The following is a 121,901-nucleotide window of genomic DNA, read 5'->3' as shown; positions in this document are numbered from 1 at the left end:
AGTTTATGACTGGCAAAAACACTTTTGTGAGGGAGAAGAAAGTATTGCTTATAATTTGCAAAGTGGTTGTCCATCAACATTTTAATTTCTACCTCTTCCCCTGGTTAAAGATTCCATTAAGAAATGCCACTTGTGTAAAGGACATTAAGAATTAAAAGAAGACACTTTTGTGATACTTCTATTTATTAAATTTTGTAATGAACAAAATAAATTATTTACAAACAATGGAAAACACTCTTGCAGACAAATTAGTACAAAAAAAACTACTGATACACAGCACAGTGGCACACCAACAAAATAACAACTTACAACTTATTGGTCCTTTCTTTGGTCCAGTGCTGTCACACACAGGCTGGATTGAGGAGAAGGAGAAAAACCACACAATACAGACTAATTAAATGTCTTCAAACACTCTACAAATTATTGACATCCTGTATCACAAACAAAATATAGAAACATATTGAAGAACACAACATTCTTACGGAACAACAAAAAGATTGCCGTATAAATCATGGGATGCAAAGAACAGTTACTCACAGATTCAGTCATTCTACGGCGAGCACACAAACAACACAGGAACATACTACAGAAAACATTCAACAGTATTCCACACAGTTGGCTGCTACATATTCTACACATGTACAAAATACATCCATCACTCATTGCATTCTTCCGAAACATAATGCAGAACTGGAGGACAACACTACATCTCGGAATTCATAACACTTCCATACAAACAAACCAAATATTCATTAGGCGAGGAATTTTTCAAGGAGATTCCCTGAGTCCTCTCTGGTTCTGCTTAGCCCTGAACTCATTATCCAATATGTTAAATAACACACAATATGGTTACAATATCAGACATGAAAAAACAACACTGTTTATATTGTCACATCTCATGTACATGGGTGACATAAAACTTTATGCATCCACACAAAAACAACTTCATCAACTCCTACAAATTACACATTCATACTCCAAGAACATACAGATGGAGTTTGGCATAGACAAATGCAAAACACTTCACATAGAAAAAGGAGTCCTGAAGAAAGATTTTGCACTTGGAAATGGAGATGTAGAACTCGCTCTCTTCCATAGATTCAATAACAAGCATTTAGGATTCCAGCAGGCCAAACTAACAGAACATACACAAATAAAGCAACAATTAAAGAATACCAAAGTAGGTTAAACACTATTCTCAGAACACAGTTAAATGCAAAACACACAGTTAAAACAATAAACACATGTCATCCCAGTACTCACTTATTCTTTTGGAGCTTTTCATTGGACTCACACAGATCTTGAGCAACTCCAAAGGAAAACAAGAACAACACTTACTAAGCATAAACAACATCATCCTAAATTTGCCATAGAAAGATTAACCCTTTCACGTACAGATGGTGGATTTGGCCTGATTGACATAGTTAACCTTCACTACAAACAAATACAGACACTGTGAGAGTTTTTATACAAAAAGAAGAAACATCAGTTACATAAACAGTAACTCTAACAGATTCAAATAACACATCATTAAACTTTACACTCACATTATATGGACACAATACAATATATAAAAAACATAGATGCCATTAAGCAACCATGGACATGAAAGGCACTCCATGGCAAGCATCCCTATGACCTGGTCCAAGATTTTATTTATTTATTTTACATATTATTGGAACTGTCAGTTGACAAGATTTCCACCATCAAAATAACATAATATACCCCAAAATACAATAAAATACAATCAAGGAAAAAGGAAAAACAGATTAAAATATTTTAAAAAGAAATATACATATGAAAAGAGCAGTTAAGAATTATACATTTTGTAAAAAGCATTGACAGAGATGTTTATATTTAATGAAGTCATGATGGTGTTGTTCAATGGGCAACATATAATCAATGGATCAATAAAAAAAAAGGATCTGTGACTTAATGATAAACAATAAAAAGGGGTATGTAAACATTGAGATTGAGATCTAGTTATTTGAGAAGGAACTTTCAACATGAGCCAGTAATTGTTTATGACGCCATTAAAATATTTATAAGTTAAAATTCAGTCGAAATATTTGACTCTTTCTTTAAAACTGGGTCCCAGTCTGACTAATGACATCAGCATTATTAGTATAAGGGAGATGGCAAAATGTGTTTAAAAGGAGATAAACTTTGTGTATTTGTTTCACAAGCACAATAAAGTGCATTCAATCAGACACTGGGCATCTTTTTATCCTTTATTTATTCTTTTTTAGTTGATAAACATTTCAGGTGCATGATGCCTCTCCTCAGTCAACTATTTTTAAAAATGTGCATGGTTATTACATAGCATTAAATTGTTAAAATAACATATATAATTACAAAGAACATTCCTTATGTTCTGTATTACACATTAGCCAATTTTGAGTGATATTCTAACATACAGGTAGTTTCTCAAAATTGGGTGTATGCATCATTACAGATTTTTCATTTCCTTTCATTCTGCTGTTTTTAATAAATTATATTAAGTTTCTACATAGTATTAAGCATATAATTTAACATTTCAAATGATATACTTGTGTTCTTTTAAGACAATTAAAAGCATGTAAATTATTAAAACACTTTTTGTTAAAACTTCAACAATACATGTTTAGTTTAAACATTCCAGAAGGTTTCTTGTTTAAAGGGAATTTTTCGATCATGCACTCACTCTTACAATACTTCGTTATTCTCATCACTTAATCTGACACCGAATTTCTAATTTACTTTTTATTTAGAGGATTAAACTATAGCTAGATTTTTCCTAATTTTTCATTATCCAAAAATTATAAGTCATTAAGAGATATTATTTTTTTAATAACATCTTCCAATATCTTTCTTTCCTAATTTTCATAGGTCAGTTTTAGTAATGCATAATTAATTTAAATATATTTATGATGAAAATACAATAATGTTTTTTACAATAGTTTTATTTTTATTTTTTTACAATTTTTAATATTTTCAATTTATAAAACTTATAGCTTATATTTATTTAATTTTATGTTCAATTTCTTTACAATATTTGTAACCAGTTCTTAGTTATTTTGATGCTAAGATTTTTGTTTATACTGTTTTTATTATTCAGAATCCTGTTACAAAGGATGTTTTTGACAACAATCGCTTGTTATTAATGTTAAAAAATACACTAGCAACACAAGTCAAACCAAGCATTATATTCCACATTTAGTTACCAATTATAATTATTTTAATAACATCAGTTTAAAGTCATTTAAACCTATACTGCAACTGGTAACTTTCTTCATACACATGGTTTTATAACATACAATACCATTAATTTATATTACTTGTGTATTCAATGAATTTGTTACATTAAAATTTGTGGGCATATTTATATAGTCTATAAATTATGTCTATCTTGGCTGTATGGAATATTTCATACATTGCTCTTTCATTAGTGCAGCTTGTTAACATATGCAAGTCAAAATTGTGCGCTAGTTCCTTTGCATCTTTACAGCCACAAAACGTGAAATTTTGAAATTATTTTTTGGCACCTTGGGCAAATACTCTTTAAAAACTCAATAAATTTGTCATTAATTAATATTAATTCTTTGTTTATTCTGAGTTGTATGAAAAATCTTTTAACATTAAAAGCCAGGTTAGTTAACATATAGTTATTAATAAATGGATACTCAAGAATTATGTTATACTAATCAGTTTTCTCTCTTGCGAATATGTCTTCTATGTCTTGTGATAAAGAGATTTCGAGCACATTTTGTATCAACATTTGGAAATGTTGTTCACTTATTTCAGGTAAACTTTGTAATAGGCTATCGCCTTATTACGAATAAATTTTGAATTTGAATTTGAATTTGAATTATTCAGAATCTCTATGCTTTCTTTAAATTTTTTACTGTATGCATCTTTTTCTTTTTGTAAAATTTTTATATTGTCTTTGTCTATGTTACAATTACATAGTGTATGGTGTTCACAGAACACTGAGTTGTTCCTGCAGTATTTTAGATCCGCTATAAGTTCCTTAAGTATAACTTTTATTTTTTGTTTAGTCTCTCCTATATAATATTTTTCGGTGCTACATGTACATGGAATTGAGTAAACTATATTATTGATTTTTTCTGTTCTTTGTTTTTCTTTTTGTGCAGATTGTATCTTAATTCTAGAATGTAATTTTTTGTATGTTGGTGCTAACTTTACATTAATTTTTTCATTTCTTTGCTAATCTCTTCATATATACCTTTTATATATGGAAAGGCCATGTATTTTATCTATGATTTTTTTTTATTCTTTTTTTGAGGGTTCTTTCTTTTATTTATTTTTTCTTCCCATTGTTTTAGTAACCTATTTGGGTGTCTGTCTAGTATAAACTTCTTTTTCAATTCCATTATACTATTGTGCTTTGAAATATACAAAGTATAATGGTATAATGGAATTATACCATTATACTTTGCCTATGAGAGATGCCATTGCCCAGATTGGTACCCAATAATCTATTAAGGACTGGAAGTTTGTAAAAAATATCGTCCTAAGAACAGTTTTTGATGATATAGGTTTACAAAAGCGCCATAAGATTCCCTAGCAGATTGCAATAGATTTTGCTGCTTTTTCTATATGATCTTTAAAAGTTAATTTACTGTCAAAAACGACTCCCAGATCACTAAACAAAGTTATGTAATTTAGAATATGATTATAGATATAAAAATGTGGAATTGGCGGATTTCTAATCAGAGAGAAACAAATCATAAAATATTGATTTTTAAATTTACTTTACCAAAAGCCAAAGAAAGAATTTTAAGGTCAGTTTGTAAAACATTTGGTTCATGATTTAGAAGTTTTATGTTGCCGGCATAAGCTATAACTGTAGAATTAATATTGTTGAAGAGATTGTTTGAAGAGATGCAGAGAAAAATAGACTGCTCAAAATTGAACCTTGTGGAATGCCACTAACAGGAGGAAAATCTAGAAATTCAAAATCATTTGAGTTTATCTTGCATAGTCTTAGCGATAGAAAGTAGTTGTTTATCTAAGCTAATAAAACATGGTTGATATCAAAATATTCACAGAGAACATGAAGAAGTATGTTAGGTAGAATGGAATCAAAAGCTTGTGAAATGCCAAGATAAATGATATAGGTTGCTTTTCTATTTTCAAAATTATCTAAGATGGTGAAAAGTGTTTCAAGTTGATTAGTGTTAGTTGAATGATGGCAAATACCACAGTGCTGTATAGGATATAGTTTAGAAGTTATTGGTGTATATATTTTCTGGTAAATACATATTTCAAATAATTTTAGCATTGTTGAGATAGGGTGATAGGTCTGAAAGAGTTAGTATCTTTTTTTCTGATAACTTTTATTGTAGAATAATGCCATTGTTTTGGGATAAAGTTATGTTGGAGTAATCTGGAAAAGAGCTTGGATAATGTGACACATGTAGACTGTTTTAATTTGCCAATAGCATCTTTGACTTCTAGAAACAATAAACTGAAATGGTTGTTAAAATTATTATATGAAAGAGAAGAAAATTCAGCTTTGGGTAAAACATGAAAAAATTTAGCTTTAATATTGTTGTGGATATCATATATCATGTCATCGGGTATACGTTGTGTTTTCTTGGGTATTTTACAGGAGAACTTAGGAATGAATCCCCAAAAGGTATGGGGGGTCAGAGGCAAAATTAGCAATGACATTTGTAAAATAATTTTCAAAGAAAACTTGGCATTCTTTGTAAAATTGTTTTTGAAGTATATGGTGTAAAGGTCACGAGGGTTTCCACCTGGCCCATTGTTTTCTGGTTGCGTTTTTCAACTTTTTTAAGTGATGAGTAAACCATTTATGAGAGGAAATATCAATTGAACGATATTGAATTAATTTATATATGGTGGAATAGAAAATGTCATATATCTGATTTGTAATGGCTTTGTATGGACATAATAGGAGATTCGAGAAATGACCAATCAATAGAGCAGATGAATTTTGAAGCTTGTATATTATTAAAACATGTCCATAGAGGTATTTTAGCAAAATGCTTAGACAAATATTTAATTAGTCTTATAGTGACATCTAGGCAAATAGCCGTGTGGTCATACTGGAAACCTTGTGCAGGGCTGGCAGTAAGATTATAATTCAAAGTAAAAGCTAAATCTAAAAAAGAATTAAAACATGTAGGAAAAAGTATCTTTTGGGAAAAATTTAAAAAATAATAAATATCATTAATAAAAAATATTTCTTCAGGATCAGGGGATGAATAAGAGGAGCTATTTACTGACCATACAATATTAGTTAAATTAAAGTCACCACATAGTATTATCTTATTATTAATAAAATTGTCTATTGTCCCAAGATACCAATGTAAAATGCAGAAAACTTTTTCCCTACTGTTGTGGGGAGCATAAATGGTAATTATGATTAAATGATATACAGGTAATTTTACTATTAGAATACAGTCTAGATATTCAAAAAATTTTTAAACCTGGATTGAAGGGGAGTATAATATTAAGATACTGCCATCTCATTGGTGTTCTCTGGTAATAGAAAAATAAGAATAACCTAATTGTTCTAAATAATTATAAACATCATATGAATAAGGGGTTAACCAACTTTCAGTAAAAATATACAAGTTATAAAAGTCATTTAGAGTTGTAGGTAGTATAGACATCTGTTTTTAATGGATCTTATATTTTGTAAAAAGATTTTAAGGCTATCGACAGGAGGTGTCATTTAAATGCTAATTAAATTAGAATTTTACAATATTACAAATATGAACAGTTGATGTTACAAAATTGAATATGATCAAATATAAATATGTTTAGAATATATTTAAAATATTAAATTTTAAATAAATAAAAAGAATTAAAAAATTATGTGGTAGCTTAGAGGTTGGATCATACAAGAATAATAATAGTAAAGTAAAATATAAAATAGTTACCTGGAAATAAACAAAAATAACAATTAATTTTATGATGATAAATTTTTGCACTATCCAAGTAGCTTTATAAAATTTTGTTAACAAAACTGTCATGATTGCTTTACAGGATAAGATCATAAATACCTAAAAACTACAGAAAGCACATACTCAAAGATACAACACGTCACTTCTGGTTGCAAGATCTTGGCACAGACAGATTATTTAATAGACATAATCAAGTAGCAAATATAATACACCAAGAGCTTGCAAACAAACACAAATTATTAGACATCCATGAATCATACTACAAATACATTCCACAGACAGTATTGGAAAACAGCATGCATAAAATGTACTATGACAGAGCCGTAATCACAGATAAAACAATTTACGACAACAGACCAGACATCACAATGTATGTGATTTATTGTGTTTGTCAATGAGACAAACACAATAAATCACATACATTATAGACATATCCATTCCAAACACTGAAAAAATCATTGCCATCAGCTGGCAATAAATTGCTAGATATGGCAACATTGCCCAGTTCCTGTTATCCATGTCATGCTCATGCTTAAAAAAAAAAGACAACTTCAGTATTTAGTGCTATCTAAACAATGGGAGAGAGACCCCACATTATTTAGTTAAATCCTAAATTTTAAGTTTATTCTTGCTTCATCCATCTGTTTTTGGTTAATGAGAGCTTTATATGCTTGGATAAAGTTTGAAATGAATAGGTTAACTTGCTTTAACAAAAGATAAAATTTACGTTAGTAGTTTAATCCTAATTTTATTTAGCCATAATATTTTTTTTAGTAGTTATTAGCTGAATACTGAGTGTGTGTGAAAATTTTGTAATAAATATCAACATCAACATAAGTTTTATAATTTGATAATTTTTTAAACAGCAATGTTTTTCACCATCAACATGTCAACCAGTGAGGTCATCAAGTTATTCCCCCACTCCTAGTCCTAGTCCTACAAGGAAAACATTTTCCACTCGGTGAGTAAATATGTTTTAATGAGATAATGAAATACAATCTTTTGTAACCTACTAAAAATTGCAGTCGGAGCCAAAGTCCAATATCATTGCGACCAAGTCAGTTTTCTGTAAAACGGAAGTGTGAGTAAAAATTTTACATTATTAGAATAAATCAACGTATAATGAAATAAAACTATATACTTCTTGACTTTAGATGAAGGTGAAATAGATAGTTTGGATGCATTTGTAAGTCCAGCTAAAAGACTTAATTCAGGAATTATGGCAGCAGAAAAGGGATCTCATTTTTTACATCCTTTAGCCCACAGGTAACATTTAAATATGTAATTTTTTCATAAATTTTGTATATAAAGATCAGATTCTTTTTAATGAAACATTTTTTAATGTAAGTAATAATGTTATTTTTATTTTCTTAATAATTTTATTATTACAGTTTACCTGCAAATAACATTGAAATGGTTAACAGCCCTGATCAAACGGTTCCTTCTGAAGGCACTGATATAACAGATTCTATGTCAAGTAGTAGTGGGTCACCTTGTGGAACATTCAAACCAGTAGAACCAGCTACGCCCACTCAAGATATTCCATGTAGAATGGAAGAAACATCAATTTAATGTTATAAAATTAAGCAAACATATAAAAATCTTGCTATTTGTCATGCAAGTTTACTAAAGATACCTCTTATTTGCAATATAAATATACTGTGAGTAATGTTCAATATTTGTTAAAAAAAAAAAATAAACTGTATTGTCTTGACTATAAAAATCATATCATCAATTCAAACCAAAACAAATTTTAACTAGAATAATAATGGTTTACCTCTAATCTATATTATTGTGCCATTAAACCCAGTATTTTAACAAAGTTTTGGGTAGAACTATATATGCATTCTTAATGTAAACCTAATGATTTAACAAGATCATATAAAATTTTTTAAATTATTGTGCCTGGTTTTTTTTAGTTTAGAATGTATTTGAGCCTTTTTCTGATTGTGTTGAGTGCTGTTTTTACTTTCTATGATAATAATTATTAATATAAGATATGTACAGTTTCATTCGTCCAGTTTTAGGATGTGCATGACTTTGAATTATGTAAGGAATTTAATATCTCATTTTTCATAATCCATACTTGATCATGAAATTAATTATGGTGTTTATATAGAAGAATAATCAATTACAGGTTGTTTCTAATGAAATTATTGATTTTAATTGTATTTTCCTGTTATAGAGCATAATAAATTGCTCTACTTTTTATACAGAAATAGTAATTTAGTTCAGATTTAAAATTGGATTGTTTAATTTATTATTAACATTTGTCTTCATATTTTCCAGCCTGAAAATAAGTAGCCTGTATAAATAAAGAAATGGATGTCTAATAGACTAATACTTGAAATCTGTAATTATATAAAATTTGATATGATTTCTTTATTTAAATCGAACGGATGAAAATAGGTTGATAAATTATTAAGATTGACAGTTCAGATTAATTGTATCCATAAGTATATTTTTGTTATAAAAAATCACCATCATGCAAAATAAATATATGTGATAAAAATTGTTGATAACAGATATAAAGAATGCATATCGTATTGAATAAGTGTCAATTTTTGACTAAATGTCAATTTGTATAGAAAAATTTACAAACTTACAATTTTTATTATTTAATATTTGAAAATAGATCAACAATTTTTGCATCTCTATACATTTTTAAATATTCAAATATTGTGTTGTCCAAAAAGAAAATGCATATTTAGTAAAAGAAATATAATGGTTTTAAATCTCTCCCATAAATGCAATTTATTTCATTTAATATGTTTTGTATAATTCTTTTAATCAGTTGTTTTCAAATTTATATAAATAAATTTAAATAAATATTCCAAATGACACTCATGGGAAGATTATCAAGAGACTCCACAGTCAAGCTGTATAATTTAGATTAACTATCATCTAGTGAATTGCAGGAACTACTTGCACTTCTTGTCATTTTGTAAAATATTGTGTGCATGTAAATAATTGATGTTAAATGTGATTTTGGCAGCCTCTCATTGAAAGATTGTTAAAGATAGTCCATGTTTATTGTCTAACAGATAATTTGCAGTTACAATAACTGCCATGTACAGTGTGTATATAATTATATATATATAGATAATTCACTTATACCAAATGAATTTGGCGTAAATAAAGTCTCAGATTTGATGATGAACAACTGTAATTTTATCCAAATGTATTGTTTTCTTTTGTGCCACTTTTTAAAATATTATATAGAAATATTCCTGTAACAAAGATTGGAGACTTTAATGTAAAATTGGGTAATTATCTTGATATCCCAAATAAATAAAATTGAAAAAATCAGTGAATATGAAATATTTTTTGAATTTTTTCATTAAAAATTATTAATAATCTCTGATTGTATTGAGAACTTTTTCACAATTTAAATCTATTTAAAGATTATATTTGCTTCTCCCTTCAACATATTAACTATTTTAAAATAAAATGCACAATCAGAAAAAAAAACGAATAGAACACTCTTTTATATTTTAAATATAATAATTGAACCATTTTGCACAAAATATATTTAATTATATTTTTATACTTAATTAATAGAAATATTTTCGTTTGGAAATTTATATAACTTTTAAGACGAAATACTACTATAAAACATAAATTTTATAAACAATTATTCTCTTTTATTCATTTATGTTGGATTGAGATGAAGTGAAATTGTCATTGACATATCTGGTAGAGACTGTAAGTTCCATTCAAGTCCGCCTACAACTTCCAATTTGTAGAATGGTCAATGAATAATGACGTAAGGAAACCGAGGAAACAACCCTCCAAAAGAATGGTATATTTAAATTTTAAATATTATTAGAAATAAACTGAAAAAAAATAAGTTACTATTGATTTTATTTTTAGAATAGATATATTAAGGAATATTGCATATTTAAAAATGTTTTTTAAAACTAGTTTAAAACATTTTTAAGCTATAATATAGGATGTTATACAGTTAAAGTTGCAGATTATTGTTTTTTATTACAGCATTAGATAATATTCTATGAAAAAAATAATTTACGTAAATGTAGTAGTTATTCAACAATTTATATTAGATATAAATAACACTGTTCCATAACGTTAGTTGCATATATAATGGGAAAGTTTTGCTGAGTATCTGATGATGCATTTTTTAAATACTGTATTTAAATATGTCTAAATCCTAAAAGGCATTATTATTTAACATTAATGTTAAAATATTAATTAGAGAATACAATTATCTAAATGCAACTTTAATTTATAAATTTAAAATATTTTAATCTGCAATGTCGTTGATGGACGATTATATATAAATGTTAATTGCTTGCTATTGTGTTGTTTGTTAAGTAACGATTATATATAAATGTTAATTGCTTGCTATTGTGTTGTTTGTTGTTTGTTAATTGCTTGCTATTGTATTGTGTTGCAATTATTCATTCGAATGGAAACATTTTTAGTATGTTAAAAATGTTTTTATTTAAATTGCATTTATGTCTTTTTTTGCATTAATTACAATTTTCAATTTTTTTTGCTCTTAGTAATTATTACGGTATAAAACAAATTATTTTTAAACTTGCGGTAATTTTAAATAATAGCAACCTGTTCAATATATATGTATACATGTCTGTATGTTAGTAAGGTTTTTTTATCATTATTTTCTTGCAACGCTATTCTTATGTTAACATCTAATTCTGTTAATAATCGAAGATATATAATACCGAAAGTGTGTTTATGCACGTGACGTGTTGTTATCCAAGAATTATTGTTGTGTTGCATCATAATCAAGATTTCTAACTGCGCAGCGAAACGTTATGCAATAAAGCGTCCACGTAGTGTTCAACGTGACTTTTAAAATTGCACGTGACATAACCGACCAATCGGCGTCAACTAATAGACGTCCAAGTTAAAGTCACGTTGCAATCCGTACAGATGTCCGATTGCGACATATTTTATAAATTAACGACCATATATGATTAACTGGTAAATTTTGACCGGATATTGATTAGGCGCTTTATATTTGTGATTGCTTCCGGTTTTTCTTGTTTAATTTAGGTTGTTTTCCGGTTTCGGAACAGTTTTTCTTTTCCAGGTGCACGCGCGTAGGGAGATGACGTACTGTACAGGTTTATAAATTTTCGCCGTTCGGTTCAGTTGTCAGTTCTATGAGAGGAGATAGAACGTGAGGACGTATAGTTTTTGTGTTCTCGGACGCTTAACTTAACTGCTTATATATTGATATAATGCTGGAGTCAAATATTTGTAATAGGATTATAATTATCGAAGGAGGAAATGTCGAATCCGAAAGAAAAAAATGTCGTTCATTGGTTTAGAAAGGGACTTAGATTACACGATCAACCCAGTTTAAGAGAAGGTTTAATTAATTCCACAACTTGGAGGTGTGTTTTTATATTAGATCCTTGGTTTGCTGGATCTTCCAATGTGGGCATTAATAAATGGAGGTAAGTCTTAATAATTTTTTTGAAAATTTCAATACTTCAATAAGTTATGAAAAAAATTTAAATGCTTTAATTTCGTGTAGTAATATTATTATAATTTTAAACTAATTAAATCGTGAAAATAACATGTACAAATTATTTCTTCTATTGCTCATTTTGTAAATAATAATAAAATTTTACATAATTTACCAGCCAAATTTTAATCCTTTCGTGCTTAAAAAATATTTTAAATTATTTCATAATTTTACAGCGTTAAAAATAAAGTAAAAACGTATACAAGGTATTGTACATATAAAAAACTAAGTACTTAACAAAATTCCCTGTAAAGTTTGTTTTGCTGCATAACTGCAAAACTTTGCAGAAAAACTATGAAGTTTTTTATTCGACTTAACTATAGTTAATGAAAAATTTTATTTATATTTAATATTAATATATAAAAGTTTATAATCACAACTTTATTTCATTGAGCATTTGATTAAATCGTTGCAGGAGTTGTAAGATTGCTTAAATAGATTTATAAAATGATCATAAACTATATAGACTTTTCGTTAGATTAAAAAGACCTAAGCGGTTAATACATTTTTATGCTGTTGTCAAGACAACATTATTGTCTCCACATATCCTGCTGATAGATGGATGCAAGCCATTCATTGTCTGTCTGTCTACACACTCCTTGTGGAATTCAGCTAGAACACAAATAGAAAAAAACCGTTGAGGAAGAACAGCTGTTGTAGTGGGTAGATTAAATATGACTATATTTACACCAAATTCAAATGTATTCTATAAAAGTCTATGAATGAAAATTACAGACTTTTAATTAATGGAATAGCTTAATTCAATCTATAAATAAATTTATTAACTTTATGTATTTCCTGGAAATATTACTGGATTAATCTGGATGATTGGAAAATTCACATTAAATATTTAATCAATATAAGAATTAAATTGCTTGTATTAAAATTACTATTTATAGCTAAAGTTAAAATTTATACCTGTTATTTTACATTAATGGTACTGCAGTAATTAAAATAAGTCATGTAAAGCTCTTAAATAAGAAAGATTCTTAATTAAGGTAGTTAATTTTTATCTTTTTTACTAATTTGTTCATTAATTTGTCATTAGTGAAAATAAGGAAAACAAATCCAATAATAAAACTTATTTAAGTCAGTAGAATTCTTATTCATTTTAATTTTATTATTTCATTTCAAGCAAGGGAATGAATTTTTAAAAATAATTATTATATTTTAATTATCTCAAATGTATTTTTAAAAGAAAAAATTTATCTTACAAAAAAAACAAAAATATATTCCATACGAATGATATAAAATGTGCGATAATCTAAGAAAATCAAAACATTTAATTAATGACAAGAAAATTTTATTGTTTTACATACTTAAATGGGTGATTTCTTAAATAGTAGTAATTAATCGTTTTTATTAATACTAATAATAGACAAAGTAATAATTTGTTCAACATAATTCAGTGTAAGAAATAATAATAAAAATGTTTAGATTTTAAATAAGAGTTAAACATTATTTGAGTAGTGATAATTCTTTGTGAAACGTTTCTGTAGATAAAATTATTCGATAATATAACATTTAGATTTGTTTGAATTAAAACTTTTTAAAAGATAAATTAGATGATGATAAAAGATATATATATATAAATTTATATATGATATTATATATATCATATTAATTTATCTTTTAAAAAGTTTGAAAAAAATGGATTTTTTTTAATATTAGTAATCATTATAATTATGATACTTCATGCTTCTACTTTATTTCTTAATATTGATTTTTAAAATTATTATTTAATTTAATATTTTTCATATTTCCAATAATTTGAATGACGTAATTTTTTATGTCAAAAAGTATTTTAATAATTTTCTTTTATAAATATTTTATCAGTTATGTAGTAGTAATATGCATGAGGTTTATATATTTTATTTCTTTTAAAGTGGTTAGTATTAAGTATATTCTTTTTTTGGATTGAGGATGATTAGTTTAATTACTAAGTTTTATATGAATCATTTTATTTATTTTCAAATTTCAGATTATTTGTTTTTAGTTTAATACATTTGTTTTTAAACTTTTATCACAAGATAATTCTATTTTTATTTTAGGTTTCTATTACAATGTTTAGAAGATCTGGATGCTAGTTTACGTAAATTAAATTCACGTCTGTTTGTTATAAGAGGACAGCCAGCAGATGTATTTCCACGACTCTTTAAAGTAAATCTTTTCAGAATGTGTTTGAAATTTTATTTATCATTTAATGTAAAAAGTATTGTAAGAAAAACAAAATAAAAAATTTTTTTCTGAAGGAATGGAAAGTGACTCATTTGACTTTTGAAAAAGATCCTGAACCTTATGGACGAATTCGGGATCAGAACATCACTGTCATGGCCCAAGAAATGGGCATCACTGTCATTTCTCGAACATCACATACATTATATAACTTAGAAAAGTAGGTTAATTTTTAGTTTTATCATATAAGACAAGAATATTAATTTATGATACATTTTATTTCTTTAACATTTATCATTATTGATTTATTATCTGTTACAAACTTGCAATGAAATATAATTATTTATCATCAAGAATAATCAAGAAAAATGGAGACAAAACACCTCTCACGTATAAACAGTTTCAAAGTGTGTTGGCGACAATGGAACCACCTCCTGCACCTCAACCCACCATAACTCAAGAACTGTTAAAAAATTCTTCAACTCCCATTTTTGAAGATCATGATGACAAATATGGTGTTCTAACTCTAGAAGAATTAGGTATTAATCTACTATATTATTAGTATTTAATAATTTCTTTCATTTTAGAATTGAAAATTTATACTTTATATTTATCTAACTTATTTAGGTTTTGATACTGAAGGTTTAAAACCAGCCATCTGGCAAGGTGGAGAAACAGAATCTCTTATACGATTAGAACGTCATTTGGAAAGAAAAGTATGTTAATTTAAATCACTAAAGTTCAAAACTTTGATCAAATATTTGGAAATACTGTAGTAAATATTAATCTAATCATTTAATAGGCTTGGGTTGCTAGTTTTGGAAGACCAAAAATGACACCACAATCTCTGTTGCCTAGCCAAACTGGTCTCAGTCCTTATCTCCGATTCGGGTGTCTATCTGCGAGACTTTTCTATCAACAATTGACAGACCTCTATAAGAAGGTAATTATTAAATTGGTTGAGAAACCAAAATACTTCTATAAAATAGTTTAGAAATCTTAATTATAAGTATGCTCTTTATACAGATTAAAAAAGCAAATCCTCCTTTATCTCTTCATGGCCAGCTTCTTTGGAGAGAATTCTTTTATTGCTCTGCAACAAACAATCCAAATTTTGATAGAATGTTAAACAATCCAATTTGTGTACAGATTCCTTGGGATATTAATTCCGAAGCTTTAGCAAAATGGGCAAATGTAAGTTACACTTAACATTATTATTGTTTTAAAACATTAGTTAAAACTATATCCAAATTTTTAAAAAATAATAAATCTTATTAGGGTCAAACAGGATTTCCATGGATTGATGCAATTATGAGTCAATTGAGAGAAGAAGGTTGGATTCATCATGTTGCTAGACATGCTGTAGCATGTTTTCTGACAAGAGGTGATCTTTGGATAAGTTGGGAAGAAGGAATGAAAGTATGTATTCATAATTAATATGAAACTTATAAAAATTATGCTTTTAGTTTAAAAATTAAAGATTTTAGTTATGATAGACTTTTATTTTCCAAATTATAGGTATTTGAAGAATTATTATTAGATGCTGATTGGAGTGTAAATGCTGGATCTTGGATGTGGTTATCATGCAGTTCATTCTTCCAGCAGTTTTTTCATCTTTATTGTCCTGTTCGTTTTGGTCGTAAGGCAGATCCAAATGGAGATTATATTAGGTAAAATAAAAATGAATTAATGTTTACATATGTAACTATTTTTTACAAATTATATTTATATCTTAATGCAGTAATCCAAAGACTATCTCAATTAAAAATGCAATCAAAATTTTATTACAGGCGATACTTACCAGTATTAAAAAACTTTCCCACAAAATATCTTCATGAGCCCTGGACAGCACCAGAAAAAGTCCAGGTTGCAGTAAAATGTATAATTGGCAAAGATTATCCATTACCAATTGTTAATCATCAAGATGTGAGCAGAATTAATCTTGAAAGAATGAAACAAGTATATCAGCAACTCAACCAGTATCATGGGGTTGGTGAGGGAATTTTATAAGCAAAGTAGCAAAAACAGACAAAGTTAATTAAAATAGTAATATTTAGATTATTATTTGTTTTATGTAGGTCTTTTATCAAGTATTCCAACACAACCCTCATTACCTCCTCCATCCACAGATAATTCATCAAAAATGTCTAAAAGCACAAAACATCAATTTAATGAGGTAATGCATGATTTATTTGTAGTATGAAAATTAATAGCAATGCTTTATACCATATATTAATACTATATTTTCTATTATAGCACATCGACCATCATCACCGTATCACAGCACTTGTCTAATTTAAATATAGAGAAATTAAATTGAAATCTAACTGTATTGATTTTTTTCAAATGTTTAAATTCATACATATTGGTTTGGCTATGACAATATATTTTTAATAGAATATTCAATTTATTTAATTTTAAATGAATTTTTATTTAAAAATAAACAGTCACAAATCAGTATTAAAAGTGCCTTTATAATGGAATTTATCTTGTTGATATAGAAAACAAAATATTATATTTAATAATTCCTAGTTAACAAGGAATATAACGAATTCTGATAAATCAATACTCCAGCTCCTTAGTGCAATTTCTGGAATAAATTGGTCAAGCATAATCCTCAGTTATTTAAGCATTTACAAAATAACTGTTTGTCTACTTGTATATTTATTATTACTTTTAATAAGAAATATTGTTATGTATATATATAAAATATTCTGCAAAAGTTATAATGTGATCATTTGTATATAGGATGAAAACTTATCTGAAGTTATTTTATTCCAAAGTAATTATACTAAACCTCTTATATGAGCTTAAAGTATGGAAAAATGTTGTCTAGTCAGAATGGAGTTAAGTACAAAATTGTTTAAGTATTATTGTCTAATATTTTTATTAATCTGTTTTGGTACTAAAAAAAATTTTTAACAAATGTATACTACTAATTATAATTGAAATATATATATAATTTGAAAATAGTTTGTTTGGTCTTATTTCTTAAAATAAAGCATATTAATTTTTGTATAAAATACAGAGAATTATTTCTCTTTAAAGAATGGAAAAAATTTTTTAAATCATATTATATTTATGAAATTAAGAATTTAATATAAAACAATAAAAATGCACTATATAAGTTTAATTCATATCTAACTTTCAATTTTTTGGTCTGTTAACTTTCTTTTCTTCTTGCTAAAAGTGCATGAATCATTAATATAATACTAATGTCTATAGTTAGAAAATGTTAATATTTTAAGAGAGATCTTAATGTGGAAGTTAAGTCGATATTTTAGATTAGATTTTTACAGGCGTATCAATATGTCATAGTTAATAATATTAACTATAGCATATATTGGCTATATATTAATATTAACTATATTAGCTTAATATAGTCTGTTAGTTTCATTTATTTTTCTGGGCGGGTTAATTCGTAGAGGCCAGTTCGTATTATTGAGATAAGTAATCAGTTCTGGAGTTTGGTTTTCTAAGAAAAATCACTAGGATATTTCACTGCTAAAGAATTATCACATGATATTTTTGCTTACGGTTCAACTACTTTGGGCGTGTTTATTAACTACTCGCGAAAGAATGAATGTGGAGTAAGCGAATTTACTTCACTTTGAAGACTATACTAAAAAGTATAATAATATAAAATATTCTTTACCAATGTTTCATATTATCACATAGTTTAAAGTCTAATTTTAATTTTAGACTCTAAACTTAAAATTTTTATCCTTCAGATAAAAAAAATTCTTTTTTCTCAAATAGGCCTATATGTAATTCTGAAAAAAACAATTTAGATTCCTTAAATAATTATTTATTATATCTCTTGAAGAAAATTGTCATTATTCTTTTTTATTCCACTACCTCTCAAAGTCTATTTCTTAAAATACAAGCAACAGCTAAAATTTCCACATGAGCTACTTCAGCCAGTAGATGTGTGTCTACAGACTGATCTATTCATTGCACATGATTAGAGTGAGTTTCTTAGTCAGAGAGTAAACTAGAGAACGAGTAGTGACAAAAGTAGCCTGCTCTTCAGCTTTACTTGATCAAATAAATCATCAAGCAAGATTATTAGCTGAACTAACTACATTGAGTGAGTTTAATGGCAGTGAGTAAATTCGTCAGCAACTGTCTACTAAACTCTCCCAATGTAATTGAGCCTTTAGTGATAAATGCAAAAACTAATCAATTCCTGCTTGTAATTCATAATTTTTTTTAATTTGCTTAAATTTTGTAATTCAATAATCCAAACTGATCTGATGCTTGTATATATTTTTAAATTTGGATTTAATTTTTGAAATAAATTAGTAGTAAATGCATGTTTTTTAATCAAAAAACTAATTTAAACATCTATAACAGTAATATTCACTTTTTCATTTCAAAACTAAAGATCAGTGGCAGATTATTCATTGGGCCTAGGCGTACAAGTTTTGCTCCCAGGAAGGATAATTTTATGTAGAAACAATTTATAAATGAATTAATGCAAATTAAATAGGGACAAAATAAGATATATCAGTTGAGTAGTACTAATATGTGAATATATATTGCATGAACTGACTAGTTTTCAATAGCAGTGCTCTTTGCCCTTTCCATATTTAAAAATCTGTAAAAGTATTATAAAAATAAATTTAAAAAATGGTTATTGCAGAATTAAAATTACAAATAGAATCATGCAGAATAGTGCAAAAGTGGTATTGTGTAGTTTTGGTGTGCCTGCATATTGTGGGCCCAAGGGTGCCATATTTCTAAATGCACCACTGCCAAAAATATGTTTCGTTAATCCCACATCAGGGTCTAGGAGCTGTCCACATGCGAGTGTGATGTTGGAGACAGAGATGACTCGTGTCCTTACAAAAACCGTTTATTATAGTAGATAATTGCTTACACGGATGTTGATAGGAAGTTTGTCATTGAGAGGTTAACAAGATTTAATATAGTTATGAAAAGGGTGCAAGGACTTCTGACTCATCTTATATATCCAGATAGAAATCATGGATATAGAACCACAAGCCAACCCTAAATTTTGCAGTTTTTCAATAATAGAATATTATACTATTATATTGAAATGGTCTGTTTAGGACCGTGTTGAATAAGCATGTGTAAAATTCCAAGCCAAGTACATAAAATATCAAATTTTTGCTGGGTCCAATTCCCATTCTACAGTTACACCTTATGATTATATACCTACTAAATGATATACCATTATTATAATTTCAGAATATGGCAGAGATAATTAAGAAACCTATCACCATTTATACAGTATTTGGTAATAGGAGGGTATTATTTTTATTAAACTTCGTAATTAATATTTTGTTGTTGAATGAGAGCTCCATGGCAAAAAAATTGCTACTTACATTTCCATTATCGTGACAAGTGTTAAATGTAATACAGTAGTACTATAGATGTAATTCTAGCAAGACAATACTTTTAGTGTAACAGAAATATTTAAAAACATTATTTTTATACAGATGCGAGTTTTTAAAGTAAGATTTGTTTTGAAATAAGAGAAAAAAATGAAAGATCAATGACCAACTTTACACTGCATCTCAAACTGTTCAAATGTTTCAGAAATTTTGCTGGGAAATTTTGACCGCTCAATTTAATAAGTGTCAGAGAGAATCTGAAATGGAGATATTTTTCCAATCAATGGAACTCTCATTTAATGTTTGATATTCACAAATCAAATCCCATTTTTCATGTTTATTTTCTGTAAATGAAATTGGGAATATGCAGTTGATCCAAATTAAATTTGTCTGTCAGAAAAATAATTTGAGTCAATATTTTATTCCAATTGGCATAATTTTTAAAGTGCCCAATAATGTTTCCATTGATCGTTAAGGATAGAAAAGGTATCCCAGTCAATGGCATTTATGAAAAACTATTTACTTATAAAATAAATTTTCATCTTTTATAGATCTTTTAATGAATTATAACAATATAATCAGATGGTGTTATAACTCATAATGAATTAATATAAATTTTATTAAGCTAATACAATAGAACTTTTTAATGTGATGACTTAGCAATGGCTTTATAACATAACATCTCCCTTAATGATGTAAACATACATTTTTAAACATCTCCATTTTCACACTATAAATTTTCATGTACACATATAAAAATACTCTGTAAGATTCTTTGTCCTGTGAACTTTTTAGTAGCCTTTACAGTCAGTTTGTGGAAAAAAAATCAACTTGAGTATTAACCAATGAGCATCAGCCATTGATTGCTTAGTTGTGGCAAGTTATTTCCTGTTTCTTCCTAATTTGTTAAACGTGTCACTGCCATTATAAACAGTGTTATGGAAGTTCTCATTCTGATATTGGAATACGAAGAAGTTTGGTATAGTAGTAGTTTAATGCATACTATAAAAAAGAAAAGTTCTGTCATCTAGTAAAAAAAAATAAAATTCATATATATTCATTTATAGCTTGACATATTAAGTGAAAAGTGCTGCATTATTAGGGAATGTGCTGATTAGTTTAACTGAAGCAATATAACATGTGAAGTTGCTATTAAGTCGACTCTTTCCATAGACAGACTGTAGTAAAATAGAGTAGTTTATTTTTAGCATTGTTTTGAGAGAAAGTTCTGGAATTTTTAACTAAATTTTACCTCATTTTTGAGGGTCTTCAATATTGTCAGATAAGCAGATTTGGGGGGCTATATCTCGCAAAGGATCACTGTTGGATCCGTAGTTCCTTTTATTTATTTTTTTTATGAATATAGTATACAACCCTAGCATGACTAAACACCAAAAGTGCTTTTCAATTGATTGAGGTAAGTAAATGTTACCACGTAGGTCCTCCTGTAATAAATGTAAAGCCTTATCCACCCGTTTTATAATGTGAGGGGCTAGCCGGGGATATAGAGTGCAGTTGTGACTCTTATACCACTTAATTGGCTGTCCAGTCGGGAAAACTGGCCCGCAGTGTTGAAGAATGGCTTCCTAAGATTTTAATGAGAAACAGGAGTCCATGAGGATCCCCTGTAAGTTGTTTTTCCTGACACCAGCCTAGTTAGTGTTATGCACGCTAATATTTGTTTGCGAAGAATTTCAAGTGGGAGGGTCGTGGGTAAGTGGAGTGGACGTATGCTAAGACTTGAGACAAGGATGAGACCATATTAAAAACATTAACAAGAATTTAATACAAAAATTAAGAGATCTCTAATATCTTATAACTATTCTAATCATGAGAGAGAGAGCTTACATACACATTAAATTATACTACCTCGACTTATGTAATATTCATAGTCGTGGTCTTCTATGAATCTCCCAAGCTCCTCAATCTTCTATGCACTCAGTATACATTATGGTTTATATCTTCTATATGGCACCTTTAATACTGTGGAAGACTGCCTAGTTATTACAGCAATTTCTGCCTTCCAAGAACTGTGCCTAAAGGTGGGAAATCTACCCCTTTTTATATGGATGGCCGGGTAACTGACTCAGCATCATAGGACAGTGAGTAATTTTTAGTCAGTTACAAAAAGGAAGTTCACTTCCTCCCTTTTTTCGGAAACAAAAAATGTACATCCTTTGTTAGAATATTTTATAATAATTAATCCCTTAATCTGCAGATCTTTCAATAATAATAAAAAATAGTTAGAAAGCATAATTTCTCAATGTAAATTTAATTTGAACATTTCGTAATTTACAAGAACTGCTCACAAAATGGTCTCCAAAGATTTATAAGAACAGTGTGTTTCATTATGTCAAAGTGTCGATCCATAAAAAGCCAGCTTGTCAGACTTCATTGTAGATCGAGAGTTTCCAAATATTCTGACTTAAATCAGGTATTTAGTATTTGAAATAGTTCATAAGTATTTTGCCCAGCTGTTTTAAAATTTATGTCAATCATCAGATACTAAACTATAACTTTAAAAAGAAATAAGATTTAGGTAATAAGAATGAAAAATGGAAATTTAAACAAAAGAATTTTCTTCTTTACAAAACGTGTATAGGATTAAAACAATTTGTAGTTAAAGCTTAAAAATTCTCCTCCAAAACCTAATGATTACATTAGTTTATGCAACAATATAAATTTTTTCATCGTATAAAAGAATTTATTTTGTTCTGCTTTAGTGGAGGAGAATAATTGAAGTGCTTAAAAGGGATATAACTTAAATATCTATGTTTACTTCACTTATTGATATGAACTCATAAGACTATTTTCCACTTCAATTATTAATAAATTACATCCAATTGTTTTTATATGGTAAACATGTTCCAAAAAAATCCATGTAAAAAGTTACCTATATAGAGTAAATGGACGATTGATTTGACCTTAAAAACAAGTTTAAAAATCTAGCAACGAGAGTTGCAAAACTTTCCAGGCTGTTATGAATTTTTATTTAAAAATCTTTTAAGCAAAAAATAAAATTGTATGTGGCACCATCTGTTAAAAATATCAGATTTTGTTACAAAAACTTTTTATAAGATTTTTAATAAAATATAACACCAGATGTTGCCGAAAAAATTAAGCAACTCATTGCTGGATTTTTTTACTTTCCCGGCTGTTATGTCTACATAAGGGAAAGTATGGGAATTGTCAAATTTGACCCTCCAAGCTTTTTTTGAGATTGAAGTCAAGAAACAGCCAAAATATTCCTGCATTAAATTGAGATCTTTTTAATGATTATTCTAAATTTTATTTTAAAGTAAACAAGCATTTTCAGGAATCAAAATTTTTTTTACCTTATTGAAATTATCAGATAATAATACTATTCCTGAAAATATATTCTAATAATATTTTAAAACTTCAAGAGCATAAAAATAAAATTTGCAACTGTAAAGTATTTATTTACATCTATCTACAGCCTCAAGATTTTACATTCATTTTCCTTTACTAAGAAGATCTTTTGCCTCACCAATTTTTGCAGCCAGATAAGGGGATCCTCCTGGAAAAAAAAAATTCTAAAATGCGATAAATTAAAATTTTAAAATATTTGAAGATGCAAGTTACCTCGATCAGGATGATTCAATACCATTATTCTTTTGTATGATTCTATAATTTTTGCATTTGTTGCAGAAGGACTGTAAAAAAGAATGAACCATTAAAATAAAACTTTGATAAGAAACAATTTTGAATATACCCTTTTCTATTTACATCTCTACACTAGCAAGTTAAATCATCATCATAAATTTCAGTTGATACAATTGATTTTCTGGATTATTTCAAAATTAACAGCAATTTCTAAAACTGAATTAGTTTAATACAATGAATGTTAATAAAATACAAAAACAGCTATTTATTTCTCTGTAATTAGCTATATGCAGCAAAATATATTCTGTAAAGATTAACAATTTTTTACAGAAAATAAGTTTTTCATAAAGCAGCAGCACATCACATTCAGAGTAAAATGAAAAATGTATAACTGTTATATTAGACTCAATAACACAATTTATATTATACTCTCGCATACATACACCCATAAGCTTATCATCAAGGCATTGAACAAGACAAAGTAATGAAATACAGTATTATCTTACAAGTACTTTCCATATAATATTGTAAACGTTAAAGTTTACATTATAAACATTTGTTACAAGCTCTGTAATAATAATTGAGTTTATCGTTGGAAAAAAATAATAAACTAGAATTCATTTAAAAAATGTTCATAAACTATTTTTCATTTCACTATTCATTAGCACAGGTGAGACTTAAATGGCACTTGTGAGTAGCATTGCAATCCATCTTTAAAGCAAACATTTCTTCATTTAATACTGTGATGATATTTAGAAGTTTAAAAGTTTTAAAAAGTATTCCAGAAACATTTTTTAAAACTTTGTTTCAAAATTTTCACCATTTGGAGGATAGAAACAATCATCACTGTCCAAGAATCTAAAATTTCTATTACAGAAGAAAAGTATATGTGCAGATAGGATTATTAAAAAGTTCTTTACCACTAAACTTGTATATGTGGAATCTTATAATCTACTACTTTTCTTAAAATATCCTTTATTCTGTGTGCACCCACAATCAACTATTTGTGCCTTAGAAATGCAGATTTTATATTTTTTATTGGATTTTATAATGCATTAATAAGTAAAAATGAAAACAAGAATACAATGGATTCTCGATCTATTGTTTTTGGTGGGACTTGGGGAAGAATGAATGATGCAGGAAAACGATTGACATGGGAAATTTATGACGTCAATATTTTATTTATCTCGTATGAAACACGTATTTTCCAGTGATAGGCCAGAGTGGCTTTCTGTAATACTAAACAATGTGGAGCATGCACATGGATGTTTGTTTATTCTACATTTTAAAACATTGATAAGAATACTGAAATTTGTTCTAATTTCTTTCCATAAGAATATTTAATGTATTGCCACTTTTCTTGCACTTGAAGATGATACCGTAGAATTGTCGAAAATGTTAAGTGACAAAAATTTATAATTTCACTATGACATGTTGATTCTTTTACAGAAAAGAGTTCTGACTTTTCTCACTTGTCCAGACATGATCTCCCTTATCTCAAGACAATGCAGGGTACCAGCCTTATGAGAGAAAATCATCATATCTGCTCCTTGAAATTATCGTACATCCATCACAATCCTTTATACTTATGCCCTTTATCCATAGAAATATTAACAAGGTTTGATCTGTGTCAGAATCTCTTAAGCTTTTTAGCTACGATCACTTCTTACAACAAAAAAATTTATAGATCCCATTTTACAATGAAGTTTTTACAACTTTCCCTTATATGATGCAAAACAAACCTCTGAATGGGCATAAGCTAAAATTTAGATTTTTTCATACAATTTCAACATAATAATAATTTTTAATGTTTGGTAACAAATATGTAACACATTCACTTATATACCATACTTATTTCATATGCGTAAACCTTAGTTTTTCCAAATTTTTGCTACCGTCTAAAATTTTTAGTCCACTCCTAGAGTGGTTACGACTCCCTATGAGAAAATTTTCAGTTCTAGACAGTTCACTTGATGGAAACTACTTTATAGGTACCACATTAACACATTTTATTACATTTTGTACAAGTAGAAGCATAATGGCATTTCAACAGAATATTTATTTGCACAAATTTCTTTTTTATATCAATTTGAGCATTTTATCAGGATGTCTAAAAGTATAGAAGTTAAAGGTCTCAAAAAGCATGACAAAGGTGCATCTTATAATCAAGAATATATGGTGGTAGCTAATCTAAAAACTTCCGAAAATTTATTGGCACTCTAGCAGCAAAAAAAAGCCACAAAATATCGATGAAAAGGCAATACAAATAAAAATAGTGATTGCAAATTAGTTTTTTCAATAATTAATGGTTGTGTTTGGATTAAGGCATATTTATGAAATTATTGTACAGACATTATCGTGCATCACATGTTGCCCAAAATAATCATACAGATAGCAACCCTGAGAAAACCTGCTAAGTTTTACCAGTGTTGCCAGGCTTTAAGAGGAAATGTCATTAATAAAGTACATTATTTTGTAAAGCAGTAGACAAAAAGTTGCCAAAAATCACAATAAAAATTAGTTAGCTACAATCAAAGGATTTAACTATTAAATTTGACATAATTTTATTTTTAGTACATGAAAATCAGTGTTTCAATTTAGTACACTCTATTGTGAGTAGGGTTTGGGTCCCGGGACATCTCGCGTTTCGAAGTCCCAAGACTTTTTCTAAATTTAATTGTCTCGAGTCCCGGGACTTTCGGGTCAAGACTCGAGACACGCTTGTTGAAATTGAATTGTAATAATTTTATTTTTAAAAGGTCATAATAAAGTTTATTAGCTTCCAGTGCTCTGTCATTGAGAGCGCCATCTGTTAGCTTAACAAGTATTATTTGATACCAGTAGCTCTACAGTACATAACGAACCCTATGAGTCGTTTCAAAGTCAAATGGAACAGGCAATCAAAAAATCGAAGAAAATGTACCCGAAATTCTTGCAAAAAGATCAAGAGCAACATTAAAAAAGGAGTTTCAGTTATTTGAAACAACCGGAAAACGTACTGAAAGTTTGGAACTAATTTATAAAGCTTTACAAACAATAAAACTGACATCTGTTGAAAACGAGTGTGTTCTCCTTGTCTGGCATTATTACAAAAATCAGAAACAGATTGTCAGACAAAGCTGTAAATGCTCTGATTTTTTTAAATGCCTATTTTATTAAATCAGAAAAGAAGTCTTATTGATAGTTTATTATATTATTTATATGACTAATGAATACAGACTAGGTGATGATTATTAATGATTAATAGGATTACTAAGTTGGTTTTATAATTATAAGATTTTACTCTCAAAAAATGAATCTATGATTATAAGAATTAAACATACGAATTGTTTAGACATTAATTAACGTTATAAATGTTGGGATTTGATTTTATGTTCAATGTTGATTTTTACTAAAATTGCTTTTTTTATGGATACATCTCGTCAAAAATGAACTCGATTCTAATTTTATTCTGAAAAGTCCCGAAGTCCCGGGACGTCCCAGGATTTTGATCGTGGGTTGTCTCGTGTCCCGAGACTTTGAGAATGTCGAGACTTCCCAAACCCTAATTGTGAGTAAAACTGATGCGGGATAACATTTTTCTTTCGGTTAAAATACAGAATGAACATTGCGTGAAAACAAATGATGTAGGAACAAAGAATACAGGAAAAATTAACATTATATATATGGCTCCTTATTTGGGACTGAAGAAAACAGCCAATAGATGCAGGAAAATGATTGATACAGGAATGATAGATTGAGAATCCACTGTACACACCAGTGGCGTGCCGTGACATTTGATGACAGGGAAGCTGTGTTTCTGTAAGAAGCCGGCTTCCAGGGGCAATCAGTTAATTGCGCATCAGTGATGGTCTAGGGCAGTGGTTCTTAACCTTTTTATACTCGCCGCCCACCAAATATTTCATAATTTTTTTGTGACCCCCATTTTTTAATAATAATTTATATTTGATAATTTGATAATTTATCTATAATAAATTGATTTTTTTATTATTGCTTTATTTTTTATATAATAAATGTAAATCATAACTTTATTATTTCATTATCTATTTAAATAACATTCAAACTTCACAATTAAACATGAAAATTCATTAATTTTTAACAGAAAATAAAATAAGAAACATGTCGATAAATCGATCCAATGTCGATGCTAAAACTAAACTAAAACTAAAACGCCCACTTGTCGTAAGGATTTTGCATACCTTTTGCAAAAATATTTAAATTTTCAAAGCCTACTATTTTTCCTAATTATTTTTAAAATTCCAAGCATTAATAGTTTCTTAAAATTGCTTTGGAATAAAAGAAGTAAATACTGCGGTGTAAGTAGCATATTTACATTTATTTCTTCTGTACTAACAAAGTTGTATGTAGGAAGAAATACAAAATAAATAAATAAAAACTAAATAGGAAAACTTTATCTTTCTTATTTCACTTTTCAATACGATATTCGGATTATACATCAATTTTCTTTTTATTATATTCTGAAGGAAATTTTGCATAATTTGGCGGCCCCAGGCAAACTTCTTATGGACCCCAGGGGCCGCGGCCCCCTGTTAAGAATCACTGGTCTAGGGTCCATTCGTATTCATTTGTTCGATAAGCCAGTAAAAACTGTAGACTTCTCTAAATGTATTTTTAATATCACAATTACATTCTGAATCGCTAGCCACGATATAAGGGCTAAAATTAAAAATAAATTATAAAAACTTACTCGGTGAAATAAAATGTGCGGTGGATATACATACCTGGTACAATGTATTGTTCGATTGTATTAATATACTTTTAAAGAAAATTATAATTAAAATATAGCTTTGTAAAGAAACGTACATAAAAATAACATAAAATAGTCTTTACTTTTTAAATCTTAAAACAATCCACTTAGTCAAATATCTTGATACGAGTAGCTAATGGATGGAACTAGTGCCGGTCCAGGTAGGTGTGTAGTGAGTGTGTGCGTGCCAAATCCCGAGGGTGCCGATACCGGTCAATGTCAAATGCCTCTTTTGTCGCATCACTAGTATATCTCAAAGGACGCCACAGGGCTGTTGTAAATTTTAAACGTTTCTCACCGTAGCTGTAAAAATCTAACTATGTTAAACTTAATAGTCATTCGTTTTCTAACTAATTCGTTTTAATACCAGGTGTACACGGAAATCAGTTTCCCACTGTACTGAGCGAGTGATTGGTTCTGTTAAGCTTTTGTTGAAGTAAAATTCTGGCTCTTTCAACAGGGTTTTATTTATGTCCCCATTCCCTAATCTCTTAATTATTTAGTCACTTCTTAAGTAGAAATAAGTCGAAACCAGTTACTTTGTACCTGAATATCTGTAGTCTTGGGAAAACAGTGGAAAGACAAATTTTTATGACAACGGATATATAAATCGTAAATTTAAGGAAAATAAATTCTAGAGCTTTTTTTTTGTACCATTGTATGTACTGTACGTCTCATTCATTGAATTTGGTTGTAAATGATGCTGCCAAAGTAACAGTTAATTTTTAACACTGTACTAAAATTGTACACGTTTTTTCTGCATCCCCTTACAGATGAGACATACTAAATCGTAATATCACCGGTTTAACATCGAAATCCGTAAGTAATATAAGATGGGAGAGCAGAATAAACGCAGAATAAATATATCAAATATTTTAATGGAGTTTTTTTAAACTCCTGTCAACTATACAGAACTATCATAAAAACGTGCCAGTAAACTCCTATCGGTTGGGTTGTTATAAATCTAGTCTAGGGTGGGCAACCCTTTTTATAACATGGGCCAGAATAAATTTTACGTTTTTTTCCGCGCCATAGTAGTTAATTGACGCCTTCTTGTGACTCGTAATTTTTTTAGTCTGCAAATATGAAATAAATATATAAAAAGTTAATTACTACATTTATTTCTCTTATCGTTTTCGAAAATTACAAAGAATTGGAAAAATAACTATTAATTAGTTATTTTTCCAATTTAATAATCTATTAAAGATCTCGCGGGCCGGATAGAAACTTTTCGCCAGCCGTAGCTGGCCCGCGGGTTGCCCGCCGTTGATCTAGTCTGCTCGTGATTCACATAATCGAACGAGGGTGGCCGAATATCTAGCAGGCGGTTAACAGCCCACAACCACTCCGGGATATAAAGTCGCGTACTCTTTACGCGTGTGTCGCTTCTACCAGCTAAACCGTGACGTTTGTGCTATGTAAAGCGCATGCGCCAATGCCTATAATCTGGCTGCTTGGAAGTTGACAGGCAGGCAGATAACAGCCCACAACCGCTCCGGGATATAAAGCTGTACTCTTTACGAGTGTGTCGCTTCTACCAGCTAAACCGGGTGAGGTTGGTGCACTGTAAACCGCATGTGCTAATGCCTATATAATCTGGCTGATTGGAGACTGACCCGGTTTCGACATTCCTTCCGCCACCGAATTATTCGAATATACAATAGCAATCTTATCATTTTTTTTTCACATGTAGTATAGAAATTTGTAAAAGATACATAATGCAGTTATAATAAAATATTAATTTTAATTAATTCAAAGTACGTTAAAATATGAAAATTTATATTTTATAAAATTCAAGGGAAGGTCATTGGAAGGTGGAATCGGCGCTTCCATCGCTTCCAATGACGGCACGCCACTGGTACACACACAATTTACCTAGCGTTTACATATATTACAAAATGAAAGTGTTTTCTTTGTAATATACCATGTGACTAATAGGAGTAACTGTATAATAAATCTAAATTTGACAATATGTTGGCATTTTGTAATATACGTAGGGAGTTCATAAAATACCTAATTATTCAATATACCTGTGACATTTACATCATATTACAGCAGAGCATCGATTTTCCGAAACAATTCGGGACCGGGATTGTTCGGATAAGAGATTTTTCAGATAACTGATCGTTTACAAAAAAATATATTAAACACAAAACTGTACTGTATGTATTTTGTATCATATGTCTTACAAATACATATCTTATATAAAGTAATACATTAAAGTAGGCTTACAGTTTAAGTTGGCAGGGAGGGAAAGAGTGCTGCAGTGCCACAGCACTAGTGGAAAATTTGAATTTGCCGACTGGAACACTTTGGTTGATCAGTATTCAGATAATCGATGCTTTACTGTACTTTCATATATTCATCATGTTTTAAAAAAATAATCATGATTTCTTTGTTTCTGGATGAAATATTTAGTAAAAAACAAAATTGGTTCAAATTAGCAAGAGTGCGTTGTGAATCGATTCTACTTTTTGTATGACAGTACACTAAAAGTACTATTTTTTTACCTATTTTTTTCCTGCATGCAAAAATAAACTATATTAACATGAATATTAAAAGAATTTCAGCTGTAACTGATAAATTTCTATTCATAAGAAATTATTTAAAAACTTTCTTACCTAATTCCCAATATCAATCCAGCTTCTCTTCGTGTCATCTTAGGTTCAAAGCCACCTTTATAATATTTGCTATTAGCAAAACTCTGAAAATAATCAAAATACATTTTAAGATTTATTTGAGAAATCAATTTTTATAACACGTTTATAAATTTATATAATTATAATTTTCTTACGGATGATGTTGGAATTTTAAGATGCTGGAACTTTTCCGAAAACTGTTTTGAAACACGAAAAGCATATCTACCTTAGAAAAAAAAAAATTAAAAAGTTACACATTTGTATAAAATGTGGAAAAATAAAAATATTAGAAACTCAAATTACCAGCAAATCCTACAGCTGCAAGAGTCAGTCCTGCCAATATAATTCCTGTTGTCTTTAAAGAGAAATTGAAAATACTTTAAATTATCATATTTTGATTATATTGCATCAATTGAAAAATTCTTATATTATTAACAGCCTGAAGCAGACCTATAATTAGGTTGAAAACATTTGTCCACATCTATATGAAAGATAAAATGCCTGCTGGTGTTAAAATAAGGTTTTTGGCAAGTTGATTAATAACTCGGGTTAAAAATAATTTGGCTATGAATCAATTACAGTAAAAATATCTTAGATATCTATGAATTAATAAAAACACAGTGCTGTACATGATATACACACAAACATTATACCAGACTATACTATGCTTCTACTACATAATAACTAAATGTAGTTGCACTGGAATATATTCCAGTGCAATTGATAGTGGACTATTTATTAATTTGGATGTCATGCACTCCTCCCCTCAACCCTCTATGGGGGAAAATCCCACTTTCACTGATCTGTGACAAACAATAAAAATAAATTTTATGTTTTCAAATTTCACTGCTTTCATTTCAGCTTGTATGAATCTGAATGTTTTAGCTAATCCAGATCAGGTTCAAATAGGTCAAGTTCAACTCTATAAACATATACAAATCTATATGAAGTAAGAAGAAAATACAACACAAATAAAATAGGTGCACAACATTTTTTTGGGATTAAACATTTTCAAACAAAACAGCCTCTCATCAGATCTTAGATTTGAAGCTAGAACAGAGAAGATAAATGAAATAAGAAGCACACCATATATAACTCCAGCAATATACAGTACTTTTAATAGAACAAAACCATTTTTGACTTAAATTGATAGGTCTTCAGATGGAACGAATATAACTTTAAATGAAAAAGAATGTAAAGAACACACACATAAATTAAAACAAATAATTATAGTAAGACAATGTAAATGGCATAAGTAAATTAGAGTTCTAAGATAATTTATGAACTCTAATTTATTCATGCCATATACATTATATATTGCATACATGTGTAGCAGTGTTGCACATCTGGCAACATTGCCACACTTTCTGATTTTAGTTTGTCCATTATACTTTGTTCAATAATTAACTCATAATTCCGCCTAATACTGCAGAGAAATTGTCACAAAGTATTATTAAAAAAATAATGCAAACTGAATTTATAGTAGCAAAAAGATTAATAAAGTATTTCCACAGAGGTTTTCATCAGCTAATCCATCAATCTAAATATACTTTAAAAAAAAAAAATTTCATTAAACCTTGGATTTATTCAATTATAATGTGATTCATTGATAGGCTAAAATTAACTGATATATAACAGTAAAGCCATATTAAAATTTGTCCAAAACAAATAGAGAAAATACAAAAATATTAAATCATACTTATATAAAAATATAAAGTTTAAAAAAAAACTTCTATCAATGGAATCAGTATAATTTCAATTGATAAATTTAAAATTATAAAATTTTTCAAGAATCGATCTCTCTCTATATTATGCAGAAACAGCAAAAATAAAAGGAAAAAAAATTTTTAATTAAATATCAACTAATGTTACCTCCAAATGCATTTCATTTGGTAACAAAGCCAATGTCTCGTCTTAGAAACATAGATTTATACTAAGTTAAAGTTTGCACACTCATATAATAGGAAAAAATTAATCTCACTGGCTATCACTATACAAGAGTAACGATGCTTGAGCATTGGATGCATTCAGCAAATTTGACACTTGTAACCGAGCAAAGGTCTTTCAATCAGTAGCCATTATGTAGTTACATCTGCCAAACGAGCAACATATATGCATCAGAACAGAAAGCAGCCATCATCGGTCAGTTTCGGGTAGAGATAGGTAGTGTAAATGAAAGACACTACAAAATATGACGTCAAAATACCAAACATGTTCCAAAACAGCACTATTGTAGAGCAGAAAAATACTCAACAGCTCCAGAACTGTCGAGTCTACCAAATGCAGCCAACGCTTGAATATTGTGAAGCAGCTCTGTACAGAGTGAATCTTTTAAAAATATTAGAATATTCACAAAAATGAATGAAAATAAGTTTTCTACTAAGAATATTGGACTGTACTATAGATTACCACCTATGGAATTTTGGGACTTTGAGTATATATTTGAACTCGGGACCGAGATGAGTTCAATGATACCCTACTTTTGGACCGGAGACCAAAAATAAGAAATTTATAATATTTACGATTTCTTGCCTTTCACAGTGTATTCCACGCCATTTCAAATTTTTCTGCCACCTAGCGGTGACGCTCATCTCCTGGAGGGATAGGTTGGGTTTGTTGGACAAGTCATGATAGCGATGCGTAGTACTAGCAGACCACAAGATAATAGTGAGCGTGTCAGTGGCTGAGGGGCCGTAGGTCCCAAGGTCGAGGAGCATGAGGGTGTGCAAAAAGGGCTTAACTCCAACTGCAGACAATCATTGTGATCATGGATCAACATCTGCCTCTGTTGAAGGTATATAGGGCCAACTTGCCAGTGATAGGCTTAGCAAATAGAGCGACACGACTCTGATCATCGCACGATCGCCAGAAAAAGTATAACTTTCTTATTTTTCGTCTCCAGTCCAGAAGTAGGGTATCGTTGAACTCATCTCGGTCCCCACAGTTCAGAAATATACTCAAAGTCCCGAAATCCTATAGATGGTAATCTATAGTATCCCCGAATATTGTATTTATGTAAAAATTATAAACAAATTTAAAATAAAAAATCTGAGAATTAAATAAACTTCTCTCTCAAAGATGTGAAATAATTTCAAATAATTTACAGAATCATTTGTGAAAGGAATAAAGAAATCAGTAGCATTTGAGATAACTATTTAGAGGTTTTATTCAACACGAATGCAATTCAAAGTCCTAATGACTGTAATACTGCAGTAATTGGCATTAAATAAATTCTGATGAAACCGAATATTTAATGGGTTCTGGCCATTATACTTCAAGAATAAGATTCCGTGCCCGATCTCCCGACTTAAACACTTAATAAAGAAATTGCAATTGTTCTTTTTTACCAGATCTTACCATTTTGTAATACACACAATCCAATAATAACCGAACAAAAACTTTAATTCGCACATAACACGATCACATTGTCACTATCCTTTCTCATTCAAAAATGCCACCTAGCGGATGAAATTATAAAGTAGTAATATTAGTACTTATATTATTTATATTACAGTAAAATTATTAAATAAATTATAATAATATTAGTAATATTAATAATATCAATAAAAATTATTAAATAATATTTTTACTACAACAGTTCATAAATTGGATTTCGAAATTTCACAAAAAATCTCCAAATAGGTTTTCACCAGAAATATTCGTTTTCAACTGTTCTAGACATCATCAGGATACAAACGAAAAGAAAATAAAATGGTTAAATTAAATACGTAGAAGAAGAGTTTGGAATTGTTTGTTTGTTTAGTTATGGCAATGCAACACATGGGCGATCTGCCTGGAGGGTAGTGTTACCACCCGTCCGGTTTTCACCCGGACAGTCCGGGAATTGACTCACTGTCCGGGTGAACTATTAATTTTGTCCGGGAATTTCGTAGAAATTGTGAAATTACGATGAAACAAAGTTGTTGCAAATATTGTTATAAATTTACACCATTTGAACAACGAAAGACCTCACACTCACTGAAACTCATCTGCCATTCCGCCATGTTACTCTGTTTATGCTGACGTGTGACACGCAACCTGCCTCTCGACCTTTTTTTTTTTTTTCTTTTGCTTGTATATTACTCCTACGCAAGTCACTAGTCCTTAACTGTAACTGATTTAGAACTAGCATGCACGTTATTCTTCGCATTGTAAAATGGCATTGCGCATGCGTCAGGAACGTCTGTTCGAACAAACCTGACCTGCAGTCCGGGTCAGCGATTTTATAAAGGTGGCAACACTACTGGGGGTGCCTTCCGGGAGGTCTTTTTAAGGGAAACTGGCTCCTATTCAGACGTTACAGACGTGGAAAACTCCACGTGGCCAGCCCGTCCGAGCGAGGCGCGAAGCGCGAACAGACGATCGAACTCCGTGTTCAAGGAACGAAGGCTGCTTGGCCACGCAAGCGTACGGAAATGATCGAAATCAATAAGAAATAAACGTAAACACTTTCATACAACTCATAGCATCATATTTGCAAACCTTTAAAATGGGGAACAGCCAGGGACGGATTTAAGTTTTTCGGGGCCTAGGGCTTATTGAAGTCCAATGGATTTTTTGTTAATACAAATAATACTATAAATTATTATTATATTATTAATATTAATTATTTTTTACTATACAGTAAGTGCTCATTGTTATTGGAAAAGTATTAAAAATTTATAATAATAATTAAATTTTTGTGGGCCCTTGACACTTGGGGACCCAGGGCTTAAGCCCTATTAGTCCCTATATAGATCCGCCCCTAGGAACAGCTGGGACGTTGGTAGAAAAACACTGATTTTTGAATAAAAACGTTGACAGCATAAAAAGTGAGAAAATTCTTTAACATTGATATTGCACAATGTTTTTATTAAATACCCTTAATAAACAAAATTTCATGTTATCTCTGCGTACGATATCTTACAAAGCTATTGCCATAAACACTCTCAAAATAATGTCAATAGCTTTATACTCTTTAACATCACAATTTAAAGGTCAAATATTTTACGGGATACATCATAAATCTATATCTAGATTTACGATGTGTTCCATTTTGATGTGTCATGAATCTTGTTGATATTGCATGATTAGTGCCTCTTGTTATATACCTTTATTGCGATGTTTTGCTTTGTTAATAATTTCTTTTGTTACGGTACAATGCACTCATGACAGTTGCTATCAGTCATCTTATTGACTTTCACTGCAATTATTAATTATTAATGAATCGATATTATGTGGGTCATTCAAATAAAACCCGACCAATGATTTTATTTATTAGGTACAGTACTGTACAGTATATTACATTAAAAGTAATCCCCCTGAGGAGTAAGGCATTTGTCCAGTGGCGTAGCTAGCATGGGTGACACCTGGTGCGGATATCGTGATGTCACCCTTTTTAACTCTTTTATAAAACACTGTTGAATTGTAATATCTTCGCACTCGAGCAACTTGAACGCTATATTGAATATGCGATGTCGCGACGTATGAGTTTAGATTTATAGAATAAATCACAGTAAGATTTTTAGCTGGTGCGATCTTTTTTTGGGGGGTACAGGCCTACCGGATGTCACCCCTAAACGGGTGACACCCGGGGCGGGCCGCCCCCACCGCCCCGCCCTAGCTACGCCTATGCATTTCTCTCACTGTGATACCAGACGTTCGATTCCTTGCTCATAGAACTCAGTGGATTGATGTCTGCACCATTCCCAAACTGCGTCTTCCACCTCAGCGTCCGATTGAAACTTATGCCCTTTCAGGTGCCTCTTAAGCTCCCCGAAAACGTGGAAATCGCACGGAGACAAGTCAGGACTGTATGCAGGATGCTGGCGTGTTTCCCACTTGAATTTCACAAGGGATTCCTGCACAATGCGCGCAGTGTGAGGGCTAGCGTTGTTGTGAAGGACGACACCTTGAGAAAGCAGACCAGGCCGCTTTGACTTGATGGAAGCTCGCAGAGATTTTAAAGTTTCCACGTACCGAGTAGCATTTACTATGGTTTTACGGCTACTTAGTAGCATTTACTTAAGTAGCATTTACTATGGTACTTATGGCTGGAAATGAAAGCACCATGTCTCGTCTCCTGTATCGATTCTATGAAATGACGACCTTCGTTGCGGTACCGCAGCAAATCTTCCAATGACAGACCCATACGAAGGTCTTTTTGCACATATGTTAAGTTGTATGGCACCCACTGGGCGCGATCTTTCGGTACTGCGGATGCTCACGGATAATGATGTGCACACTACCGACGCTTATTCCAACCTCGGTCGCCAGTGCTTCTACGGTAACTCGTCCATCGTCCGAAATGATTGTCCACTGTAACCTCGTTGATGTGCTTGTCCTAGCTTGCCATCATCAGCCAACGACGACCGACCATCTCAGAAGCGCTTACTCTAGTCTTTCACTGTTGTCAAACCCATAGTTTCGATACACATTGCTCATACGGCCATGGATGGCATGGGTCCGAAACCTCCAGCGATTAAAAAAAAACGCGCTTGAAAGTTGGACGGAGCATCTGCTTGACGTGCTAAACGAACGCAGCTTGTTTGTAGGTTCACGTGACACTGCAGCGTGAGCCTAGTGTTTCCACTTACATTAGTCTATGGAATCATTCTTCACTTGAAATTACCTCGCAAAGCTAGATAATTAGTATACGATGATTCGCTACACACATTCCGCGCTTTGATCTATCCATTCGTCGGGTTTCATTTGAATGGCCCTCATATTTTGCAACAATTTGATATATTTTTAATAAATTTATTCAGAAAATATATTTTGCAGAAGCTTCTGAATTTTTATTTAGAAAATAATTAACCATCAATTTTTCAATGTTTAAAAAACAACAAGCTTATTCTTGGGAAGGAGAAAATGCACGCAGTTTTAAAGTATCGAATACTTTAAAAGATAAAAGGGTCAAAATTATTTATCTAAGTGATTTTTTATTTAAAAAGTAAAAATGAATCGTGCAATTTTAGACGATATTTATTCGGAAGCGTAGCCTTGCAATTTTGAAGAGACTTAAATTCAGAAAAGTTAAACTCTAATTATATTCCGAAATATCTTAATTTATAATTTAGTAGTAGTTACATCATCGGTTTTATATAAGTTTTGTATATGTTCAACCCACTTTTAGTCTGAACAAGGTCTAGATGATAAGGTACACGCGTACTGTAGCCGCCATTTTGGGACTTTTTGAGTGGCATGTTTAAAACAAACTTGTACGAGCAGTCAGTTTTATACGACATTAATTAAACTAATTAATGCAATTTTGTAGCATAGAGACTTCAAATATCTCAGATTTGGGCAACTTACTATTTAAAAATAATTTGGGGTACATTTACAGAATTCTGCTTTATTTTTTATAAAACCTATTTGGGAACCTCGGGTTCTTACCAGACATGTGCTGTTTAATAATAATATAAACAAACTGCAGGTAATTAACAATAGTAGTGTTTGTATACATAGCCACATTCTATTTGCTTAATAAATTACCTGTTACGTATTTCTGTACAATATGCGAAATATCATGTAACTCAGATTATTTGAAGTTGCAATTATTTTATCATCCCTTGAATTTCAAACTAACGAGTATTTTCCTATAGTAATTTCTGAAATGGTTTGTGCTTAGCATGTTTCTGGAGAAAAAACAACTGTTTTACTTTATAAACAGCAAATATGTTAATATAATTATTACAAATATACTTCTTACTATATACTGGATGAATTATAATTATTACAGTAGAAATTGTAAAATATTCTTAAACTTTAACATTGTACTTAAAATATAATTTGCTTTGTTTGTCATTAATCCCTCTTTATAAATGGGTTGATGCCTAATACAATATATTTTCACTCAATCTTTAATATTTATATTTTCTTTAAAAAAAATGTGGTTTTTGCATTGGAAGAAGCCTAAGATGATGTTGCATTGGTGCTTCTCTGTCACAGCTGCTAGGAGGAGAGGATATCTCTCTATGCATGGAAAAGCACTCTTCCTCAACTGATAAAGACTGCACAGTGCTCAGCAGCAGCTCACATTGATAACATCTTTTGTTGGACTTTGAACCTCCTCTTTCCATTCAGACTTCTTTCAAAAGTCAGATGCTCTTTGTTGACATCATTTTTGCCACATTGAGAGCTGTTCAGACTACACTGTTTCAAATAAATGTGGGTCCTCATTTGACATGGGCATGGTTAATAATAATAATGAGGCAATTTACAAAGATTGTGAAAGTCTCTCCTGGCTTCTTCTAGCAATCGTTACCTGAATGTGATGTTTTCTTCCAGACTTTGTCTTGTAAAAGTTGAGTTATTTGTTCTCTTACTTTTCCTAAGCAAAAATTTGTTCAAATCAGTTCTTGGTCAAATAAAACAATGTCTGAATTGGACATTAAATTCTTTAGAATAATTTTTTTTAACTTACTAACCTAGGTTAAAAAATTTTTTCCTCTTGTACTAAACATTAATTTATTGCTTTTCACATCCATTCACTGACACTGTAGTTCAATCACATGCATTATAAAAACAATTACATGACTCAAACACATGCTTCCCAAAATCCAACCTCTGGGTCCATGTCCCAGGAAGTGGTCAACAAATTATTACCAGAGCTGCTTCAGCCATCAATTTATTTTTGTAGTATTAAAGATAATGGCATAAATCAATTTGAATTTTTGTAAAGAATCAATCATTTGCATCTAATGTACAGTGGAACCTCGCTTAACGAGCATAATTCATTCCAAAGTCTTACTCGTAATGTGAAACACTCATTAAGCGAAACAATTTTTCCCATAGAAATTAATGTAAAATACGATAATGCATTCCACGCCGAAAAAAAGCTCAAATGTTTTATGCATAATGTTTATATTGTACAATTTTTTTTTTTTGGAATACACTGTTAAGTGTGAATCATCATCATCTTTTTTCTAGCGCGGAATGAACCATCCTGGAATGAGAATTCGATTTGCAGAAACAAAAAAAAAAAAAAATCACAGCTAATATGTTTGATAAACATTCCAAACGATATGCCAAATTATAGCCTTTACGTAACCCAAGAATTAAATATTAGTAATTAATTAATTTGACTAGAGAGGTAGGCAGGACTAGAGGTTTCCATCTCGTATTAAATTTAATAATTATAAATAGTTCATTTTTAATTCAAACATTTCTAAAATTTAATTTGAAATCGGTCATTAAATTTAATGACCCAAGAATTTGGCATATCGTTTGGAGTGTTTATTATATAACGGGCTATGGTTGTTGATGTTTATAAGTAATGTGTGTGAACACAAGTTTGGAAAAATATGTGATCACAAGCGACACTAAGATGCTAGCAGAAGGAGTGCTAAACACAGACTGATGGAACATGCTGCATGCACACAATTCGGGACTTCCCCTCTCATCACCACTCGTTATGCGAAACATTGTTAAGTGTAGGGATCGCAAAAACGCGTAAAAATGGTGAATAATTATAAAGTTCTAAAGTCGCGAAATTTCGAGAGTCAACTCTTGTCAGGAACAAGTGTTGGTGATGTAAACCAGACATGAAAGAAACATTCTTAAAACTTACCCTAAAACAAACGCGACTCGACGACGAACGACCGAGGGGATGTCAACCATGAGAGGAGCTTTGTCCAGGTGCTCGCAAACAAGTGTCGGGAGTGAGAAACAAAGGGAGGAAATTAGCCGCCAGAACATATGGCAGATTGTTTGGAGCCATAATGGCGTGAAATACGAGCGCGAACTTCAAAGGCTCCGTCAACCCCTCTCGACCCGGATCGGTCTCGGGTTTCGGGAAAGTCTTATAAAACCCCCGGATCTCAGGGTTGAAGGGCGGTTCTCCTCCAGACAGAGTTCGATCCTCCTTCGGTCATTCTGAAAAGAAGTGCGGCGGTTCTCTTCCAGACAGGCGGTTCCTCTCGAGTCTGCATAAGCCAAGACGGTACGGAGATCCCGAGAAACAAAGTTTGCCGTCTACAGAGGCCGACAAAACTCCTCCTCATCTACAACGAGACCACATCTCATCATTCATCAGCGCCACAAGACTGTCTCTCCGAAATCGACCTAGGAAGCCCGGAACGTTCCCAACGTCACCTCACCAACACTACTCTAACGATCTAGATCGTGTTGTACCTCAATAATATGTAAGTTAACTTAGTAGTTAGAATAAACGGTTTTGTGTAAGACACTTGTCATCTTTGTCTCCTACCGCCACCACCCACATACGATTTCGACCCTAGGTTTTCCTGACGCGTGATTAACTGTTTTCCCCTGGAAGTCGGCGGCCTTACATTAAGCGAGGCAAACTTTTACAATTTGTTTTGCTCGAGGTGCTCATTAAGCGAGGTTCCACTGTATATATATTTTTTATTGATTATATAGAAAAAAATTATTTCACAAGTAAAAAAGTATTGCTCATGAGCTTTTTCAGTCTAGTCTTTCCTACAGAATATATGGAATGTTTATTTATAAAATAGAAATGCAATAAGCAATTATTTATTGTGACATTGTCACAATGGCAGGCTGCAATTTTTAATCATATTTTTTTAAATTAATTTAATATATATATTCTCCACCTCAAATTAGTAGTGTCTTGTCCCTGTACATCATACTTCTCCTGTTAGCAATACAGTCATGCCAGTCATCTAACTCCTTTCAGGGGAAATTTTTGAATTGAAACAACTGACTTTTGGTTTGCATTGGATGTATGTATACGTGGTCTATAAATAAAGTAATGAAGAGAAAAAGTAATGGGACTTTTTCTGTAAATATCTGTATTCATAATTAATCTACAAATCAACTCTGTCTCATTCAAAATAGTCCCCTTGGGAAGGACAATGTTGCTTCCACTCTTCTTAGCAGTGCTAGAACACAGAAAGTGGAATGGCCTTCAACTGGTCGGTTACAGTCTGTTCTATGTTTTCTGTCGTGCTAAAACGATGCCCCCTTTGAAGTGTTGTTTCAGTCTAGAGAAGAGAAAGTAGCCACACGAGCTCACTTCAGACAAATACAGGAGCTGAGGGACAGCAGGAATATTTTTCCATGTCAAAAACTCCATAACCAAAAGTGCTGTGTGACAAGGTGCATTGTCATGATGCAGCATTGGTTTGATGAACAGATGTGGGTTCAAATTCAGCTCATCTACAATCAATCTGACGGTTAACCAACGGTCAGATCACGAGGTCTCCGTTTTGTTCCACATTTGCATCAGTTCACGAAGTTAATGGCAAAAACGCAAAGCAGAGGGTCATCTTCAACAGTTTCTCGGCTTTCTGAAAATGCTTTAAACCACCTAAAAACCTGGGCTCTTGACAAAGCAGTCTCCCCATAAGCCTGTTGAAGTTTTGCAAACGTTTCAGTAGCATTGTCCCCGAATTTGAAACAAAACTTGATCGTACAACATTTGCTCATTTTCAGGACCCACAGCAAAATATCACTTTGCAAAATGTGCACTCACAGTCCACTAGTTTACACAAGGTTTTCACTTGAACTGAAGCTATATGTCATGTTGTTCTTACACCACTGGCAAGAAGATCCCACAGTGTTGCCAGATCGTGTGCCATGAAACCAGTCTCATTACTTTATTTACAGACCTCATACAGTTAATTGGGGCTTCCTGCACCTAATCTTTCCATATCTGGTCTCGGCTTTCATCTGACTCCAAGAATGGAGTTAGATAGATGAAAGCCGAGATGTCCTTCCTTAGAATTCTTCTAAAGTCAGATGAACGACACTGAGAATTTATAGATCTACAATTTTTTCAAACTGCAGCCCAACAACATACATAATAGGCTAATAATAAAAAAAAATTGAATTTGTTTCTTGAATTTAACAAGATTTTTCATAATTATTATCATAATTTAGTAAATTCATTGAAAAAGATGTGTAATTTGTACTGTAGTTCTGAAGCAATATGTAAATTTTCCAAATATAAAAAGATACAAATTAAAAATACAATCTTGACAAATCACATTGTATCACATTGACATTATGTCAAATTTGCCTTGTACTCACAAATACTATTATCAAATGATTTTACTTTATGGGGAAAGAAGAAAATGCATGAGAAGTAACACAGATTCAATGGTCACTTTTCAGATTTCATGGGTATATGACAATTCTGAATATAACATGCTGCTTGATGCAAACCTATAGTAGAGTCCAGATCACCTAGTCTTCATGATATTGAAGTTTTGATATACTTCCATACATATCTACACAAAAACAAAGATGAGGCAATGTAAACTGCAGTCATAAATACATCAAATTTTGTTGGCATGATATGCATACATTCAACTGCTATCTGCAACTGGCATAATATGCAGATGATTGACAGTGATTGATTGGTGCAATATGATGGTAAATTTAAGCCAAGTTGAATCACTACTACTGAAGTAAACTGTACAGACTTATAAGGCACTTTACAAAATAGGGTGTAACTACTATAATGTGTTCCATGATACACATGAAATGTGGCATCAGTAGTGAGCAAGTTTTTGGTACTGTATTCATTGATGGCTCTTGGACTTAACTGCTATCTTAATTAATATCAATCTATATATAATGATGGTAAAATGGCTTGATGACTTCTTGTTGGAGCAAAATAAGGCAGATTTGGTAACAGCAAGATGACGTGCCAGCTCATTCCAGGGCAGACATGCATCAGTGCTCATGGTGTGGTTTGACAACAGGTAGATAGGATGTCCATCCAACAATGAAGTCCTGTTCCACAGCCACCATATTTGCCAAAATTTTTCCTACAGGAAGAAATCCATTGGGTAATCTAAAAGCATCAGTTTACAATGGATACTCAGCAACAATGCATGATTTTGGAAAGCTGCAGAAATGAATACAAAAAGCTTTTAGGATGTGTTATCCTTTGTAGTCTAGAGATTCTTTTTAACAAGATTTAGCATAATGTAAAATGCTTTATTTCCATTATCCTTACACTTGAGAAAGATGTAAAAATATATATATTGCCAGATAATACCAATGCAATGATGAATAAGTCACTTTTCTGAAAGTTTTTCAGAAACTAATACACAGGAATTAATACAACTTATGCATATTATACTCAATGCTAAAAAGATCTCAGAGACTGGGTAAATGTTAAAGTGAACACACTGTATATTAAATAACTTGCATGAAACTTTGCTGTGCCAGACAGAAATCTGAATAAAATGAACAAATATCCATCAGACTCAAAATTTTTCAACATGTTTATGATACTATTACTCCCTTATTTAATTTTTCTCCAAATTTTTAAACTCAAAGATAATTTTTAGCAGATTCAGTCAATTTTTGAGTAAAATTTGTGCTTTTTAAGTACCCTTAGTAACTACTTTTTAATGTACCACTATATCATAACTAGAAATTCAACAAAATGACTTATTTGTATAAAAACAAATTGTAAGATAGTTGATAAAGATCAATATCGTTTGTTATAAGAGAATGAAGTGAAAAAAGCAATCACAATATGGTTTAGACAAAATGTTTTTCCTGTAGAGCCCTTGGAATTCTTTAGGTGATGACATCCATCTGAGATGAACAACAATTATTAAAATTACACAAAAACAACCAATTTATAAAAAACTTACATATTTTTAACAAAAATTTGATAAAATTATTTTTACATTTAATTAAAAATAATTATGTTTAAGTATAAGTTTAATTATAAAAATCATCAAATAAGATTCATTACAATAAAAATACATACAAGAAAAACTTTATTAACTATAATTTAATAGTTTTAATACATTAATATTTTTAAAAATAAAATTTTATCTTAAATTATTTGAAATCTTATACATTTATTATTTAAACTAAAAGAATAGTTTCTTCACACAGAATATGTGATAATTAGTATTACAAAATCTATTTACAATTTCTAATGTGTACAAAATATCTAGTAGTAGTAATTGTTGCAATGTTGAACACAGCTCTTAAGAATGGACGGACCTCACAATAGAAAAATTTATTTTCAAAATAGAAATGTAATATGATTAGAAACAATATGCTGTACATTTAGAAAATACCATTTGGATAAATGATTTTCAAACTACGAAAGGTTAACATTTCATGAATCATGCAGATGAAAGTTTTGGTTGATTTAGATGGTTTAATTTCTCATATATTTTAAAAATTAAAACACAGAAAACTTTCTAGTTGTTATACAATGAATGCCTGAATGCCTGATAATTCATTTACAATTTGTCACTTTTTACATAAATACATTAAAAAATGTTTTTATTATAATAAAATCAATATTATATTCTAACTTTGTTATAGATGACTTTAAAATAATTGAAAGTGGAGTTATAATTTTGTAAAAATATCTTAGTATTAAATATTCCATTAATTTGCAAAATAAAACAAACAATTTCATATAATTTATTACTAACAATGAAAAAGTTTCACTTACTCAAAACTACTCAAAGATTAAACATTGAACAGTTAAAAATTAATGTATATGATATTTATCATTTTCTTTGCGTGTCATGGAAATATTCATATATTTTTTAGTATTGATAACAGAAAATTGACAAGTCTCAGGATGCATATAATTCTTGTCTTATAGCTGTTTAATACACCATGCTTTCTCTTCAGATTAAATAATAAAAGATCATTACTCACTCTTATCTGATGAAAAATTTCATTTAAATTAAAAAAGTAATGAATTTTTAAGAATTAGGCATATACTGAGTATTTTTATCAAGAGACTGATACAGTATCATCAGGCGATTACTGTATTAACAAAAGATTTTTTCAGAGGTAAAATTTGTGTGTGAAGTGAAGACTACTTAATACTGTGTTTTAAGATTGACAGTTTCAATGAGAAAAATGATTAGAACAAAATACACACATTTATATTTTTAAAATCACAGATTTAGATATTTAAAATATTTATATCACAAAGATTGACCTGAGCAATTATTTACTTGCACAGGATAGCCACAACAATATTGTAACAGTTTGAAAGATGGTTTTTAAAAATTAAAGGAACATTTATACAAAACATTTCTAAGTTAATAGCTATAATCAATGATAAAAACACTAATATAACTATTATTAAGCTAATAGCAGAACTTACTAAATTATATTAATGATACTAATTTACATGACTAGTATTTCCAGGAATAAAAATGGAGCTGATGCGCTGGATTTTGAATGTGTATCACTATCATTGCATCTAAGCAACAAAGACTGAATTTTTAAAGTTTTTATTCTAACATGTCATACAACATGATTTATTTATAACATTTTAATTTATGTGACTTTTTTTATAATTATTTTTCAAAAAATTTGAGATTATAACAGTTTAAATACAATTCTCTAAAATATATGTTCTACTTCATTATGAACACATTGAACTATTTTCCCGTGCGCGAGTGCTTGCGTAGACTAATGAATATCATATCCCTTTTCTGAAAAGGCTAATTTATTCCAGAAATGTAATATTTCCAGGTATTTTAAAGATTTCTTCTTAATTATTTAAAAATTATTAAAGTGAGAATGTGTGTGTAGTATAAAAAGTTATTAGATTTCATATTTCTGAAAATTCAATTATAAAATTTTTTTTAAATCAGATATTGTTCTTGGAACATATAAAAATACATAATTTACATTAATATGACAATAATAATGGCATTTATTCATTATAGACAGAATTTCATTAAATATGAAGAGTTGTATGCTATGTTAATAAAATTTTTTCTTGGGGAGAACACTAGGTAGTGAAATCTGCAATGCTAACTATATGCTATTGCAAATTTCCTTACAAATCTCAGAGAATGAGGTCTAGTTTATAATTTATTTCCATTTGTTTGGTATTGGTTATGTAAAACATTATCAGAAATTCACTCTCAGTTTAAAGGAGCAATAAATCTATAGATTTTCAATATTTTCTAGAAGTAAGTGATCACATATAGTCACATAAATGATTTAAATAGATATATCTAATAAATATCATAAATCTATAGATAAAAATGTAACAGTCTGCGAATTAAATTTAACTTTGAAAATAAATAAAATAATGATTACATAGATATACATATACCTGTTAATCTGTAAATATTTCATAGTGTTATTTCAAGAAAATATTTCATAGTGTTATTTCAAGAAAACCTTCTTGCTATATATTATTGAATATTTGATTTATATAATTTATTACTGAATAGTTTATTTATATAAAAATTTTTTTATTAAACAACATTATAAGATAGGCATTATATAAAAAAGGTAAAGTGTAGTTAGGTAAACCCAATGGCAGCACTTCCAGAATCTCAACGACAAATCTATTTTGTATTTTAATCTGGGTGTCTCTGTCAATTATTTCTGATTTCTAATATCATTTGGTATTTAAATTAAATTTTTAACATTTTATAAAACTTGTTTATTGTTATATTATTATTATGTTTCATAGATTCATTTCTTGGTGTTTGTATAACAATTTTTTGAAATTTATAGTTGATTTATTCATTTTTATTGTTGTAATGGCAGAATTAAAGTTCAACAGTTATTATTGCAAAAGTGGATTTTAAAGGATTTCTTCCATTATTTAGAATTGGATTTTCCTGAAATTGATGTTGACAAAAGAATATCATCAGATGTTAAGTTTGCGATAAAGTTTGGTTTACAACCATAGATGCAGATTATCTGAAATGTGATGGTCGTTGTAAATTAATATATCAAAAAGATTGTGATTCAATTTTATTTTGATGTCACAAATGCAAGATGAGTAGTTCTCCATTTGACGAAACTTTTAAAGGTAAATTCAGGAAAATTTCATGGGGAACTATTTTTTCCTTTATTTGGCATCTAATTTGCATAGTGTATGTTGGACATGAGTTGTTTGGCTGTGGGCATGAGCTGTTAACTGGGCAAACTTTATTTGATGTGTTGATGATGATTTAAGTATATAATTTATCACAGATAAAAATTGGTGGACCTGGAAAGATTGTCTAAACAGATGAAACAGTTGTGAGTAAAGGAAAAATGAAAAAGGAAGGCTTTTGAAGGGAACCACGTGGATTGTAGGTGAAATTTGTTGAGATGATAATTCATGTTTTATATGCAAAGTAAATGACAGGTCAGAAGTTAGTCTTAACTGGGTTATAAATAAATTTGTAAATTCAAGAAGTATTGTGTGTACAGATGAATGGAAAGGATATAATCATAATCATATTGATGATTTAGAAGGAGTCAATATTAAGCATAAAACTGAAACATGCAGAAAATTTTGTTGATCCAGTTACCGGCATTTATATGCAGAAAACTGAAAGATTGTAGTGTAGTTTGAAAAACCAGAACTTGCCAATGCATTATACTGAAGATTTGTCTGACTCATATTTATATGCTTTTATGTATAAGAAGATTCTGAGATGGGAAAAATTAAAATCAGGAGAACATTTTGAGTTGTTTGTTCAGCATTTGAGTAACATATATCCAGGAGTCGGACATGCACCAATATGGAAAGAGCCAGAAACTGCCTTCTGCCCCAAAAGCAATCCCTAAGAAATCAGAAAATCGAAACAGGAAGAATGAAGAAACGTGTGTTAAGAGTATGGCAAATGTGCCAAGTAAGATAAAACAAGATGTAGTTTCTAAAGATTTTGCAGAACTATGTTCTAATTCGAAGAAATTGAAAAAGAATAATAGTAATAATAATGTTACTAGCAAATGCAAATTTTTTTCTTTAAAATATGGCATTGTTAGTTGTTTTCCTGTTTGCCATTTTGTTTGTGGATGTAGCATTCACAAACAAGATAGCAACTGGAAGTGCCACCAGCAGGTATACCTAAAAAAAATAATCTACGAGAGTTGAATACATTAAAAATAAATTTTCTATTATGATTGAAAACCAAAAAGAAAAAACTTCATGGCAAACAAGTATAAACAATAAAAATCTCAAATACTGATATATAGATAGAACTTAGAGAATGTAATGCAACATAAATAATAATGAATTGGAATATGTCATAATGCAAAGTAAATGATAATGAATATAATGCAAAACAAATTGATGATAATTTCCTGATGAACATGACTTTTTGACAAGAAACATTTTACTTTGATATTTATTGCCGAGATGCACTATATATTTTCGTTCTATTTATAAACAATGTATTTGATATGATATAATCTTTCTACAAATTACAGTTTAAACTTTCAATACACATTTTTTAAATTTTAGCAATGTTTTGTAGTTAAAATAATCATCAGTTATCTGAACCTCATACTTCATCTAAGATTTTTCCTGCTGTAAACTGTAATGCTACCTACTGGTTAAGAGTATGAAGTAATTCTCTCAAACTTTAACCAAAAATAAAATATGCTACAAATGCAATAAACATTATTTTTGTATAAATATGGTATTTTATATAAATTAACACTAACAATAAATTGTTGTGCATATATTTTTAGATTTTATGTCCATTAGGAATTAAGTCTTTATAAAGACAAATAGCACTTAATTTATAGTGTGGTTTTATATTTATTACAGAGATCAGAATATGTGAATTATTAACAGGTTAAAAAAAATCTTTCAGAAATGTGGAAATTAATAATCTATTACTGCTAATATGTATAATGTTATTGAATTTTAAGAAATATGAAAAGTTTCATCTTTCTTAAAATTCAATTAAAGAAAAGAGAACAACAAAAATTAAATCAAAATGGAAACAAGACTATGAAACCAATGAGAAATGGAATTGGTTTATAATATAAATTTTTTATATAATTCATTAATTTTGAATAAATGTAAATAATTATCTTTGACATATAAGTATCATTTATGTTGTTATTAAATCATAGGTTGATTAGACCAATGAATTACAATTTATTTTGTATGGCTGCTATTTTTTCCTAGGTAATCAGAAGTAACTTGGATATAGACTTAAAATATATTGTTTTATGGAATGATGATGCAACCTAAAACTATCAAACTAAGAAGTAAGCCTGATCTTTTGAAGGCAGAAAAACTAGTAAATGACCATCTGGTCAACCACTGGTAGGAAACCATATATTGGTATGAACTGTCATCCATTACTCTTGTTCCTTCACTGTCAACTGGTCATTTACTGGTTGGGTCATCCCTTCTATATTTCAATAAAATTATTATATATATATATTAAAGCTGGTGCAAAACATGTGAATGGGCTGAATAAATGACATGACACCTCAAACACAGCATAATAGTAACATAAATATTAACAAAAATTAATTTAAACAGGAGCGACAAGTTTTTAACTGTATAATATTCTTTTTATTTAAAAAAACTATAGGAATAACCTATATTGATGTTATAAAGGAACTAAATTAATACTGAACTAAAACTACAATCCTGGGAGAATTCAAATAGAGAGGAAAAAGTACTCTGTGGTTTGATGTCCCTGATCTGATGTCTATGTTGTCCATTCTAAACACTAACAATGATTACAATATATTGTTGGAAAAGATTTTGACAATGCAATTAATTTTAAAAAATTTATTCATTCAATTGAATACTGTAAACTTTAATCCATTAAAATATTATACAATTAAAAAATGGAAAATGCTAAAATAAAGTTTATAGGAATTATTGATTTAAGAATTTAACTAATTTTTTTCATTCTATTGTTTGTTTTACCTTTTTTATTAATTAATTTTTTCAATAAAAATCCTATAAACATGTACTTTATAAGGTGAAAGTCTATTTATAAACCACCTGAAAAGGATCAATCTCTAAAAAAGTTGAAAAATCTTTTTGAAATTGATGATATATTTACCAAATGTAAAATCAAAATTGTGCAGTGCCATATAATTTTCTGTAACAGACAGATGTGAATTAAATTGGGTAATATAAAAATATCGTTTCAATAAATATAAAAATTTAATCTATGTTCTCTTCCCAATAAATTCGATAAATAAAAACAGGAAAAAATATTAGATTTTAAAATGCTTCTTCTGAATACAATAAGATATTATGATAAAATATTCCATATAAGGAAATAAAAAAAATAACAATTTAAAGAATTTATTTTGAAATCAATAAAAATACTTTAAATTCCCTTCCATTATTTCAATAAATAGAATGTTTTTTTTATGACAGAATATTAATAAAATATAAAATCAAATTGTGGCTACCCTGGCAAACATTTAGATTAATTGTCAAAGATATAAATTTTTAAAGCTATTTTTCAGCTATTTGAATCTTGCAATAACAGTACTTTCGAAGATTAGGATGTATGTCATATACACAGTGAGGTTGGTTTCCGTATATATTAATGCGACTAATTTCTCTTTCTTGAACATTATATGCTTTAGTTTCTATATTAAATTTAACAGAAGCCTCATATTTAGCTTTGCTAGGAAAAGCTACCAACTGAATTTGGTATATAACTTCTGATACTTTTGTGTTATCACTAAAATCTCCAACAAATCCATCTTTATCAGCATTTTTCTTAAACTTCAGTAATGCTTGATTTGGTGAAAGTTTCTCAGCACGTGTAATTTTATCAAGAACTAGCTGAACGCAGAGAGTACTAAACTGGTTCGTATAATTATTTATAAAATCTATTACTGCTTGTCCAGCTTTAATTGCATATCGATCTTTTACACTGATATCTTGCCACTCTAGACAAGTGCACCAGTGAGCTTCAATATCTGCATTGGCACATGTTCTCTATAAAATACAAAAATGTTTTTGATAAATTTAAAATCTACATTACATTTTAAGTTTAATGTTATTTACTTGTCTTATTTGAATGAAAAGTTGCCTTTAAAATTATTAACAAAAAAGAAATCTGAATAATTAACTAAATTAAATTCAAGAACTTACTTCCAATGGAATTTCGGAGAACAGACTGATACTACGTCTCTGAATATCACCTACTTTTGGCACAGAAGGATGAAGCACAGTCATAAGAGTACTATAGATGTCAAAAGGCGTAGCAAGCTTATCAGCATTAGCTTTCAAATTTTTAAAGGCAATTGGGTAAACATGTTGAAACCAGGGAGGCACAACTATAGAAAAAAATGGCAATCTTTCTTCTAATTTGCCTTGCTGAGTCTCACGTATGCTAGCAAATCTGAAAAACATATATTTTTTATTAAATATCATTACATAAAATCATTTTTCAGAAGTACAGTCGATTCCGCTTAATTGGGACACGTTGGAACTAATCCATTTTGGCACAATTAAATGGTTGCTCCAATTAAACGAACTAATAATAAATTCTAAAATAAAATATGTAATATGTATAATTCTCATTTAATGATTATATATGAACAATATTCGTTGAATTTTCTGCTAATAAAGTTTTTGAAACAAAAAAAAAAATATATATTTTTAACTCTTAACTATAAATGCCAAAATTGGAAGAAAACATTAACAGTAGATTTTACAGAAGGGAGAAAAACTAGAATTAATAGAATGTGACTTTGTCTCTAATTGTTAAATTTTTACCTATAGAAGTCATAATTCAGGAATTATAAACAAAATATTTCTGTAAAGGTTAATAAAATCTTACAACTAAAATAAAACCTTAATAAATCTTATGATAATCTTGTGACTTACCTATGCCCATGATCACTCATGAGAATTAATAGAGTATTATTTAAAATACCATCTTCATTAAGGCTTTTGATAAAATCATAAATATCTTCATCAGCATAACCCACTAAATTATAATCATCATGGCTAAGTTCTCCATGAAAACCAAATATAAATTTTGGTATGTCATAATATACATCAAAAAATTCTCGCAGCCATCTTAACATAAGCTAAAATAAATTAAAATATATTTTATTTAATAATAAAATATGTATTTAATACAATAGTTTAAATACCTGATGTCTGGGAATACTTCCAAGACAGTAAGGAGACTGTTTCCTCAAAATTTTATCAATTTCAACATAAAAGTTTCTCAAGTAATGATCTGTTGGTAAATCATCAAATCCTTTTAAACGATATGTAAATATACCTGTACTAGGAAGATCTTCACCAAAAGCTGTTACGTAACCATGTTGTGAAAAGTTCTTCCATATGAAAGGATAAATGTTCACATAATTTGCATTTGACATTCGTTTACGAGTTTCAGGAAGTTCCCTCTCCGTAAATCCTGTTAAGATAGGAATAAGTGCTTGTGGTGTTCCATCTCCAACAATATTGTATCCTTTCAGTATAACAGCATCTAACTGATTTATTAAGTAATTATATGTTTTTGGTAATTTTCTCATGTAATGTAATCTAGACATAGAATCTAATCCAAATATTAGCACATTTAATTTATGGCTATTTCCAAATAATTTGCGTTGCTTTAAACGTTCAACAGCCTCTTTTTTACGATGGACTCCAAACATGATATTATTCCAATTTGCTCCATCAGACCCCTCACATTCAGCTGAAAACAAATCATCTTCTAGTGTCAACTCTTCATTTGTATTGAGACTGACTTCTTTACTTTTGGCATTATTAAAATCATCTTTTCGTTTCATGTATGTAATTTTGCATTTTATACTTCCATGCCTTTTTATAGCATCTTTATTTACATAAACCAAACCATTTTTAACAGATAACCAATCGAGTTCTGCTTTACAATATAATTTTCCAACGTCTTTAATATGCCTATTAAAAAACAAACTATTTTATTTAACTATAGACTGATATAAAACTTATTAAATGTACTGAATAAAAAACTTGAAATGCATTTTTTTACACAAAAATTAATAAAGATAAAAATTAAATTTCATCCAAATTAATAATTTTGAAATTATAAATATATAACAACAGGTAATAAATAAAAATTATATCGGCAATGCTTTAAGCACTTAAAAAAAAGTGACTAGCTAACTTACATAGAGATAAATTTTAATCTTTAAGCTACTGATAAAAATATTTATTGGTAACTTATTGAATTTGTTGAAACAGGACTTTAAAAGCTCAAGAAAAAAGGCAAAAGGCATCTTAGAATGACATATTCAGAATTTATCATTAGGTATTGAGATGTTAAAATTTTTTATAACTAGATATAAAAATGTAATAAGGAATAGTAAAGTCATATCCCCTTTTAGAGTAGCATATTTTGTCAAATATGCCTCTGGTATCTTGAAACTGATTTTAAAAAATTCAAATCTCTTGAAGTTTTGGTTCACAAAGACATAAGCATTACATATAAAAAATTGAGTATTTTATCAATAGCAATCTGAGTTCATGTCCAATAAAATCTTGAAATCAATCTTTATGACTAAACAAAACAGCAACAGAACTATAACAGTACTAAGTAGATTGCTGAACCAGAGCCCAGAGCCAACAGGGGCCCAAACACATCAAGCAAAAATCACAAATGGTTTAGTCAAGGCTAAAGGCTTTTTTGGAGGATGCAAGTCATGACCTTTTTGGCAAGGGGGTCCACATTAGAATTTTGAACCACAGCCTAAAGTTGTTCCACTTCTGCAAGCAAAGCTCTTCTTTTCCTCAAAATATAAAGATCATTTCAGAAGCTGAACATATAAATAAACTATTAGTCTATGTTCTTATATTTGATCAAAGAAAATTCACATTGTATCATATTTTATGCTTGTAATGTGCTATGTACAAATAACATAATAATGGATTTAGAAAAATCTAACAAATATAGAAAGGATAAATTTGTTTTACAATATTTATTGAATCCCTATTGAATATATTAAGTAAAAAAAATTCACTTAGTTTTTATTAGTTTTTCAAATGACATTATTTGTTATAATGCTATAAACAATAACTGTACAATATCAGATCTATAGTTGTAAAATGCATTAACAAAATTTAACTACTATGTAGCAGCTGTTATCTCAGACTCCTCACAATACAAACATATCTCAAATACAATTTTAGATAATAAAACACAAGTTATTTCCATCTAATTCCCATAACTTTGTAGAAAGTTTAATAAGTTTGTAGCTCTTAAAAATAATGTTTGAAGTGATAAGGATGAAGTAATCCTAATGTAGAAGTCAGATTTTTGAAACACTAGGGTACATTCATCTGTATTTATTACATTGTATAAAAGTATTTAAAGAAAACAATGCCAAAGTAAATAAAAAGTAGAATTTAATTCCTTCTTTTTAACTCCCTATTCTAAGTTTCTAGTTTTGAAAGTCTCCAAATATCATCAGAGGTATATGTAACTTAGACTGCCAATTAACTTTTTTATCTCATCTACATTAGATGAATATCACTATAATAGTTCAAAGAATGATTTAAAAATTAAGCACTTTTTAAAAATTTTTGCTGTATTATTTTAACTAAAGTTCTACTTCTGATTAAAGTATTAATCATGTCAATTTCATTAGTTTTCAATACCATAGTTCCAGCATATTGGCAGTTAGGCACTAATATTGTTGCAGTTTGAATATTGTCATCACTAAGTGGTGTTATATGAACTATATAACCTCTCTGTTCATGTAGAGATGACCTTTTCTTTTGTACGGTAACCATGTGTGCACTCTCTCCCCTTTGTTACACTTGGTCTGGTGACCATGTGCTATGTATTGTAGATAAAGTGCTATGTAGATATTAGCCTGGATATATTTTGTAAGTTAATAAACAACAAATATTTGCTAATAAAGTTTAAAAATCCTGGTCTAAATAATGAAGGCAATTAACAGATTAAAATATAGATATTACATAAAAATATTAAATTCTTTGAAGAACTAAAATTATTATGAAATCAAAAATAGAACTTTTGGGTAAAGCCTTTATAAAAATGTAACAAACAATAGAACATTCACTTTAATCATAGTTTTCACTAATACATTTAATAGGTAAATATAAGTTTCATCAATCTGAAAATGTTCATATTCTAATAAATATAAGATTTATATACATATACATAAAGCTTATGTTAATAAGTACTTACTTCGTTACTGCCGGACTTAATGCATCAAGCTGAGGGTGTTTACAGGCCAATGATGTAAATAACATATCTTTCTTATCCAATGACATGACTCCATTATCCAAGATATAAAATACAAATGTATGAACAAACCACAATATTCCAACAATTGAAATTATCACAAGAAATTTAAATCTAAATGTATATCTCATGATGCTTGATGTATATTTAATACTAGAAAAAGAAAAAAGAATATAAATATATAATATATATATAAACTTTTAGTTTTAGAAATTAAATCATTGAATAAATAAATTAACCAATAAAATAATAGTGATTACAAATTAGTTTTGATGATAAAAATGTTTTTCTTCATTAAAAATATTTGCTGCAGCAATTTTAAGGCATTATTTTTTTTTTATCTTTAAGTTCTTCCTTCTCCCTCCAGTTCCTCTGATTTTTGTAATTACAACTGTATTATTCAAAAATTTTAAATTTTTCAAAGTTTTAGTTATCTAACATAGAAATCAAAATTTTTCCTGTTATATTTATTTAATCTAAAAAATTTTATATATAATTTGAGATATCTTTAACAAATTAAATAATGTCTACATTTATTTTAAAAGATAAATCAAATTTTAATAGATATAATAAATTTAAACTTGGTCGCTTTGATTAAATAGAATCTCTAATGAATATCTCCTTTATTAATTAAAAAGTTAATAGAACTAACTAGTAGAATTAACTAAGCTCCCTGAAAATGAAGCTGATAGATGGCAGAGGATGTTAGACTGTAATAATTTTTATTCAAGTTTTTTGCTTTAAAGTACTTTCAATATTATGTTTATCAATGTGTTCTCACTGTTGGTCATTCTCTTACAAAACCTCATAATCCTTATTACCATATATGACTCCAATTGTAACCTATCAGTATCATGACAAATTGAGTAACCAGATACAGCCCTGTCCAGACAATAAATTTTTCTTATGAATAATAATTGGATTTTCTCGAAATAAGATAACCAATCCATGCTCCACACTGGGAGAGCATAACATATCAAATTTATGACAATGAAAAGAACTGAAATTGTTTTTGTATAGAATTTATTTTCATTTTCACTGATTAAAAAATTATTTATTATTCTATTTGCTTTACTTTGTACTTGTTGGACACGTTTTCCAAAGATAGCGTTGAAGTAAAATGAATTCCTAAGTATGAAATTTCTTTGACTACTTTCAATTTGTCATTTAGAAGGTAAAAATCATGATCCTGTTTAGCCATTCTTCCTGCTTTTCGAAATATAAGGATATGAGTTTTATTTGGGTCGATCTTCATTCCCAACCGAGAAAAATATTTCTGCATCTGATTTAGTTTCCTCTGTAGACCAATTTTAGCAGTCGAAATTAACACCACATCTGCATATTGAATTTAATGGACTTTGATTTCCCAGTGGAATTCCATCTTCTTCCCTGTTGAACTGTTTATCCATATCATGGATCATGAAATTAAATAGATAAGGTGATAATGGGTCATCTTGCAAGAAACTTCCGCACGTGTCAAAAGGAAGATAAGTATTCCTACCACTTTTAGTTGTAACTAAATAGTGACCAAATAAAGATTTTATCGCTGTTATAAATATTGGATCCACACTATGTATTTTTGATTTAGCACTTAGTTTTTCTATTGATATTGAATCAAATGCCTTTTCTAGATCTAAAAAAGCTATGTACACTTTGCATCTTTTTCTAGAAAGATGAATTTGAATAGTTGAGAGCAATACAAAGGATGCAACTTCCATTCTCCATTCCACTCCTCTTGAAGAATGCAAATTGTGAATTAGATATTAAAGAATTCACTCTTGTCCATTGATCAAACCTATTTGCGAGAACTGATGTAAAGATTTTTCTTAATGTAGACAATATAGCAATGGGTCTATAATTACTAGGATTTAGCCCATCACCTCTTTTGTATATCATCCGAAAATATGCTAAGCACCACAATTCTGGAAAAATATCATGTTCATATATATAATTGTAACTAAGTGCCAAAACTTCAGCCGCTTCAATTGGCAATCATTTTAGAAAACTAACTGGTATTAAATTGGGTCTGACAGCAGTAGATTCACTTAGTTTATTAATAATCTTTACTATTTCAGAGGCCTGTATTGGCAGATTCATCACCATCTCATCACCATACCTTTCAACTACATCTATTTGTGATAAATTAATTGGTATATCCAATTTCCTCTCCTTGAAAAAACCAAACCATTTAACAAAATCAATATGATCCTGGTTTTCCATCCTGGTCCTCAGACAATATTTTTTCACTATTGACCAGAATTAAGTGTTATTCTTGTCTAATAATAGTTTTTGTTCAACAGGTTAAAATAACCTTATAAAGGCAAAGAAAAGAAGTTGTTATATCTTCTTTTTGAACCACTATATTCAATTAATCGTTCTCTTGATCTATTTTTACGAAATAATGCCAGAGTATATTCTTTGAGTCTCTTGGCCCTATAACAGTCCAGATCAAACCACTCCTGTTTAAACTTAGATGTCACTTTGTTTAAATGTTTAATTCTATGAAAGCTCAATAAAGTCATTAAAAATTTTGTTTATTTTATTATAAATTTCACCGAAACCTATCTAGCTTCAATCTGTCGCCTATTTCAGATTCAAATTTTTTCAATGTTATATTTATATTTCTTCATTTGTAAATTAACTCCTTTACTTGCTTCTCATTAGAAGTTGGTAACTTAGTACTTGATCTGATAGTTAACTGTATTGGAAAATGATGATAAATCATTATCAATTACCTTAAAACTAACACAATGGTCCAAAATGAATTCAGAATGTAATATATAATCAATCACCGATGCATCTCTCATCGAAATAAAAGTATGTCTACCAGGATAGTCCCCTACCCCACAGCCATTCAAAATAAAAAGATCATAGTTTTTAGAAAATTTAATTAGTAAATTTCCTTTCTTATTGATTCCCGTATCGTAACTTCTTATATTATAAACCACCTGATTATTCCTGTTATAATTAGAATCACATTTGTTTCCAATTCTGGCATTGAAGTCCCCAAGAATTAGCCACAAGGTGAAATGAGACCAATTCAAAAAGATCTTCTCAACTTCCTGAAATGGGGTTTGGAATGTTTCGTAGGAAAGAAAATAATTAACAACAATTGCCAAATATCCATTGGGGAACCTATTAAATTTATGATTTTCTAATTTAACCATTACAAATATTAGGTAAGTACTCCAATGTGAATAAATCAAATTTCCCAAGGAATTTTTTATTAATAGCATAATTCCTCCCTTCAGCCTACCAACTCCCGTTTTTTTATTGCTGGAACCAAAATATAATTAAACGATGCTTGCAGGAGATCTATCTCCTTTACAGGTAGTTTAGTAATCCAAGTCTCCCCCAGACCTATAATTTCATAGTTCTCTAATAGTTTTTTGAAATAATTAGAAAAAAAAACTTATTTCTAACACCTTGGGTATTCCAATTAATGACCTTGATCTCAGAGTTTTTGTCTGATGCTGAATTTAATTCATTCAAGTTCTTGCAACTATTGTTGTTAACATTGGTATTCACAATACTAAATATATTAGTCAATTGATTTCTACATCTAAAAAAGATCTAGTATTAACCAAGCAATTCTTTATAAAGCTATAAGTAATTTTCTTATTTTTATAAATGACAATCATTTCTTAATAAAATTTGCATACCTTTTTCTTTGCTTCAATATAAAGCTGAAGAATTTTTGCTCTACAATCCCTAGTCTCCTGAGTGAGATTAGGAAATAGTCACAAATTGCTATAAGTCTCATCACGGGATAGTTTTTTATAATTGTAAATGACTGATATTTGATTTTTCCTTTGAACAGTATTTAAAGTAAACTTTAGAATCATGGGCTTTCCTTTTCTTATAATGTAAAAACCTATTATTTCCTCCACTTTAAATTCTATTAATATCAATATCTCCCTAAAAAAATTTGTTAAGCTTTCTTTAATATTCATATCATCATTCATTGGATAGCCAAACAACATCAGATTAAGTTGATTGGTTATATTTAAAGTATTATTTGCCATATACTGTTGAGCTTCCAATTTCCTGTCTAGATCAGATAATTCTGTTTCTAATTTGTTGACCTTCTGTTCCAATGAACCAAGCTTGGTCTTAAAATCTTTAATATCCTGATGTATCAAACTAATTTCTGTTTTCACTTCCAAAATTTGTTCAGTTATAGAACTATGTGAGGCCCGAATTAGTTTTGACAGCTGTCGTAAGCTGGCTGTGGTCAGGCTATCATCCTTCTCCATCAACTCAAAATAATCTACTAACGTAGAATCTGAATTAATTTCCCCTCTCATCTTCATCTACTTTTTCACTTCTCTCCATATCCTTAGAAGTCACATGTTGTTTACGAAACACAGTTTCCACATTGGCCGATTTAGACACCTTGACGGCATTACCACTTCTGGTCAATGGAGGTCATCCTCTCTTCGACGGAGAATGTGATAGAGGACCTGAGTTTTGTTCAATTCCAGCCATAATAAGCAAAAACCATATAATTATTAATAAATATGCCTAAGACTGCCTTAAAATCATCATTAAATAACCCCCCTTCTTTCTCAAGATAAACTAACTCAGAATTCACGCCAACACCATTGAACACCTGAAGCACCCCCCATTGAGCATTATATTGAGACCGGCCTTCCTTGAACATGTCTTTTAAAGTATATATGAATGATGATGAAAGATTAATAGTCACAACTCCAATTTTTAATATACATTAGGTCTAGCTACCATTAGTTTTCAAACACTGAACAAGTGAATGATTTTATCACTGATTGGTTTGGCAATGTGAGTCTGAACAAAAAAAATATCAACAAATTGAATTCTCATTTCATAATCATGTCACAGTTTGAACAGTGACTGATTGGTTAATTTGAAGAAATATGCAACCTAACCCATGCATAGTGTAATTGCAGACATATGTTATACATATTACCATAAGTAAAGTTATCACTTTCCTGGGTGAAGCCTGGCATCTCGGTATTAACTATAATGAAATTATAGGAAATTGTTCTATTTAAAAACACAAATAAGTATAAGTGTCCAACTAATGATGAAAATTATCTCTTTATAAAACATTTTTGTAGAATTTTTTTAAACATTTATTTATTGTTTAATAATTTTTTGAGTGGATAAAGGCCCGAACTCCCGAATGGACATGGATGTAAGAAAAGACGTCGTAAGATCCCATTTTCCAATTTTTAAGAAAATTTTTATAATTTTAATTGGATTAACCCTGTTTTTAAAGAACGTTTTTTAATATTGGATGGCTGAGTAGCCTCTAAAGAAAGGTCCGGTCATCTAAAAGAAAAATTGTTCTAGAACAAAAGAAAAAATGGAGATCGTCTAGGGAAGTAAAAAATGTTTCCAGAGCGACTATGTCTTAATTTATTAAACAAAAATTTAACATCCGACGTACTTCAAAAAACTTAAAATGAAAAATCGTCGCCAGAGGGACCGAGTCAACTAAATCTACATTTTCCAGCGCATTTTTTGAGTGGATAAAGGCCCGAACTCCCGAATGGACATGGATGTAAGAAAAGACGTCGTAAGATCCCATTTTCCAATTTTTAAGAAAATTTTTATAATTTTAATTGGATTAACCCTGTTTTTAAAGAACGTTTTTTAATATTGGATGGCTGAGTAGCCTCTAAAGAAAGGTCCGGTCATCTAAAAGAAAAATTGTTATAGAACAAAAGAAAAAATGGAGATCGTCTAGGGAAGTAAAAAATGTTTCCAGAGCGACTATGTCTTAATTTATTAAACAAAAATTTAACATCCGACGTACTTCAAAAAACATTTATTTATATTAATTTATATGTAATAAATTTTTTGAATTGATTATATAAAATTCATATAATCATAATCAGATTTTTATTGATCTTTATTTTAAGAGAATATTTTTAAAATATTTGCAATACATATATGGTAAAAACACTAAATTTGTAATAATTTTTTTGTATACATTATTCATGAAATAAAATAATAAAAATTTGAATAATTTAATTAATATAATCTTTAAATTAATCATCATTTTTCACAATACAATTTCTATCATTTTTTTTTTAATATAAATAATTAAAATATTCTACTTTTATGTTTTAAAAGAATTTTAATTGAGAAAAGATTTTTTTATGTTCTATATTTGTTTCCAAATTTAATTTTTAACAAAATAAATTATTTATCCATCCTTGGATGAAATTATATTCTCAACAGGAAATATCAATCATTTTTAAAAGGAATGAAAATGTCTTCTCTCAAATTAGGATTCATTAACTGTATTATACAGTTAGTTTGTTATTCAAGGTTCAAAATTCAAAAAGTCAGAAGTCTGTGTAAAAAAGTCTTTCCTGCTACAGAAAAATGTTTATTTGTAAAAATTAAAATACATTGTATACACTCAATATTACTCTTAATATAATGAGAAGGATTTGAAATTATTTTAAGTTAATGCATTTAAATATTTAAAATTCAATTTGTTCTTACTCAATGCTACAATTCTTTAAACTATATAAAATTATTGTAAAAAAGGTGTCACTAAACATTAAAATTTTTAAACCTAAATTTACAAAATTTAATAATAATACTATAATAGAAACACATACATCACACTACAGAAGGACACTATATTGAATACATGTCATATTATTAGGAAATTCCTGAATATAAACACACACGCACACACTGATATACTTAATTTTTGTCTTGTTTTGGTTGCTATGCCTTGACTCGGGTCTGGCATAGTACACAGCAACCAGTGTCAACTGAGTATAATTCACTAAACCCAACACAATAATAATAATATTTTCTAATAACTCAATTTTGACATTTTAATGAAATTGCAGTTGCATGGAAAACTGTAATTTTGTAAACTTGATGTATATTTCCTTTGGAATAAGCACAAGGTTGCTGTTGAGAACAAAAATCACACAGGAACTCTTTTTGAATGGAAAAAAAAAGGTTTATTTTCTATAATTTAAAAAAAGATATGCATTAAGCCCAAAATGCATAGCCTTTTAAATTATAGAAAATAAACCTACTTTTTCCACCCAAAAAAAAAAAAAAGTTTCTGTGTGATTTGTTCTCAACAACAACCTTGTACTAATTCCAAAGGAAATATAACAAATTGAGAGAACAGTAAGCAATCAAGTACTTGATATGTAAAGTTTAATATTACTCATAGTATTTTGCCTGTTGCTCATCAGGCAAAGTGAACTTCATAATTAAAAATTTAATTCTATATAGTTTTGATAGCATATAATAATTTATATAACATTAAAAATTTACTACTACTATGCTAAACTTGAACTTTATAAGTAAAATATAGTAAAAGCTATAAATTTGTGTAGTTATACTAAAAATTATTAATATTTTTCAATCATTGAATTCAAAATTATATTCCTAACAATCTTAATTTTTTCCATGTAAGCAATTCTTTTGAAATATAATACAAAATAATTGTTATATATAGTATATGCCAATAAAATTGTTATAGTAACAAAAACAAATGCCAATAAAAGTACATAAATGCACTGAATAAATTTTCCTACTAATAGTTTATTAATTATAAATATAAATTAACATTAATAAAGTAAGCTAATAATTAATTAATGTAGAACTGCTGATTAAAATTTGCAATTGCCAAGATGAAATTTCTACATGTTTGCATTATTCTCTATACACAAATAATACTAATTTACATAAAAAATGAAAAGCTTTTTATTATTATATTACATTATAGTAATACTAATAAATTTACAAATCATCTAAGTTATAATAAATAGATATTATCAAATATATGTACTGATATAAGTTGTTTTTACTTGATAAAATATAGCCTACTTACAAAAATTTTAGTTATCATAAACTTTATAATACAATTAATTTATACTTATTTTGTTAGTTTTACTGGAAAAATTTAAATACATTTAGTGAATTCAATAAGATACACTTAATGTAACTGTTCCAATGTATTTTTGGTCCATGAAATTTAACAAAAAACTAGATAATACTGTTATTAATTCTACAGTTAACTTATCTATGTTATCTAATAGATTTGTTAAACTTCAATATCTAACCACTCGATTTGCAAAAATCTTTTCTAAAGTAATAATTTAACATAAGAATATAAAGAATTAGAAACTATGAAATATTAAATACAGTACTTACTTTATCATTTAATAATAAAATGATAAAATAAGGACCAACAAAATTAAAAATATGTCAAAATTCCATTTTTATAAAATTTATAGAAGAAACTATGTGGATAGCCTGCTTTGTTCAATAAAAATTTCATTAGTAGAACCTAAATTGGTTTTCCTCATGAAACGAACAGCTGGATCCTTATCGGGCTACATTAATGCCAACTAAATTGGCATAGATGTAGCCTGATAAGAATCCGCTGTTCATTCAATTAGTAAAGTTTATCAGGTTGTTTTTTATATGTTTACGTTTTATAGGAATAAATGAACATATTTAATTTCACTTATACAAATTTAACTTTTTAAACAACAAAAATAATTTCCTCTAACTAAAAATAATTATTTTGTAAATTATTAAATTATTATTATAATGTTTTAAAAAGAACTATATCAAATTACTTAATTTTACTATTAAATTTATTATACAAATGCATTCTGAATATATTAAATAAATATACAAACAAATCAAAATTTAATACACTGATTTAAAATCTCAAGAGTACACTATATTAAACAATATATACCATATATTGACACTCATGAATCGATATATGGATATATATTGATTCATGAGTTTAAAATTGCCTTATACTGTGTATACAGGGTGTCCATAAAGTCCATGTGCAATTTAAAAATTTTTTTGACTATTAGTATTTGTGATAGAGAAATCATGTAGACTGTATTGGAAATAAGAAAATCTATACTTTTTTTTATTGTTTCATTGTATTTTATTAAGTTTCCTTATGTCCATCATCATTAGTAATATGATTTTGTAGTTCTCTAAAGCCCACCAGTGGCTGAGCGGTTCTGTCGCTAAACACTGGGAGTTTGGTCGCAGGTTTACGCTGTGCTCAGATGGACCAGCCACATGGAGTTTTCTGGGTTTTCTCCACGTTTGTAACACCTGAATAGGGGCCAGTTTCCCTTAAAAGACCTCCCAGAAGGCATTCTTTCCCCTCACGTAACATCGTGCTCCAGAGAAGGCAACAGGGAACCACTCTAGATGTTATTTCCCCCAGGATACACCTTGGTGTGTTACTAACCACTCACTAACCAGCGCCAGGTACTTGCCGACATCAGGATGTTCTGATACGGTACCCAGAGAGAGATCTCTAAAAACATTTGCCAATTGATTTACAGTAATGCCTGAAATCCTGTTAGTTATTTTAGCTTTCAGGTCTTCTAACAATCAAGGTTTGGTTGCATACATTATTGTTTTCACATGTTCCCATAAGAAAAAATCTAATGGAGTCGAGTCTGGCAAACATAGAGGCCAAGAAACTTCCACCTCTTCCAATCCATTTATTATCCAATTTTACTTAAAACTAATAGTTTTGAGTAAATTAAGCTTTCCAATACTTTTTACAGATTTTTTCTATCACAAATACTAATAATGTTATAAATTTTTAAAATTGCACACAGACTTTATGGACACCTTGTATATAAGAATATTAAAGTAAACTTAATTTTCATAAATCCAACACCGAACTAACTGACAAATGCTTATTTTATAGGCTAACATCAGATTAAAATTATAACCTACAGTTATATATTGTATAATATGTTATTCCAGTATTCTATCAATCTTTTGTTTAGTGACCTGTTATTGGATTCAATGTATACTAGATTACAATTAAATCTCTCACCAGTGACCAGGACACTGTACATTCCTGATGCCCTCATAATATCTATACTGTCTTTACTATTGCATAATAGCTTATAAACTTTGGGACTGCAACAATACAATTGTGGTGCCCATATATTTAGCAGCTTCCTTATACATATTTTGAGTTTCATAATCTATAATTATATACTTGGGCATAGTTTGTTGGTTATGAAGATTAATTGAATTTGTTTATTTAATGCATGCTTTAGAACAGGAAAATGAAAGGCATGTACAGTACAGTAGAACCATTAGTCTGATATATAGATTACTTGATGATCACCTGCATAATCAACCTGCAAAAAATTACCATTTGTAACATTGTGAGCTATGAAAAGTTACAACTCATGGAATATGTAATCACCATGCTAAATTACAACAAAAACATTTTATTTGTGAAATCAAAATACAATGTTCAGAAAAGTTTGATCACTAAATTTGGTTCCAGTTGGTTCAGTAGTTCTTTCCACAGCTCTAAACACCTACTGTTTAATTATAATCACTCTGTACCTTTTTTGTTATTTCTCTACCTATAAGGAGTATGTTTATAAAATGATTGCTGGGTATGTAATAATATATTTTTGGAAAAACTTTGTATTATATTTGCTATTTGGTTATGTCAATTTAAGTTGTCAGTTTCTGTTAACCCTTTTACTCTGAGGTGACAATATATCGTCAATTCAACTTCAGCTGAAACATACGGAATGGCGATATTTCGTCATTTTGAAAAATGTTTAATTTTAATCAAAAATTCTCTGCATCATTTTACTTGCATTTGGTGATATTTCATTGCTGCTCATTGCCTGTAAGTTATATATATATATTTTATTTATTATTTTTCTAATTTTTCATATCATCTTAATTTTATTTTTTTTTTTTTCAAACAAAGGAAACATGTGCACCAGTCAATTTTTTTCTGTAATCATTTTATTGTTTTACAATTTCAGTATTTATTATTTTACTTATTTTTGTTTTATTTACTTATTTTCTCAAACAAATAAAACATGTTCACTAATCAATTTTCTTTGTGTAGTGTTTTATTGTTCTATAGTTTCAGTATTTTCCATTTACTGCCTAAAGTTGCCTACTGCCTAAAATGAAACGTCCTACTAACCTAAGACAGTTAATCGAAGAGAGACAGAAAACTAGTACATATGGACTGTTTCATATAAAGTGATATTGTTCACAATAAAATAAATAAATATGCATAAATCTTATATCATTATGTACAAAACAATACTCTCTTTTGTGTTGGCTTGGTGCCAAAAACATAAAATCAAAATTTTATTTTTTGTCAAAGTAAAGTAACTTTATAACGTCAAAAATTTAGGTCATAATTTAACATTTTTTTTTGTAAGTAATTTTTACTCCGAACAATTATACACTATTGTTCCAAAAACTACATCAGAGTAAAAAGGTTACAAATTTTCAACCCAATATGATGTGATTTCCTGCAAGTATTGTCTAGAAACATTGTATCTTTTAAAATGTGCTTCCTGTAGTTTCTCATATTTATGACCTTGTCCTGTTTGATAGATTTGTTAGGGTTTATGATTATAAACCCTGACAAATCTAAATCATTTAGTTATGATTAAACCAAAACAGATTAATAATCACAAATCATTCAGTTATGTCTGTTTTCATTAAGACAAACCAGCAAGATTTTACCTCTCAATGACTTGTGGTTCATGTAGACCAGTGTTTCTCAACCGCTAACAAATCGTTGCCCCTTCAATAAAACTGTTTAGTAGTATCGCCCCTTTCAATAAAACCCTTACATAGTATTGCCCCCTTCACTTTGAAAAAAATTTTGTTGGGTTTATTAGTTTATTTGATAATTATATACTTTTTACAAAGTTAAATATTTATGTAATAGTATAATGTTATTTGTTTAATTATTGTGTAATATAATGAATAAAATATCTAATTATTCTTAATATAATGTTTTACTATATCGCCCAGAAAACTGTTTTTCGCCCCCAAAATATAAATTGTTACTAATCGCCCCCAACATGGAAAAACGTCCACATGGGCAATATCAACCCTGTTGAGAAACACTGATGTAGACCATAAGTAATCATAAGCTGTGTAAGCAAAAATTAATCATGGATCAAGAGATATTCTTTACGAAATATAGCTCTTTGAAACCTATCACTTCAAAATAGTAAAAAATTGGAACAGTTTTCTAAAATAATGTTTACAATTAAAGTTTTTTTAAAATTACTTATATACTGAGGAGAATAAAATGATTTATATGATATGAATATATCATCATATAATATGATGTGATTTACTTATATAATTTTATTCTCTCTCTCTATATATATATATTATATATACAGTTTTATTTACTTGATATATACTTTTAAGATACATTAGGGTATACACTAGTAAAACTAAATTATAAAAATTGTAGAACTAAAATTACATTTTATAGGTTGACAAAAAACAAACATTTTAAAAAGACAAAACAGTCCTTATGACAAACAAACCTTTCTTTTAAGCCTTGGCCTTTCTTTAATTTTAGTTCCATAATTTATTATACAATTTTTATATAAATTTTGACAAAGGCCAAGTTTACAGGTTTTAACTGTTTACTATTACATAAAACTAAAATAAATCATATACCTGGAACCTGTTACCAGTGTGGGTGATATGACAGATAAATATATCGCAAATGTTTTCAAACAATAATAGTTCTTCCAAATACGAGGGCAAGGCGAAAAGTTCTCGGCCTAACCAATAGAAGGAGCTACTACAAATGAAAGTACTGTTTTGTTATGTTGCCAGACAAAAGTAAATACCAAATGTGAATTTGATCAGACAAGTTTGTTCAAGATCAGTTTGTTTTATACAGCTGTTTAAAATAAGCAGTTTGTGTGTTTTTGACAAAATGAATAAACTTGAATACAGTTAAAATTCTTCGTTTTGGATGGTTTATTGCCAACAGAAATTCATCCAAAGTTGGTAAAAATGTATAAGGGCTGTTTCACGCTATGACTGACTCGACCGACTGTTCCTATAATCGGACTGACTAATAGTAAAAGCATTCACACTGAGTATGATTATGTCGGTGGCCAACTCGTAAAGACCAATCGGAATGGGTGTTAGAAATCGTTTTAAGTTTTTCTAATTTTTTTAAATATTTTTGTAATCTACCTGATTAAACTTTGCAGATATGATCTTACTTCGTTTATAAATTCTTACAAAAAGTCTAAATAATACAATCTTTTCTCATTATGTCGATAATGTTTTTTAATATATATATATATATATATATGTAATATTATATAAAAACAATCTTCACCTGTCAGTACTGGTACACATAATGTTCAATACAGCATCATCAACCTTTACATTTCCGGTAAAAAGACGAAAAAATAGCAGAAAAACTAACGTTTTCGAATCTCACATCGAGATCTTCTTCAGGTTCGTTACTAGAATGTAATGGAATTCGAACTCTTTCAAAGTTTAAAAGATCGAACATCTTGAGCGTGCAATGACAATGCAAAAATATATGATAAATTTAATAGACCTGAGTCTACAATCATAACGTCATAAAATATTCTGAAATAAAAACGTGACTATCATTGCGAATTCACCTCAGAAATATACCGCCACGCGTATGATAAAACGTTGTTGTCTTTGTAATTAATGCATTTCCCCGATTTAGTAGCCCTGTAAATCTCCAGGGTCTCCAATGCCCTAATGTGGTCAGTTTTGAACGACTTCTTAATGAGGGTGGCGTTATCAAAGTCGGCTCGTATATCGGGGTCAGTGGCGTACGTCGACAGGGCGGTGGTGTGTCTTTTTTTGGCAACGTCATTCTTATGCTCAGAGACCCTTTTTTGGACGGATCTCTTGGTAGATCCAATATACACTAGGTCCCTTTGGAACCTGTGGTCTCTTAACGGGATACTGTATACTCCCGGTGCCCTTAAAATGTCCGGTTTGTCTTTGGCGTTTCTGAGAAGGGAGTAGATAGATGGCGTTCTCGTGTACGCCAACTTAGTGCCTTTCATTAGCGCTATTTCCCTATACAAGGAATGGAGATCTTTGTTGTATAGTACAACCGTGTGCATGTCGGGACTCGAATTAGACTCACTCCGCCCTGCGGAGGTGTGATGCACTGTGTTTGTATTACAAAAATTATGAGCTAAACTGCGGATAAGGCTACTTCTGTAACCATGGCTGGTGGCAATGTCTTCAATGTGTTTTAGTTCTGCGATCGTGTCCTCTCTTTTAGTGTTATGGGTGAATGCCCTATTTACTAACGCCCTGAACGCCGCCATCTTATAAGGGTGCGGATCTTCAGACCCAGCGGGTATGTACATAGGTAGGTAGCTGGGTTTGTAGTATACCCGCGTCTCAATATTGTTTACATTGAGCTGAATGGTGACGTCTAAAAAATGTACTCTGGTGTCCGATAGTTGATCAAGCTTGAGGGTTAGACCAAACGAGTTGTCATTTACGATGTGCAAAAAATCATTGACCTTCGGCTCGCTCTTCCATATGATAAGCACGTCATCGACGTACCTACGGTACAAAATAATGTCAGGTGTAAACAAGGGAACGACATTCCTCTCTAATTGTCGTATAACCAACTCACATAGGTCGCCCGAAATTGGGCTCCCCATGGGTACCCCTCTTTTTTGTAAATATGTTGTATTGCCGTAATTTTTGTAATACAAACACAGCGCATCACACCTCCGCAGGGCGGAGTGAGTCTAATTCGAGTCCCGACATGCACACGGTTGTACTATACAACAAAGACCTCCATTCCTTGTATAGGGAAATAGCGCTAATGAAAGGCACTAAGTTGGCGTACACGAGAACGCCATCTATCTACTCCCTTCTCAGAAACGCCAAAGACAAACCGGACATTTTAAGGGCACCGGGAGTATACAGTATCCCATTAAGAGACCACAGGTTCCAAAGGGACCTAGTGTATATTAGATCTACCAAGAGATCCGTCCAAAAAAGGGTCTCTGAGCATAAGAATGACGTTGCCAAAAAAAGACACACCACCGCCCTGTCGACGTACGCCACTGACCCCGATATACGAGCCGACTTTGATAACACCACCCTCATTAAGAAGTCGTTCAAAACTGACCACATTAGGGCATTGGAGACCCTGGAGATTTACAGGGCTACTAAATCGGGGAAATGCATTAATTACAAAGACAACAACGTTTTATCATACGCGTGGCGGTATATTTCTGAGGTGAATTCGCAATGATAGTCACGTTTTTATTTCAGAATATTTTATGACGTTATGATTGTAGACTCAGGTCTATTAAATTTATCATATATTTTTGCATTGTCATTGCACGCTCAAGATGTTCGATCTTTTAAACTTTGAAAGAGTTCGAATTCCATTACATTCTAGTAACGAACCTGAAGAAGATCTCGATGTGAGATTCGAAAACGTTAGTTTTTCTGCTATTTTTTCGTCTTTTTACCGGAAATGTAAAGGTTGATGATGCTGTATTGAACAATATTATATAAATATATATTATTTATTACATATTATATATATTATATATATATATATAATTTATAATAATATATTATATATATATTATATATTATTATAATATTAATATATATATTATATATATTATTTATTTATTAAAATCATATGTGTTTCCATATAAAATTTAGGCAGTTATGAAAGAAATAAGGTACAAGGAAAAATTTAAATAAATCAGAAATATATATAAAGTAAAGTTATGTTTGATTGATTTAATAGTTTTCATATACCCAAAGTCTGATTGGTTGTAGTTTCGAAGCTTTCATCAGCTGTAGCTCACCACTGTTCCGACCCAACTACAAATATTTAACTTTTTAAATCTGTCTGACTGGAACGACCAGTCGGTCAGCCAACTGCTATTGCCATGGCAATACGACTTGGAGTCGGTCCAGTCAGTCAGTGTGAAACGGTCCTAAGGAGTCTGCACCTTCATTATCAACAGTAAAAAAATGGGCAGCGGAGTTTAAACATGGTCATACATCGATTGAAGATGATTCACATGAAGGATGGCCAAAAACTGCAACTACCGAAGAAAATATTGAGAAGGTACAATATGGTTTTGACAATTAAAGATTAAATGACGATTAAAGGTGTACGAGATAGCTAAGGCTGTAGGCATCTCAGAAGAAAGGGTACGGCACATGAAGAACTCAGTATGAGAAAGCTTTGTGCAAGATGGGTGCCACATTTGTTAAATGCTGATCACAAACGAGGAATCAACTTTCTCAGCAATGTTTGTGCCGTTTTAAGAAGGATCCAACCGATTTTCTGCGCAGCTTTGTTATGATGGATGAAACCCGAGTCAAAACAGCAGTTTAAGCAGTGGGTAGAAGCCAGTGGCTCTGCACCGAAGAAAGCAAAGACAATTCCATCAGCTTGAAAGATTATGGCCAGTGTTTTTTGGGACTCCAAAAGGATTCTTTTAATTGACTACCTGTCAAAGGGTCAAACAATTAATGGGGTTAGATGACCAGCTAGATGAAAAAATTAGAGAGAAAAGGCCTGGTTTGCAAAAGAAAAAAAATCCTCTTTCACCAGGACAATGCACCTGCTCACAAAGGTGCTTTGGCAATGGGAAAATTGAGGGATCTGAAATATGAATTGTTGGAACATCCTCCCTATTCACCAGATTTGGCTTCCTCTGACTTTCATATATTTCCAAATCTTAAGAAATTTTTGGCAGGAAAACATTTTGGGTCAAGTGAAGAGGTGATAGCAGCAGTAAATGGATATTTTGAAGACCTTCCAGAATCGCACTTCAGGGATGGAATCCTGTTATTGGAGAAACATTGGACAAAGTGTATTGAACTAAAGGGAGACTATATTGAGAAATAAATGCATTTTTAAAATAAAAAACTCATTTTTTACTACTAGGCCAAGAACTTTTCACTTTTCCCATGTACACCAACAACTGCCGTAAATGATCCGGCTAAATTTTGGATAAATGATTATAGATTAGAAATAAATTTGGCACTAGAGGATGTTTCTGGCCGTGGGCGCGGATGTGTCCCCAGTCGGTGCCGTAATAACCGTGGATGATTATATCTTACTCTTAATATCTTACTCTTATATATGCTGGAAGAGGGGAGATCAGACCAAAAGGTCCAGGTAGCGTAACTGGCAACGTGTCCGCACGGTAAGTGGGAGTTGCGGGTAAGAGTCCCACTCTGGGCTGATTCTTTTCTTCCAGTTTAATCTAAATTAATTAATTAAATATTATAATTATTAATTTTAATAAGAGATGGCACCTAACACCTAACTCTAGTGCCAAATTTATTTCTAATCTATAATCATTTATCCAAAATTTTGCCTGATCATATCATTTATGGCAGTTGTTGTTGTATTTGCTTATATCAGGTTTCATTTGATGTATGTTTGTTTAATAGTTCTCCCTCAGGCAATACAAAAAACAAGCAACGGAATGTAGAACAAAATACAACACAAACCTGTACGTATCTGGGATCAAATAGAACATGAACCTGTACCTGGAACCTGGTAACAGGTTCCAGATACATGATTGATTTCATCCCGGTGTTCTTTGCATGTAAAACTATATTTATAATATTTATTAAATATACAAATATACATAATATACAGAGTACAGGTATACCTCGACTTACGTTGGTAATTGGTTCCAGGAGAGGCGACATAAGTCGAAAAACGACGTCAAATTTACTTGTGTAGTTACGACGTAAGTCGTAGTTTCGACTTATGTCATAACTAAACGCCAATAATGGAGGAAACGCCAATAATGAGCACTTAAAGACCGCTAAATAAAACAACACAGAAACACAGATGTTTTCATGGTTCGTTCCCTAGGATTTATGACGATTGTATTAACATTTACTGTAAATGTACATATTTTAATATGATTTTATGTGCTTTCAACACTTTTCTAGTGATATTACGACTTCAATGTTTATGGCGGATGGATTTAAAGTCAAATAAACTGACTTAAACTTGATTTTTATTTTTCCATATACTTTTTTGACAAATGACATAAAATCGGAAACAATGTAACTCGAGAGGGACGTAAGTTGAAGTATACCTGTACAAGGTTAATCTTCAAATATTCATAGAAGAAACCTTTGAGAACAACAAAACTAATACACTTATTAATCCTATTTTTAAAGCTTTTACCAAAATCTTTCATAGAAATTTTATTTCTGTCAGAGACAGAAGTATTGCTGACAAAACTAACACAGATTTTGAAATAAATGGTTAAAATCCAAAGTATGTGAAATATATTAAATGATGTTACTCAGCTATTAATTAAATATAAAATTACAAAAAGGTAAGTGCAAAATGTTGAATTCAAGGTACAAAAGTGTTAAAAGTGAAAAGATCTATTTCCTTTGGAATTAGCATAAGGTTGCAGGAACTCTCTTTTTGATGGAAAAAGTAGGTTTATTTTCTATAATTTAAAAAGATATGCATTTTGGGCTTAATGCCCTCTTCAGTCCTATTTTATTAAATATATCAGCAAAAAATTATGCAAGAAATTACAGAATATAATAAATTATATTTAACATATGTGCACAAAAGTTTTCTCAAAAAATATAATTGCCTAAAAAATATTATAGTGACAACTGGAATAACTAATTATTAAAACTATTGGGCAAAATAAGTAAAACTGAAAAAATTAAAAATTAATATGAAGAAATTAGTAAATTAATAAATGTAGTAAAATATTATTAAAATAACTAGCAGATGAGCCTGACATTGCTTGGACAAAAAGTAACGATAGTGAAGATTAAGATTATAGCCAATCTTACCTATTTTCACCAGGTGCAAGAATTAGGCCCCCTATTCCAAGGCTAATTAGAGAATTTTTAGATGAGTCTAAAAATATGTTCAATTTCCTGCAAAAATGCATCTAAAATAATATAGTAAAAGCAGAGTTCTTCAGGGTAATCCTTAACCCTCTACCTCCCCCGTGGGGAAGAATTTCCAAAAATTCCTTCTTAGTGTGCATTCGCATGGCATACCCTAACTGTGTACCAAATTTCAACTCTCAACTCCTAACCGTTTGGTCTCTGCCCTTATTATTATTAACCCATCTCAATTATATAATAAGATAAGACAATATACCTGTACAAGTAAAATTATTTTTGTTAGTTGTATAAAACCATGGGCCAGTATAAGTAAAACTGAAATGTATTAAAAAATAATTAAAAAAAATATAAATAAATAAATAAATAAAAAGAATAAAATAAAATGATGTAAAAATAATAAGAGTTATGCAAAAATAAATATAATTTCATTAAAATGTATAAAAAGTTTTTGGATTAAAAAGGTAGTAAAACACAATAAAAAACCTTAAAACCAATTAAAACTGGTTAAAAATAAAGTGTAAGAGTATGTTTATCAAAAGTCTGATATTTTATACAATACAATAAAATGGGATGGAGAGAGGGAGAAAGAACATCTTAGAATGTATTATTGTTTTGGTAGTATCAGCTGCCAATCTCACTGATGACAATGCCAGTGTTTAAATTCATTCTGTGAATTTTGTTTATTTTAACAATTTCAGCATGTTCAAATAATTTTCTTCTAATAATTTTTCTTTCTTTTTTAAGAATTTTGACACACTCAAGTGAGATCTCCCAGCCGGCATGATTGCAGTGTGTGACAACTGCTGAGTTGGTATAATCCTACTTCACAGCCCTTATATCCTTATATGCTCTCTTATTCAAATTTTTAACATTCTACCCATTTCACCTATGTAATAGTATTTTGGCTGACACATATAAGTGAAGCTGTAAACCAAATTATTTAATATAATATCTATTTTACTATTAATTTGTTCTTTGATTTTTAAGAAATTTTTGATTTTGTTATTCAGTGTGGGAGCTAGAATGAATTATATGGTGTTAATATTCTTTGGATAATTTCAAAAATTATTGGGGTATAATCTAGTTTTTTATAAATCATTTGTGTTTCAGGTATTGGTTTTTTATTCTGTGGTTAAGTAGCCATTTGTTAATAATTTTGTTGGGGTAGTTATTTAATTGAAAGATGCAGTATATATGCTCAATTTCTATGTATAAAAAGTTTTATGCAATGCCTGATCATACTTATATGTTTAAACATGAAAATTCTAAAAAATTTAAATTACATGTTAGTTCTTTGCTCTGTTAATAATAGGTCAGTAACAGCCAGAAACAAATACTACTAATGATTGTAAAAAATAAAAATCCTAGATGTTTTAAGGACGTAAAACAGCTATTGATGAGTCATTGTTCAGATGCAAATGCCCAAATGACAACTGACATTTACTGGTTAATTAAATAGAATATAAACTTGAAATGAAAGATATTTTGTTGGTAGCCATCTGTTAACAATGTGTCACATTTAAAAAATATTGAAATAATACTCAGATTGCAAGTACAGTACATCACTTAAACATGGGTGTCAATCTATACAGGACAGTAGGGACTTGGCCTCCCCCAATATTTTTTGCCCCCTCCCAAGACATACCAAACTACAAAAATTAGGAGTACAAATGAGTCTACTATATACAACAAGTACATCTAAAACATGATAATGATTAAGAAAAAAAAAATATATATATATATATATGTCTTCCTAATATATACTTTTAAGTTAATAATTAAATTTACTTTTAAAAACATGTTAAAACAATTAAAGATTTAACTTATCTGATCAATAAAACTATAATTTCCATTAAATGTTGTCTAGTTATTTTCTTACTACATAATGTTATTCTTAGTTATTGTTATTAGTGTAGGCTAGTCCCAAAATGATAAAAACAAACAGCACCAACTATATTTTGTATTAAAATTAGTAGTAGATAGAAAATTGAGTATGCACTGATGTTGAACTGAGCTTAAGTACACAATATATTGATCATTTCTGTCACCTCACTAGAAAGAAAAGAGGTACAGTATGTTCCATAGTTTGAGAACCACTGGCTTAAACCAATTTAAATCAAAATTAGACAGACATTGTAATACAAAATGCTGTCAAACTATTGCATTTGAAAGAAAAATTAATACATACAAGTACACATAAAAAGACACAAATTGCTATATTTTCCTTAATATCTAAAGATAAAATAAATGCAACATAAACTTTTAAATCTTATAAGAAAATGATAAATTTAGTTCAAATTGGAAAAAGGAAAAATTAGATTTATTTTGTAAACAAACAGTTAAAACTCTTGGTTGTCAACCATTGGCATTTAATTCTGGTCAATAGTGGTTTCATACCAGTACTTTGACAGCAGTGTTGTGTTATTTAAACATTGCCAGTGTTTTTCAAAAGTTAAAATGGTCAAATGCTACAAAACATTAAATTTGCTTTAAATTACTAAAAAAGACACCAATTTAATATATCTGCACCATCAACATTATTTTGCACCAGTACCATAAAAACAGAACTAAACCAAGTGCAAAACCCTCAAAATTGGCAACATTGACCCAACCGTGCACTTTCACACAGTTATTTTGTCAGACGGTATATATATATATATATATATATATATTATATATAGACATTGCCGTAAACAACTACATTTCTGACAGTTTGAACACGGGTAACAGGTAGCATGGTGTCATTTTCTCGTCGACAGGTTGATCATAATTTTGTATATTGTAGTAGTACATATATTTATTAGACAATATTGCAGTATCAATTATGATTTTGTGACGGCCAACATTTCCTTTCTGAAACCAGAGGTTTTCTCCAAACCTTACAATTCTCTTTTCCTGATGGTTAAAAACATTGCATTTACAGTAAGAAGGTAAAAAAATAAAGTGCTTAAAATATATCTTCAAGTGTATAACATCCTAATTTATTAAAAGAAATAAAAAAAATATGTTGTGAATCAGCAGTTGTGCAGAAAGTTTGGAATATTTCTGTATTGTATGACTTAGTGAACATTAAAAAAAATATAGCTATCTTTATTTACCAGAAATAATAATAATTGTTTTAAATAGAAATAATTCATTAATTTATTTCATACGTTATAATGGCATTATTAATTTTTTTATAATAGCACATTAGCAATTATTATTATTGTTTTCAACTAGTTCAGATTTACTAAACCTTTTCATTAGATTTTCCTCTCAAAACACATTCTATCGAAATAGAAATAGTTTTCATAAATGCGATATTCTAATATATTCCTGCATAAAAATAAGAAGCAAAAAACAAACACAGTGAACCACTTTGAAACATCAAAGTCTGTAGTAATTATTAAATAAATAAAACAGCGCTGCATTTCGAATAACAATTATCACGTGATTAACGTCACACAACTAATGTTAAAAAATAGTCAATTTCATTTAAAAAATAAACTTTTACATTTGTATGTTTCTCTTACCTAAATTCGAAAAAAGCGTACGAAGAAGAATTTCTAGGTTGGCGAGCATGGCACTGAATTAACAATTAAGGAAAAATGACATTTAAAAATTAAAAAGGTAAAAACCATTTTCAAACGAATGCGAATAAAAAATCAGCACCACTACACATGCATGCATCTCGATTGAACACACAACAACCCCTAGCGGTTAAATACGAAAGTGAAATACTTATTACTTTCATATAAGATAAATTTATTCTATTAAATTAAATTATTATTAATAATATTATTCAGTTTTTTAAAATATGCTTACATTTAGAATATTTAGTGTAGCCAATCATTGATTGCAAATAATGAAATTTGTTACTTTCCATTCCATCATTTTAAAACTATACATTATAATCAAGTGTTCTTCAACTATCGACGTCTGTTAATACGTTTAACGAATGATTCGTACCAAAAATCCGTTCTTTATCGCTATTTATCCATAAAAACATTATTAAATTTACCATCGATCTTGTTATCACCTGTGCAAAAGTTACTTATAAAAAACTAAAAAGACAATAGCAACTCACATCACTTTATGGCGTGAAGACGGACGTGTAGATTAAAAATATGAGCGTACAGGTTTGTCGAATTTATATTTTATATGTAAAAAGAGTTTATTTTTTAAAATATATACATATATACAAAAAAACAACTCGATCATTCATCTGATATTGTTATTGTAAGTACAGTACAAAGCGACGCTGAACAACGTTACGCGAAAGCTACGTTCCGTATGATCTAGATAACTTAATTGAATTACTTCACATGTTTCAAATTTCATTTATGCTCTGTGATTTTCTCGCTTAATTATCATATCAGACTCAATCGGGTGTGAACAACACTTTTAATAAAACTATTCCATTTAACGTAAACCGAAAAATGAGACTATAGGGAAAAAAAGAGAGAGATCGGTTTCCCTACCTGATTTAATTGCTGAAACTAGTTTATATTTAATGAATTATTATTTAAATACACTTTTAAATCATTTTAACGAACGGATCAGCAAGCATTTTATGCACTTCCTCTATCCTTTGAGATTATAACGTTCATTTACTTATACAATAAATATAACGTTTGTTTACCCATACAATCTGTTAAATAAAAAGTCTCGGCGCATTTTAAATAATTAAAAAATTGTGTGCAAGAACTTTTACGTATTCTAACTTTAATAAAACTTAAGAAAAGCTTACCAAAATATCCAGTATAAATACGTAAAACTACTGTTCCTCTACACAATTTAAAGAATTTTTGAAAATGTGTTAGAGTGGACACTCGATGTGATAAACTCTTTGTAAATATAAATCAAATAATATAATATAATAGAAAGGTTAGGAGTACGAATTAACCTTAACGTTTGTTTTAATTGTTTGCCCGGGCAACCTGCTAGTTAACTTATAAATAACAATTGAGAAAACAAAAGAAAAATAAATTCCTTTTAATTTTTAAATTATAAAATCAATTTATTTATGTATACGAGTTAGTGTATAGAAATTTGAAACTTACCAAAAGTTAATTCTCTGTAGGAAGGTTATAAAAGTCTACGTCCACTGCGTATCAAAATCTCCAATAGCATGAAAATTTTATTATAACTACGTGGGAATTAGTCACGTGATGAATTCAAATAAACGAAATAATTTTCCTTTTAAATAATTTATGTCAATATTTTTTATGGTCAAGAATACGTCCGAGTAATGTCTGGGAACGTCCTTGTTGTTATATAACATAATAAATAAATTTAAAAAAAAATAAGAAGAAGAAGAATTAATAGATATTTAGGTCATCTGGATGTGCTTTTTGCGCTACTCAATTAGTTTAAATTTTCACACTTCACACATTTTGGTAAGGTTAATGCCTCATTGATAAGACAAGTAGTGAGAAGTGCGATTTTTTTTTTTTTTTTTAATTATTTAAAAAAAATTCCCGTGAAACGAGCGATGCGAACAAAGAGGAATCTTGATTAATTACAATAAAATTAAAAACGAAACTATTAGGTTGTTTATTACACATTAATTTAGATTTTTTTTTTTACTTTTTTTAATTGATATTTTAAAGATAGCATATTTTACTCATTAGAGGGCAGCACATGCAAATTTAAAATTTTGAATTATTTTTATTGTTACTTTTATTATTTTAATGATTTCTCGGGATTAAATTGCTTACATTCTGTTTAAATAAGTTTAAAATTTTAAATTGATTATTAATATTTTTATATTTTTATTCCTATGTAATGAATTCTTATGTTTAAAATTGATTTCTGGAATAAAATGCTTTAAAAAAATTATAAAATATTTGTAAGATATTGATATTGAAATATTTATATTGCTTGCATGCTGCGAATTCAATTAGGAAAAAAAAATAAAGTTTCTGTACGAAATCGAATTACAAATTCATTTGCACTTTATTTAATAGTATTGAATTATTAATAATCAAATAAACATGCCTTTTAATAATATATAATTTATTTTCAATAAAACATGAATTTTGTATTAATTAAAATTAATTTGTACATGTATTGCCATCTATTATCAATTTTAAACATTATCGAGTCTTCCGTATTGGTGGCGCCATCTCTTACTTATTCAATACATTAACAGTCCGAAGTAAAATTTCATAGCGCGAGCTTCTTATTGGCAAGTGGCGTCATCTGGAATCGGTTATAGAAATTACGAAATTCAATATATTAATTTTTAATTCTCACACAAAAAATAATGAGAATAATTCAGAAAAATTTATTAAATTGAGTGAAAGCCATTTTATGTTTTATTATTTTCTATTCATTAAATCTACGTAATTACTACAAAAAAGAAGAATATTTATTAACGATTTATCAAAAAATAAATTTTTTTCCTGTTAATTTTTGAAGGGGGAAAATAATCGAAATATGAATTATTCTTTATATATAAGATGACGCTTGTTAGCCTTAATAGACTAGTAAATTGGGCGGAGATATAGAAAAATTTCTCGATCTCCGCCCGGTTTACTGCTTCAATAGAAATCTCTTGTCAATCTTTCGATAAATGGCAAATATTCTTCTTTTTTTCCTGGTATTTTTCTCCTCCATTCGAAATAGACGGTTCGAAAAATATCATAAAGTACCATCACGATATTTAGAGAAATTTTTCCAATGTGGGGGAAAAAACTAATATATATATAAACTTTATAATGTATTTTTAGTAATATTTCCGAATCAGTAATATAAAAATTTCAAAAGAAATAGGAAAAAAATTCTTCGGTTTCTATAGCAACGCCCTAAAAATGGGTTATTGCGCGAGATCGCGTAGGGACCAACCAATCTAGCCCCGATGTCGGCAGGGGGCGACTGGAGGTGGCGCCCTACACCCCTCCGAGCGCAAACCTGGCTATTTGTCATTTTCGTGACAGGTCACGTCCCAAGTCTTCACCCTCCTGACCTCGCTGACGTCGTCGCGCTCCCACGCACAACGTACCCGCCAACACACGAACCAAGCTTACGAACGCCCGTTTCCGAAATCCACCACGAAATTATATTGATCAATTTACTAAATAATATTTAAAAAGGCAAGAAAATGCCATTAGTATACTTACCGTAAACAGAAGTATTAAATTTCTGTCTTTAGAAGCTGTTTTGTACGCGAGTATGAAGTTTAAATGACGAAAATTATAACACGTGTTATTTGTGTGTGTGTATATATATATAGCACACACGTGTGTGTGTTATATAGACAACGAGTATTGGAATCATTATTGACGTCAAAATATTCGCCACCCACGTAAATATTCGGTTAATGTGCCGATTTGTTTGTAAAAACTAGCAGCGATCGGCATCCGTTTCCGAAATTAGTGCTTAATTGTTTAATTAATGTGTAAATTGAAAAGACGGTCGTTAAAAAACTATGCCAAATTTTTGTGCGATAAGGGAAACCCGATAAGAGTAAAAAAAAATGTGTGGTCGGAAGAAACCACACAATACCCCGATTGATAATCCGCGAGATTAATAATGACCCAAAGCAAGTAACGTACGTTAATCCCGTCGGGGGTATTATATATTCCGGTATGAAATTAGTCGCAGATGGCTTCCTATCGTGCGCGAGAATCGTTTCGGATTTATTTCGAATGGAATCTCTCGCTCACAAAAGTTTCAGATACGCCCCAACGCCGTATCGAAACGTTGCACCCCATCGGGTACGAAAGACGAAACGATCGGCGTAGCTGGGCCGAGGGTAACCAACGTCGCAAACCTACAAATCCGATTAGGGCGTTAATGGCTCACGCTGCTGTAGGGAGGCCCGAGGCAACGTCGCACGTGCGACCAGCCACCCCTTGAGGTAAGGGGCTGTTCTACCCCCTCGCGATCTGCGGTCCGCGCGGCGCCCCCTCTTGATTAAAAATGTCCGAAAGCGGGTAGCGGGAGAGCTGCGGCGGGGGGAGGTAAGCTTCCTATGCGGAGGGAGGGAGAACGGAAGGAGCCCCGGAAGCGGATCCCGCGCCACGGCCGGAAATCAGCCGACAGCCGTGGAGGAGATCTCAGCGTTGGGTTCCCGAGAGAGCTAGAAGGGGACAACACGTTATCTCCACCGAAATAGATTGGAAAGACGGTTGCCTTAGCAACGGAAGAAGAAAAGAAGCGAACGCTCCAACCGGCTGGGGGTGGAGAAGGGAAGAAATGCTCGGCGCCGAAGAACGAAAGATGCGGGCTAAGTGAGATTAAACTGTTCGGCCGACCTCTCTCTCTCTCTCTCTCTCTTTCTCTCGCTCTTTCTCTTCCCCCTAGGGGGTAAGTCGTCGGGGTAAAGCGACCCCATCCGGCCCCTATCGTGTTTGAGAAGCATCGCTCCTCAAACTTTTTCCCTCCGCGATCTTAACAAAGCTAAAATCGCCTTCCCGACCGAACCTTCCTTTAATTGTTCGCTGCTTTAATCCTTTCTCGGTCCCAATGCGGGATCGCTATTCGCCATCTTCCGTACTTAAACAAATTTGCCGTTTAGATTTCGCTTGCCACGCGTAAAAAAAAAGAAAAAATATATTAATTTCTCTCCGTACGCGTAATAATTTATTATTAAAACCGTTCTTAAATAACCTATTACGATTTTTACGGCGATATTTTTTCTTTGTAATATTAATACGTGACGGGACGTATTTTATTTATTTATTTTTTAAGCGAAGTTTTTGATGGTAAAAATGGAACGTGCGAGTTTTTTCTGTTGAAAAGTAGAGAGATTTAACGCTAGGAAAAGTCCGTTTCGTGTTTATAGTCGCTCCGAGATGATAAGTCGTTCGCGCCTTATCGCTAATTTACCTTTCCGGTGAAACCTTTACCGCCTCCCGGACATTTTCCCCAATCTGGTCGATTTTAACTGACGTTACGCCGTGCTCCTTCCCACTCACACTCCCTCTCAACCTACGGATCGGGAACAAATCCTCCCACTTATTAGTAAACGTGAATAATAATAATATAGCGACTTTATGGTGAGGAAAAGGAAAGAGGAAAGAAAAGAAGAAGCGGGAAGTAACACGGAACACGAAAATATCCTTGGCTTCTTTTAAGCCATTCGAAAAATGCAGACGGAGACGGAGAAAGTTGTGCAGACGGACGAATGCTTCACGGATTGCTAACCAAGAAAATCGAAAAAAGCACTCCCCGGGGTGCCGCTAGGCTTTTCTTTTGGACCCTTTTCCGAAATGGGTTCGTCCCATTACGTTTTGGACTTTACACAACCCGCAAGAGGCCCTATATCCTAATATACGGTTGGGGAATTAGTTGCGTGCGACTGAAATCGTATGCGATTTTTTATTTATTTATTTTTTATTTTTATTTTTTTTGTTTCTTTCCTCCTTCCTCTTTCGCTACCGCGAGAACTTAAGGATTGGTATGTAAAAAGTGCCGCTTTTTTCCGGGATCTTCGACGTTCTCCGCGATCGAAACAGAGCGACGATATTTTTAAAACGGATAGCGCATTCGATCTATCGCGATACCGTTTTGGATTAAACAAACCGAGCGGAAATATTCCGGGTTTCTTCGCGAATTTTAATTAAAAATGGCCGTCCCCATGCACCGCTTGGACGTAATTTTAATACTAAAATACCAAAATCATCCGGTTTTGTAAGCATTAAAAGGAATATATGTTCCCTCTAAATTCCTTAATTTAACATTATTTTCTGATTGTTCATCAAAATGATCTCATTTCATTTATAAATAATAGAAAAATTTATTAGAATAACCGTCAATAATTTAGCGATATTTTCTTAAATTTGTGTCTAATGTAGATTTATGTAGGAAATTTTATTGCTGATTTCTCCAAAATCATTTGATTTCGTCTTTAAATAAATAAATGTTCCTTTGAGGAAAATTCCTAATGTAGATGTATTTATTTAAGTTTTTCGTAGATTTATACGAAAGAAAATAATTTTCTGTATTAGAAAATGTACTTAAAATTAATGACAAATGAATTATTATTTTTACTTTCGGTACCAGTTTTTTCGCAGTGCAGTGCAGAAAATGACGCTCGACAGGCCCGGAAATATATTCCGTTCGTATATAAATTTATTTTATTGTTTAAAAATTATAAAATAAATTAAAAATCGTCGGAAAAAAACGATCATCTATTATAAATTCTCCGCTTTAGTCCAGGGCCTTGCTGGCCTAAGGCCTAAGATATAACCCGCTTTTTAGTATAGAAAATAGCGGAATTGTCTTCCCGAAATATAATTTATATAGAAAATTTTCGAAAAATTTCCTTTATTTTCTAATTAACAAATATTTATTATTAATAACAAGGAAATTTCTTATATAAAATTTTCTCATTTCTCTTTTAAGGCCATCATTTACTAAAAAAATAATTGAAAATTAATAATCAAATATCGAGATTTTAAATAAATTATTTTCAGTTCATAAATATTAATAAATATATAATTATTTTGTTTTATTTGGAAGCAAAAATTATTGTCATTTATTCTAAAACAAAGCAAACTTAAATTTTAAAAAAATCATTTTTCTTCTATGACTTTTCATTTAATATAACTTATCAAAGAAAAATAATCGAATATTAATGATTTTTACAAAAATTTTCTGTTTTATATTCCGATTTTTGTTAAATATAAACGGAAAAAAATTAAATTTGAAAATTCCAATGGGACATTTAGAAATATTTTCATAAATTTAGGGAAATTTCTGAAGAATTTCTAATTGTTTTAATAAAATTAACGAATAATAGCGATTATTTGGCGATTTTTTCTAGTCCGAATAATTTCGGGAATATTTCTATAATATTAAGAATATATTCATACTTTTTACAGAATTTAAAATCGTTCTATAATAGGGATATTTTCATAATTTTCTCTAGAATATTTTTATGTGGGGGTGTAGAAAAAATCCGAAATTTTCCAGAACAAAGAAAGGATTCTTAAATTACCTGAAATATAATAATTTACAAATAATTCTTGATTAAAAAAAAAAAGGAGATAATTTAAAGAAAATTCATTGTGAATAACCGGATATTTTGGGAATAAAACAGAAAACTTATCGGGTTACGTCGAATATAACGAATTTACACTCCCGTAACGATTTTCCGAAAGCGATCGGTACGCGACGAGATAAAATTTACAAACTGGAGAACGGTTCTAGGAGATAATTTCGATACTTGATAATTTTTAACCGACAGCGAAACCTTACTCTTTTAAATATATATATATATATATATATATAATATATAATAAGAAAAAAATTGTTTTTATATTTTAAAAATCAGCACTTTTTTTTATTATTTGACCTTTCGTACGTGAGAACGGGAAGAGGTCAAAGCAGTACGGTACCGTTCTTGGCTTGCGGCTTTATGATATCCCGTTTCCTTGGTAACGACATCGGAATGGAGAAGAAAAGTGCACGTGCAATTTACCATTCGCACGTGTCGTGTGGCCGATGACGTCATGGGGATATAAAAGTACGGAATAATTAATAGGTTCCGCATTTATACCGAGAAGATCATTAAATTGATTGTGTGTCTGTAGAATGAAGAGTGATTGGGTTCAATTCCCTACGTTTTCCAAGAGGCCAAATCCCGATATTCAAATATCTGAAAGTGAATCTAAGAATTTTATTGGATTGGGCGGAGCTCTTTCTTCTTCTTCCTCTTCTCTAAGTTTTTTTTTAATCTTATTTTTTAAATATTTTTTAAGCTTGATTAAATCATCTAGGCGTGTATAAAATGCATGTAAGATAATTCAACTAATTTGACTCTTATTTAAAGAAGAATCGAATATATAGGCCTATATATATATTATGGTGACGTGTTAGAAATTTCATTAGAGAAATGATCCCAGTTCGGCGGGATAAATTAGGAATTTTATAGAGAAAATAGGGAATGTTTCTACAAAATAAAAATATTGTAAAGACTGAAAAAACAGGTTTTTCTTAATATAGAAAGGATTTATTTGCAGAAACTGTGTTGTGTAAACTGATATAATAAAAGGAAAACGAAGAGTTTTTATAATAAAAAATAAATAAAATAAATATATGAAATTTTTTTTTATTATATGGAAAATTTTTATAGTTGAAGGATTAAATTACTTAACTAAATATTTTTATTCTTAGATAAATTAATGCAATATGTATGGACTGAATGTTTTAATTTGTTAATTTGTGTTTTAATAAAAATATATATATGTAATAATAACGATAATAATAATGAAAAGAGTGCACTGTACTAAATCCTTTTTCTAAAAACAAAATAAAAGAATAAAAAATTTAAAGGACTAAAGCCATAAAAAAAGAGGGAATGCGTAGCAGTTTTACAGGCCGACATTTCCGGTTTAATTAAGGCTTTATAGGGTTTAAAACACAAACAGTACCGCATGTGGGAGTGGCATAAAAGAACGTCTGGCAGAGAAGCCGCAAGAGCCCTTGTGCCCGGAGCGTACTTTTCTTTTCACACTCCCTCTTATCTTGTCCCAATCAAGCACGCGCTGTAAAAACTGTGCGAAAAATTTTACAGCCCAGCCAATCCCCAATTTAGTCGGACTGTAAATCAGACAGGGAGGCGCCTAAGAGCTGACCGTGGCTTAAGTGGGGCCCGAATTTTCCGTCGGAACTGGAAGAGGAAGTGGGGGTACGCAGGGGGGAATGGCAATCTCTGGGGAGAGCCGGCGGCAACGTTTCTCGTCTGCCTGCTTTTGATGGATCTCGAAGCGGAAAATGAGGCCTGTCGATAGTTTAGCCGGGCTACTGGTCGATATATCTCGTCCAACGATGGTGCCGTATATCCGAGAAACGTCGTCGGCATATTGATACGACTGTACGCCGAGTTTCCGCTAGAATATACGCCGCTGCAGATAGGAAAAAACGGCTTGTTTTGCCCGATCTCTCTCCTTTCGGGCTTAATGTCGAGTTTACTTTGGTTTCCTCCGACTCCGCCCGAATTACAGGGATATACTACGCTGGCTTGCGATAATATAAGTGATACGGAACCCAGAAAAACGGATTCTTTTCTTTCTTTATCTCCCCTCGGCGCTGTCTGCCCGTCGGCTCCGCCCAAATTATAGGATGGAATCGGTGGAGATCCCGTTGAGCTACTAATTAATAAGCGGGCAGTAAGAGCTAGTGATTAAGACTGTTTTCGGATGGGAACCGCGAATGCTCCACCCGAATTAGATAGACGCTTTTGCTTAATTAACCTTTCTCCGTGCGGTATATTAGCCAGATTTTTTATTATTAACGACGGAAGACGGTTGTTAAAACGTGATTGGGGTTCCGCCCAATTTATATTCAATCGAATTATATAGCAGATTGAATATCTACTAACGAGTGTTAATACGATTTTTTTTTCTTTTAACCTTAAAAGACGTCTAGATTAATTCGATACACGCTCCGCCCAATTCCGGAGTCACGTTAATTTTTATTTAGGGTCGATCGTAAATCCGATTTATCATTTTAAATATAACTGATCATAATTCACGCGGCCAAAACCAAATTCTTATTTAAAATATTTGTCTGGGTCTACCGCAATTCCACGAAATTCCGATTTCTCTTAACTTTCTCGTTGCTTAATATTATCCAAATTTAGATATATTTTTATTTTATATTTGTCTACTGATCCACTGTGTTAATTTCAATTGTTTTTATTTTTTATAGACAATTCAAATTTCTAATTTCTCGTATTTTTTACCTACCACCTGCCTTTTTAAATTCATAATTAGCGTACGTTAAATTGTCATATTTTGTATTTAAATTATTTTTAATGTTTGCATAATTTTGAACGCTTTTCTTGCAATTTTATGAGTCAAAATAATCATTTTTAAAAAATTTGACACTATAATAGTTCTATTATCATCGATATTTTAATATATTGTAATGTTTATTGTATTGAATACTTCTTATTTTTCATTCCAAAATATTCTATTACATTGATCATATTTTGATTTTTATATTCTGTAGGCAAATAATAATATATTTTTGCTAATTTTTAAAATTTTTATATTTGTATTTTGCGATTTATTTTAATTTCGTTTAACATAATTTCAAAGTAAAAATGATTTTAATTCTGTATAAGCTTAGCAATAAGATTTCTGCTTATTTTTATGGTAGAATTTGCGCGTAGACCTGATTTCTTGTAATTTCTACTACACCTCCTGCTACATTATCCATTAATTTTTACTTACCATAACTCAAAATTTTTTTCGTTGTCGTTAACATATCCTGGTAGCAACTTCTGCAAAGTGAACATCGACTCTCTCCGCCCTCCGGTAGCGAATCGAAACGATTAAAAGCGGATTCGACCGGCGAGAAACCGTTCCGAAACGGCTTCGCGGAACACTCGATCGCATTTCTAACGTTGCCGCTCCCCTGCACATCATCCAACGGAGCTATGACTAACTCCTCTAACACCTCGGGATAGCGTCGCTCCCTTCCGAACCCCCTGGCTGACGAAAACTTGAATTTAATCACATGAAAGCAGAAAGCTCCGCCCAATGTATTCCGCTCGTAAACCATCCCGGGCAATTTTATTGGGGGCGATCGTTTAAGAATCTACAAAACCGAGATTTGTACTTGACTTATCACCTCTCTGCCATGTAGGCTACGTAAAGGGGTGGAAGAAAAGGTCACCTATCGAAATATGCGGCTTGGGCATTGTTTCAAACGAGATAAGAGAAAAAGGAGAACGGACTCTTTCAAGCAGCTTGGAACAAAACGACGTTAAGCCGACGGCCAGGGAGGGTATGGTAGTTCTCTTCTCGCTCCTTTCTCCACCGCTTCGCTAATAGGATGTATTCCACCCCCCTTCGATTCCCCTTGTTCTGTGTCGGTAGAGAGGTGGCGCACTCCGTATTGTCAGTTACCATAGTAACAAGACCGTGAAGGTACGCAAATGAGATGAAGGCGGGCAACTGCACGCTAGAGTGGAAAGCACCATTATGCTAGCTTGGGTCTCCGTGCTTCGATTCGTAGTTAGGAATTATGCGGTCCCGGTTGTGTGCAGAGGGACGGCAACTTATTCCCACCCCTCTTCACGGAGAATGAAAATCCGGTTGAAAAGTTTTTCTGATCGGGCAACAGTAACCTGTTTGCCACCCTCAAGATGGCCGGTCAGTCGAGATGGACCGCGTTATGAGTAGCAATAGGGTTGGAATAAGTGGGAGCTCGATCTTCGTTTAAGTAAGTTATGGCCGGTTTGGGACTCGCTGGGGTGTTCTTCCGAATACATAAACAGCCTGGACTATTTTTACGGCTCTTAATCATAAAAATCGAGTATTTAATACCAGTCTCTTTAAGTAAAAACTCGAATTTGAATCGATCTGCCGGGGTGCGTTTTTTTAAACTAGAAACTATTAAATCGGTCCAAAATAAATTTGCACGCGTGCTAATGACGTAAAGATCTCGCTGCGTGTCAATTTTAGCGAACGGAGGACTAATAGTTTAGCGACTAGTGAATCGTTATTATAGAGTGGGAACGGCTAGGCTAATTTCGATAAAGGTCGATATTTAGATTGCACTGGCAAAATTTGTTCTGTGCAACAATTTCGTCTGAAATATCCGTAACAAAAAAGCGTCAGAAATCAACTTTATTAAAAATTAATTTATCGCAGGTTTAACTTTTCCCACAACAGATGCGATCTGTATTAACGCGTACCGTTGAAGATAAGTAAATATCAGAAAATTATAAAAATAAAATATATTTTAAAATTATTATTATTATTATCATCATGATTATTATTCCCATTTCGGAAATATAACTAATATTTGCAGTATTTTTCTCAAGGAAACTGCGCGCTGTCATCGATCAAACGATTATTCGTCTCATCCATAATTATCGGCTTTAATTAGCCGTGGAAAATGGCTGATCTAATATCAAGTCCCTTGATAGTTGTACTTGAAAGTTAAGCTTGTTCCATATCAGATTTGAATACGTTCAAGATCTTACCGAAGACGAAAGTTTAGCGTGATAGATTTGAAATTTTTTCTATGCTGATTTGCGAGTTTTAAATCGTATTTGCGACCTAATTTCTATAGTTGAAGCTAACTAACCATCTTTTCTAGCGGATAAGTCATTCGAAAAATTTCATTTCTTGATTGAGAATTAAGAATAATTTAGCAACGAGACGAAATCTTATTAAAATGCCAAATTCGCATTGGAAAACCTATTTAGAAAGCGTTTAGTTTGTATATTCGGACGAAAATTATTCGAGAGGAACATGCTGCATATTAAAATATCATTATCAAAGACGGATAGTTTGCTTAGTTTGTATATTAAGATAAATCATTATTGAATATTTGTTGAAAGTCGTTTATCCCCCGGTAAATTGTGCAAAGTATTCAATTTAATATTTAAAAAATGAGGTCTTACGTTACCGTACACTTACTCTTGCACTTACTTTTAGGTTCGGTACACTGACCAACCTCTTACAAGGGACAGATAGAACGAACATACACAGTTATAGAGGAATGTCGCCTTTGCTCTATTTTGTGCTTCCTGTACGCGTTCCGGATTTTTCGGGATTTTTATCTTATCGACTACGTGGCATTATCGGAAGATCCGATCGCGTCGAATACCGTTAGCATTAGTCACGTGATTTAACGTGACTAATGTTACCGGAACTCACGACATCGTGTCTATACCTCTATAGATGAGTTATAGGAGGAACGGGGCTGGCGAAGCTTTTTACGCGGGCAATTGAGCGGAACGGAATATTCTTCTGCAGCAATGACTATGAGTTTTAAAAGGATCCGCTCCGTAGATGATCGGGATAAATATTTTCTGGATTGTCTTCCGAGTCTTGAACAATTCTATTGTTTTTAGTCTTGGAATTGAGCGCGCTACGCTGATTTTGTTCCGCGAATAAACAATGGAGGCAAATATATTTTGATTTGCAGATAGCGAAGAAAGACCGTTCATAAAAAAGCAGACTTTTTTAGGCATGATATCATTTATTCCAGAATAAATTTTTTCTATCAGATTATGAAAGTCTGTTGAATTTGTAAGCAATTTGTTGCATAGTCTCGGCTTAGATCTATTTAGAAATTTTTCTATCTAAAGACAGATTTAATATCCAAAACTGATCACTGTCACATCATTTCTATAAATTCTTTAGGTTATTCTCGTGCTATCGTAGAAACAGATAAATTTTCAAGAAAAAGGAGACTGTCTACAAATTTAGGCTTGATCGGCTCTTCAATTTCATAATGAAAAAATCCAAAAGATTCTTTACCTCAAAAACAAACGAGAGTTGAAAGTAAGATGATAAATCAAACAGAAACTCGATAAAAGTTATGGTGACATCACATATGACCGAAAATATCAAGTTGAAAAATGCGTATCATCAACTACGGAGACATCTACTAATATGCAAGTCGCACATTACAATAATGTTGTGAGAGACGTAAATAGTCAAAACAACATGCAATTTGCCGTTCGGAATATTTACATTGAGACATCCGCAGCTGTTTCGCTGCTGCTAATGAACAAAAGTTTAGATAATGCAAATAATTTAATTTTTCGAATTAAAATCAGACATCTTTCAGTGGTTTTGTAGGATCGCTGTTTCTATAATAGTTCACAATAACAATCTCTGTAGAAAAAACAATTACAATTTAAATTCGTAAACCTTCACAATCGAAAATTTAATTTTCTTCTTATCCTTTTTCCCCCTTTTCTCCTTCTCTCTTTTCATTCGCTACTCTGAATTTTCAAGCAATTGTTGCACGCAGAATTCAAAATTTAGAAAGTGTAGACCTGTTTTCAAGCATAAATGTACTTTATTCACAAGTAAATTACCTTGTTAAAAAGATATAAAATTCTTTTCATATTTTACTATAATATAAAAGAATTATTGTTATAAGTTTATTATTATTATTTTTACTTCCTTTACCTGGTAACTGTATAGATGTTTAAGCTATTTAATCACTAAAAACTGGATAAATTTTTGATAAAAATAATTAAAAACAAAATGTAATTTATTTAGGTCTACAATAAAAATGCTATTTTCGGAACTTATTTTTCAAATTCTCTACAATAAAATTTACTGTACAATTTAAGCAAAAGAAATTTTAAAATACATTTATTGTTAGATCTAATTATCTAAAGTTAAACTTACATGAAAACAATAAGTAATAAATTATAGGTTACATCAAAGCCGAATTAAATGTGTAAATTCATTGGTGCTGTTTCAATAGGTTCAATGAATAATTTCTATTTTTAACTTCTTTTATTTTTGTGCTTTTTGGATTCAAAAAAAAAAAATTGTTTTAATCTCCTATCTCAAATAAAACAACTACCTTATTTTAAATGAAAAAATACCCTTTTTAGATCAAAATTTATGTATGAAATTTGTCACGACATTAAAAAAATAAAAATAAAATGCAATATTAATGATCTAGGTTTAACATTCATACAAACTTCTGAATAGTTATACAACTTAGTCATCAGATCCTTATAGTGTCCTGTGAATAAATTACATAAAAGCAGCCCACATCTACGGGGTTGCGAACCTTATTAGGCCTACCATAAGAAGATAAGCCAGAGCAAATAACATTTTGTGACGGTTACTTCAAAGGCCGCCTACTAATCCTCGCTTAACGGGCCTATGTGGGTGAATAAAATCGAACACGAAATCTCGATAAACCGAAAATCTATAATATTCTGTTTTTAAATCAACATTTTTACAAGAAAGTTGGATTATTTACGAACTAATTTTAACAATATGCTAAAGTTTTGTAAGAGACTTTTCATAAAAATAAACATATTCCTTACTTAAAATGAATAGAAAAATTTGAGTTGCTCTTACTTTTTTCCCCGTAGACTTAAGTGCAGTTTTTGATATGACAGATGCCGATTTGGCTTTCTAAGTATAAAAAAAATTTTTTAAATTATAATAGACGTAATATATATATAATAAAAAAACCCCTTAAATACATCTCGTGAACATGTTAAAGCATCATTTGGAAGTTAAATAGCTACTTAAATATGTTTGAATATCTTGATATAACGAGCGATATCTACATCAAAAGGAAAGAAAATCATTTGATTATTTTGTAAACCTTAAAAATTTATTTTTTTTTTTACAAGCCTGCTTAAAAACTAGTCTTTTACTTATTAATGTTAAATTTTAATACAAGAAAATTGAAAATTTAGATCATAATTATAATTTTAGCCGAATAAAAAAATAATAAAAAAATTAAATATTTCCGAGAAAAAAAAATGTAAATTGGAAAACTATTTAAATTGAACCCAATAAAATAAAACAATCAGTAGGCTATTATGGCCTCATCGCGGTGCATTTCTCAAATTCCGGAAGTGACATCATAAAACTCTAAAAGCATTTTTGTCGTAAATGAAGACTCAAATCAAATTTTTTCGAATGAATTTTTCTCCAAGACACGGCTAGTCTTGTTTATAATCTTTAATTTATAATTTCGCACCAGTTTATATATATACTGGTTCTATATTAATATTTTTAGTATAGAAGAATTTATAAACACCAAGCCCTCATTCATAGCATTATGTATACAAAGTGGGCAGCATTGAAGTGAAGAATGCTTATGCATTAAGAAGCGAAAAGCACACTAAACCTCCTTCATTTTTGTCCAACTTCTACTCGAAAGTAATTATCTTCGGCTAGAGAAGATAGAATTTTGTTCTTGGCCACCTTAACTACGTAAGCTAATACGCACCATCACTTTACTACTCGGTATGGATCGAATCCAAGCGGAATGAGTGCGAGATAATTATGATAACCCGTCATGTTGCTTAGCAACCGATCCAATGTTGTCAGTCTGAAGGGTGCTGTCCTCTTGAGTAGATTTAGGTAATCAGGAAATTTTTATCCCCTGATTGCACTCCGCTTCTATCCTAAATATTAGATATAATTGTAAAGAGTGGTCGCTCCATACTTTTACACTATTCTAATCTTTTTTAGCATTTTTTTTTTAGTATATGAAATTTGAAACGGAACGTATTTCGATCGGAATGAATGTAGAAATAATCGGCAATCGAAATAAAATTTTCTAAACTGGAATTATCCTAACTGAAATGCATTTGTTCTGATTTAGGATTTTTTCAAAAAAGTCTGGAAGAAAATCGGAAGCATTAATGCGACTTTCTTCTAAACAAACTGTAAATTCTAGAATGATCTTTTATGTGTTTGTTTATCTATCTGTACATTTAGCAAAAAATAAAAATAGAGAGAAATTTTTCCACGTTAAAAATAGCCTGGACCAGTTGGACTAGAATTATCTCGTATTTTTATAGTCATGACTTATGTAATTCTAACAAAGATTTTTTTTTTTAATTATACGGAAGGAAAATTTCCTAAGTTAATTTCGGACTATTTTCAATATTAAATTTGCAGTTTACTGAAAAATTTTTGAAAATGTTCAAGATTTTTATAACTCGTATCTCCCGAGAACGATATAATTATTTTGCAAATTTTAAAATTAAAACCAGCTTATCATTTTATCCGTCCGGCTGTCTGTAAGTTAGAAAGAGTTTAAACGAAAGTTATTTCGTTTAACGTAAACAGATTAAAGGGTTCGTAACAATAATATAAAGATTGGTTTTAACGAATAAAGATGAATTTTGAATCTTTTGAAACAAGATAGGATTAGTTATTTTGTTCTTTAGTCTGAATTTCTAATTTTAGTTAAATTGCTTAATTTGAACGAATGAAAATCACAAGATAGCTTCCCGCCTAATGAAATGTTAAATTGGAAAATTTTCCTTTTAAATTTTCCCTTAAAATCTGTTAATATTAACCTAGATTACATGTTAGGTTAATATGGTGAAACTAAACATGACTAGAGGTTAGATTTTTTTATTTTCGTTTTTATATTTTGTAAAAATAAAAAAATATAAAAAATGTTCAATCTTTGTTTGTTTTAGTAATGGAATTTTCTATTTGTTTATTTGTTAATTTTGTCTAGAACAATCCTTTTTTAATTTATCCAGAAATTGAAACAAATTCTTCTTGACATATTGTAAGGATTTGTCTCGTTTTAAGAAATATTTTATAATCTTTACACTATGAATATTTCATTAATATGCACAAATTTTATTCAAATTTTCGATTTTTGTTATAAAATGTAAACTGACAAACGAGACAAAATCGATATTGATCATCTATTTTTGAGAAATGGCTTGAAAATAGTAAGATATTTTGAGATAGGATCTACTTTGAAATATAACAAGTTAACGAAAGTGAAGAAGTTCGGTGATTAATTTGTTGTAAATTTAGTAGGGAAATTTCAAAACTCCTATAAATCAATTGGAAAAAATTCAGTTTCCTATTTAAAATTCATCAATTTTCAATTTCAGTCGAACCTAGTGCATAAGAACTAATTTATAACTTCATCCCGAAATTCTAATATAACAAATATCTCTATAAAATACATATCTTATAAATTATTTTATTAAAAATTTTATACTGTATTTTTTATAATATAAATTGCCCGACTTTATATATAAAGCTAGACTTTGCTCAAAATATCAGAAAAATATTTTGGTGGAAAAAGAGAAACAAATTTAATTATACCAAGAAAACATTCCAAAATACTTTAATTTTAAATGGCAATATATTCAGAAATTCACCCAAAAAATTGAACAATTTAGAATTAAAATATTCCACACAAAAATAAATTCGATTTTTGCTTTTATCGTAGAAAATTCCGATCGTTTACTCCCCGAAATAAGCACAAAATAAAAATTCCGGATCGTTTATTTCTTCCAAATTCGAGCTTACAATTAATGATATCAAATTTTTACAAAAATTCCATACAAAATCTGTAAAATTTTTCAAATATTAAACTTCGATAATAAAATTTATATATACAGTATATTCATTTTGAAATAATAATAATAATTTCGAACTGCCTTTTTTATATATTCAAAGAACTAATTAATTTCAGTTAATAAATAGATAATACTGCGGAGTTATTACTATGTTTTCGATACTAATTTAATTATGCTCCGCCCAATCTACTAGAACGAGCGTAACGATATTGACGAAGCGAACGAACGGTTTCTGGATTAATATTAAATTTCATTTTTCTTCATAACATTTTTACCTTTTTTTTCTTTTTCTTTATATAAATCTGGCGTCCTCCAACCCAACTTTGCGGGTTGACCTTTAAACTTCTAAGTCGGTAGCCTCTCCGGGCCGACTACAAACAAACCACTTACTAATGTACAGAAGCCTTATCGATTCCGTACCGCTTTCCGTATCCGGTTCGTGAACGTCGACCGTTCCTGATTGATCAGGTGTCGCCTCTTAATAAATGCACGGTCTCGTTTCTTCCGCCGTTGAAAACATTTTTTTTCCTTTCCATTTTTTTTTTTTTTTTTTTTTTTTTAAGTCCTCCCGTTCTCCGAATCTCCGAGAGAACGGGTTAAAGGATATCGGTTTAACGAATGGTCGGATATGAAAGTAGTAGGTTGGACGGAACCATTTCCGTTCGGTTCCGTTCGGTGTCTAGGGTAATTTCACGATTTACGGATTAAAGAATTTTTAATGAGTGAGAGTTACAGGCGGGGGTTTTTCCCGGTTGGCGGGGGGGGAGAAATCTGATTTCGGGAATAACAACCGAGCTGGCAACTTTTCCCGAATCGAACGAAATCTCTTAACCGAGTGTAACTGACAACCGTTGCTAGGATACAAATCGAAAGGCCGTCTCCTGGTACGGTTCACGAACGCAGCGTGCACTTCGCCCGAAGGCGATGTCGAGACTCGGGGACACTTCTCGGGAAACGGCACGCACTCAGCACCGTTTTGAAGCTCGCGGCAGACGTCGGAGAACAGTCCCAAGGCCCCGAGCAATTAAGCCACCGACTTGTTGGCCTGTATACGCCGCCCCGCGTCTCAACTCCACCCTCCCCGCAGCGGTTCTCTTTGTGGCAGCCGTCAGCCCTAACCCTAATGACAAAGGGCAGACCGGCTGTTAGTCGGACGCACCAACGATTGTTGCTTCCCCGAATTGAAGGCGGCCCTTTTTTACTTTTAAAATCTTTTAATATTTTTAACTTAAAACAATAAAATAATAAATAAATTATTAAATAAATGCTAACAATTAATAATAATAATATATAATTTTCTATTATAAAAATATCGAATAAATTCCATAAAATTTAATCGTGTGTGGCGCTGTTACGTTTATAGGTTTGAAATCGAACTCGCGTTGTATTGTTACGTCATTAAAGTAGCACGTGTCTGGAAGGATAGCTCGTGCAATTTACGGCTGTCTAATTGGCGCTTAGTCAGCACGTGCGGTCCACGCTCAATTTCCTGCGAACTCATTCTATCGTCTTGCTTCATTGCTATTGGCTGGGACGAAACAAGTAGAAAGAAACCGGTTTTCTTTTTTTTTTCTTCTTCTTCTTTTTGATGTAATCGATTCTAGCGATTTGTACGAATTATCTTTCAGATTAGATTCTGAAATGAAAATATTTTACGTAAATCACACATATATGACGATATACGTAACTGATTTCCTCGTTGGCCGATGATCTTCCGCACGTATCGGATTTTCGACACTTGGCCGAGCTTACTTGTTTACAAAATATCATGTTCCCTTTATACGATTCTACACACGACGACGTATATGCAATACCGCGTTGTAGGGGCCCTAAGATTTAGGGCCTCTATGGGTTGTACCGTTTTTTATTCAATACAGTTAGATCGGCAGCTCCGGATTTATGGTTGCTCTACCGAACTACAGTAGCATCTGAAGCGTTGTAAAATTCTATACCGTCGAAATGATATTGGTTTCGGCGATTTTCTAGTTTTCTGTATAAGAATTTCTATCAGAAACCAGACGTAATTTAACATTTTCCGTCGAATGACACGCAGAAATTTGGGGGGGCCCCCCCCCCAAAAAAATTATCACCGATTCATCGCTTATCGGAATAGAGTAAAATTAATTTCTAGATATATTTGAATTATATCTTATAATAGATAAATTTTAGTCAAGTAAATTTATAATATATTCTATCTATAATAACTAAGAAGTAGTATATTTTTTTAATAATATAATAGAATCGGATAAAAAAAATTTTCGCGCTAATATAAAATATTCATAAAAGAAAGCTTAATTTTGGAAATTTAGGTTAATTTCTACGTTGAATTTTATTCGTAAAGTTAATTTGAGCTATTTTAGAAATAGAATTTGGGATAATTAATTTTGAAGATATCGATTGAAGATCAATATAGATGTTGCAATTGGAGCGGTCGGCGAATAAACTAATTCGAAAGAATGCAATTTATTTTGAAAATTTCCTTCGAAAATTAAAATTTAACTCATTTTTTGTATTGCTCTGTCATCAAAATTTTTATTAACTAATGCAGACAGGATACACCTTTGCGAGGCAGTAACGTGGCGAGTGGCAATGTTTATCTGTATAATGCGAAATCATCGTATTCACACTATTAATGATTTATTTTAACTACCGGCAAGTGGTGCGAGTTTTTAAAAAATTTAATTTAATTTGTGTTTCCTTTTTTTATATAATAATATTTTATTAATTTATTTAGTTTGGAAATACAAAAGAGAATATATTTATTTGTTAAGTTTTGTTTATTATTGAATTTTTAATAATTATTTATTTACGTTTAGTAAATTAAAATGTCTTAATTAAAAATTTCGGTAAGTTGTGTTATTTGTAATTCTGAATGTTATAATTATTATCTTGTAATTTAGAATTAAGTTCCGACGATACGACGAGATCGGTGGCGATTGTTTGGAGTAAAATTGCTTAAATGTTAACGTAATTGGCATATTCGATAATTATAGATGAAGATTTATTAAAATATTGCTGAATTTTAGTGCTTTTTTCCCCGATCGTAAATTGTCGGGAAATAAAATATTTTACAATATGCTCCGACAGATGGCGCCGAACGAATTTGGTTCCGAGAATTTATTCCGACTTTTCCGAGAAACACTTTGTTTGTACGGTTTAATATTTTGGCCGGAGCAAAATAGAACAGGAATGATTTTTACGACGTCTCGATCGTTTAATACCCTATAATTTAATACCCTAAATGACGGTAATACGAGACGGGGAGAATGTCTGAGACGTTTCGATTTATCGAATTTATTTCCATTAATTATTATTTTGGATGAGTTAATTTTGGCTAGAAGACGATATTTGGACGGCGGCGTGTGTTTGTAGAAAGCAATTGGCAAGACTCGCTCGTATAGGAGAAGGAAAGACTTCTCTCGGAGTGATATACGATCTCTCCACGGGGAGGGCCGGAAATCTGGGAGGGTGGGAAAAGCAGCAGTCGGTCGGAGGCGACGGGAAAGACGCCGAGGAGGGTTTCACCCGAAGCCTCATCGTACAAACCAAGCGGCTGACGTCAGTACGACGGTCCTAAGTGCCAAGTCACGGGAAATTAACGGCGTCGGAACTCGACGTTGATCGTAAAACGGAACGGAACGGGAGGGAGAGTTCATTTAACCGACCCAGATGCTACAATAGGGGAGATCGGTAATGGGAGGTGACGTGATGGGTTCGAAGATGCCGTCGTTTCTCTGATTGGTTTCCGATCCAATCCGCAATCTTTTAAGCTGTCTGGGGACAAAAATATAAAATGGCGAACGGTGTCTAAAACAAAAAATAAAAGAAATAAGAAGGAAATCGTCGTGACGTCACGCGGCATTGCTTTTCTGTTATTGTTATCGATAATGGGGGATGGGTTTGGTGAAAAATGAGAAATAAAGAGAAACGTAACGAATATTGGACAGTGGAACATTTGAAATACGAGCAGAAATCTGTCTGGGTGACGTAGAACAGAACAGATGGCTGCAACGTATTTTTTCTTTTATCCGTTCGGCCGAATGTAACTGGAGGAACGAGTTGGTAAGGTCGAAATTTACGTGGCGCTCTTTTCTAATACGTTCCGCCTGTAATTATTGTGTAATAATAATACGTACAAGGACGTCTGCGTTTGCGTAAAGGGTGCAATTTTTGTAGTTGCCGGCCGTCCCCAATTTTTTTTTTTTTAACTCAACCGTTTCTCGTAACTACGTATTTTCTTACAGGAAAATTTTTTTCTATAATCGTGTAAATATCTCCGAACCGGGTCTGTTTCGGTCACGTTTCTATAAGCCCTCATCTTAGTGAGTCTCTTGGCATTATTTAAACAGTCCCCTAGTGTAATGGATGTTCATGCTGTTAAATGGAATTCCGGGCAGTTTGGATTCCCTACGGAAGGCTCGAAATATCTGGCAAATTTTTTGAAGTCACCTTTATTGCCCCCAAAGGAATTGCTACATATAATACGTTTCGAGCTTACATAATTTAGAAAAAATTTATATCTATATTCCATTTTTGCATATGAAGCTAATGGAAATTGGCTGAACATTTGAAATAGTAGAAAAGTCGATTTTGTATCAACCGAGATAGGAAATGGAACCATTTATTTTCTTCATACTGCAAGAATAATGTTTCTCGCTTCCACCAACTGTTTGTGTTCGGTAGACTAGTTGGACTAACGGAACAATTGCTTCGGATTCCTTCAGGCATTTAGTGGAAATTATCATTTCAACCGATGAGTTGCTTTGTTGAATATGCAATTTAGCTTTTTTCTCTCGTTCTGGTATGTGCGTTTATACAACAGTCGCTTCGGAACGTTGCACTAATAAAAGGTAGACAGTTTAGTTTTTTAGAGTATTTCTAAGCGCTTTACTCGAGATTAGCGATGAGCTTTAGAGGTGCGAGATTATCGTTAGGATCGTCCCAGATAGCAGCGATTACTAGTCCACTCGCTTATATTTGTCGATCGGAACGGAAGCGATGAAATATGGCCGTCTTAAGTTTTCGCCTTCAAGTAGGTCATAGGAAAATAGGCTTTCACTAGAGACGTGAAGAATTTTACGTGTTCTCGCGAAAGTTGGAAAAATATTTTCTCCTCTGCTCTTTCAATTATGGAAGGTTCTTACTAATATGTCCTATCGGCAATTGATGTAAAAAATATCTCTTGCTTCGGGTTATCGATATGTTCTCGCTAAGGAGACGTTGGATATCAAAAATAACTCTTGGATATTTTCGTTTTCGCTCGCTCGGAGTTGTGAAATTTTTATGTTTCTATCTTATTATTAGTATGAGAGTAATATCATTCTCACACGCGATATCTCTCGCTAATTTTTTCTATTCGTCTTTTACTTTGTAAGTAGCGAAATAGAATCATCGGACCAACTCTTAAAATGATTTTTATAGAAGGCGATGCACTTCTATCACCAAACTGAGCTTTTCTTACGATTCAGTTTGAAGAAAAGAAGATTGAAAGGAAGATTTAATGAGTGCAACTTCTTCACAATTCCTACAATGGCATTCAGCTGTAGGATTGTGCTTTCTAAAGCTACACCGATCCAAATTGGTTCGATTACAAACTTTGCCGAACGGCGGTTGCGGTGAGGTTGCTCACCAAATGCTTGGAATTGTGGGAAGGTTTTCAAGTCAATTAATCGAAATTTCCGATCGTTAGCCGAAACTTGAAGTCCAGTAAGCGATAAAGTAAAGTTATAAACGTGCAAATCGCTCTGGGAAATGTTGAACGAGGGCCGCTGGCAATGCGCTATTTCTTTGTTTTATTTCATGTCCTCCATCCGAACCGCTACGCGGTCTACGTAGATACGGTTCTGGATTTTTTCTGCATTAACCGAGGCCCTAGCTTTTTTCAATATTCTCTTCTTGAGTGGATTTCTATCCAAGATAAATTCTAAACGATTCGCATTCAAATACAGACTTCCAATCTGAATGACTTCTACAATTGACAATATGATTGATCTTATATGATTTAAAGGGAACCGTGAATGATAAGAGGATAAGTTGACTGAATTTGAGTTTTTAAAGATGTTAAAATGAAGAATATGATTAGTTATTGGAGATTAGATTGAAGAAAAAAAATTCGTTTTAAGCTCCATTGTTTTATAAAAATCCATAGGCTTATTTTGATTATAGGTTTTACGCGGATCAACCTTCTCGTTAGTAGGTAGCGAAAAGAGTGAACTGGCAGCCGGTTCACTTATGACACCTGCAGCAATGTAGGTTCAACGTGGTCCTCGGTAGAAGAGCAAAGGGCGATAGAAGTAGACGTGACCCTATATTTTAACCATAACGCATCCTGGTCTAATGGAGGGATAATGTGCGATTTTGAAGATTGTAAAATTGCAGGGATGGTCAACGTCGGCAATACAGAGAATAATATGAAAAAATATCACGAGAAACTAAACTAGTATATAACGACAAAAAACGATTTTTATCGTACGTAGTTTAGTTTTGTTTATTATAGTTTAAAGAAGGAATGAAAATATAAATAACAAAACGGAAACAGATAACATCAACATTAAATTAGTATATAAAATAAATATGTTTTATTCCAAATAAATTATTAGCCTTGAAGTTTTTAAATAACAAATGATCCGCTATCATGCTCTAGCATGTTCATGAGTTTATATTTTGCCAGAATTTTTTCATAAGGAAAATCTTTGTAAAAATACGAAGTCTGAAGTTTCATTAAAATCGGATCATTTCTACAAGAGTTGAGGTCTCCAAGCTACTTTTCCACTTGTTTTTCCTTTCTGATTTTTCCCTGTAAAGAAAAACGGCTTGTAGACGTGTATAAAGTTTTTGATTCTGTTATCAAAATCCAAAACAAATTTAGAAAGAAAAATACGTCTGATTTATCCGAAAATGAGAAAAACATTCCGTAGAAACCATATGAATAACAAAGAAACAATAGAAGAAGTCATAGAAAATTTTCCAAGTGCTTTGATGTGAAATGGTACAATATTAGTTTTGGTTTGTTCAGATGTTTTTAAGTAGACCTATAGTTTTGTCATTTGTCATTAGATAAAATATAAAGTTTTGAATATTTGTTGAAATTTCACATGAATTGATAGAATCTTCTGAATGTCATATTATCTACGAAAGTCGTTTGAAGATAAGATTTCGTATCTAATGAAAGCCGCGATAAGTAAACACCGTAAAATTATATCTAGATCTGTTGTTGTGAATATTATAAAATCTTTCCGATAAATTTGAATTAATGAATTAGAGAATATTCTGTTTGTTTAAATATGAAATTGAAAATACACGAAAACTGAACGTTTAAATGAGCTAAAATTTAGAAAATTAAGCGTTGTGAATATTATAAGAGAATGTTTCGATGGGTCTGCAATTGTGGTATGCTGTCTACGACCCGTGTTTAGCAGGTGTCCTTCCTGATGGCTCATGCATAGTTATCATACTATCGAGTACTTAACTAGTACAAATATTCCGTTAGCGGATAAAAAATTTATTTATTGAATAGATTACGATGATAAAAGAACACGAAAAATTGATATTACGAAACATAATAAAATCTATTAACAAACAATGCGGTAAAAAACGCTAAAAAATAAATAAGAACTCTATCAAAAGTGAAAAAAAAATCAAAAATGTAAAAAAAGCTATATCCTATTAAGAAAAGTAATTCTCAAAAGTGTTCATGCACCGTCAGAGTCATGAACAAAATTAATCGAGAAAAGTAAACAGAGAAATATTTTATACCATAAACATAATTATGTCCATTTCCAGCCAAGTGTGTGCAGCAAATAAATATACAAAACAGGTATTTATCAAAACAGAAAGGGGGAAAAAATCAATGATAATGTACAGACTATTTTATGAATGTTACGAAAGACCAGCATCGAAGAAAAAGATTAGAATTGGTTCTCTTGTTTATGGGTATAATCTGAAATTAATTTTTAAATAAAATTCGTAAGTAAATATAAATGAATTATTTGTCTAGAATATAAAATTTAGTAAGAGAATTTGAAAAAAACAATTGCATTTAAGAAGTTTTTGGAAAGATTAAAATTCGAAAATTAATTTTGTGCATCTTGTATAAGCTCTATGAAATTTATTACATTGGTGATTCTTATATCTATCACTAAAATAAAACTTAAATGAATGAGGAACAGAAAAATAAAAATCGATGGTTCGAATTTCTAATTATTGAAAATCCAGAAATGAGAATGAAGAATCCTTCGCCCTTATTTCGTGTAAAAAAGCGAAGTTTGCGAGATTGTTTGGATGATTTGAAGAGTTTTAAGCTTGAAAAATAATAATTAATCATGTATTTTATTTATTACTTTTAAAGAATTCTATAGAAAACACAAAGAAATTAGAAAAAAGTTATAGTTTTCTGTGATGGAGAGAAAAGAAATAGATTTGTAGTAAAATAATGATTTCAAATATTGTAGTCCATATTGATGTTTATTCCAGACCACGTTGATTTTCAAATATTGTTTCTGCCACAAAATGGAGTCCAATATCTTTCAAAATCCAATATGACTTCTCCATCATCCCGAAGTTAACATTCCACCTCTTTCCATCAAGAGTCATCACTCACAAGTTTCGAATCTCCCCGCCGATGGTAATTACCTTATCCTTAATTTGGACAATTAACAGTCCGTAAAACTGAGTCTGGTAATGACTTTACGCATGGGTCTAGTCCTATAATATCTATCAATTTAATTTAGAATGCGGCAACTTCATCGCAGAACAGGCCAAACTTAATGATTTTTGGTCGATTAATAGGCCTAATTATCACTCTTAGCCGAAGAACTTTACGTCTACACTTTAAGGTAGATCTATTTTAAGCATTCTTGAGTAAAAAGTCATTTAAACTGGCTGAAGTAATAATATTTCATTGTTTTAACGGTTAAGAGTGTTGCCAATAGTCGAAGCCTTTTTCATGGTGGCAGAAAAAAATGCTCATCATTCTCTTCAGGCCTGAAAAACGATAGCTTGAAGAAGAATACAAATCGATGGGACGGGTTCTCATGCCTTGAAAAGTCGAAAACGAGGAATGTTGGGATTTCATCCCGATTCCGTTCTGGAAAAACTGAAGATTATTCGCTTGAGTGCTCGACTTAACGTTTAAATTGAGAATTTCTCATTAAAAAGGATTTAAAGAATCATACAAATTAGTTTATAGGCTCAAATAAAAAAAGATACGAACTTATAAGTTTATATAGCCTGTATTTAAATACTATCCGTAGACCTATACAAAGTTCATTTTAGATTTGCATTAATTAACCTCACAATTTCGTTAAAACAGGGCCGTTGTTGAGTAGTTTCTTTCTAAACGAGAAAAACTTTGTGGTGAATATTCTGAAATCTTTTATTTCACTTTAAAAAAAAATCTTTTATTCAAGATCTAAATAACCTCAAATAGATAATTTATAAATATCTAATACTGATATGGATATATAGCCTATATATATATAAGATCTTAGATAAATATTTAAATTCTGGTTCAAATTAATCTAAAATGCATGCCTTAGAAGAAGTAAAATGCATATTTTCTTTTTATTTCTTAAGACAAAAATGCTTCAGTTTACAACAGTATCCTATATATCTAAGCCTATGTATTAAACCCATCCTGTAAATTTCATTGTTATAGCTGTAATATTTTCATTTAAGACAACAGACATCAGCCAAGCCGAAACATCTCCTTTTAAGAAAAAGCGCTGAAAGAAGAAAGGTTTAGTTTGAGAACCGTAAAAGAAAAGAAAAAAAAAAAAAAAAGGATGGGAAAGAAAAATGCGACAAGTCGAAAGTAGAACATCTCAGAAAAGAAAGAATTGCAGGACAAGAAATTGAAAGAAAAGAGTGTCAGTGCTCAATGAAAAACATTTCTGCTCATAAACCTTAAACGGAAAAACCAAATTCAGAAATAGAAATATCCTACTGAGGAAAGGAATATCCTACAAAGAGAGATTGGGATAGGAAAAGAAGTTAAATATCGAGAGAAGAAAGAAAGAAAAAAAAAAAGCGAAAGATATCAAGGGAGAAAACTAGAAAATCAAGAATTTGAGAGAAACTTCGATAAAAGAGAAATCAATTGAGAGTGGTTGGCCGAGTGGTCGCAGGGAATCGCTTCAGCTTTCCATTCGGGATTGCATCTGGGCGATCCCCTTTTCTCTATTTTTCAGGGAATCTGGGTTAGGTCTGCGCTTCTACAATCCTTACTCTTCCTGTCCGGCCGATCGCGTGTCTGCCATTCATTGATGAACATTCTATTGACCCGCCCAATATAAACCGATGAACAATTCAACGCGGCTTAAAACTTAAATTGCCAATCAATTAAGAATTAAAATTAAAAACCGAATTAAATTTTTTAAACGATAGAAAGATCGTAATGACGGTTTAAAAGTTGGCGGTTGAAAGATCATAATTGTGTTTAAAGAAGGAAATAACACAATAAATAATCTATAAATATTTTATTAGCCTTCTAGCGATAATCAATATGCGAATATAAATTACAACCATTAAAATTTTTAAAGAAAAAAAGAATTAAAATTATTTGAAATTGTAAGCGTAATATTTAAAGCAAATTCGGGTAGGAATTTTAACTGATAAAATTAAACAGATTAACAATAAGATAAGATTTATTTATTTAATTTAGAATTATGTATTATCTTAATTTTTAGCTTATCTAAACCAAACAAGTCAATCTATTTTGATAATAACTTAATAAATAAATTTTAAAAAATCAGTATTAATTTCACTATTAAGAAATTAAGCTTATTTATAATAGGTTTACTTTTATGAATAAGCCGATTTGAACCATTTTAAGACGTAGAGAATCTAAATAGAATTGACAGTTTTGGTTTTTAATTGATTTATTATACTCGTTTTTGAAACGCGTTATAAGATAGCGGCATATCTCTGGTATGCCCATTAATGACAAGAAATAACCGCGATGAGGTCGAGCTCCTGCTGAGAAATAGGGATCGATGGGCCGAGTCGGGATTCCTTGAAAAATTCGAAGAATGAGGACCTGGAGATTCGATCCCGGATTCCCTAGGCGGAGAGTCAAAGCTATTCCGCGCGGACACCCGACCGACGAAAGTGATATCGAGCTCGACACAGAGCTCCCTATTCATTTTGGCACCACGTCTTTTTGACACTCCCTATTTCCTATTCAAAGTGGAGTCGGTTTTGACAGGTTTTTTTCTTTCTTTAGTTCTCAAACGGGACGTTTAACAATTTCCGTTCGTTTCTGGTCGACGTTTGTCGCCTAATCAAAAATTGGCGGCCTCGGAGAAACGAAGCACGAAATGTAAAAGAGCCGCCAAGTATTTACCGTCTGAGATAAAAATCTGGCAACGTAAACTGTCTTTCCACTTAGGAAGTCCTAATTATCTTTTTTCGTTTGCCTCCGATTAAAGAGGATCCGTCCATCGAGATTAAGTTGAGAGAAATTAGAAATAATATATTTCGATATTTTCAATCGGCAAGATTCTAATTCCTTCCAAACTTTTACAGATTGTTTCCAAACTGCAGTTGGCGAGAACAAAAGACCTTACGGCCCTCCTATGCAAAAGGACGTTAGGAATAGGAGAAGCGACCTTCCTAATGGCTCTAACAAGCAGGATGACTTATTAAAATTCGTCGCCACCCCTTCATCCTCCTTTCCTCCCCTTCCTCTCAAAGCCGGGTAGTGCCGGGAGTCAGAGGGAGAGACAGGGAACTAATGACTCTCCCGTCGCTCCCTCTTTTCGCAGAACGTACCCGTACAGGTTCATCAAAAGCTGCGTACTTGCTTGTTCGACGGAAGCTTGGGGCGTGGTTCCCATCCCCTAATTTTGTTAATTGGCACCATAAATAGACTGGACGGATGGTCACTGGTAATAACCGATCCTTTGTTCTACTAACCCAGAGAAAACCGGCCCATAGAGGCCCTACGCGGCCTTTTAGATTGCAGCCGGTTATTACGTCGGGAGAGAGTGTTAAGAATGCTAGACGAGAACTCCGGTGCTAAATTTCCTATCGAGGAGGAAGAAGCAATTTGTATGTAAGGGAAAGCCGCTCGGGAGTTTTAACTTATTCGGTTTGGCTCGAAATTTTAATAAGGCAAGTTTAATAGGTTGTGTTTTTCCCGTTTTCGATAGAGGAACTGATGCGCCGGCTGATCAACAAGTTCAATGCACCCGGCCGCCTAAACAGGCAGCTGTGATCGAACGAAAAAGGGACGGAGACTTTTGTTTATCCAACTACTTTAACCTGGCTTGTCTGGCCTGTCGGGCCGGACAAGCCGGGTTAAAGTAGTCGCTAGGATTCTCCCGCTTTATTTACACGTCTGGACTGTTGGGAGCGGATCGGGCCGGAAAATTCCTCTTCTCACCCCCTGGTAGAAAGAATAAAAGGAGAAGCGTTCATCCAGACCAAATCCTGGTGGACTAACGAAGGGGGTCTCCTTCCGTTCCTCCGAATGCAGCTCGCCAACGGCTGTGACCTTCACTCCAGGCTTTGTGTCAGCGGCAGGCGGCCCACGTTAATGATCGCGAGTGGGGAAAGAGCGGGGAAGAGCCGGCCACCGTCGGTCTAGTAGCAATCGATCAAGGTGAGGTTCGGTCGATTCCTTATTACCTCGCCTCTGCAAAGCTGCACGTGTCTCGTGTGACGTCATTCCGTGTCCTTTTTTTGTTTTTTGAGGACGAATGTATGTGTACGGGTTAAGGGAAAGCGGTTAATGTGCGCCACATCCGGACTGGTACGAAACAATGGAGAGCCTTTTCGTCACTTGGATGAATGAGTGGGTGGAGAAGGACGGAAGGGATTTACCCAAGTGGAACACTTAATGGGAAAAAACGGATAGAAGGAAAAAATAACGGGAAAATCGTCAGATGGGACTTAAAAATCGGATATCGAGATGGAAGAAATTAGTTGAAAAGATGTGGAGATTAAACAGTATCTAATTCTGTGCGAAACTATTTCGTTTGTTTAGGATGAGAGAAAGACTTATCCGAAAAAAGACGAATGAAAAAATTGAACTGAATGTAATCCCTCAACTCTGTTATATTCTAAAAATAGGCTAATTTTATTTAGTGTTGTTCTGCTTGTTTTATATTCATAAACTACAACTCTTGCCTATATTAGGTGAATATCTTCCGATCTCTCGAGGGCTTCTATTCAAATTAGTCGTGAGCAAAAAGTTGTTTTCCATGGCTCGAGATACGTGCTATGACCCTAGATAAATTTCGTTTGTCTTCCTCGTAGGAGGATCTTACGGGGACTTCTCTCTTGTTTTTTTTCTATGGAAGACGTTCGGGTCGATAGGTAAAGATAATAGGCGTCAATTAACTGCATGGATAAGTCTACCTTTGCTCTTAAACCGCCATCTAAACGTACAGTTATCGTTAAATCTCAATTTCTACCATTACATATGATCTAAATGTCGTTTTGATTCTCATTAAGCTGCCGGATGTCGTAGCCGTTCGTCAGCCCATAGGCATAGCCCAGGGTACACCGATCATCGTAATCCTAACTTAATTTCTTAGTAACTTTAAGTAAAGTAGTTAACGTGATATTTGCTCACGAATTTCTAAACTTTTAATGTACTGTACAGTACGTAGGCTAAGTAGGTCATATGAAAAAGGGCTTTCCCAGGCCCTATCATAGGCATATTTAAATGATCCTCGGTTAAAAGGCAATTAGTTTGAAAGTATAATTAACTTTTAAACGCCCACGAGACCCAATTAGATATGTAGAAGAAGAAAAAAAGAAGCACGTATTCTGCAATTTGATATCGTATAATGCGAGTACGAAGTGATCGAATTCATTTGCATCACCGGTAAACAATTCTTGAACACGAGTGCCCCGAAGGCTAGACATGATTTATCTTCATATTTCAACGGCATGGCCGCAGACAGTCGCTTTTTCCTTCTAATAAATAGGTCTATCGTTGGTCGTTTCGATTGTCCAGCAGGTGGTTTCGAACATTCGTCGATGTTCGTTTTTTAATGGATCTTTGTTCCAGTTCACAGCTTGAGTCTTCAAAAAAAATTATCAGTTAGAGTGTTAGAATGATAAAAGAGTTTTACAGCAATACAATATAAAGTATAAATTGTGTGGAAGGATCTAAAATAGATAATGGAGATTAGAATCTTTAATATGAGACTGGAATTTTAAATTACGGGGTGTCAGATCTGAGCAGTATAAAATAATAAAATAAAAAAAAAAGAGAATTTCTATAAAGTTGCAAATTTTGTCAGCAATTTTTAGTTGCTAGAGGAAAGAGTACAAGGTGCAAAACTCCGCGGGCTAGAAGAGAAGATGGGATTAAACGGGGAAGGTCGAACGTCTGCCTTAATCTTCTCCGCAATAGTACCCATTCCGTGCCCCTGATAATTTAAGGAATTTTGATCCTGTTAGAGGATTCCATTCTAATTAAATTTTAACCAAGTTTCAACAGTCCCACGGGCAATTTTGAACCGTTATTCCACGCAAAAGCAATTCCAGTAAGGAAATAGAAACAAAACGAAGATTCTCCGCCACGCGTAGAAAATTATATTTTCAAATGGAAGTCTAACACATGATGGATTTTAAAGTGGGTAGCGACTATATATTATTATACGTTTTATCTAGATGCATGAGAACGCATTAGGTGCCCGTAGGACCTTAGGTGAGCGAATTCTCACTAGATCTATTAAAGTTCGAAAGCTTTATAAGATTCTTATCTGCTGTTTAAGTTATATGTAGTTTGAAACACTTCTATTGCTAAGGCCGATTAGACCTACTATCTCGACCATTGACTCCTATCTATTCCAACTTGAGCCATTTCGCAATCTGATATCCACAAACCGCTAGAGAATGGAACGTTTGTTCCCCTCTACAGTTTTCTGGGTATTGTTGCTTAATAGTTTGTCTGGTTTCGCAGACGAATTTCATCTGGCACAGTTTAAATAGATCAGCATTTTTTATTGTTTTTTTAAGAGTTCAAATATCATTTTTACTGCTCTCTGAAATTATCTACGACTATAAACTCATTACAAACGGCGACAAAATAAATTTGCATGAGCTGAATGTTAAAGTTAGAGGTTAATTTTCTGGGCCAAAATCATTCAGAGTCGGATATCCTTCAGCAAGCTTCATCAATTTGGGACGTTTAGACCGTTCCATCATTCCATCAATTGTTTCTGTAGGAAGAATGAAAGAGATAGGAGGAGCATTTCGCTTCCGGGAGCAGGCCTTTCGCGATCTTTTACACTAGCAAATCGATTATGACATTCAAACTCTGCTATGTCACGCTAAGAATTCCCTTAATATTTCTATAAATCCGTTCTGAAATCTCACGGTATTGCCCGTTGAATTTATTTACGAGGAAAAAAAACAAGGCTCTTTTGATTTTTTTTCGTTGCCATTGAATTACATTAGACAAAGTAAAACAATAACAAAATGAATTTCGGCCTTTTAGCTCTTAGATCGATAGAGAAATAATCATTGTATCTATGTAACATGAACAGTTAAATAGAAGAAAAATAAAGTTTTAAAATATTTTGCTATGTTACTTCTCATGGTCACCACATTCAGGTGTGGTAATTTTTAAATTTGGAAGAAAAATGATTCTGTAAACAAATTCATTTCCTCTACCTAAATATATATATATAAATATACTTTTTTCGATGTCTGGATACAAACTGGCTCCCTAATAGGAAATGGCAGGTTGTATACGCTTTGGAATGCGAAGAGATGAGGCCTCATTTGTCAGATAAAAAGTCCCTTTGTAAAAAAGTAATTCTGTGATAGAATACGAACATTTTTTTCAACTTTAAATTTTGCAGTTTAAGGCGAATAAGTGGAACAGGTTCGAATTGTAATATATTATAGAATGATCAAAGTTTAATCTTAAATCTATTCTATCCGACTATTTGAATTGAATTATCTGATGAATTTTGGATCTGAATCAAATTATTTAAAAAGTTAACAAAATTAACTTATACAGACTAGCCTAAATCATAATTTTGTTTTTGGATTCAATAGGAAAATTCAAAATTTTAGGACTATTTTAATGAAATAAAATGTAGAAGAATCTTAGAATAAAATTGAGAAAATGTCTATTGAAGAAAACATGTCTACATGTTAATAATTTTGCAATTTTCTGGTAAGTAATTATCTTAATGGTTGAATAAGAAGCATTAATGAAGGAGATAAGAGAGGTGTACAGCCTAATAAATAATATGAAATTTCGGGTCAAAAATGTTAGAAAGTGAAAGAAAAACTGTAAAATTTTCTATAAAATATCAAATAATGGGCCTGTAATTAAACAAATCAATTCGGGTTCCATTAGTTTATTAGAAAAGTATAAAAGTTCAAAAATAAAGAAGAAAATAATAAAATTTTAAAATATATAAATAAGTTATTAAAAGTCGAATTAAATATAATAATTGATGTTTTTTTGTATTTATTTATCATTGCTAAATTTAAAATTTAGATATTTGACACTTGGGACAGTACGTCTACCTCTGTGAATTATTTGTTTTGCGTAGTTACATCCAACGTTTTAATTCAACTCTTTGATGAAATTGCTCGCTTTTAATATCCCCTTAAAATAAATATATATATTTTAAAAATTTTATAGCAGTCAACTGTTATATTTTTTAATTAAAAATATATAATTTATAAGCGCGAAAACGCTATATATATTCGATAAAAATGAAATAAAAAATACATATTCCTCTTCCTGGAAGAATTCTTCTTCCATCTTCCTGATTTCCATGAAACAATTCCGTAATTTTTAATCAAATCTGCTTGTTATAAGCAGGGACAACCATAAAATTTATAATAATTTAAAGCTTTTTTTTTTAAATTAGACTTTTATATTTTACTAATTGTAAAGCTGAAAGAATTTAGATCTATCTCATAGGATATTTGAAGATTTTAACGCATTTTCGTGAAGAATTTCAAATTTTCAACCAACGAGTTCTCTCAGGACGAGAGAATTTATAGATTGCTACTTAAATTTTTTAAACTTAACTTTCAATTTAAAATCTAATTTATTAAAAATGAAACTAAAAAAAAAAGGAAGAAAAAAACACAAAAAATGGATGCTTTTGCCTTTTCGATGTTTGTCTACTTCCGTTACTTTTACTTTTGAATCGGCTTCTTAACAGTTTTGTTGCGTAAATAGCAAAAAAATAAATAAATAAAAAAGAAGGGGAAAAAACAAATAGAGGAAAAATTTGTAGTGCGTTTTGGATGACACAAAAACTAAAAACAAAATAGACAAAAAAGTTTCTTGGAAGTTATCCAAAAATAACTTAACCGAAACCTCAAAAGGATGAAAGTTTGGGGAAGAAGAAAACAATAATCGGACCCGAAACGTAGAAGAAGGCGCAATATTAAGCAAACAGATTGATATTGGACGGGGGCAATCATCCAAGATGGACAAAAGGCGGACAGTGATAGCAACTCCTCCAGGGAACCGCATTACACCTCCTACTCAATCCTGGCACGGCCTAGGCGACAGAAATGGTTCATGTGTTGTTAAGTAGCATTAGAACTTGCGTGATCGACTGCCATTAGACGCAGCCAGGGTCGTTAACGGAGAAACGGGGAGGGAAAGACATTACAGTCGAAACTGGTTCTGTCGCCGCTGGAATGACTGCGTTTCTCGATTGCTTGCCCAAAGATCTAAATTGGGAGGAAAAATAGAAGGTTTTCAATCGATTGCTGCCGAGGTGTAGAAGTCTTCAACATTTGTGTTAGATAGCTGTTGAGTTCAGCTGCGTCTTGCCTTGGACCGACGTTAAATTAGTATTGATTCAGAGTTGTTTTCGTGTTTGGATAATTATGGGTGCCGACTGGCCTTATATCAGGCTTAGGAGATTTATATTAATTATATCTACATGTAAGGCTCGAACTGTAGACTTATCAGACTAATTAGGTTCTATTTATCGTCCGTAGAGAGGCTAAATAAGGCTCGCGCTTGTTACCGATATATTAGATTAGGGAGGCTTAAAATTAAGTATGTTTCCTCTTTCTCTATCTTTAGTATTAAGACGATCCTTAATTTTCTGCTAATTCAACTTAGAAGGCTTTTTAATTAGCGGATTTTCGAGAAAGGCTTTCAGGACTAATTAGGAGATTTAGATAGAATTTATTTGCGCCTTTGAAATAATAGAAGGTATAATTAGAATAAATGCCAAGGTTGTATTCTTTTGCACGCGCATAAATAAAACGAATAAGGCAATAAAGGGGAATTAAGATAGATTGTTAATTAGGTGTGTTGGTGCGAGATTAAAATTTTTCTAGCCTCATAAATTAAGGCTCGTTCCTATTTAAGTTGGGGGGAACTAGGGTAGATATTTTCTTTTTTACAAAATTTCTCGATAAAATTGTAAGTTATTTTGAATTTGGCAAATTTGAATTTACTCTCTGCTTTACTTTCCATTTTCTGCTCGAGGACACTAAGCAGGATATTTAATTTTGAACGTCATCCTGCCATCTTCATCTTCCAACTATTTCTCGCGAAATAGCAATTTATCGATCAAATCATTTCGTAATGTAAATGACGAAAAATAGGCCAAATAGTCACCTTGGTTCTGGGGTAAAAGAGAACGATTTGTAAAGCGTCTGACCAATCGTCACGAAAGTCAGACTGTCGTCAATTATGAAAGCCATTCTAAAATTAAAAATAAGGGGGGAAATGGAAGATTTAATGGATCTTCTGTATCGACGAATCTAATTCTCGAGATATAAAAGATTGCCGATAGAAATATAAGAGAAAATGATATTCTAAAATGACTTGAAAGAAAATGATTAAAAAAGGAAAAATTGACACTCGGGAAAGAGAAATGAATAAGTAAGACCTATAAAACATTGCAGAATGTAAAAAAGGTAAAGCCAACAAACGCCCTTTCGGATTACGACGAAATAACAATTACAGTAGTTCAAAAACTAACATCCATCAAATTGGGTAAAGGGGATAGATATAACGATAAAGGAAGGATCCATCCAATCGGTAACAGAGATCCAAAAACCCAACAATAGAGAAAGAAACCAAAAACTAACGTCCATCCGTCTAGATGAAAGAGATCCAAAAACCCAACAATAGCGAACAGGCCGAAAGCCAACATCATTCCATTTGAACGAAATGATCCAAAATTTCAACAGAACGGGAATAATTATTTAAAAAATAGGATGATTCCATCAAATACCGACGAGATTCAAAATATTTAATGTTATCCGTTTTCTCTTGTAAAATGCGAGAAATTAAAATGAAATATGAAAAAAGCAACGGGTTCGGTAGAATAGATAATTGTTATTTAGAAGCAACTTCCTGACCGAGACGAAATCGCGCGAGTACAATAGATGGAGGAAAAAGCAAAACGAACGAGGAAACGCGTACCATCTGCCCAACCGTTTACAGTTGCGATCCCATCCCGCATCGACCGGTTCATCCTTCCACCCCTACGTCGACATCTCAACGGCTCATAAAGGAGTAGACGTTGGACGCTTGCCTGCATCTGACGTGACAGCCGCGGGACCGGCCTGATGGGGAGGCGTGATGCACATCGTTAGGCTACAGCCGATCGATGCCACGGTCACGTGTTCTACTATCGAACTCACAACAGGCGTGAAAACGCTAAGGTATCGATGTGAGAATATTGGATTCTAAACTCACACCTACCGTCTTGTACGACAATTGAAATGTGTGACCATAATGACAAAATCAATTCATTCGTCGCGACTGCATCGTGCCCGTGATTGATTGACTATGACAGAATATTCTCGGGCCCTTCGGCATCTCGACCTTAAACCGAGGGGTCATCGTTTTTGCCGAGTTGTTGCGTCGTCGATGCGATCGAGCCGTGGTGCAAAGTCCCATTCGAAAGTACAGTCGAGCTAGCTGGGTATTGTGTTCCTAAGCTATGCAGGGTATTCGCAATTGATAAAGTCGCCGTTCTAATTGCGTAACTTCCGACTGCTCTACACGTATGGCCGTCCCGTTGCAAGTGCACGTTCGCGACGCTACTTGTAAACCCGACTTACTTTTAGCTGTATTGCGACACATTTAGGTACGATTAAAATCACCAATTAAGTTTCCGGTGTGCTTACGATAAAGCTTATTTTAGATCGGCTCTAGAGGCAGTTGAGAACACTCTCTCGATTCTGTCATATCGTTAAGTTTGTCGACCTTGCAATTCGGAACTTAAACTTCTTTCAGCTTGATTACAATTACAAGTGCGTTTAGAATGTTTCCTTATAGGTCCAACTTAGCATTCTTTCAATTCTATCACGGACTATCGTTTGCAGGTCGTAACTCTTTCAAGTCAATCATTATATACGACTTCCATACATCCTTGAAAACGCATCTCATAACTTAACATTTCGTTATTCTAGATTAATCTGATTGCAGTTTGCAAACTAAGATCACTTTCGGTATGATTAAGTTTACAATATAAGCACTTTCAGATCGTTCGTTGTAGTTAATAGTTCATACTATGGCGAATGTAATGCGTATATACTATTATTCAACAGAATCCTTATATTGCCTAAAGACATAATTAGAGTAGGACTTAAGTAATGTCTAAATGAGTTAGATCAAAACGATATGATTCCACAAGTTTACCTCAAATTATATTAAATGTAGGCATTTGGTTTATTTTGTGGTCCATTAACCTCAGTCAAGAGAAACTGCTACTCTATATTTGACTCGTAAGCCCTTGTTAAAGAAGACACGTTAAGCCGAGAGAGACCGATGAAAAGACGCCTTTGAATAAAAATGGGCTGCTAAAGTGTATTAAAAAAAGAAATGTCGTATTCTCGAGAACGAAGAACCCATTGAAATCAGGATGTCACAGTTTATTTTTCCATTCCTACTAGCCCGGTAGAAAGTTTCGAAACATCAACAACCGTTCTCTGACCTTGGGAATGTGAATCGACTCCGGGTGCGGAAAAGTGTGTAGGCGATTTTGGCAGCACAACTGCAAACTATTGTGCTGTTACGTGTATAACACGCCACTTATTTTCAAAGTCACGCATGAAGTAAACGTACAGTACATTCAACAATAGTTCTGTTTCTGTGCCAAGAAGGAGGCAAACAAATTCGCTGCAAATGTCCTATTGATTCTATTTTAAGAAGAGGGCTATTTAATAGTGCATTCTTAGCGGAGTCGCTTCGATTTTAAATAGGCTATGGCCTAGAAGTATAGGCTTCTATCCAGATGTCTACTAAACTTCATTTATCAGTGTCCGGTCCAGATCGATATTCGAGGTAATTTCAGTCTCCGAACCCGATAAATTTGGTCTGTGTGGTGCCTAAATTAGGTTTAGTTCTAAATTACGTCTGACTACAGACCGGGACTTATTCGCCTCTGTGCAGACCTTGAAGGACGTCAGACATTAAGAGCGTTCGGTTCAAGGGCTTAACGTGATCAATGGAGGAGGGGACAGATGCTTCTTTCAGTTTGTCTCCTTATTGGTGCTAACAAATTTTCGAACTAATTAGTACCTTATTAACTATCTACGGTGTTATTTGTGGAACAGAGAAAGTATCATTTCAGTTTTAAAAAGGTCGTCAGGAAACTTAAAAATATCAATTAAATTCTTTTAAAATTTGCTGACTTACCTTCAAAACGAATGGTTCCGTATTAAATTATATACTGTATGAAGATATAAGGTGATTTTCAGAATTTAGGATCGAAATAGTATCCTATTAAGCAGCTATTTTGAAATTTTCAGCAAATGTTATGAAGAAGATGAGAGCTAAAGGATCTTAAAGTAAACTAAATTTGTTACATTGAATTTTACATGGGACCTCCTTTAAAAAATAAGTAATTTTGTAAATTTTTTGCATTCTGTTTGCAATTGTAAAATGACTAAAATTCCATCCTTTCATTTTTTTCTTTTTGCCTTTTATATCGGAGGTCGTTAGCTTTCTGACAGTTTTCTCAGACAACCAACTCGTTTTAGACGAATTTTAAATTCAGATGAAGACTTCGTTGTAAAAGAAGACATAAAAAGCGAAAGGATATTTCTTTTTTTTCTTCTTTCTTCTTCCTCTTAAGATCTTGCATCACATCTTGAATGTCTAAACAAAGTAATTGACGACTTGTTGAAATGTGTGTTGAGAAACGTAGGAAAATATCTGTTCCTTTAACTTTTATATAAAAGTAAATGTGATCACAGTTAGAACCGTTTACATAATTTTCTTTTAATTGTAGTATCGAGAAAGTTGAAGGAACCATTCCTCCCATCTTGGAGCCAGAGGAGTAATAAAAAACCGTTTAAGGCGTGTATGTATATTCGCATTTTGCATAATTCACGTTAACATTTTTTTTTCGTAAATTATTAGCAAAAACTAACCACAACTCGAAAGTTGGGGGAAAGAGCTTAGAGATTTGTTCTCGATAAATCACCCCAAAAAAATTTAACGATAACTGAAAGAAGGTGGAATTAAATAAGGCGGCTGAGACTTCTAATTTTTTTATGATGAAGAAGTTCGTGCTAATATTTTTGGAGAATTTCTGTTGCAAGTTCATCTCTGTCCCACGACTAATCCTTTATTTATTCCAATAATAAGACCAGACTTTCGAAAGTAGGAAACAAAGAAATGCCTCTGACATGGTGAGGCCGCTTGAATGCGACAGAGGTTATTATGTGGTAATTTTTTCGCAATTACTTTGCTTCCCGGAAGAAAGGAGCGATGCCTGCGTGCTTCAGAGTTCTTTGTCCTTGCTTCTTGTCGAAGTTCTCAATCTAAATTTACCCATACTTTCGCGCCTACGACAATAGAAAAAGAGAATATTTCGGGGTTACCCTCTGTTCGTGCTTCATAAAGGCAAAACTCTTGATTTAAAATTTTGCTCCTCCGAACTGGATCCTTGCAGAAGATCCATCAAGTTTCTCATGGATGCTTAACTGCTGTTAGGATTGTTTATCCGTGGAATAAAGCTTAGTTTTGACATAATCCGGTTAAAGCGCAGTAATATATTACTTTGTCGTCTCCGATGTGGAAGCCATATTTTATCACATTCGGTTGACGTACAGGAGGGTTATAGCAAAGCGGAATAGGAAATAGTCCATTTATTAGATCATATTAGTTGGACTTAACCCAAAATCTGAGGTTGATGAGATATTTTTGGGATAAGAATCAGGTTACGTATTCCGCTTTTTTTAGTTTGATCTTGATTGGAACTGATCGAATTCGTCATTTTGTCAAAATGTCTTCTTTATGACTTCAAGTAAATATTAAAGAACAGGAAAGGGGTATATATTTCCAGTGTATATGTATATATATATTTAATACACTAATAATTTGTAATTTAAAAGTGAAAAAATGTATATAATGAAAACATTACAGTTTGACAAATTTTGCTGTTTTTAAATTTGATTTAAATATTCTGTATATGAAGAATATGAAGAGCATGGTATTATTATTCAGTAGAGGTGCATTTAGATTAAATTTAACTTACTAATTTAACCTGATAGTTTAAGTCTTAAATACGAGAAAATTAAATGCACCTCTAATTTATTGAAGAAATAATTTAACATTAAAAATAGGTTCCTTGTTATGTGTTTACTAGTCATATCTAATTTAATATGGACCTATGTTATAATTAAGAGCTGAATGATGCAAAGTAAATATTCAAAATTTTATGGGATTCTTAACATGATGTATAGTATTTTAGATTTATTTTAGAATTATTCTACATATATATAATAAAATTTTACAATTTTCTGATTCAGATGATGGTGCTTAATTCAAACCTAAGTATCACTAAACAATGTATTAGCACAGTTTATAAAATAAAAAATGAAATTTGACTGAAATTTAATCGTTAAAGATTATTTCTAATTCTAATATCTAACATTTAAATTGGTCTACAGTATGTATACACTACGTATGTTACAAATTTTTAAAGTACAGTATAATTAATGTAGATGTTTGACTGTAGCAAATTCACTGAGTATGATGAAATTTCATCTCAAATAATTTACAAATTAATATTTCATATTTAAAAATGATTTAGCCTATTACTTATACAGATTTTCAAATAATTTCTAACACGAAGATGATCTCAAGTATATACATAAATAAACATATACAGTTAGCATATGTACTGTACCTGGCAAAAGAAATTCAATAAAATAACTAAAGAACAAATACAAAGTTTATTTCAAAACCACAAACAGCCTACTAGGTCAAAAATTCATTAACATATCTTAAAAATCGATACTTAGGGACTTGTCGATAATCTGTTGATAACTGTTAGCTATTGATTAAAAAGAAAAATAGCACAGAAGAGGAACGAGAAAACAAATTCACTCGAGGATCTTGAAAACAATGAGTCATAGGATTTCAGGATATTTGGAAGATTCACGATAAGCCTTCCTAATAAGTCTAAGCGATGGTTGACATAGGGCCTATCGATTGTATTATGCAATAGATTTCGAAGCAAGTTATTGCATTGAAAGGTCGGAAATCCTATAGAAGTTTTTATTGTTTCTGTTATTTGCATTTATTTCATAAAGTTCTTTGATTATTTTTATTAAATCGATGCGTTTTTATCATTAATTTTAATTTCGATTAATCTTTCAATTCAGAGTTTGTATTTTTGTATATACTTTACAGTTTAATTGTTAAAATTTCTGTTAGAATAAGGAATAATATTTTGTTTCAGTATAAGTAAACTATTATACTACGCTATAGGAAGCTATAGATTCAATCTTATAGTATCAGATAACCTAATTTTTTAAAATCTTTATATAAGTTTCTTTATCGTTAGTAAGTTGTTTTGATGTTTCGATGGTAAACAAGCAGAGATAAATTTTAAAAAATTATTCATAAAATTTTCCAAAACCATAAATATAAGTCTGCATATGAAATTATTCTTACAAAATAACTTTGCAATAAATTTCACGTCGATATCGCTCTTTCTTTTTATCGAAACATTGCATATTTAGATAAAGAGAATTTGCAGTTTTATATTCGAATTTTCGATAATTAGCTTTAGTTATTCGATTAGGGATAGTTTCGTCTGATTGAAAATCAATCGGTGATACAGCAACAAGTCTACTTCTACCATCTCATAATTACTTCTAATCTTGTCTCTTTGTTATAGCTTAATTTATCTCAGATATTAACAAAATATACGAAATCCCTAGTTCTAAATTACACTTCGGGGTATTTTCGGGCATTTTGTGTAGCTTCCTGCAGAGCTAAGGGTGCTTCTTGCGGCAAGTTGTGAAATTCGATCTTTATAAATAAGATTAAGACAGTTTGTATTAGGTTTAGTTTGGAGAAGCTCGTCGCCCGCAATGAGTAGTAAAGGGCATTCGATTGACCGAACTCTTTATTCCGAACCGATACGCAAACTGATTCGGAGCGTATATCCTTGCAAACTCATTGCTCTGCCTGTTGTCGTGGTAACAAGTCGGCTTAATAAGTTT

At 31.2% G+C, this 121,901-nt stretch overlaps 3 protein-coding genes and 1 long non-coding RNA gene across 8 annotated transcripts; 1 reads left to right on the top strand and 3 right to left on the bottom strand.

The window, feature by feature from the left end:
• Positions 1-11,813: 11,813 nt before the first annotated feature.
• On the top strand, positions 11,814-17,604 carry LOC136976475 (cryptochrome-1-like). 4 transcript variants are annotated; one of them, XM_067271769.1, is made up of 13 exons: positions 11,814-11,906; positions 12,016-12,385; positions 14,508-14,616; positions 14,709-14,851; positions 14,986-15,170; positions 15,259-15,347; positions 15,434-15,574; positions 15,658-15,825; positions 15,910-16,050; positions 16,150-16,301; positions 16,422-16,620; positions 16,710-16,807; positions 16,888-17,604. In XM_067271769.1, exons 2-13 carry the CDS (start codon positions 12,216-12,218, stop codon positions 16,949-16,951), a joined length of 1,659 nt encoding a protein of 552 aa, XP_067127870.1. In that variant the 5' UTR covers positions 11,814-11,906; positions 12,016-12,215; the 3' UTR covers positions 16,952-17,604. The 4 variants fall into 4 exon arrangements, with proteins under 4 accessions (XP_067127870.1, XP_067127872.1, XP_067127868.1 ...); XM_067271771.1 differs by having other exon boundaries at positions 11,818-12,385; positions 15,697-15,825; XM_067271767.1 differs by having other exon boundaries at positions 11,820-12,385.
• A 5,801-nt stretch (positions 17,605-23,405) lies between these two features.
• Positions 23,406-34,480, bottom strand: LOC136976508 (mitochondrial import inner membrane translocase subunit TIM14-like). Its single transcript, XM_067271807.1, has 6 exons — positions 34,380-34,480; positions 31,326-31,377; positions 31,178-31,248; positions 31,005-31,087; positions 23,595-23,665; positions 23,406-23,529 (listed from the first exon to the last, which is right to left on the bottom strand). Exons 1-6 carry the CDS (start codon positions 34,380-34,382, stop codon positions 23,465-23,467), a joined length of 345 nt encoding a protein of 114 aa, XP_067127908.1. The 5' UTR covers positions 34,383-34,480; the 3' UTR covers positions 23,406-23,464.
• Positions 34,481-51,001: 16,521 nt separating this feature from the next.
• On the bottom strand, positions 51,002-79,859 carry LOC136976473 (uncharacterized). Of its 2 annotated transcripts, none has more exons than XM_067271765.1 (6): positions 79,723-79,859; positions 55,880-56,089; positions 52,830-53,607; positions 52,558-52,763; positions 51,820-52,069; positions 51,002-51,663 (listed from the first exon to the last, which is right to left on the bottom strand). In XM_067271765.1, the coding sequence occupies exons 2-6, from the start codon at positions 56,065-56,067 to the stop codon at positions 51,172-51,174; spliced, it is 1,914 nt and encodes a 637-aa protein (XP_067127866.1). In that variant the 5' UTR covers positions 56,068-56,089; positions 79,723-79,859; the 3' UTR covers positions 51,002-51,171. The 2 variants fall into 2 exon arrangements, with proteins under 2 accessions (XP_067127866.1, XP_067127865.1); XM_067271764.1 differs by lacking the exon at positions 79,723-79,859 and adding an exon at positions 78,193-78,364.
• Positions 79,860-80,656: 797 nt separating this feature from the next.
• On the bottom strand, positions 80,657-89,857 carry LOC136976476 (uncharacterized). Its single transcript, XR_010880934.1, has 2 exons — positions 88,849-89,857; positions 80,657-80,863 (listed from the first exon to the last, which is right to left on the bottom strand). It is a non-coding gene; the product is annotated as an uncharacterized lncRNA (long non-coding RNA).
• Between the last annotated feature and the right edge of the window lie 32,044 nt (positions 89,858-121,901).

The sequence above is a fragment of the Centruroides vittatus genome, unplaced genomic scaffold (genome assembly GCF_030686945.1).
Source record: "Centruroides vittatus isolate TY-2023 unplaced genomic scaffold, ASM3068694v2 contig_400, whole genome shotgun sequence".
NCBI classification, from domain to species: Eukaryota; Metazoa; Arthropoda; class Arachnida; order Scorpiones; family Buthidae; genus Centruroides; species Centruroides vittatus.
This window is presented reverse-complemented; position numbering and strand designations above follow the sequence as displayed.

Bases quoted from the DNA above. Each gene is read 5' to 3' on its own strand.
- LOC136976475 (XM_067271769.1), top strand. From the start codon at position 12,216: ATGTCGAATCCGAAAGAAAAAAATGTCGTTCATTGGTTTAGAAAGGGA. The intron at 15,171-15,258 runs GTATTAATCTAC...TAACTTATTTAG, and splicing joins TCTAACTCTAGAAGAATTAG to GTTTTGATACTGAAGGTTTA. The intron at 15,826-15,909 runs GTAAGTTACACT...AAATCTTATTAG, and splicing joins CTTTAGCAAAATGGGCAAAT to GGTCAAACAGGATTTCCATG.
- LOC136976508 (XM_067271807.1), bottom strand. The intron at 31,249-31,325 runs GTAATTTGAGTT...TTTTTTTCTAAG, and splicing joins TGCAGCTGTAGGATTTGCTG to GTAGATATGCTTTTCGTGTT. The intron at 31,088-31,177 runs GTAAGAAAATTA...GATTATTTTCAG, and splicing joins TTAAAATTCCAACATCATCC to AGTTTTGCTAATAGCAAATA.
- LOC136976473 (XM_067271765.1), bottom strand. From the start codon at position 56,067: ATGAGATATACATTTAGATTTAAATTTCTTGTGATAATTTCAATTGTT. The intron at 53,608-55,879 runs GTAAGTACTTAT...GTTTTTTAATAG, and splicing joins TTAAGTCCGGCAGTAACGAA to GCATATTAAAGACGTTGGAA. The intron at 52,764-52,829 runs GTATTTAAACTA...AATTTATTTTAG, and splicing joins GAAGTATTCCCAGACATCAG to CTTATGTTAAGATGGCTGCG.